The sequence below is a fragment of the Jaculus jaculus genome, chromosome 10 (genome assembly GCF_020740685.1).
Source record: "Jaculus jaculus isolate mJacJac1 chromosome 10, mJacJac1.mat.Y.cur, whole genome shotgun sequence".
Taxonomy (NCBI): Eukaryota; Metazoa; Chordata; class Mammalia; order Rodentia; family Dipodidae; genus Jaculus; species Jaculus jaculus.
Genome location: NC_059111.1, coordinates 26,005,301 through 26,107,794, shown reverse-complemented (window position 1 = coordinate 26,107,794; position 102,494 = coordinate 26,005,301). Strand labels below are relative to the sequence as shown.

Sequence of the window (102,494 nt, the reverse complement as noted above, 5' to 3'; positions counted from 1 at the left end):
AGGATCAGGAGCTCAAGATCATCCTAGGTTACATAGCAAGTTCAAGACCAGCTTGGGTTAGATAAGGCCCTTTCTCAAAAAAAAAAAAAAAAATATTTTTTCTTTGGTTTTTCAAGGTAGGGTCTCACTCTGGTCCAGTCTGACCTAGAATTAACTATGGAGTCTCAGGGTGGCCTGGAACTCACGGCGATCCTCCTACCTCTGCCTCCCAAGTGCTGGGATTAAAGGCATGCGCCACCACGCCCAGCAAAAAAAAAAAAAAAAAAAAAAAATTGTTTTAAATAATCTGATGTTAATCAATTATTTTTCTATTTTTCTTTCTCACTGCCTGTTACCAAAAGAAAGTAACTGAAATAACTGCTCTTGTTGGATGTTTGATTTTTTTGTTCTTGTTGTTGTTTGTTTTTTCTTTTGGTCAGCCCTTCTCTGCCTTTACTGAGTCTCTCAGTCCATCAGAACACTCATTCTACTTTATGGAACGAGGGTTGCCTAACTGTAGAAAGGAAACTAAAACCAGCCAGGCATGAAAAGACACACCTGCAATCCCATAAAATCAGCCAGGCATGAAAACAATGCACCTGTAACCCCATAAAACCAGCCAGACATGATAACATGCGCCTGTAATCCCTACACTTAGGATGCTGGGGCAGGAGAATCACTAGTTCGAGACACCTCAAAAAATTGTTTTTAATAAAAATAAAATGAGGCGTGGTGGCACAGGTCTTAAATCCCAGTACTAGGGTGGCTCAGATCAGGAGGATCACCATGAGCTCAAGGCCAACCTGGACTACAATGTGAGCTCCAGGTCAGCCTAGGCACCTAACACTGTGCCTAAAAATATAATAATAATACAAAGGGGAAAGTGTGGGGGCGGGGAGGGAGGGAATTACCATGGGATTTTTTTTTTATAATCATGGAAAATGCAAATAAAAATTAAAAAAAATTTAAAAATAATAATAATAATAAGTAGGTCTGGAGAGATGGCTTAGCCATTAAGGCACTTGTCTATAAGTAGGTCTGAGGACCCAGGTTCAATTCCTCAGTATTCATGTAAGCCAGACGCACAAGGTGGTACCTGCGTCTGGAATTTGTTTGTAGTGGCTGGAGGTCCTGGTGCATCCATTTTTTCTCTCTCTCATTCTTTCCCTCTTTAAATAAATATTTTTTAAATGCATTATGCTTGACATCAGGCCATGCCTTAAGTTCCTCCTTACTGTACAAGGCACGGAGTGGTGTGTGGGCTGGGCCCTGCCTGGGAAGCTCCATTTTACAAGCAGCATTTTGTTCTTGTTGTCAGACTTTTTGTTCAACAGACTTCATTTTGACTGTATGCTTGCTGTGCACATAAACACCACCATTTATCTAGCACCACCTGTGGGGCACAGACTGAAAAATAACTTGTTCCCTAAAGTAAAGAGAATGGTACCCTATAAATTTCGTAAACTAAATTGAGATTATATGAATACATAAGCATATTAAAATCATATCATGAAAGCCAGACTCAATAATTTACTGGGCTGGAGAGATGGCCCAATGGTTAAGGCTCTTCCCTGCAGAGCCTAACAACCTGACGCAGAAAGTGGTACACGCACTTGGAGTCAGTTTGCAGCAGCTGGAGGCCCTGGTGTACCCATTCTCTCTCTCACTCTCTCTCTATCCCTCTGTGTGTGTGTGTGTCTCTCTCTCTGATAACAAATAAATATTTTTTATAATTTTTATTTATTTTGTGGGTAGAGAGAGAATGGGCATGCCAGAGCCTCCAGCCACTGCAAATGAACTCCAGATGTGTGCGCCCCCTTGTGCATCTGTCTTACATGGGTTCTGGGGAATTAAACCTGGGTCCTTAGGCTTCACCACAGGCAAGTGCCTTAACCACTAAGCCATCTCTCTACCTTTAATCCCAGCACTTAGGAGGCAGAGGTAGGAGTATCACCGTGAGTTTGAGGCCACCCTGAGACTACAGAGTGAATTCCAGGTCATCTTGGGATACAGGGAGACCCTACCTCAAAAAAAAAAAAAATTATATATATATGGCTGGAGAGGTGGCTTAGCAGTTAAGGCACTTGCGTGCAAAGTCAAAGGACTCTGGTCTGCTCATTCTCTCTCTGCCTCTCTCTCACACTGTCTCTCTTTCCATTCCTCTTTCTCTCACACTCTCTCTTTTTCTCTCTGTCTCTCTCAAATAAATAAATAATGTTTTTAAATATAAGAACTTATTGAGAGCCAGGCATGGTGGGGCATGCCTTTAATCACAGCACTCAGGAGGCAGAAAGAGGAGGATTACTGTGAGTTGGAGGCCAGCCTGAGATTACATAGTGAATTCCAGGTCAGCCTGGGCTAGAGGGAGACCACCAGACCCTACCTCAAAAAACAAAACAAAACAAAAAAAAACTTATTGAGCCCAGCAGATGGAGGAAAGGATGTAACTCCCTCTCGCTAAGGCCCTATAAAGAAGAGGAGGAAAACTAGCACCCATTGGTGAAAGCCCCTTGGACCTGTCTCTGACAACCTGGTGTGTTCCATCAAAAGGATGGCCAACCAGGCCAAATGAGCCAACAGGTGCAATGGTGGCACAGCTGTTATGGGGGAAACCAACAGCCCTCTAATTTGACTGGAGGCCCCCTCCATGGGAGGGAATACATCCCTGATACTGAAAACCTACAACAAGGGTAGTCATGAGCCCGAGGGGTATAACGTCTGCTGCTGTCTCACTAAAAGTATATACTATGCTTATCAAACTGCCCAGTAAGTACTTCTCTTAATGTTCATACTCATATATTAATACTACTCTCACTTTTTCATTAGAGAACTTTCTCTTTTCAGATGGCAGTGACTTTGGGATGACTCAGAAGGCATGACAGTGCTGAGAAGTGACAGAGGAGTGCTCAACAGTGAAATATCTCTATCACATTTTACAAGGCTAAGGGTCCATTGCGGAAGAGGTGGCAGAAAGAATGTAAGAGCCAAAGGAAGGGTAGGACTCCTTACAACGTGCTCCTCCAGACACAGAATGGACTGGGTATCCATGACCTCACACATGCCTGACACCACCTACACAAGACCATCATAATAGGTGGAAAAGATGACATCAAAATAAAAGAGAGGGCTGGAGAGATGGCTTAGCGGTTAAGCGCTTGCCTGTGAAGCCTAAGGACCCCAGTTCGAGGCTCGGTTCCCCAGGTCCCACGTTAGCCAGACGCACAAGGGGGCGCACGCGTCTGGAGTTCGTTTGCAGAGGCTGGAAGCCCTGGAGTGCCCATTCTCTCTCTCTCCCTCTATCTGTCTTTCTCTCTGTGTCTGTCTCTCTCAAATAAATAAATAAATTAATTAATTTTTTTAAAAAAAGAAAGAAACTGATTGAGAGGGGGAAGGGGATATGATGGAGAGTGGAGTTTCAAAGGGGAAAGGGGAGGGAATTACCGTGGGATATTGTTTACAGTCATGGAAGTTGTTAATTATAAAAAAAAATTAATTAATTAAATTAAATTAAAAAGAGGCCAAGAAGGGGGCTGCAGAGATGGCTCCATGGTTAAAGGCACTTGTTTGCAAAGCCTGATGGTGAGGATTTGATTCCCCAGTACCCATATAAAACCAGATGCATAAAATGGCACAGGTGTCATTCATTTGCAGTGGCTGGCAAGAGGCCCTAGTGTACCCATTCCTTCTCTCTCGCTCCGCTTTCAAATAAGTACAAATATAAAACTAAATAAAACAGTAAAAGAGGTTAAGAGACAGAGAACTCCCAACTGTCCTAGGGGCTTCAGCCTGCCGAGGTCCCCACTACTCACAGAGCCTATTCAAAACTGCCTTCTGCCCACCCATCTGTTTGTTCAGCTGGACCTGTCCTGTCTTTTGAATCTACCACCTCCATGGTCCCTACCTCTCCTGGGCAGCTGACTCGGTCCCCAGCAGGTCTCCAGCACTTATATCTTACCTAACCACCTACAGAGAGGCTGTGTCCATATCAGCCCCCCGCTTCTGCCTCTCGGGAAGGCCTGCTGGAACGCCTTGAATTCTGCGGTGACTTCTTCAACCCTTGGTAGCCATTCTGTAACCATTATATACACATATGGAGAACACGTACTGTGCGGTATGTAATGTGTGACCTGAGATTGAATAGTAGTTAAGATCGGGATAAAAGATCCTGTTGGGGGGCTGGATGATGGAGTTTGGAGAGATGGCTTAGCAGTTAAGGTCCTTGCCTGCAAAGCTAAAGGACCCAAGTTCCATTCCCCAGGACCCACATAAGCCAGATGTACAAGGTGGTGCATATATCTGAAGTTTGTTTGCAACAGCCAAAGGCCTTGAGGCACCCATTCTCTCTCGCTTTCTCAATCTGTCTCCCTCAATCTCTCTCTCTCTCTGTCAAATATATATAATATATATATTATATATAAATATATAATATATATAAAATATATATAAAAAAGCATATATGTGTGTGTATGTATATATATATATATATATATATATATATATATATATATACACACACACACACATATGCTTTTTTTTGGTTTTTCAAGGTAGGGTCTCACTTTAGCCCAAGCTGACCTGGAATTCACTATGGAGTCTCAGGGTGGCCTCGAACTCACGGCAATCCTCCTATCTCTGCCCCCCCCCCCACCGAGTGCAGGGATTAAAGGCGTGCACCACCACATCTGGCTTTCAAATAATTTTTTTAAAAAGATCCTGTTGATAGGAGACAAAAATTAGTAGGTGAAAATTGGGTAGGCAGTTAAAGGGGTGATGAACTCCAAAGTGAATAGCTTTCTCTTGGCTAAGTGCAAGAACTGTCCTTGGGCCTGTAGGAGAAAATCTGGATCACTACACTTTGCCAAATGTCAGAGATGTCAGAAGGATCTGATCTTCCCTCATCTCTTCCCCCTTAGGAAGTCCTTCCACTCCCTTCCTAAAGAATTCCAAAATTCCCGGCCCAGACTCCTGGCATCTGGAGTAAACTGACCAAACCAGCCACCTATCCATAGTACTCATAAAAAAAATAAATAAAACAGATCTGGGCTGGAGAGATGGCTTAGTGCTTAAGCGTTTGCCTGTAAAGCCAAATGATCCCAATTCGACTTCCCAGGACCCACGTTAGCCAGATGCACAAGGGGGTGCATGCATCTGGAGTTCCTTTGCAGTGGCTAGAGGCCCTGGTGCACCCATTCTCTCTCTCTTTCTCTCTCTCTTTCTCTCTCTCTCTCTCTCTCTCTCTTTCTCTCTCTCTCTCTCTCTCTTTCTTTCTCTCTCTCTGTCTTTCCCTCTCTCCCTATACCTACCTATTTCTGTATCTCTCTCTAAATAAATAACCAGCTCTGAGTCTTATGGTGGACTTCTCAAACCCTTGCTTGCCTCTCTGCCCAAGAACTTTGTCTTCTTTCAAGGGCTCCCCAAAACTCCCTCTTGCCTTCCTGGGCAAGAACTCTACCTTGCCTCCTTCTCTTATATTCTAGGATGAAGCCCTACCCCTCTCTTCTTCCTCTTAAAGGTTTGCTATTGTCTTTATTGTTTTTGTTTTTGCTTTTGTTTTGTTTTATTTTGTTTTGTTTTTTTGGTTTTTCGATGTAGGGTCTCACTCTAGCTCAGACTGACCTGGAATTCACTCTGCATTCTCAGGGTGGCCTCAAATTCACAGTGATCCTCCTACCTCTGCCTCCTGAGTGCTGGCATTAAAGATGTGCGCCACCACTCCTGGTTTTAAGCTATAATAACATCTTTCGGAACCTTATCCTCTGATCTGTGGATTTCATTCTTCAAATTCATAGGATAAGAATCCAAGAACACCCCAAATTATTGGTGCATTGGTGTATAAGTAACGCCCAAATTCCTGTATCACTGTGTTTGCCTCAGCCAGCTAGCAAAAGAAATCAGGATTTCCTGGCAAATTTCAGCCAAATGAAACTGGCATAGCTTGGGAATTTATGGCCTTTCAATAAATTCTGACATTGTGGAAAGACACAAACATGTTTTTCTATTTTTCTGACACAGTGTGTTCATGAGAGGATTCATTAGATTTCTCACTCTGCAAACCCTCTGATCGGTCCTGTCTATGTTCATCCACCCCCCTCCTTCCAACTACCTACCAATTCCTCCATCCATCCATCAATCAATTTAACTTAGTTACTCAACCAGAAAGCTATTTCCCCATCTGTCCATGCACTCCTTTCTACCCACCGGTGAGTTCCTACAGGCAGTCATCAGCCACCGCTTACCCAACGCTCTGCCTACCCAGTGTGTAAAACTATGTGGATGTGGCAAGAGTCCCACCACTCACCAGCAGGCCCACTTAACTTCTCTGATGTCCTTGAGTTTGTATCTGCTTGTAAAAGACTTCACAAGGTTTTGATGAACAGTAAGTCACAGAGCCCATAGGAACAGCAGCTACCATAGTTACTGCAGTCATTATTACTATTAGTGATCGTAAGCTACTATGGGTTGAGAACAGGACTGAACCTGAAGACGGGATCAGCTTGTCTGCTAAGATATTGACTCAGGAAGTCTGTAGTTAACAGGTTGAGGTGGGGTAAAGATGAGGAGGGTGAAGGCAAAAGATTCGTCTGAAGAGCATAAAATGGCCTGGATATCCACGACCTCACAGTGCCCGACACTACCTACACAAGACCGTCATACGAGGAGGAAAAGATCATGACATCAAAATAAAAGAGAGACTGATTGAGATGGGGAGGGGATATGATGGAGAATGGAATTTCAAAGGGGAAAAGGGGGGAAGGGAGGGTATTACCATGGGATATTGTTTATAATCATGGAGAATGTTAATAAAAATTGAGGAAAAAAAAAAAAGATTTGTCTGAAGGGAAATAAATAAATGGATGAGTGGCCCGTGGCAATGGCCAGTAGGCAGGAGGCGACTGGCTTTCACTGACTCACTATCACGGGGCAGAGGTGACCTTGGTGGCACTGACCTCCTGAGTTCAGGAATCCAAAGTCCAGCTCTCTCATCAGTCGCGGCCTTAGGCAAGGTGCTTAAGTGCCCCAGCCACCTCACCTGACAGCAGCAGAGAGAAACAGTAGCAGTGAAGATTAATTAACAAAGTTCACCCCTGGGAAGCCCCTCGAGTGAGGGCCAGCGTTTCCCAGACCCAAGAAATCCTGGTCTCTTAGCCTCCCAGCACAGTGGACTTCTGGGCCCTGCCCAACCCCATGGCACAGAGCTACGGGCCAGCCCAGACACTTGACTCCGCGTGTCACTTTGGCATTGCTGCACGTTTGCCACAGACGGAGGCTCAGAGCGACACACACATATCCCTGCAAGGCCAGAGATCCAGAAGTCACGTGGTCTTGTCTGCTTGAGGAATCTACAGCCAAAATCAAGGTCAGCCAGGGCTTTCCTCACTCCAGCTTCTGGAGGCGAGTCTGCATCTGAGCTCACTCGGATTGTTGGCAGACTTCACTTCCGCGTAGTTACGGTACAGGTCCCCGTTTCCTGGCTGGTGTCTAGCAAGGCCGTTTCCAGCTCCTAGAGGCCACCTGCTTTCTTCAACTTGTGGCTCCCTGCAAAGCCAGCCATGGTAGGTAGACACTACCTCACCTTCGGCCCCATCTCTCTCGCTCCTCTTAGTTCCTCCTCTGTCTTTAAGAGTCATGTGATTATATGGAGCGCAGAGACAAGCCCATGTTAAGGTCGGCTGATCCAGGCTTATCTCCAGCTGCAAAGTCCCTTCCAAGCGGTCCTTAGACTATGTTTATTTAGGTAAACTAAAGAGAGGAAGTGGCAGATTTCGTCCTCTGATCTGCCACTCTCCAGGTGGCCTGAGTGGCAGAGGGGTGAGGCATTTCCACCACACCTGCAGGGTAGAATATCTGCCACAGAGAACAGCATCGCCATCAGGCCTGGGTCTTACGTTCCCAAGAGTAACTGTGCAGGCTGGTTTTGTAGATGGCTGCCTCAGAACACAGGTAGGATGGTCACTTTCACTTCAAAGGGTATCCGGACAGGGGTGGACATAGGTGCTGATAAGAATCTGCTTTATCAAGGGCTGGAGAGATGGCTCAGTGGTTAAGAGACTTGCCTCCAAAGCCGGATGACCTGAGTCCAATTCCCCAGTACCTTCATAAGGCCAGATGCACAGGGTGGCACATTCATGTGGAGTTTGTTTGTGTTGCCTGGAGGCCCTGGTGCACCCATTCTCTCTGTCTCTCTCTGCTTGCAAATAAATTAAAAATAAAAGAATCTGCCTTATCAGAAACTGCAAATGCTCCTCAACATTTTTCCTTTTCTGTGTGTGTGTGTGTGTGTGTGTGTGTGTGTGTGTGCATGCGTGCTTTGGTTTTTTGAGGTAGGGTCTCACTCTAGTCCATCCAGGCTGACCTGGAATCCACTATGTAGTCTCAGGGTGGCTTCAAACTCACAGCGATCCTCCTACCTCTGCCTCCTGAGTGCTGGGATTAAAGGTGTGCACCAACACGCCCAGCTTCTTTTGGTTTTATTCGAGGTAGGGTCTAGCTCTAGCCCAGGCTGACCTGGAATTCACTATGTAGTCTCAGGCTGGCCTTGAACTTCTGGCGATCCTCCTACTTCTGCCTCCGGAGTGCTGGGATTAAAAGGCGTGAGTCACCACACCCGGCCTGCACCTCAGCTTTTATAATTGAAACATTGTACATCAAAGCCGAATTTACTGTACGCCTAGACTGCTGCTGGCAATGTGTTCAGAAGACCCACATTAGCCAACATATCCAACATGAAGGCCATTTCCTTATAAAGACGGGAATGTCTCGTGGGATTGGCTGCACACAGCGCACACTGCAGATTATGGGTTGCCTTCCCTGGTGACGCATGGCTGACTGAGGTTGCCACTCATTTCCACTGCCCCGAAGCATCAAACTGGCAGTGCCAGCCAGAGGAAGAGATCACTCTCCAAACTTTCAATCACGCTGTGCGTGTATTGCCTTCACCGGGGCTGACCCTGCTGTCCCAGGCTCGGAGAGGATAGGTCTTGCTAACCTGGCCTTTGGGCAAGGCCTCTTCAAGTGATTTGCATATGTACTAGTCCTGAGTCTCAGTTTCCCCATCTGTAAAACCGGGAGTCAAGAACTTGCCGTTTGGCAGGATGATGATGCAGGTGAAGCCTCGTGCTCAAGGTCTTGAGTCCACTCAGCATGTCCAGTGGGATGTCAACGAGGGCTTCCAGGTCTGAAATGGGCCTTCTTGGTTATTTCGTAAGCGCCTCCTTACCTATCAGCTTCTGATTTGCAAAGTAAAGAAAATGGCCTGGGCTAGAGAGATGGCTTAGCGGTTAAGGCACTTGCCTGCAAAGCCAAAGGACCTAGGTTAGATTCCCCAGGAACCACGTAAGCCAGATGCACAAGGTGGCGCATGCATCTGGAATTTGTTGGCAGCGGCTGAAGGTCCTCTCAAATAAGTAAATAATATTTTTTAATAATATTTTTTTTAAAAAAAAAGAAAGAAAATGGCCTGGAGCTACAGTGTGACTTCCTCAGTAGAATAAAACAAAATTGCCTGTTTAAAGTACCTCCTCCTCTTCCTCATTCCAAGCGTGGAGGGACGGCCTAGGGAGTGTGGTTAAGGAAAAGAGATGGGGGGGGCCCGGGAGATGGGATGCGGGTGTGGAGTGGCCAAAGGGGCCCTTTCCACCGACACCTGCCTGGACAAGGGTGAGGACTCCCGATCCAACTGGCTGACCAAGGAGGAGTCTTTCCTACTTGAGTAAAGGAGACTGGGGCGGGCTGCGGGCTGGAGGAGCTCGGAGGCCCGCGCCGCCCCACCTCCAGGGGCGCCCGGCCCGCCCTCCGCCCCCAGGGCCGCCGCCTGGGCTGCCACCTCCGCGGGGCCCGGGACCAGAGCCGCGCCGCCGCCGCGATGTGGGCCGCGCTGCCGCTGCTCTGCGCCGGGGCCTGGCTGCTGGGCGCCCCCGCCTGCGCCGCGCCGACCGCGAGCTCCCGAGGTACGCGGGGCTGGGGAGGGGCGGGCGGGACGGCGCTGCCGAGGGGCGGCCGATCGATCGGGCCGTCGGGAGCGGAGGGAGCGCGGTGCTGCCGGAGAAGAAGCCCGCGGGCCCCCCGTTGCCCTCTCACCCCAGGCTGGGGCACCCAGGTTGATCTGTGCCTGACCGAGGCCCACGGGAACGGCCTTGCAGGTCTTCGTTCCTTGCACCAACTTCCAACAGCCACTGTCCATCCCTGGGACCCCCGGTGTGCTGGAGGCGAACCCCAGGACCCCCTCCTCGGGGTCAGGTCTCACACACACACACACACACACAGGACCCCCTCCTCGGGGTCAGGTCACACACACACACACACAGGAGGTCTCACACACACACGCACGCACACACACACACAGGACCCCCCTCCTCGGGGTCAGGTCTCACACGCACACACACACAGTACCCCCTCCTCGGGATCAGGTCTCACACACACACACACACACACACACACACAGTACCCCCTCCTCGGGGTCAGGTCTCACACGCACACACACACAGTACCCTCTCCTCGGGGTCAGGTCTCACACACACACACACACACACACACAGGACCCCCTCCTCGGGGTCAGGTCTCACACACACACACACACACACACACAGGACCCCCTCCTCGGGATCAGGTCACACACACACACACACAGGACCCCCTCCTCGGAGTCAGGTCTCACACACACACACACACGCACACAAAGGACCCCCTCCTCGGGATCAGGTCTCACGCGCACACACACACACAGTACCCCCTCCTCAGGGTCAGGTCTCACACACACACACACACACACACACACACACACACACAGTACCCCGTCGGGGTCAGGTCTCACACACACACACACAGGACCCCCTCCTCGGGATCAGGTCTCACACGCACGCACACACACACACACACACACACACACACACACACACACACACCCAGGTCAGGCCCGCTGTGACTCTAGCTTCCAGCTCTGATCCTGCAGCGCCTTACTCCCTCACTCCTTCCCTGCCTCTCCATTGCCCAGAACTCCAACCTCAGCTCCAATTTGACAAGACCAACTGTCCCCTGACCCTGGGGACAGCAGGTAAGAGTAGTATAGGACCAACCTGGAGGCAGGGCAACGATCATTGAGACAAATTCTTGGTCCCAGGCATTTATATCGATAAATACATATCCACCCCTAACCTTGCAATCCCGGAAGCTCTAGGTTAGCCCCCCCACCTAAGGGAGCTCGGCTGCCCCCAAGCTAGGGCTTTTCTTGATTTGGGCAGGCCGCCAACGTGGAAGAAGAATGACTCAGAGAAGGCGCCTTGACACTAAAGCAGGGCTTGGCAAAGTCCTGTAAGAGACCAGCTAGTAAATATTTTTTAGGTCTTTGGGGCCACTGATCTCTGTAGCAACTGCCTAACTCCGGCTATAGAACAAAAGCAGCCATGGTTACTGAATGAGTAAGTTCAGCATGATCTTGTTCTGATAAAGGTTTATTTATAGACGGTGAGTTTTGAATTTCAAATGATTTTCTGGTGCTCTTGTTCTTCCCCACCACCAGCCATGTAGAAATATTTTTTAAAAAGCCCCTGGGAGGTCACAGGAAAGCAGGAGGCAGCGGGCTGTGGTTTCCAGGCCCTACTGTGGCTCCTTCTCGGACTTGGCTGCACAGCACACTTCTTTTTCTTCTTTTCATATTTTTGGTGCCAGTTTCATGTAGCCCAGGCTGGCCTCCGAATCTCTAGTATGCAAGGACAACCTTAAAGTCCTGATTCTCAGGCTGGAGAGATAGATGGCTTAGCGGTTAAGCGCTTGCCTGTGAAGCCTAAGGACCCCGGTTCGAGGCTCGGTTCCCCAGGTCCCACGTTAGCCAGATGCACAAGGGGGCGCACGCATCTGGAGTTCGTTTGCAGAGGCTGGAAGCCCTGGCGCGCCCATTTTCTCTCTCTCTCCCTCCATCTGTCTTTCTCTGTGTCTGTTGCTCTCAAATAAATAAATATTTTTTTAAAAAAATTTAAAAATAATAATAATAATAATAATAAAGTTCTGATTCTCCTGCCTCCTCTGTAATGCTGGGATTACAGGCCTAAGCCACCATATCATGCCATCATAATTTTTAAAAATCATATTCTGCTTCAGGTTGCCCTGAGGTCATCTGGTCTTTTCTTCTTTTTCTGTCACTGACTTAACAATGAGAAGTCCCTGGGCTTTCACACCTCTTGTTTCAGGAAACCCCAGCCCCACCCCAGAGGCGTAGGTCAGGCCTCCTCCTGTAGATCCTGGTCCTGAGCTGAGCTCTTTTCTGGAGGCGTCAGCCGCAGCAGGGCCTGTAACCAGGATTTGGAATCTCCTGCCTCCCACTCAGGACCTGTGTTGGGGAAATAATGCATTTTCTTTCCAGAGAGCTAATGGCATGGCTTTGTAACGAGGTGCTGGGGGGAGGGGGGAAGGGCATGGTTAGGAAAGTCCTTGAATCCTAAGCCCTGGGTTCATTCATGCCTACTACTTTTTGGGGTGCTTTTTCTTTTTCTCGTTTTTTGGTATTTCGAGGTAGGGTCTCTAGCCAGGCTGACCTGGAATTCACAATGTAGTCTCAGGGCGGCCTTGAACTCATAGCAGTCCTCCTACCTCTGCCTCTGGAAGCCTGGGGTTAAAGGTGTGCACCACCTTGCCCAGCAGTGCCCTAGTTTTTTTTTTTTTTTTTTTGTTTTCTTTTTCTTTTTCAAGGTATGGTTTTACTCTAGCCCAGGCTGACCTGAAATTCACTGTGGACATCACTATTCAGGGTGGCCTCGGACTCACAGTGATCCTCCTACCCCTGCCTCCTGAGTGTTAGGATTAAAGGCGTGGCCACCACACCCAGCATTCTTGTCTATTTTTAAGCAAGGAATTGAATAAAATTAGACTGAGAAGGATAATTATTAACTTATGATATTTATTGAGAGAAGTACAGAACCAAGGAAATGAGAATGGATACACGTACATGGCTTGAGAGCCCATATGGTGGGTCTGGAAAAACCATGGAGAGGACAGGAAAGAGTTCAAAGAGCTCTTGCCACGTGAACAAATAACCCATACGGAAAGTAAGGGCTAGGGGGCTCTCCCCTCAGTTTGTCCCAGCTGGACCTGGGCCAAGCCGAGGGAAACTCACCAGCAGCTAGAGGTTCACAAATGGTCAGGCAGCTCAGAGACCTTGACCCCCTGGCAAATTTATTTATAACCTTATGCTGGTGGGTCCTACCTTCGGCTCAGGTGTGCCAGGGTAGAGGGTAGGATAGGTCTGGGCTAGGGGCTGTCTCAGGAAGAGCCTGGCCATGATGCCAAGTTCTGGGGTGTAAGCTTGACCAACCACAATGCTAGGTAGGAAAGGCTTCCCTCTCAAGGAGGGGCCCCGGGTCCAGGTCATTTGTGGGGAAAACAAGTCTAGGGAACTAGGTAAGAGATAAGCAATCAGATCATCCTTTGATCTCTAGCAAGTGCTGACTGCAAGGATAGGCCCAAAGACATTCCTGTTTCTTACTTTCAGGGGCCCAGTCACCCTAACTGCCTAAAAGAGCTACCTGACTGGGGGAGCTTGACTTCAAGAGCGGGGTGGGCCCCGCAGAGGGAGACACAAACACCACGCCGCAGCGGTCTTTGCTGTGCAGGCAGGTACAGAGCCCTGGTGTGTGACGGGAGAGGAGATACTCCAAGTGATCCGGGCCCTGGGGGTGTTCAGCAAAGCCAATTCCAGGCCCTTGGCTTGCCAAGGCTCCTTTTGGCGGGGCACGGTGACTCAGGCCTATAATCTCAACACTTAGGAGATGGAAGCCTTCCTGGATTTTATAGCCACACCCTGTCTAAAATAAAGAAGAAAAGAGGAAGAAGAAAGGGGAGGGGATATGGTGTATAATGGAGTTTCAAAGAAACTGGGGGGAGGGAGAGAATTACTATGGGATATTCTTTATAATCATGAAAGTTGTCAATTAAAAAAAAAAAGAGGGCTGGAGAGATGGCTTAGCGGTTAAGCGCTTGCCTGTGAAGCCTAAGGACCCCGGTTCGAGGCTCGGTTCCCCAGGTCCCACGTTAGCCAGATGCACAAGGGGGCGCACGCGTCTGGAGTTCGTTTGCAGAGGCTGGAAGCCCTGGCGCGCCCATTCTCTCTCTCTCCCTCTATCTGTCTTTCTCTCTGTGTCTGTCACTCTCAAATAAATAAATAAAAAATAAAAAAAAGAAAGGAGATATACTTCCACGACAGCTTTTAGTTTTTTAAATTGAGCAACCACTTTTCATAATGTACAATGTATTTGAAACATTGCAGTCAGTTGTACTCATAATTATTATGGTGATTATTCAATCCAGAATAAATGTTTATAACACTTAAGGAAAAAATAATTTAGATTGATGCTTTGTTGCTGAAAAAAGAAGAAGAAGAAGAAGAAGGAGGATGTAGGCTAGGGAGCTGGCTCAGTGTTAAACACACAGTATAAGATACAGCAAAGCTTGCTGACCTGGGTTTCATTCTCTAGTATCCACATAAAGCCAGATCCACAAAGTGGCACATGCATCTGGAGTGTGTTTGCAGTGACAAAAAGCCATGGCATACCCAAACTTCTTTTTTTCCTTTTTTCTCTCTCTCTTTCTCAGAAATAAGTAAATAAAATATGTCATTTTAAAAGGATGGGGGTGGGGCTGGAGGAATGGCTTAGCAGTTAAGACACTTGTCTGCAAAGCCAAAAGACTCAGGTTCAATTCCCCAGGACCAACGTAAGCCAGATGCACAAGGTGATGCATGCATCTGGAGTTCCATTGCAGTGGCTGAGGGCCCTGGTGAACCCATTTTCTCTCTCTCTCTCATAAATGAAATAACTTTTAAAAATATTTTTTAAAAAGTGAGAAGTGCCGGGCATGGTGGTACATGCCTTTAATCCCAGCACTCAGGAGGCAAAGGTAGGAGGATCGCTGTGAGTTCAAGGCCACCCTGAGACGACAAAGAGAATTCCAAGTCAGCTTGTGCTAGAGTGAGACCCTACCTCAAAAAAATAGTGAGAAGTGACAGAGGAGTGCTCAGCACTGAAATATCTCTATCATACCTTCCAAGGCTCAGGGTGCATTGCAGAAGAAGTGGCAGAAAGAATGTAAGAGCCAAAAGAAGGGTAGGACTCCATACAGAGTGCTCCTCCAGACACAAAATGGCCTGGATATCCATGACCTCACAGCGCCTGACACCACCTACCCAAGACCAGGAGGAAAAGGATGATGACATCAGAATAAAAGGGAGACTAGCTGGGCCTGGTGGTTTATGCCTTTAATTCCAGCACTTGGGAAGCAGAGGTAGGAGGATTGCTGTGAGTTCAAGGCCCCCCTGAGACTACAGAGTGAATTCCAGGTCAGCCTGAGCTAGAGTGAGCAAGGTAAAAACCAAAATAAATTAATTAATTGAAATTAAAATTAAAAAATAAATAAAGGATGTGGGCTGGAGAGGTGGCTTAGTGGTTAAGGTGCTTGCCTGTAATGCCTAGCAACCCAGGTTCAATTCCCTAATATCCATGTGAAGCCAGATGCACAAAGTGGTATATGCATCTGGAGTTCATTTGCAGTGGCTCGGGGCCCAGGAACACCCATCCTCCCCTTGCAAATAAATAAATAAAATATTTTTTGCCATTTTTTAAAAATTAAGTTTTGTTTTTTTTTATTAACAACTTCCATGATTGTAAGCAATGTCCCATGGTAATTCCCTCCCTCCCCCCACTTTCCCCTTTGAAACTCCATTTTCCATCGTATCCCCTCCCCATCTCAATCAGTCTCTCTTTTATTTTGATGTCATCTTTTCCTCCTATTATGATGGTCTTGTGTAGGTAGTGTTGGACACTGTGAAGTCATGGATATCCAGGCCATTTTGAGTCTGGAGGAGAACGTTGTAAGGAGTCCTACCCTTCCTTTGGCTCTTACATTGTTTCTGCCACCTCTTCTGCAATGGACCCTGAGCCTTGGAAGGTGTGACAGAGATATTGCAGTGCTGAGCACTCCTGTCACTTCTTTCTAGTACCATGATGCCTTCTGAGTCATCCCAAGGTTACTGCCATCTAAAAAGAGAAGGTTCTCAACCAAAAATGAGAGTAGCATTAATATATGGGTATGAACATTAAGAGAAGTGCTTACTGGGCAGTAAATAAAATATTTTTTAAAAGATGTAACTGTGAGGTGGTCAATTATAAGTGTGTTCCCTTGGGCTACAATGCTGTGAGATGGATTGATGGGAGTTCAAGGAGAACAAGAAACTGAAATTTAGGGCTGGAGATATGGCTTAGTGGTTAAGGGGCTTGACTGTGAAGCCTAAGGACCCAGGTTCAATTCCCCAAGAACCATGTAAGCAAGATGTACAAGGTGACACATGCATCTGGAGTTTGTTTGCAGTGGCTAGAAGCCCTGGCATGCCCATTCTCTTTATCTGCCTCTTTCTTCTTTCTCTCTCTCTCTCTCTCTTTCTCTCTCTTTTGCCAATAAATTAATAAATAAAATATTTGGCTTAGTGGTTAAGTAGCTTGCCTATGTAGCCCAAAGGACCCAGGTTCAATTGTCCAGATGCACAAGGTGGCAAATGGGTCTGGAGTTCATTTGCAGTAGCTGGAGGCCCTGGCATGCTCATACTCTCCCCCTTCTCTCCCTCTCTCTAATAAATAAGTAAATAAAAATTATAGTACTATTTAAATTCCATTGGTTAGCTTTAAAAGAACAATGTAGAGCTGGGCGTGGTGGCACACGCCTTTAATCCCAGCACTCAGGAGGCAGAGGTAGGAGGATTGCCATGAGTTCGAGGCCACCCTGAGTGAGACTCCATAGTGAATTCCAGGTCAGCCTGAGTTAGAGTGAGACCCTACCTTGAAGAAAAAAAAAAAAGAATGATGTAGATTTTATTTTTTAACGCTTTTATTTATGTATTTAAGAGAGATCTGGGAGTGGTGGTGCACGCCTTTAATCCCAGCACTTGAGAGGCAGAGGTAGGAGGAGTGCTGTGAGTTCGAGGCTACCCTGAGACTATATAGTGAATTCCAGATCATCCTGAGCTAGAGTGAGACCCTACCTCAAAAAAAAAAAAAAAAAAAAGAGGAGAGAGAGAGTATGGGCACACCAGGGCCTCTTGCCACTGCACACAAACTCCAGATGCATGTCCACGTTATGTGCCTGGCTTTATGTGGGTGCTGGGGAATCAAACCCAAGCAAATAGGTTTTGTAAGCAAGCACCTTTAACCACTGAACCATCACTCCATCTAGATAAGTAATGTGGTGGAGACCATAGAGATTGCAGAAGTTAAAATATTTGTGTCATTTCTCATGGTGGCACACACCTGTTACCCCAGTTCTCAGGATGCAAGACAGGAGAATTCTGAGTTCAAGCCTAGCCTGGACTATACAGCAATATCCTTTGCTAAAGAATACAAAAATTTCCTAGCTGTGCCCTTTGAGAAAACATTTGCTGACCCTTGGGGCCCATGGTTTTTTGTTGTTGTTGTTTAATTTTTAGTTTAAGAGAGAGAGTGAAAGAGACAGAGAGAAAATTGACACACCTGGGCCTCAGCCATTGCAATTGAACTCCAAATGCTTGCACCACCTTGTAGGCATGTGCAACCTTGCGTTTGCCTCACCTTTTCTGCGTCTGGCTCATGTGGGTTCTGGAGAGTCAAAACTGGCTTCTTAGGCTTCTCAGGCAAGTGCCTTAACTGCTAAGCCATCCCTCCATGTCACACATAAGTTTTTTTTTTTAATTTTTATTTATTTATTTGAGAGAGACAGACACAGAGAGAAAGACAGAGAGAGAGAGAGAGAATGGGCGTGCCAGGGCTTCCAGCCACTGCAAACGAACTCCAGACGCGTGCGCCCCCTTGTGCATCTGGCTAACGTGGGACCTGGGGAACCGAGCCTCGAACCAGGGTCCTTAGGCTTCACAGGCAAGCACTTAACCGCTAAGCCATCTCTCCAGCCCACACATAAGTTTTTAATTAACTTCTTAGTGAACTATAATATCATAAGTACCCCAGTCATTATGAGTTTCAATGAACTTTCACAGTTGAAATATTCTCAGGAAACCTGCACCCCATGAAACAAGAGACAATACCCCAAAGCTCCAAAAATTTCTTCTGCTCACTGAGGTTAGCCACTTAGTTTCTAACACACAGACTAAATGTGTATCAGGAGAGCAGGGTGTGGTGGCGCACGCCTACTACATAGTGAATTCCAGGTCAGCCTGAGCTAGAGTGAGATCCTACCTCAGGGCGGGGGTGGGGGAGAGTATTATCAGGAGGCCTTAGCACTTGAAGGTGCTTGCTTGCAAGCCTGCCAGCCCAAGTTCAATTCCCCAACATCTATGTAAAGCCTAACACAAGGTCATACAAGAATCGGTCATCCCAGAACTCATATCAATGGGAGGTAGAGCTCCCAGAAGCCCACAGTGGCAAAACAAAAGAGACAGTGTCTCAAAAAGAAAGTGGAAGGATTCTCTCTCTGTGTGTCTGCCTCTTTCTCTCTGTCTCTCTTAAGTTAATTAATTAAGTAATTAAAAAAGAAGGTAGGAGAGGACAAACACGCTGAAGCTGTCCTCTGACACGTATGCCCATCCACACACATTAAAAAATAAATAAATAAACGGGGCTGGAGGGATGGTTTAGCAGATAAGGGATTTACTTGCAAAGCCAAAGGACCCAGGTTCAATTCACCAGGACCTACACTAGCCAGATGCACAAGGGGCACATGCATCTGGAGTTCATTTGCTTCGCTTACAGGCCCTGGTGTGCCCATTCTCTGTCTCTGTTTCTCTCTCTTCTCTCTCTCCTTACAAATAAATAAATAAAAATTAGGAAATAGAAGGAAAGAAAGAGGCAGAGAGAGTGGGAAGAGACAATGAGCACACCAGGGCCTCTAGCTACTGACAAACTGCAGCTACATGCACTGTCTTGTGCATCTGGCTTTACATGGGTACTAGAGAATCGAACCTGGGTCCTTTGTTTTTGCCAGCAAGCACCTTAACCGCTAAGCCATCTCTCCAACCCATAATTTAGTTTTCTAAATGCAAATCAGTTCTAAAATTTCCTACTTGGCTTTAGTGTCAACATTACCATGAAGTACCCAGGCCTAATTTTCTTTTTCTTTTCTTTTGTCTATACAGAGAAGTTTCACTTCAAGTCATGGATGACACAGGTCAGTGCCCAGCTTCTCTTTTCTGAAAAGTTTTTCATTTCACAATGTTTCCTGTTAGTAAACTAAACTGTACCAGATTTGAGACCAAAGAGGGATTTTCCAACCTCGCCCTACCCTGCGTCTTTCCAGACTAATCAGCCAAACGCTGGGAAAGATACAGTTAAGAAAACTCCTTCCAGGGACTGGAGAGATGGCTCGGCAGTCAAAGGCTCTTGCTTTCAAAGCCCAATGGCCTGGGTTCAATTCTCCAGTACCCACATAAAGCCAGATGCACTACGTGGCAATGTGTCTGGAGTTCATATGTAGTAGCAAGAGGCCCTGGCACACCCACACTCTAGCTCTCTCTGCCTGCCTGTTTTTCTCTATCTCTGTGTCTTTCTCTCAAATAAATAAACACACAAAAAAGAAAAAAAAAAAAAAGCTCCTTCCAAACTGTGGTGTCACTGACGAGCCTGTCTAGAATTCACTTCCATATTTCGTATTTGAACCACCTAGCTGCAAGATCAGTCGATAAACCCAGCACATGCAATTTTGAAAAGTGGTGAGGTTTGCCAAGGACTTGACTTGGGAATCAACCATGCTGGCCACAGGGACCTGCCCTTGGTAGGTCTTGTCACCAGGACTTCTAAACGCTTGGCCAGTTTTCAGGTAGTTTCATGGTCTTCACTCTGGCCAGCGGACAGAGTCCCGGGGCAGAAAGAAACCGTTCGGCACGTGAGCTCCTTCCTGGTTCACACTCGCTGCCGCTGTGCTCTGTTGCAGCATCAGAAGACGTACAGCTCGCAGGAGTACCATCGCAGGCTGCAGGTGTTCGCCCGCAACTTGAGGAAGATCAACGCCCACAATGAGAGGAACCACACGTTTAAAAGTACTGTGGGGACAGGACACCCTTCCTCCGGGCTTGTCTGTCACAGGAGGGCTGGACCATCTCTGATCTGGAGAGGACTCAGCACCCCTGGCTGTTGACAGGGTTCACTTGGGGCTCATGGGTATCTGAGGCTGTCTGCTCTTGGCTGACCTCCGTTTGTGGCCCTCGCTGTCATCCTCCATGTAGCGCAGGGGCGTAAATTTAGAATAGTGCTGATATGCTGAGAATCAAAACAATTCTAGAAAAACCTTGGCCCCATCCCTGCCAACAGAGATAGGGCTCGGGTGCCAAGTTCTGTCTGTATTGCTGTGGGGCAGTGCCTCCTAGAGCGGTTCCTAGAACATGTGCTTCAGCCCGATTAGCAACACTAGAAACACACATACCCGCCAGGCACAGTGACGCACGCCTTCAATCCCAGCACTTGGGAGGCAGAGGTAGGAGGATCGTCATGAGTTCAAAGCCAGCCTGGGACTACAGAGTGAATTCCAGGTCAGCCTGGGCTAGAGTGAGACTCTACCTGAAAAAAAAAAAAAAGAAAGAAGGAAGGAATAAAGGAAGGAAGGAAAGGAGGGAAGAAGGAAGGAAAGAAAGAAAGGGGGAAAAGAAGGAAGGAAGGAAAGAAAAAGCAGCACACACATCCAGCTTAGCTCCTGAGGACTGTGACACCTAAGTTTGGACCCTGGGCACCAAGCAGGAACCAGAAGAAACTGAAGTTTGCGTCTCATTTCTGCCTAGCATTAGCGTGTGACCTTGGGGCTGGGGGTTGACGTGGGTCGTAAGTGGAGATGACAGTGCTGTCCTCACTGGGCTACTGTGAAAACTTAACGTGGCGCAGATGGGATGGGTCTTTGCCTGGGTGTCCATCAGACTCGCAGTGAGACTCTGGAACAGTGGGTGTCCATGCCCCACCCTAGACCAGCTGTTTTGGTCAGCATCTCTGGGGTGCCCCCATCTGCTAACAAGCTCCCCAGCCAGTCCTGAGGCACAGGGTTAGGGTGACTTTGTCATACTGAATCATACTAAGTTTAACATTTTATGGTGTCATGGCCCTAAATAGAACACAGGTGAATAAGGAGGATTTTTTTTTTTTTCTTCTGTTGCTTGATTCACTAAACTCTATTTCATTGGAGTGTTTGTTTTTGTTTTCCCTTCTCTTTTTCAGTGGCATTGAACCAGTTTTCAGACATGAGCTTCGATGAAATAAAACACAAATACCTTTGGTCACTGCCACAGGTAGGTTTAAACCAATCAATCAGGATCTTTCCACTCAATCCTTTGCAACAAGCTCTGTGCCTGCTGCTTCCAGTGAGGCTCAGTTCCCCCCAGGACAGTGTCCCTCAATTCTTTGAGGGCACAGTTATCAACCCAGCAACCGCTCTGGCCTTAGCAACATGACTCCAACCCATCATGTAGAATTACCAGGTAAAACACAGATGCCCTATTAAAATTAAATTTCAGATAAATTTTGTTGCTGTTTTTGAGGCAGAGTCTCACTCTAGCCTGGGCTAACCTAGAACTCACTCTGTAGCCCCAGGTTGGCCTCGAACTCACAGCAAGCCTCCTAACCTGGCCTCCAGAGTGCTGGGATTAAAGGTGTACACAACCATGCCCGGCTCAGATAAACTTGTTTTATGATGTGCGATGGTGACGTATAATGTGTACACGTGTGTGTATAGATGCACATGCCTCTGGCACATATGTCAGAGGCCAGAGGATGATGTGGGTGTTCTCTATCTCCCCTCTGCTTGTTCCTTGAGGGGAAGTCTTTCATTGAAGCTGGAACTATGATTTTTGGTCAGACTGGATGACCAGTGAGCTCCAGTGATTCTCCTGTCTCCACCCCACCCAGGACTGGGACTACAGGCAGTTATGTCCATGCCCATATTTTTACATGGGTGCTGGGAATCAAACTGAGGCCTTCTTGCTTATGCAACAACCACTCTTACTGGTTCAACCATCTCCTCAACCCCAAACCTTTCTTCCTTTATTTATTTATTTATTAGTTTTTCGAGGTAGGGTCTCACTTTGGTTCAGGCTGACCTGGAATTCACTATGTAGTCTCAGGGTGTCCTCGAACTCTCGGTAATCCTCCTACCTCTACCTCCTGAGTGCTGGGATTAAAGGCGTACGCCACCACGCCCGGCTTCTTTTTATTTTTAGCCTCAGTCTCACTGTTTAGTTATTGCACATTGCACACAGCTCCATGCTGCTGGGATGAACTTCCAAAGCAGATACAGTTTATGGGAGGATTGAGATTTATTTATTTCAGGCTTGCAGATCCAGGGGAAGCTCCAGGATGGCAAGAGTCTGGCCCCCTTTCACAGGTACACACAGAGGAAAAGCCGCCAGCAGCCAGCCACTACCACAAACAAGCAAGCGCAAAACCAACAGCAAAACAGCAGGGACCCAGGAAGAGCTCAAGTGCTCTGCGAGCCTTAGGCTGGAATTCAGCTCCGTCCTCAGTAATACCTTAGGGCTGGACCCCAGGATGTCCCCACAGTAACACCTCCTCCAGCCAGGCAGCTGAAGACAAGCTTTTTTTCTTCAAAGATTTATTTACTTTTTATTAGAGACAGAGAGGAAGAGAGAGAGGGAAAATGGGCACACTAGGACCTTTAGCCACCGCAAATGAACTCCAGGCACATGTGCCACCATGTGCATCAGCCTTATTTGGGACCTAGAGACTTGAACCTGGGTCCTTAGGCTTCACAGGTGAGCACCTTAACCACTAAGCCGTCTCTCCAGCCCGAGACAAGCTTTTTTTTTAAAAAAAAAATATTTTATTTATTTATTTGAAAGAGAAAGAGGCAGAGAGAGAGGGGGATAGAGAATGGGCATGCCAGGGCCTCTAGCCACTGCAAACGAACTCCAGATGCATGCACCACCCTGTGTATCTGGCTTACGTGGGTCCTGGAAAATCAAACCAGGATCATTTGGCTTCTCAGGCAAATGCTTTAACTGCTAAGCCATCTCTCCAGCCCAGCTTTATTTTTTATTTGTTTATTTTAGAGAAAGCTAGAGAAAGAGACACAGAGAGAGAATTGGCACACCAGGTCCTCAGCCACTGCAACCAAACTCCCAACACTTGCGCCACCTAGTGTGCATGTGCGACCTTGCACTTGCCTCACCTTTGTGCATCTGGCTTAGGTGGGCTCTTGAGAGAGCTCGAGCATGGGTCCTTAGGCTTCACAGGCAAGCGCCTTAACAGCCAAGCCATCTCTCCAGCCTAAGACAAACTTAAAAGAAAAAAAAAAAAAAACACCGATGTATTGGGGGGCATACATTTAAACTATCGCAGCAGCCAAGGCAACCTTGAATTCCTAGTCTCTTCTGCTGACCCATTCCCTACTGCAGTCCACTCTCGAAGTGGACCGCATGAAAAACAAGGTTAAGGTTACTTTCCTGGAAACTTGGTGTGATGTATGAAATCAGATGTCCCCCCAACCCATAAACTCGTGTGTTCCAAATGCTTGCTTCCCAGCTGATGGCAGCCTGGGAGGTAGAGCCTTGCTGGAGAAGGTGTCTCACAGAGGCGGGACTTTGACGTTTATTAACCCCTAGCTTGCCAGGGCTAGTTCTGCTCACTGTCCTGCTGCTGGCGTCCACCCGTTGCGGCAGATGCCCAGCTTCCTCCCTGCCATGGTCTCCCCCCACCCCCCACCCCCACCGCCATCATGAAGCTTCCCCTGGCGACCATAAGTCAAAATAAAAGCTCTCCTCCCATCAGCTGCTTTTGGTCGATGCTTTATCCCAGCAATGAGCTTGTAACTGCAACACTTGGCTTTCCACTGAAACTCTCCATGAGAAACATGTTTTCTCATGAAAGTCGTCTGGTGCAAGAAGTCAAGTGGCATGCTGAGGGCAGGGCTCAGCAGTTAAAGGCACTTGCCTGTAAAGCCTGCTGACCTGGCTTCAATTCCCCAGCACCCCACGTAAAGCTAGATGCAAAAAGTGGCACATGAACCTGGAGTTTGTTTGCAAGGGTAAGAGGCCCTGGCGTAAACACACACACACACACACACACACACACACACACACAAATAAACGGTCCAGTGGCAGACTCCACGTCTCCCCAGACATGCACCAGCACACCCAGCTTCCCATTCCATGATCCATTGTAATTGCATTTGGAAAGCCAGACAGGGATTTTTTTTTTTTTTTCCTTGAAACTAATGCGTTTGCTTTTTTCAGAATTGCTCAGCCACCAGAAGTAACTACCTTCGAGGTACTGGCCCCTACCCAAGCTCCGTAGACTGGCGGAAGAAAGGAAATTTCGTTTCACCAGTGAAAAATCAGGTATGTGTGGCAATCCCCAACGCTTCCTCACCGCCCACTTCCTCAGACTACGTACAAGACGGGAAATTCAGAGGAACCACAGAACCCTTGCAAGCATTTCCTCTCCCCCACTTCTTCCTCGTGGTCTATCCAACTGTCTTCTGCCAGGGCCATCGTTGCTCAGGGTGATGACAAGGTCCCTCTATTGAAGGCCTCAAGTGGACTCTCCACCCCCACTCAAAGCACACAGCCTAAAATTCCCCCACGCTTTCCAGGTCTGGCCCGCAGAGTCACCCCAAACACATCCCCTCAGCCTGTCTAACTAGACACGGGGACCCCTCCCCTACCTGCCACCCATCTCCTCCCGCCCTGCACTTGCTCACCAAGGCATCAGTCTACAGTCCCTCCCCTGGCTGTCTATTTTCCTTGGGTTATCCAGGTGGTCAGTGAACAGAACCAAGCCCAGCCTTTCCCACATACCCACCCTGGACATAGTAGAGGTAGCTTCTGCGGGGGCCCAGGGCCCTCTGAGCGTGCTGCCCGTCCCCCACTTGCTGGGAGGTCTTGGCATACACTCTGCTCTGCAGACTGGCCCCCCATGCTGTTATTCCACTGCCTGCTGTGTGGCCCCCTCCCTTGTAGTAGAGGCACAGTGACCCCTCCTTAGAAAGAGACCAACTCCTCATTCCATGAGAAACAAGCTGGTTTTTTGTTTTTTTTTTTCATAAAATGTGGCTTTTCACTGAGACTCTCCGTGACAAACGCTTTATTCTTATTTATTTATTTTTTGTTTTGTTTTTTGAGGTAGGGTCTCACTCTAGCCCAGGCCGACCTGGAATTCACTCTGTATTCTCAGGATAGCCTCGAACTCAGGGTGATCTTCCTACCTCTGCCTCCCGAGTGCTGGGATTAAAGGTGAATGCCACCACGCCCAGTGACAAACATGTTTTTATTATTTTTTTATTAACAACTTCCATTATTATAAGCAATATCCCATGGTAATGCTCTCCCTCCCCCCACTTTCCCCTTTGAAACTCCATTCTCCATCATATCCCCTCCCCCTCTCAATCAGTGTCTCTTTTATTTTGATGTCATCATCTTTTCCTCCTCTTATGAAGGTCTTGTGTAGGTAGTGTCAGGCACTGTGAGGTCATGGATATCCAGGCCATTTTGTATCTGGGGGAGCACGTTGTAAGGAGTCCTACCTTTCCTTTGGCTCTTACATTCTTTCCGCCACCTCTTCTGCAATGGACCCTGAGCCTTGAAAGGTGTGACAGAGATATATTGCAGTGCTGAGCACTCCTGTCACTTCTTTCTAGTACCATGATGCCTTCTGAGTCATCCCAAGGTCACTGCCATCTGAAAAGAGAAGGTTCTCTTTTCAGTCATGTGGCACAAAAAAGTCAAGTGACCCAGCTCCACGTCTCCCAGGCTCTCCACATTCCTGGCTTGCCAGGTGAACGGGATGTGCAAAGCAGCCCCTGGGAACAAACTAGTATCCACTCTGAGCAGAGGTGGGGGGTGCGGTAGAGGAAAGCCTGCCGTCACCCCCTTCAGGCAAAGGCAGTGTGTAGCCCTCTGAGACTCTCACCACAGTCAAAGCCTGCAAGCCTGTGCCTGCTCACCATTGGCACACCAGGTCCTCTTAGTAACAACTGCCAGGCCACCAGCCACAACTAAGCCCCTGGAGTGGGAACAACCACTGCTGTCCGGGGTGGCGTGGCATCTTATGGTGACCACTCTGTGGTTACAGACAGTAACCATAACACCCAACATTAGTTCAGAAGTCCCCTTGGGTGTGTGTCTTTTTTTTTCCCAGGGGGACTGGGAGGTTCAAGGTAGAATCTCGTTCTAGCCCAGGCTGACCTGGAATTCACTATGGAGTCTCAGGGTGGCCTTGAACTCTCAGCAGTCCTCCTACCTCTGCCTCCCGAGTGCTGGGATTAAAAGCATGCACCACCACACCCAGACTCTTTTTTTTTTTTAATATTTTTATCTATTTATTTTCAAGCAGAGAGAGACAGACACAGATAAAAGAGAGAGAGACCTCTGTGCCAGGGCCTCCGACCACTGCAAATGAATTCAAGATGCATGCACCACTTTGTGCATCTGGCTTTACATGGGTGCTGGGGAACCAAGCTCACGTTGTTAGGCTGAGCCATCTCTCCAGCCCCAGAGTGTGGAAATGGCATGCTCAAGAGAAGCAAATGACAGGGGACTCAAAACTAGGTCTCTGCCAAAGATGATGTCACACTCCTTTAATCCCAGCACCAGGAGGCTGAAGCAAGAGGATCTCAAGTTTAAGGCCACCCTGCTGGACATGGTGGCGCACACCTTTAACCCAAGCACTCGGGAGGCCAAGGTGGGAGGATTGCCATGAGTTCACTGTCACCCTGAGACTACACAGTGGGTTCCAGGTCAGCCTGGGATAGAACAACACCCTACCTCAAAAAACTACAAAAAAAAAAAAAAAAAAAAAAAGCAAGTCTCTGTCCAAGTCATGTGTGGTTATGACCAAGCTTGTCCCTTGGACCTTCTTGATGTCTCTTTCACCAGGTCTTCCTTCCCTGCAGGGAATGATTCAAGAGAAAGAGACTAGGGGGAGGTTGGCCTATGAGTGGGAGGAAGGAGTTTAAGAAACATTTCAGAAGTGAGATGTGGAAGACAAAATAAGCAGAGGGACGGAAAGACAAAGCTGACCCAAGAGAAGACTTAAAACATCGGTAAACAGCTGGGCGTGGTGGCTCACGCCTTTAATCCCAACACTCGGGAGGCAGAGGTAGGAGGATTGCTGTGAGTTCGAGGCCACCCTGAGACTACATAGTGAATTCCAGGTCATCCTGGGCTAGAGTGAGATGCTACCTTGAGAAAAAACAAAGAAGGAAGGAAGGAGAAAGGAAAGGAAGAAAGAAACCCAGACTGGGAGTCTACCAGTGCTCGTCAGAACTGATGCCCCCTCAAGCCTCAGTTGCCACATCTGTCACATGGTGGGGAGGATGCCTGCCTCCTGGAACGAGTGTGGCTTGGCACGGACAAACCGGAAGCAGGGTTTTGTAAAGGGCAAAGACATTCAGGGACCAGAGTTCCCACACTGGTGAATGGGAAAACAGCAAGAGGGGCTGCGTTACGATAGTCCCGTCACTGACTCCCTCCCTGTGTGGCTCCTCTAGGGAGCCTGTGGCAGCTGCTGGACTTTCTCCACCACCGGAGCCCTGGAGTCTGCTGTGGCCATCGCCAGCGGGAAGATGCTGTCTTTGGTAAGAAGCAGGCTGTGGGTCACCTCTTCCAGAGGTCCCCTCACTCCACTCCCAGAAATGGGCTTTCAGGCTCCCTTGGGGCTTTGGTCAACAGTACTGTTTCCCCTGGGTCTTACTGTCCCAGCCTTGTGGACATGTAGCATGGGAATCTCAACGGATGGTTTCCCCTGCAAGAATGGTGGCTTACTGAGGGACTGACCCAAGGTCTTCCTCCTGGGTAGACGTGGGTGTCCTCAGTTCCTGAGACTTGAGATCGGGCTTTGAGAGCCCAGGAGGGCTCAAGGCAACAGATCCTGCCTGGAGGAGTTGTGGGCCCCTTCCCACACTGGCTTGGGTATCTTCTTGGAGCGGAGAGCCAGGGCCTGTGTGTCTATCCCCTGAGCCCTGAGTGAGGGGGTGATACCTGCCGGGGGGGGGGGCTGTCCCACTGTGTGAGGAAGAGGGTGAGGAGGACCACATGAGTCAGGGTTGAGAAAAGGCAAGGCGGGCACCTGACATGATCCATACTGTGGGCACTCCTATGGGATTGGGTGCTCAGTACACACAGAGCCCACTCATGCCCCTCAGCTGCCTGATTGCCTGCCAGGTAGCTCTGGAGGCCCTCTCAACATGTGCCAGTTGCTGGCCCTCTGGAGCATAGGGAGATAGCCCCGCCCTTGGGGGAGGATATTTTTTTTTCTTTTCTTTTTTCTTTTTCTTTTTTTTTTTTTTTTTTTGCTTTTTATTCTGTTTTATTTTGCTTTACTAAGGATTGACAAGCTGAGCAAGTGTTCTTCAACTGAGATCCGCTCCTAACCCAAGGAACACTGTATCTTTGCCTGACTGGAAACTTACCACCCTTGATTAACCCTTCAGAATAAACTTTAAGCTGCAGTTGACACTGAACACGGCAGCAACGCATTAGCCATCTAAATGCTTCCTGAGCTGAGCTTTGCCTCTGGCACTTGAGATCTGGAGGTGGGGCCGGCAAGGACACACATACTTTGTAGCCTTTGCGTGATTAAGTAGGTCTGGGGTGTGTTGGATGATTCTATCTATCCAGCACTCAGCCCTTTCCTCCAGCCCTTGGTGGAGTTTGTTTTTTTTTCTTCTCAATTTTTATTAACATTTTCCATGATTATAAAAAATATCTCATGGTAATACCCTCTCTCCCCCCACTTTCCCCTTTGAAATTCCATTCTCTATCATATCCCCTCCCCATGGGGGGGTGGATTTTTTAAAAATATTTTTATTTATTTACAAGCAGAAAGAGAGAGAATGGTGAGCCAGGGCTTCCAGCCACTGCAAACGAGGTCCAGATGCATGTGCCACTTTGTGCATCTGGCTTTACACAGGTATTGAGGAATTGAACCTGGGTAGGTTGGCTTTGCAGTCACATGTTGAGCCCCTGCTCCCTTGGGGGATTTTTAATTTTGGTCATTTCCACCCAGTGTTAATCAGACCACGAATGTGGATAAGCCACAGGGCTTGTGCCTCACGCTAAAGCCTGCGTGGTCTGCCCACTGGCTTTGTGTTTCTTCCTGTAGGCCGAGCAGCAGCTGGTAGACTGTGCCCAGAACTTCAACAACCATGGCTGCCAAGGGTATGTGCCAAAGTAGAAGAGCCCAGACCCCTCCCCGCCTCCCACCCGTCTCTGCGGTCGCTACCCCAGCTGCCTCCCTGAGTGAAAGCAAAGTCGTGTCAGTCAGAGGCCGGGGCCCAGGGCTGCCCGGTTCTGAAATGCACCATCTTTCCAAGGGGTCGCCCAGTTCTGCCCTGAGCCTGGTCACCCTTGCCAGCCACCGAGGCCTCTGAGCCAGTGGCCAAAAGAATTGTTGATAAAGGGGCAAACACATCGGTCACCAAACCCAGATGCACACACAGATCGCTGACTGGCCCTTAGACAAGTTCTCTGTCTGTTAGAGGGAAGGGCTGCGGGAGTGACATCATGTGCGCGGGTGACACTCCTGAGCCATGCCCACAGCAGGTGGCTAGAAACCTGCTCCCGTCTCCGCAGCGACTCTGCCCTTCCCCGTTCTCCACATGGTCTGTGCTCTGAGGCTGTTTCCACACACATCATAGGCATAAAGTCCCTGGGGGGAGAGGGTCACCCTAGTGCATGACACCCCCCTTGCTCCTCCTCCATGGAGCCTGCACCACGCACTAAACAGCAGGCCCAGCCAGAGAGCCATGCTCCAGCCCCAGCCTGTCCGTGTGAGGGTGAGACCCCAGCCGGCCCCAGAGCCACCAGCACGCCCAGTCGCCCCTCACTGTCTGGCCCTTAACTCCTGGCAACTTCACACCACCCCTAGCAAGAGGCTGACTGACTCTTGGCTGTGCCCAAGGCCCACCATTTCTCCAGAAGTTTCCTTTGGTTCAGGACAACACTTCCATGCCAGCTCCCACCAAGCCACCCCGTGGGTCCAGACACAGGCGATCCAGTGCCCAGCAGAACTGCCAGGGCAGGTGGGCCCTGCCCAGTATGTCAGAGGAGGCCAGGTGGTGACCCGGGCTGTGGGGAGAAGGACGAAGGTGGAAGAGGATGGGGACTGCTGGGCATGGGCGGGAGGCTGTTCAGTCTCGAGGTAGGATGCCACAGAAAAAGATACATTTTTGGCCGGGCGTGGTGGCGCACACCTTTAATCCCAGCACTTGGGGGGCAGAGGTAGGAGGATCGCCATGAGTTCGAGGCCACCCTGAGACACCATAGTGAATTCCAGGTCAGCCTGGGCTAGAGTGAGACCCTACCTCGAAAAAACAAAAAAAGAAAAAAAGAAAAAGATACGTTTTTGGAACCGGAGCCTGAGTTCAGCTTTGTGGCCTGGGCACCTAAAGTCCCCCGAGGGTCCCCATAAAGCATCGCCCCTCCCTTATGGTGTGGCCCATCTCTTTGAACCTATCACCTGGGGCTCCTGGGAGAGGTCAGGCTGTATGTCCATGGTGCACCCACCCACCCACAGGGCTGTGTGGTATACATGGCAGCGTGGTGACCATGGTTCTCTTAGTCTCAGGGGCTGCTGGCTCCTCCTGAAGGGCCTCGCCTACCACGTCTTTGACCCTTGGAGGCGCATGTGACCCGCCAGATGAGTTTACTGAGCACGATCCCAAGACTGGGGATACACAGCTGGCCTCTCTGAGGTCTCTGTGCACACCCCCCCCCCACACACACACACCCCTCAAGGCCCCAGTAAGCCAGGCAAGGGCAAACATCACGCAGACCCCATCACTGAGGCCCCACTCCCGTCTCCAGGCCCAGGTGGGTTGATTTGTACACGCTTTTTGCAGAGGTCTTCCCAGCCAGGCCTTCGAGTATATCCTGTACAACAAAGGCATCATGGGAGAAGACGCCTACCCCTACCGGGGAAAGGTAACGCTGGCTGGCTGCAGCGCGGCCTCCGCCCTTCTCCACTCCGGCCACCCTCCTCGCTTGCAGTCCTGCTCCCCATGCTGCTGGAGCTCAGAATGCATACTCCTCATGGTCTTCCTCCTCTGCTTGCCCGAGCCCTCTGCCCTCACCAGCGGCCTCTTGTGACCCCCACCTCTGTGGCATTATCTGTCTCTCCTGAGTGTCCCCCTGCTCCAGGACCCTCTCACCTCAACCCAGCCTGCCCTGAGCCTTCCTGGCTCCAGTGATCCGCCCCCAGGCAAGAGCTTGGCCTCTCTTCGTTGGCAGACACTGAGCTGGCCTCTCTGGCCAGCCGTGCCCACATATCGGCAGTCAGGACACGCTGGAGCCTCCTGTGACCTGTCCCACCCCAGCCCCAACCCAGGCCGATCTTTCCCATCTTATCTCCCATCCCTTCCCCCTCCTAAACTGCATCAGTCGTTCTTGGCACCCCAAAACCAGGTCCTGTTCTCCCTCTAGTCCTGTCCAGTGACCTTACCTCTGTACCTGTCTCTAGTCAGTCTTGATCCCTGGATTGACTGTCCCTCCAGCAGGCTCTTACATGGTTTCCTTTGTCTGAAGTCCTCTGCCTGGGGTCCTGCCAAGCCCTGCTTCTGCTCGCCTCTATTACAAGACTGCCTCCTATCCCAAGGCTCTGGACTCCTTGAGGACAGAGATGCCTGTGACTCGGAGGTGGGCCTGTCGGCAAGGCCGTAGTGCTTGCAGCTGCTGCTTGGGAAACGCCACCCATATGCGTGGGAGGGTTGACGCCTCAGCCTTGAGCTGAGTGCTCCTGACCTGACTCCCATGCCCCTCCTTCGCTGCTCGCAACAGGACAGCCGCTGCAAGTTCAAGCCCCAGAAGGCCATCGCATTTGTCAAGGATGTAGCCAACATCACGCTGGTGAGTGCTGACGCCTCCTCCAGCCAGGAAATGGGTCCTGATGGCAGGCCCGGCTCTCCAGCTGTCAGGGGCCAGCAGGCCTTGGTGGGCAGCCCCTCCTGGAAGCACGTTACAGAGGGGGGATGCTGGGCCACTGCCGGGGGACGGGGAGGGAGATCGCGCCAGGCAGGGGGTCCTCGGGGGTCCTCTGGTTCTGAGCAGGTCTGCACAAGGGTTCATGCTTGTGATTGTCTTCCTGTCCAAAATGCAAGTGGCGGGCTGGAGAGCTGGCTTAGCAGCTAAGGCACTTGTCCGCAAAGCCTAAGGATCCAGGTTCAATTCCCCAGTGCCCGTGAGCACCAGATGCACGAGGTAGTTCATGTCCAGTCGCTAGAGGCCCTGGCACACACATTCTCTCCCTTTTTCTACCTGCCTCTTTCTTTCTCTGTCTCTCAAAATAAATAAAAATAAAATGCATACGTATGTATGTATGTATTTTTTAAAAATGCAAGTGACCGCCCCCACCCCATGAGAGGGTGTCATGTCTGCGTGTGAGATTGCGAGGAGCATGGATGTCTCTTAGTCAGGATAGGCCAGGTTTTGTGCAGCCACAGCACCCCCAAATCTGAAGGGCATAGTGTGTATCTCCTTCCCTTCTGCAGCCTGGTCATGGATTCAGTAGGGCTGAACGCATCCTGTGCCCGTGGCTTCACCCCGGCACCCAGACTGAGGGACACAGTGGTCAACTATGGTCTCCAGATGAGTTCCTAGTACCACTTCACCTCGAGTGGATGGGAGAACACAGGGTCACACTAAATTTTCCTCGTGAAGCATTTATTTCTCTCTGCTTCCTGACAACAGCTATATCACCAGCTGCTTCACGTTTCTACAGCCATGGCTTGTCCCGCCATGATGGACTATTCCCTCAGATTGTGAAGCCAACCAAATTCTTTTTCCTTTTAAAAAGAAAAAATTTAAGCCGGGCGTGGTGGCGCACGCCTTTAATCCCAGCACTAGGGAGGCAGAGGTAGGAGGATCGCCGTGAGTTCAAGGCCACCCTGAGACTACATAGTGAATTCCAGGTCAGCCTGAGCCAGAGTGAGACCCTACCTCGAAAAACCAAAAAAAAAAAAAAAAGAAAGAAAAAATTTGGCTGGACGTGGTGGCGCACACCTTTACTCCTAGCACTCGGGAGGCAAAGGTAGGAGATCGCCGTGAGTTCAAGGCCACCTTGAGACTCCATAGTAAATTCCAGGTCAGCCTGGGCTAGAGCGAGACCCTACCTTGAAGAAACAATTTTTTTTGGCCGGGTGTGGTGGTACATGCTTTTAATCCCAGAACTTGGGAGGCAGAGGTAGAAGGATTGCTGAGAGTTCGAGGCCACCCTGAGACTACATAGTGAATTCCAGGTCAGCCTGGGCTAGAGCAAGACCCTACCTTGAAAAACCAAAATAAAAAAAGGGGGTGCGCAGGAGAGATGGCTTAACGGTTAAGGCACTTGCCTGCAAAGCCAAAGGACCCAGGTTTGATACCCTAGGACCCACATAAAGCCAGATGCACAAGGCGACACATGCATCTGGAGTTCATTTGCAGTGACAGGAGACTTTGGGGTGCCCATTCTCTCTTCCTCTCTCTCTCTCTCTCTCTCTCTCTCTCTCTGTCTTCTCTCAAATAAATAAATAAACAAAAAAATTTTAAATCCTGGTGAAACATGAACAAATGTCTGCTCATCCTAGATAAAGTACCAATGACAAACCAAAGTACTCATAGCACCAATGCTTCTGGCTTGGTGAACCAATGAGTTTGCTGGGCTTACTTTTAAGGGCGTGGGTGAGGAGTGTATGTGGCTCCCAAACAGCTGCATCATGGGAAAGTCCCACCCCAGCATGGGTGACAACTTCCTTGGAGCTGCATAGATTAAGCCCCTCCTACATCCTTCAGTTAATCTTCCAACCTTGTGTGTGTATGTATAAATATATATACATATGTACATATATGTATATATGTACATATAGATATTTCCTATCAACTCCTAATAGCACATATAACTAGGGTAGAATTATGTAACAGGAGGGTAGAGAGATGACTCAGCGGTTAAGGTGCTTGCCTGCAAAGCTTAACAAGCCTAGTTCAATTCCCCAGTACCCACACAAAGCCAGATGCACAAAGTGGCACATCTGTCCAAAGTTCATTTGCAATGTCTAGAGCCCTTGGTGTACCCATATTCATTCTCTCTCTCTCTCTCTCTCTCTCTCTCACTCTGTCTCTGTTTGCAAACAAATAAATGATTTTTTTTATAATTACATAATAATTGGGAGGAGCACAGGAGAGAGGGAGCGGATGGAATCTCAGTTGAGGATCTAATGACTGTCCCTGCCCCTCCTATGAGGAAATGTCAACAGGCCCTTGATCTTGTGGGGAGTCTCTTGGGGGTGCCCACAGCTGCTCTGATAATGAGAGTTATGCTTGAAGGGCAGCGTTCTGCCATCACTCTCTGCTTTTCCAAGAAAACATGTGAACGTGAGTGAGTGTCCCTCCCCCCAGCCCCTGGTGGGTTGGGTGTGCATGGGTTCATTCCAGGAGGGTTGTGTAGGAAGTGAGAAATCTCCATGGCGTGTGCAGGTGAGGGCACAAAGTGAGGCGGCGTGTGCTCAATAAACATAAGCAGGTCACAAATGTGCCAGCTCTGTAATGAGAACAGCTGCCAATTTAATTGAAGCCCGTGCCAAGCCCTCCCTGGTAATAACAGTTTGGGTTTATGGAGTGATCAGAGGCACCGTATAACCACTTGACAGGAATTGTCTCGAAATAACCTGGGAGGTCAATGTGGTTATTGCCTTCATTTTATAGATGAGAAAACTGAGACTCGGAATAGCTAAATAATATTCCCAAGGCTGTGCAAGCTAGGAGATGGGGACTGAATTCAAACTGAGATGCATCATTCCAGAACCAGGGGTGACCACCCCAGCAGCACACCACCCATACCTTGTAATAATAGAGATGATAACACCTTCAGGGGGGGGAAAAAAACTGTTTCTAACATACCCTCCAAGGCTGACCCTCTGAGCCACTGTATTCCACTGAGAAGTGAATAAGGAACTCGGAAGTGTCCCTTTTGCCTGGCTCCTGGGAGAGTTGTGTCAGGACACCTGTTGGGCCCTGAGGAGCAGGCCAGAACTGCAGGCAGGGTAAGGGACAGCTGTGGGAATGGTTCCAGCTCATGGAGGTTCTGGTACTCATGTAGGCAGGCCTCCTGGGCCCAGATCTGTGCTGATCCATCTAGCTTCTCAAGGCCTCTGCCATTTCTGAAAGGAACCACTTGCCTATGGGTGACAGGATAGAGGTACCCCCCCCACTTACTTTTTCCTTTTAGTTTTGTTTTTCAAGATAGAGTCTTACTGTACCATAGGCTGACCTGGAATTCACTGTGGAGTCTCAGGGTGGCCTTGAACTCACGGTGATCTTCCTACCTCTGCCTCCTGAGTGCTGGGATTAAAGGCGTGCGCCATCACGCCTGGCTACTCAGTCCCCTCACGCATTTCCCTTCCCGCCTCAGGTCCCTGGCTCAGCTCACAGAACCTCCAGCCTCATTTCAACTCCTGGATATTTTGTTTATTGCTCCATTTAACCCAATTTTTCCTAACTGGGACATTTTAAAACACCTGCTGCTGGGAACCACCCACCCCACCAACACTGATGGAGTTGCACTGAGGACTGAAACTTGGCCAGGGATATATTTGAGGGTCCCCAGGGATATCCGACCGCAGCTCTCATTTGGCCTCTAAGAAGCTGTCATGACTCCCTTGTTCTTGCTTTCCTCATGAAGGGATAGATCCCACTGAGAAGGCCCACAGTCTTGGCTGGGTCTTCCTGTGTCCTCCCCAACAAAATTTTATTTGTTCATGGTTTTAGAAGCCCTGTGTTACACCAATGAAGCCCCATTGGTTAACTTCATGGGTGCAGAGAATCCTAGGGGCAAACACGTCCCACCCATCTCGGCACACTGCAGAGACCCTTAGTAGTCAGTGACTAAGTCCATACCATGCCTGTAAGAGGATGTAGGGCAGGAAACCAAGACAACCAATCAGAGAGCCAGGAAGGAGCCAGGGGCCACAGAAGAGCCAGTTTAGTTTGGAAAGAAGAGCTATCAGCCAGATCAAAACCCAAACGCACTGAAGCTGTAGCTCAATCATAGAAAACTGGTGTTTGATCCCTGGCACCAAGAAGGGGAAAAAAAAGGCTGGAGAGACGGTTTAGGAGTGAAGGTGCTTGCCTGCGAAGCCTAAGGACTCATGTTCTATTCTCCAGGTCCCATGTAAACCAGACGCACAGGATGACTCAAGTGTGCAAAGTTGCACGTGCACACAAGTTGGCACACGCATCTAGAGTTTGATTACAGTGGCTGGAAGCCCTGGAGTGCCAATTCTCTCACGCACTCTCTTACTCTCTTGCATTTAAAAAACAAAAAAGGTCAGTCTGTTGGGATGACCTCAAAAAGAAAAATGTCCAGCATATTGGTATACACTCAGTGGTAGAAAGCTTTTATAATATGAGTTCAATCCCAGCACCAAATATATATATATATGAACACATATTACACCAGATATGGTGGCACTCACCGTTAATCCCAACACTTGAGAGGCTGAGGTCGGAGGATGGCTGTGAGTTTGAGGACAACCTGACAGTGCATAGTGAATTCCAAGTCAGCCTTGGCTAGATCAAGACTCTACCCTGAAAAAGAAAAAATTACTAAATTTTAAATTCAGCCTAGAGAGAAGGCTTAGCCATTAAGGTGTTTGCGTGCAAAGCCCAAGTACCCAAGTTTGATTCTCCAGGACCCACATAAACCTGATGCATAAGGTGGCACACGCGTGTGGAGTTCCTTTACGGCAGCTGAAGGTGTGCACCCGTTCTCTCTCTTTCTCTGCCTCTCTCTCAAATAAATACCATACAAATTTTTAAATATATTAAAAAATAAAACTACATTTTAAAAATTCATCAAAGGCAGGCATATTTGTACCTCCCAGCACTTGGGAGGTGGAAGCAGAAAGATCAGGAGTTCCAGGTCAGCCTGACCACACAAGATGGTCTCAAAATATCAACCAAGAGCCAGGCGTGGTGGCACACGCCTTTAATCTCAGCACTGAGAAGCAGAGGTAGGAGGAGCGCCATGCGTTCAAGGCCACCCTGAGACTCCATAGTGGATTCCAGGTCAGCCTGGGCTAGAGCGAAACTCTATCTTGAAAAACCAAAAAAAAAAAAAAAAAAAGTCAAAGGACCCAGGTTTGATTCCACAGAACCCACATAAAGCCACATGCACAAGTTGGCGCAGTGTCTGGAGTTTGTTTGCAGTGGCTGGAGGCCCTGGTGCATGCTCTCTCTATCTTCCTCTCTCTTTCTCTCAAATAAATAAAATATTTTTTCAAAAATCAACCCAAAGAGCTGGGCCTTAGTGGTGCGCGCCTTTAATTCCAGCACTCGGGAGGCAGAGGTAGGAGGATCGCTGTGAGTTCGAGGCCACCCTGAGACTACATAGTGAATTCCAGGTCATGGGCCAGAGTGAGACCCTACCTTGAAAAAAAAAAAAAATCAACCCAAAGCACCCTGGCAATCTGCGTAAGAAGGTGGGGCCTGCATACCGCAGCCCAGAACCCAGGTTCTGCTGGGCAGGCAGCAGTGCCCTCTCCCCTCCAGGGTCTGCCTGTTGCTCTCTTCCTCCAGGTTTCCTACATAGATCGGGGCCTCTAGTCTCTACTTTGGACCAAAGGGCCAAAGGTGGGATGAGGGGATGGCCGACATCATGCGTATATATATCTCAACCCTTGTGTCTGTGCCCAGAACGATGAGGAAGCGATGGTGGAGGCCGTGGCCCTATACAACCCCGTGAGCTTTGCTTTTGAGGTGACTGAAGATTTCATGATGTATAAAAGCGGTGTCTATTCCAGGTGAGCTGGGATCCAGGGAAGAAGAAGGAAGTGGGGAGGGCTGGTTGGACACATGAGCCTCAGGTTCAGCCCTGACTCCTTGCACAGGAGTCAAGACCAGCTCATGACACCAAGCATGTGTTCCTTCAGTTAGTCCTCACGCAGCCCTGAGTGTCACGGATCAGAGTCTCTATCCCAGAGAAGAGGAGAGAGTTCGTCTTAGGGTGGCCACAAGTTCAGCCATGTGGCCAAGTGAGGACGAAGACCATAATCTGAGCCCAGAACTCTCTAAGGAACCTCTAAGGAAGGGCTGAACTCACTTAAGAAAACTCAAAATATTGAAGATGAGCCAGAGAGATGGCTTAGTGGTTAACATGTTTGCCTCTGAAGCCTGAGGACCCAGGTTCAATTCCCCAGAACCCACGTAAGCCAGATGCACAAGGTGGTACGTGTGTCTGGAGTCCATTTTCAGTGGCTAGAGGCCCTGGTGTGCCCATTCTCCCTCTCTAACTACCATCTATCTATCTGCCTCTTCGTCTTTCAAATAACTAACTAAATAAAATCTTTTAAAAACAAAACAAAATATTTTTTTAAAAAGTGCAGCATAAGCTGGGCATGGGCATGGTGGCATATGCCTTTAATTCCAACACTCTGGAGACAGAGATAGAAGGATTGCTGTGTACTCAAGGCCAGCCTGGGACTACAGAGTGAGTTCCTAGTCAGCCTGGGCTAGAGTGAGACCCTATTAATAAATACAAAACAGGGCTGGAGAGATGGCTTAGCACTTAAGTGCTTGCCTGTGAAGCCTAAGGACCCCAGTTCGAGGCTCAATTCCCCAGGACCCATGTTAGCCAGGTGCACAAGGCGGTGCATGCATCTGGAGTTCATTTGCAGTGGCTGGAGGCCCTGGCACACCCATTCTCTCTCCCTCTCTCTATCTGCCTCTTTTTCTCTCTGTCTGTCACTCTCAAATAAATAAATAAGTAAAAACGTAAAAAAAACATAGCCAGGCATGGTGGCGCATGCCTTTAATCCTAGCACTCAGGAGACAGAAGGAAGGATCACTGTGAGTTCGAGGCCACCCTGGGACTACATAGTGAATTCCAGATCCGCCTGGGCTAGTGAGACACTACCTAGAAAAACAAAAACAAAAAAAAGATATTGAGCAAGAGAGACGGTTCAGTGGTTAAGATGCCTTGCCTGGAAAGCCTAACTACCTGGGTTCAATTCCCCACATAAAGCCAAGTGCACAAAGTAAAAAGTCAGTCATGGTTGTGCACGCCTTTAACCCCAGAGCTCAGGAGGACAGAGAGAGGAGAATCAGTTGCTGTGGCTTCCTGGTCAGCTAGTGGAACTGAAAAAACAGGGAGCTCTAGACTCAATGAGGGACTCTTTCTTAGGGAAATAAGACTGGAAAGAAATAGAAAGGGACACCCAAAATCTTCCTCTGGCCTCTGTACACACGGACCCAGGGTGCACACATCTGCACACATATATGGATGCACCATACACACACACATCAAAAATATTTTTTTAAGATGGGGCAATGGTTGCAGCTCAGCTAAAAGAGTGCCTGTGTAGCATGTACTAAGCCCCAGGTTTGATTCCCAGCGCTGCATGAATGGGGTGTAGTTAGTGATGTATAATTGCAATCTCACAACTCAGGAGGTAGAAGGAAGATCAGAAGCTCAAGGTCAAAAAGAAAAAGAAAAGGAGCAAAAGAGCTGGAGAGATGGCTTAGCAGTTAAGGCACTTACCTGTGAAGCCAAAGGACCCATGTTGGATTCCTCAGGACCCCCATAAACCAGATGCACAAGATGGCACATGTGTCTGGAGTTCATTTACAGTGGCTGAAGACCCTGGCATTCCCATGCTCTCTTTCTCTCACTCTTAAATAAATAAATAAATAAATAAAGGGATTCTAAGAAAGAAAGGAAGGAAGGAAAGAAGGAAGGAAGTTAGGTAAAAGGAAAGAGATGGCTTAGCAGTTAAGGCCTTTGCCTGCAAAGCCAAAGGACCCAGGTTCAATTCTCCAGGCCCCACATAGGCCAGATGTACATTGTGGCGCATGCATCTGGAGTTCGTTTGCAGTGGCTGGAGGTGCTGGTGCGCCCATTCTCTCTCTCCCTCTATCCTTCTGTCTCAAATAAATAAAAACAAAGAAAGAAAGAGAGAGAGAAAGAAAGAAAGAAAGAAAGAAAGAAAGAAAGAAAGAAAGAAAGAAAGAAAAAATAAATGGAGACGGAAAACAGGAAAGAGAAAGTAGCTGCTTTCAAATACCAGCTCTGTGCTGGGGACTCTTCCTTGTCAGAAGTCAGAAGTGTCCGCTGTGAACACTGGCTGGCAGGGCTGGCAGGCCCCTTGCCCACCCCCATGGGAAGCTTAGCTACGAAGCACTCGGAGAGCCCTTGTGGAGTGGGACCGCCACCCGTTGGCCCTTCCCATCCTCTCAGTCCTCTTTCTGTTTCACTTCCAGCACTTCCTGTCATAAAACTCCGGATAAGGTCAATCACGCCGTCCTGGCTGTTGGCTATGGAGAACAGGACGGGATACCCTACTGGATTGTGAAGAACTCTTGGGGCACCCACTGGGGAACAAAAGGGTGAGCAGCCTGCAGGGCCCCCCACTACTGGGGTAGGCCTGAGTTATTCAAGGTGTGTCTGGAGGTTCTCCCCCTCAAAGTGACAGCTTCCTTGATGGAGCTGGGGAGCAAGCCCTAGCCAGGCCAAGGGAAGGGGGCATGGGACTGTCACCACCTCAGCCCCGCTCCTCTTAGCAACCCCCGCTAGGGCCCCAGGTCCCCACAAGAACAGGAAATCAGTGGTTCAGTGGGGTCTGCAGCCACAGATGGAAAATACCTAGAATTCAACAGCCTACAGGGACAAAGCCAACCTCTGGGAAAGTCTCATTTTGAGCAATTAAGACAACAGGTTTGTTCCTGGTAAGTGACAGCCTCTTCTTTAAAGGGGGGGAGAGGTGGTCGCTGGAAACAGCAGGCCTGGAAATATATATATGTGGGTGTCTGTGTCTCTCCTCCAGACCCCATGTCCTTATTTGAAAAGGAGAGTTTTATGATGACCTCAGTGGGTCCCAGGGTTAGGAAGGATCCACAGTCAATCCTGGGGCGTAGTAGGATACAGATAGACTAAGAAAGGGAGCCGGGCGTGGTGGTGCACGCCTTTTATCCCAGCACTCCAAGGCAGAGGTAGGAGGATCACTGTGAGTTCAAGGCCACCCTTGAGACTACATAGTGAGTTCTAGGTCAGCCTGGACCAGAGTGAGACCCTACCTCAAAAAAAGAAAGAAAGAGAGCCGGGCGTGGTGGCGCACGCCTTTAATCCCAGCACTCAGGAGGCAGAGGTAGGAGGATCGCCGTGAGTTCAAGGCCACCCTGAGACTACAGAGTTAATTCCAGGTCAGCCTGGACCAGAGTGAGACCCTACCTTGAAAAACCAAAAAAAAAAAAAAAGAAGAAAGAAAGAGAGTTCAGGCCAAAGAGAGAAAAGAAGACATTATTTATAAAGGCCAGTCATTTCCTGCCGCTAAAGAAGCCCGGTGTCACTGTTAAGTTAGTTCTATAAATAAATTCAGAGGGCCTAATCCCCCTGGAGCTGGATCTTGGCTGAGCAGCAGAGCATTCTAGAAAGATCTGTGGTATGGATGCCTGCCTCGGCTCAGCCCCTTCTCTCTGCCTAGGTACTTCCTGATCGAGCGGGGGAAGAACATGTGTGGCCTGGCTGCCTGCGCCTCCTACCCCATCCCCCAAGTGTGAGCCAGGACTGCGGAGGGGACTGGCTGCCGGAGACCCGCTGTGCATGGAAGTCCCCCTCACTCCCCTCCCTCACTCCTGCACGGAGCCTGGAAACCTAAGGACAGTGAGGAAGAGGAGTCCACCAGCAGCAGGCGGGCCACCCCCATGCCAGGCATCACCAGCCTAGTGCCTTAAGTGTGATTTTTCACTGACTCAAACCCCCAGGGACTGAGAGCAGTCTTCCTGTGTCTTTTCTTCAATAAACATGCAGCCAGTGCCTTCCTGGGCCAGGCCTGTCTTGGGCACAGGACTGGACATGATTCCCACTGACATTCCATTCTGTCTTCCAAGAGGGAGGCACTAGGTGTGCCCAGGTATGGGTGGCAAAGCTGAGAACGCATGAGGAAGAGCAGTTTTATAATTTTTGTTGTTTTCTTTTGTTTTTCAGGGTAGGGTCTCGCTCTAGCCCAAGCTGACCTGGAATTCACTGTGTAGTCCCAGGATGGCCTCGAACTCATCGTGATCCTCCTTCCTCTGCCTCCTGAGAGCTGGGATTAAAGGTGTGCGCCACCATGCACGGCCTGCTCACACACACACATACACACACACACACACACACACTCACACACACTCATGCCACGGCACATGTGTGGAGTTCTGAGGACAACCTCGGATGTCCTTGTTTTTGCTCCTGGCAGGCTTGTCAAGCTGACCTGCATGCTTTAGGATTCTGGCTTTGCCTCCCACTGCCATAAGGTGCATTGGCCGCTCTGCATCTGGCCTTATGTGGGTGTTGGGGAATTGAACTGGGGCCAGTAGGTTTGGAAGCACCTTTAAATACTGAGTCCTCTCCCCAACACTCACTGCCCTTTTAAATTTTTTTTTTATTGTTTGGTTTTTCAAGGTAGTGTCTCTAGTTCAGGCTGACCTGGAATTCACTATTTAGTCTCAGGGTGGCCTTGAACTCACGAGGGTGATCCTCCTACTTCTGCCTCCCAAGTGCTGGGATTAAAGGCATGCGTCATCACACCTAGCAACCCCCCCTTTTTTTTTAACACTTTGTGTGTGTGTGTCTGTGTGCGCACCCACACACCCACACATGCAAGTACACAAACAGCACAGTTGTGAAAGTCAGAGAACACGTTAGTCTCCTGGAATGACGTGGTCATTGCATTCATAGCTCATAGCAGCTGTGGTTACCTGCTCAAGACCTGCGTAAGACTGAGCTCTTCAGCCTTCCGTCATGTGTGGTGGAGGCCTCCATCCCTGAGGAGTTTTGGCAGTTAATGGGAAGGGGAGACATTTTCTTTAATGGTGTAGCTACGGGCAAGTTGCCCATTCTCATGCAAGCAATTCTAATTCAACTCAGTGTGTTACAAAAGAGAGAGAGAGATTAATATCAGAGAAAAATGTATCACAAAGCAACAGAAAAAGCAGCCACAAAAGAAGGTAATTAAGGGCTGGCACAATGGCTCAGTGGTTACAACACTTACCTGCAAAGCCTAAGGACCCAGTCAGTACACACATAAAGCAGATGCACAAGGCGGCACATGTGTCTGGAGTTCCTCTGCAGTGGTTAGAGGCCCTGGCATGCCCATTTTGTCTGTCTCTCTCTCTCTCAAATAAGTAAACAAAAGTTTTTTAATTTATTTTTTACAGTCAGAGGGAGAGAGAGAGACTGAGAATGGGCACACCAGGGCCTCTAGCCACTGCAAACAAACTGCAGACGCATGCACCACCTTTTGCATCTGGCTTACGTGGGACCTGGAGAATTGAATCTGGGTCTTTAGGCTTCGCAGGCATGCACTGTAACCGTTAAGCCGTCTCTCCAGGCCAATGAAAATTTTTTTAAAGAAAAAGGTGAAGGGGTTAAAGAGATATCTTGGTGGTTAAGGTGCTTGCTGGCAAAGCCAAGGACCCAGATTTGATTCCCTGGTACCCATGTAAAGCGAGATGCACAAGGTGGCACATGCATCTGGAGTTTGTTTGCAGTGGCTGGAGGCCCGGGTGCATCCATTCTCACTCTCTCTGCTTCTCTATCTCTATCCAATAAATAAATAAAGTATTTTTTAAAGCTGAATAAAAATAGAGCAGCTATGTAGAAAAACAGTATAACCCAAACCCTCACCATGTTCTCTCTTTAAACAAATGTTTTACTTTATAAGTTTTGGGTTTATAAATGATTACAAAAATAGAATACAGTCCCCATAAACCTCTCCTACTCATTTCTATTAAAATCTTACTGTAGTATGGGACACTTGTCACAATTAATGTACCCATATAAAACAAAAAAAATTCCAGTTAAGTCATTCATTTTAAAAGATTTCAAAAAAAAAAAAAAAAAAAGCCAGGCATGTTGGCACATGCCTTTAATTCCAGCACTCAGGAGGCAGAGGTAGCAAGATCACCATGAGCCTACATCAAAAAACTCGAAAAGCCAAAAATAAAGATTTTTCAATGAAGTTTCAAAGAAACTCAAATTATCACCAGCAACTCAAACAACCATTTTCAAAATTAGCCTCATTTGGAGGGATTGTGGCCTAGGTCATGGATGCCCACTCAGGTCATCAAAACAGCTGTCCATGGAGGGCTGGAGAGACGGTTCAGCAGCAAAGCCTTATGACTGGGGTTTGATTTTCCAGTACCCACAGTGATACATGCATCTGGAGTTCTTTTGCAGTGGCTAAAGGCCCTGACTTGCTTGCTTGATATCTCTCTCTGTCTATCTCTCTCTCTCTCTCTCTCTCTCTCGGTGTGTGTGTGATTTGAAATGAATAAATAAAAATATTTTTTAAAAAAACAGATGGTTTCTCTACAAACACCAACGCATGTCTATGCCCCCAACCCCGGAGTGATACCAGCCTCTTGTAAAGGGGCTATACAAAACCAATTTCCTACCGGTTAGTTAATGGACAGCATGCATTAAACACCTGCAGAATGCCAGCAATGTTCAAGTCTCCCCCTCAACTCCAATGCCAGGTACCTGTGATAAACTAAGGATTTTCAGTTGTTATTATTGCTTTTAGTTAACATAATGAGATTTGTAAGTATCATTCATTCTAGCATTTTCAAAAATAATTAAGAATGTTGTTGGTATCCAGTTCTTGGCATGATTATTGTTTAAGGCAGACTGGCCCACACCCTTGGGCCATTTAAAGGGAGCAGCATTATCTGGGGTGAATAAATTCCAAAGGCACTTGCACCCTGGCTCTCAGGAAAAGATAATAAAGGTTTGAAAAAATAACCCAAAGGTTAAAAACAAAGACAAGCAAATTAGGTCAATGTTCCTTACCAAAAGAGATCAGAAAAATCTCAATTAAATTTTAGAAAGCCAAACCCAACTAGTATAAAAAGAATCATACATGGGGCTGGAGAGATGGCTTAGCAGTTAAGGTGCTTGCCTGTGAAGCCTAAGGACTAAGCCATGTTTGATTCTCCAGGCCCCACGTAAGCCAGATGCACATTGTGGCGCATGCATCTGGAGTTCGTTTGCAGTGGCCAGGGGCCCTCATGCACCCATTCTCTCTCTCCCTCTGTCCCTCTGTATCTAATAAATAAAAGGGGAAATTTAAAAAAAAAAAGATCATACCTCATGACCAAATGGAGTTTAGGAGTAAAACATTGAATCAGCATATAAAAATCAGTCAGTGGGGACTGGAGAGTTGGCTTAGAGGTTATGTGCTTGCCCGTGAAGCCTAAGGACCCTGGTTCAAGGCTCAGTTCCCCAGGACCCACGTTAGCCAGATGCACAAGGGGGCGTTCGTTTGCAGTGGCTGGAAGCCCTGGCGTGCCCATTCTCTCTCTTGCTCTCTGCCTCTTTCTCTCTCTCTCTGTCGCTCTCAAATAAATAAATAAACAAAAAATTTAAAAAAGAAATCAGTCCATGGGCAGGAGAGATGGCTCAGCAGTTAAGACTGTGAAGCTTAAGGACCCAGGTTCGATTCCCCAGTACCCACTTACAGCCAGATGTGCATAGTGATGCATGTATCTGGAGGTTTTTTGCTGTGGCTAGAGGCCCTAGTGTGCTCATTCTCTCTCTCTCTCTCTCTCCCCCTCTCTTTTTCGCTGCCTCTTTCTCTCTGAATGTCTCTCTCTCTCTCAAATAAATAAGTAAAAAATTAGGGCTAGAGAGATGGCTTAGCAGTTAAGGCACTTGCTTGAAAAGCCAAAGGATCCAGGTTCAATTCTCCAGGACCCACGTAAGTCAGATGCACAAGGTGGCACATGTCTCTGGAGTTCCTTTGCAGAGGCTGAATGCCCTGGTGTGTCTGCTCTCTCTCTCTCTCTCTTCTTCCTCTCTCTCCAATAAGTTTGAAATATATATATATATATATTTAATATTTGTTGGGGGGCAAAAAGTCCGCATAGCACAGCAATCTGACATAGGCATGCTGAAGCCTTTGAGGAAGCAGCCCCACCATGGTGGCTGGTACCACGTGTGCCAAAGATGACTGGCCTAGCCAAGCCTGTTCTGATCCACGACTCAGCAAGGTGGAAATAAAATAAAGCTGTTGTGTGTGTTCTTTTTTTTTTGAGAGAGAGAGGGTCTTGTGTGTACCCCAGGCTGGCCTTGAATTTATAGCAATCCTACTGCTTCGGCCTCCCTAGGGCTGGGATTATAGACATGCACCACCACCCCAGTTTAAATGTTTGTTTTAAGCGTACGTTAAAATGCGTTTAAGTGCGTAGGTTAGTTTGTGCAACAAAACATTTCATAAATTTTTTCAAAAAGAAAATCCTGAGACACACATCCACAATCTAGCATTTGGGAGGGTCAGGCAGGAGGATCACCTGGGCTAGAGCGAGACCCTACCTTGAAAAACCGAAAAAAAAGATGCTTGTTTACAAAAACCTGCCAGCCCATGTTCACTTTTCAGTTTCAGCCATCCACATAAAGTCAAATGGTCATTTATTTGTGGGCATACAACCCCCTCCCCCAACACACAAACATATATTAATAAATAAGTTTTTAAAAGGGAAGAGACGAAACAATACAGCTACAATTTTTGTTTTGTTTTGTTTTGGTTTGGCTTTCAAGGTAGGGTCTCACTCTGGCCCAGGCTGACCTGGAATTCACTATGTAGTCTCAGGGTGGCCTCGAACTCTCAGCGATCCTCCTACCTCTGCCTCCCAAGTGCTGGGATTAAAGGCATGCGCCACCATGTCCGGCTCAGCTACGGTTATTATTATTTTTTTAATTATTTATTTATTTATTCATTTATTTGAGAGCGACAGACACAGAGAGAAAGACAGATAGAGGGAGAGAGAGAGAATGGGCGCGCCAGGGCTTCCAGCCTCTGCAAACGAACTCCAGACGCGTGCGCCCCTTTGTGCATCTGGCTAACGTGGGACCTGGGGAACCGAGCCTCGAACCTGGGTCCTTAGGCTTCACAGGCAAGCGCTTAACCGCTAAGCCATCTCTCCAGCCCAGCTACGGTTATTTTTAAAGATGAAATAGTGTTTCTACCTGGTGCTTTGACATTTAAAAAAAAAAAAGACTCCAGACTGACGCTTCTAAATTTGGACAACTCCACCCCCAAGAGGTGATGTACTGAGTTACAAGGAGTGGGGAGTCGCATGACAGAGGAGCGCCTCAGGTCTGACGCCCTCTATTGAACATGAGACCAGGCAGCCGGCGCAGGCAGCCTGCAGAGCAACCAATCTGGAGGAACGAAAAAACCTTTTTCCAAGTCTTCCTTGAAGGTTCCCTCTAGTGACCCCTGCTGGCAGGAGTGAGCAATAAGCCTTGCTAGGAAAAACAGCTCACAGACACACACACACACACACACACACACCCCACAGCTTCTAAAGCAGAATTAAAGCTGAGAACCCAGTTGCATCACCAACCCAGTCCTCGTCCTCCACATAGGCTGCTCACCCGCCAACACTTGTCCACACGTGTTTTACCCCAGGTAACAGCAACACTTCATGCTGTAACAAGATACATCCACCCTTCATCCAAAGAAAGACTTACCAGGCACGGTGGTGCACACCAAAAATCCCATCACTCCAAAGTCTTAGGCAGGAAGAACAAAAGTTAGAGGCCAGCCTGAACTATATAGACTCTGTCACACACACACAAACACACACACACACACACACACACACGGAGAACTCTTATTTTTCCCATCAAAAGAGAAGAGGGTGGGGTGGAGAGAAGGCTTAGCAGTTAAGGCACTTGCCTATGAAGTTTAAGAATCCAGGTCCGACTCCCCAGAATGCACATAAGCCAGACACACAAGGTGACGCATGCGCACAAGGTGGCACACACGTCTGGTGTTCAATAGCAGTGGCTAGAGGTCCTGATGCACCAATTTTCTCTCTCTCTCTCTCTCTCATAAAAAAATAAATAAATAAAGCTGGGCATGGCAGCATACATCTTTAATCCCAGCACTAGAGAGCAGAGAATTGCCGTGAGTTCCATAGTGAATTCCAGGTCGGCCTGGGCTAGAAGGAGACCCTACCTTGAAAAACAAAACAACAACAACAAAAAATTAGCAGAATAAACCCATATAGTTTGGCAGTCTCCAAGAATACCCACAATATCTAAACTAGCTATGAAAACACTTCATTCAAGCCAGGCATGGTGGCACACGCCTTTAATCCCAGCACTTGGGAGGCAGAGATAGGAGGATCACCGTGTGTTCAAGGCCAGCCTGACAGTACATAGTGAATTCCATGTCAGCCTGGGCTAAAACAAAACCCTACCTCGGAAAAAAAAAAAAATAGAATTCCAGGTCAGTCTGGGCACTAGAGTGAAACCCTACCTCAAAAAACATGGGCTGGGCTGGAGAGATGGCTTAGCGGTTAAGCGCTTGCCTGTGAAGCCTAAGGACCCCGGTTCGAGGCTCGGTTCCCCAGGTCCCACGTTAGCCAGATGCACAAGGGGGCGCACGCGTCTGGAGTTTGTTTGCAGAGGCTGGAAGCCCTGGCGCGCCCATTCTCTCTCTCTCCCTCTATCTGTCTTTCTCTCTGTGTCTGTCGCTCTCAAATAAATAAAGAAAAAATTAAAGAAAAAAACAACCATGGGCTGCTCCATGAAGACCAGCTGACAGAAAGCTCAAAGAAGCCATTCTGCATGCAGTTCAATGGCAGAAAGAGAAACCACCAGGGAAGATACCAGTGGACACTGCAAGTCTTAAATTTTGCCAGCCAGACCAAATGAGCTAACCAATGCAATAGTGGCATGTCTGTCATAGTGGAAACCAACTGCCCTCTAATTGGACTGGAGGCCCGCTCCATGGGAGGGAATACATCCCTGATACTGAAAATCTACAACAGGGGTAGTCATGAGCCCCATGGGTGTAACATCTGCTGCTGTCTGGCTAAATGTATATACTATGCTCAGCAAATTGCCCAGTAAGCACTTTTCTTAATGTTCATACCCATATATTAATACTACTCTCACTTTTGGTAGAGAACCTTCTCTTTTCAGATGGCAGTGACCTTGGGACGACTCAGAAGGTATCATGGTGCTGGAAATAAGTGACAGGAGTGCTCAGCACTACAATATCTCTATCACACCTCCCAAGGCTCAGGGTCCATTGTGGAAGAGGTGGTGGAAAGAGCCAAAGGAAGGATAGGACTCCTTACAGCGTGCTCTCCCCAGACACAAAATGGCCTGGATATCCATGACCACACAGTGCCTGACACTACCTACACAAGACCATCATAGTAGGAGGAAAAAATCATGACATCAAAATAAAAGACAGAGCTGGGCGTGGTGGCGCACACCTTTAAACCCAGCACTCGGGAGGCAGAGGTAGGAGGATCGCCATGAGTTCAAGGCCACCCTGAGACTCCATAGTGAATTCCAGGTCAGTCTGGGCCAGAGTGAGACCTTACCTCGAAAAATCGAAAAACCAAAAAAAATAAAAAAAATAAAAGAGAGACTGACTGAGAAAAGGAGGGGATATGATGGAGAATGGAGTTTCAAAGGGGAAAGTTGGGGGAGGGAGGGCATTACCATGGTATATAGTTTACAATCATAGAAGTTGTTAATAAAAAAAAAAAACATGGGCTGGAGAGATGGCTTAGCGGGTTTTTTGTTTGTTTGATTTTGTTTTTTGCTTGCAAAGCCAAAGGATCATGGTTCAACTCTCCAGGACCCCTATAAGCCAGACGCACAAGGGGGCACATGCATCTGGAGTTAATTTGCAGTGGCTGGAGGCCCTGTCATGCCCATTCTCTGTCTCTCTCCCTCTTTCTCTCAAATAAGTAAATAAAATATATTAAAAAGAAACACTCCTTTCTTCATGTGGAAATGGGGTTTTTTGGTGGTTTTTTTTTTTTTTTTTCTCCCACTTGAGGCTGTATACAAGGATTTTTCTACCACTGCAAATGAGCTCCAGGTTCAGTAGCTTCTGCTTCTTTTTGCTCGCGGTTTTGCCTGGGTGCCAGAAACAGAGCCCGGGCTGGCAGGGTTTACAAGTAAGAGCCTTTCACCACTGAGCCATTGCACCAGCCTCAAGGATTTTTCTTCATATACCTTCAATGGATGTACAGCAAGAGACTTAATGCAGAAGTAGATATGGTTCATCTTTTGCAAAGATGTAAAATACCATTTTCTGTTTCATTTGGAGAATGCTGATTTTAACATATAATATCTATAGGTTTTAAACACTTCAAAATTTTTATTTATTTGAGAACAAGGGAAAGGGCACACCAGGGCTTCTAGACTCCAGACGCATGCACCACCATGTGCAACTGGCTTACATAGGTACTGGGCAATCAAACCTGGGTCCTTAGGCTTCAAAAGCAAGCACCTTAACTGCTAAGCCATCTTTCCAACCCAACAGCTTTCTCTCTCTCTCTTTTGGTCAGTTTAACTCACTTCTAATATAGGGCTAGGGAGATCGCTCAGTGGTTAATGCTCAATGGATGAAGCACTTGCCGTGCAGGGTGAGGACTTGAGTTTGAATCACCACATGATGCTGGATGGGTGTGAGGCCTGCTTGTTGACCCCAGGGCTCAGCAGGTGGACACAGGCCCCCAAGCCCTTGGTTTTGGTAAGAGACGTTGCCTCAATAATAAAAGTCATAAGCTGGGCGTGGTGGCGCACACCTTTAACCTCAGCCCCCAGGAGGCAGAGGTAGGAGGATCACCGTGAGTTCAAGGCCACCCTGAGACTACATAGTGAATTCCAGGTTAGCCTGGGCTAGAGAGTGAGACCCTACCTCAACCCCCCACCCACCAAAAAAAAAAGCGAATGAGGAAGAAAGTCAACATTAACCTTATGGCCTTCACATGTGTACACACATTGCATCCAAATGCATGCATGTGCTCTCAGGTCCCCCCGCCCTCTCTCTCTCTCGTCCTCTCTGCTAACTCAACAAGAGAATGACTACTCATGACTTGCAAGGCTACAGCTATAGATCTGGATTTGCCTACGGTTACTTATGAGGCAGATGGAGGAGGCTAAGCCCATGGTGATGACTCAGGGATTGACATTTTGGCAGTGGTTTCTGAGGACCTCGGGCCACAGCCAAGGAGTGCATGTGCCACTTTGTGCATCTGGCTTTGTTAGTACTGGGGAATTCACCCTGGGCCATCAGACTTTGCAATCAAGCTCCTTTAACCACTGAGCAGTCTCTCAATCCCCAAATGAGTGTTTGTGTGTGTATGTGGGCATATATATATATAATTTTTTTAAAGTTTTTTTGTTGTTCATTTTTATTTATTTATTTGAGAGCAACAGAGAAAGAGGCAGATAGAGAGAGAATGGGCGCACCAGGGCCTCCAACCACCACACACGAACTCCAGATGCGTGCGCCCCCTTGTGCATCTGGCTAACGTGGAACCTAGGGAATTGAGCCTCGAACTGGGGTCCTTAGGCTTCACAGGCAAGCGCTTAACTGCTAAGTCATCGCTCCAACCCCTAATTTCTTTAATTTGAGAGAAGTATGCGTATGGCCAGGTGTGGTCCCAGCACTCAGGAGGCAGAGGAAAGAGGGTTGCTCCGAGTTCAGCCATCTTGAGACTACATATGACTTCCAGGTCATCATGGGCTAGAGCAAAACCCTACCTCAAAAGAACAGAAAGGAAAAAGTGTGTGTGTGTATGGGCACACCAGGGCCTCTTGCCACAGCAAATGAGCTACAGACACATGGAAGAGTTTCTGCATCTGGCTTTATGTAAAGCACTAGGGAATCAAACCCAGGCCAGCCACTGAGCTATCTCCCCAATGCCCTAAATATTTTAATTTACATTTCTGTCAGTCTTTATAATTTTAATATCTGAGAGACAGAACATGGGCACACCAGGGCCTGCTGCCACTGCCAACATCCCAGATGCGTGTGCCACTCTGCATCTGGCCTTACGTGGGTCCTGGAGAACTGAACTCAAGCTGTCAGGCTACACAAAGTGCCTTTCACCACTAACAGTTCCTTAGGGCTAGTAAGATGGCTCAGCAGTTCAAGGCGCTTGCCTGCAAGCCTGTTAGCCCAGATTTGGTTTCCCAGTATCCACAGAAAGCCAGATGTACAAAATGGTACATGTCTGGAGTCCACCTGCAGCAGTAAGAGGCCCTGATGCACCCACTCACTCTGTTTCCTAAAGAGCAAATAAATGGTTAGAGTAGGTATGAAGCACAAGTGTGAAGAAGTTCATGTTCACATCAATCCAGACCAGGACTGCTGCCTCCTACATGTTACCAGCCTGTGTCATCTATAGTTTCTTACTGTTAAGGGACAGACACGTGGCTCCCTGAGACTGGTGTCACAAGATTATCCTGCTTGTGGCATTAAGAACCTGCTCAGTGAACTGGACCAAGAGCTCATCTTTTAGGGAAAGCTCACCATGACTCTGGTGGCATCCCAAGTATCCGTTCTGAGAACATGGTTACTGTTTCACATCCCTTGGGATAGCTCAGTCTAGTCCATTCGATTGGGCTTCAAAGGGGCAACTGGATCATTTACCTGATCAGTAATGCACATGCTGTTCGGGTTCCTATTACAAAAGACTGAAGAGGAACCGGAACTGATGTATCAGCATGGATGGCTGAGCAGTTACACAGCCTGCAGATGGAGGTTCAATTCCCCAGCACCAATATAAGGCCTGGCACAATGTGGCAGGAGTCTCATCTCACGGTACTGTCAACAACGGAAGGCAGGGCCAGGAGAGCTGACCCTTGAGCGGTCACCTGGAGGCTGTTCTCTACGCATGCCCCATTGGGGCTATCAAGTGTGTTGTTCTTTATTCTTTTATCCCAGCACAAAGAGATAATCTTGTTTTAGGGAAAAAATGAACTTAACATTTTTTCAAAGCCAGATGTGGTGGCACATGGCTTTAATCCGACACTTGGGAGGCAGAGGTAGGAGGACTGTTGTGAGAATATGTAGTGAATTCCAGGTAAGCCTGGGATAAAGCAAGACCCTATTCGAAAACAAAAATAAAAACAAACACAAAAAACCAAAACCAAAACAAAAAAACAAACTTGTAGCTGAGCCACCGCGGACTAGAGAAGGGCACAACTGAAAAGGAAGAGCTCATCTTTTAGGGAAAGTACCTATTTGCTGTCAAGGTTATAGGTAAAAAGTTCAAGTAATAGGTAATTAAGGAAAATTTAAAATTCATGTGGGGATTACTTATCAAGGCTAATCAAAGGAGTTTACACTCGCGTACAGAACCTATTCTATCTAGGTAAGGCGCAGCAGAAAGGAGTTAAGAGTTGCCAATATTGTGTGAATGTGGCCTGATGACACCTATGGATAAGGGAGCTGATGTGTGAGCTTTAAATAAAACCTAACAGCAGAGAATATATGAAGACTGCGTATAAGATCAGTAAAATTTGTCTACTGGTGGGGGCTAGCACTGTGCAATAAAGCAGGTGTGGAGTGGGTTAAGTTCAACTTTAAAGATTTTTGTTTATTTGACAGAGAAAGAGGGAGAGAGAGAGAGAGCATGGGCATGCCAAGGCCTGCAGCCACGGCAAACAAACTCCAGATGCGTGCCCCTTGTGCATCTGGCTATCGTGAGCCCTGGGGAATCAAACCTGGGTTCTTTGGCCTTGCAGGCAAAGCCTTACCTGTTAAGCCAACTTTTAATTTTTATCTGTTACACAGATAAAAATGGCATTAATGATTCAAATTAGCAAGAGTGTAGGGGAAGGTACACCATCATGAGTTTTTAGTTTGGATTCAAAGTAAACTGTCAAAGCTGCTCTGAATTATAAGCAGACAAAGCTAAACTAAGCTAAAGTAAGAAATTAAACACCCAACTGAACAATCAACTATGAGACACAGTATACAAAGATTTTTATAACACAGCCACATAATCACACTTTGAAATTTAAAGAAAAAATTTATTGAAGATCTGAAAAACAACTTCTACAAGATTGACTTTTCCATAAAATTGTAGCTACACAATGCATTGCGTCTATCATGTTAAAACGTGCATTAGACACAAATACAAAAACCATGAAACAAGCCACCATTCTTCAACAACTTGAGCAAAGATAAAATGCCTAAGGAACAATATGGATGACTTGCAAAGGATGGGCTCTTTAAGCACCATTTAAAAAAAAAAAAGAGCACAAATGGATGAGCGTTCAGTTATACACACTGAATTGAACCTTTGGCACTAGGAATCAGAGCATTTTGTCATAGAGCATTACACATATTATAAAAGTGCGTAGTGTCAAAGGAATAGAACCACCAGCATTCAAAAGCAGCTTTGTCAACTAGGCAATAAAACACTCTACAGCATGTCTCTCTGTTGTCCATCATTGAATACACTGGTAGAAACCTTGAAATGAAAAAAAAGAAGGAGCTGTCACTCCCTTTATTTTCTCTTTTTAAAATCAAACAGAAAACAAACATCAATTCTGTTATACACTAACATCTTCAAAGTACATCATTTGTACAAGAGAAGGACTAAGAACAAAACTGTGTTTACAGAGATCCAAACACAAGTGAGAACACGTGCCTCACACTGCCTTCCGATGGTACTCAGGAGGAGCCACTTCGTAATCACTGGCACTAAACAAAGTTGCAGAATTCTTTGCCAGGTACCTAAAAGTAAAATACCAATTCATTGTAAACATTTTAGAAATCATTATCTTGATTCAAACACCTTCCTACATTATGTATATATATATACACACACACACAGAAGTCACACAAAATGCATTCTTAAAACATAATGAGGGCTGGAGAGAAGGATAAGCAGTGAAGGCGCATGCCTAGGAGGCCTAAGGACCCAGGTTTGTTTGATTCTCCAAACTCCATGTAAGCCAGATGCACAAGGGGGTGCATGCGTCTGGAGTTCGTTTGCAGTGGCTAGAGGCCCTGGAGTGCCCATTCTCACTCCCTCTCTCCTTTACCCCTCTCTCTGTCTCTAATAAATAAATAAAAATAAATCTTAAGGGCTGGAGAGATGGCTTAGCGGTTAAGCGCTTGCCTGTGAAGCCTAAGGACCCCGGTTCGAGGCTCGGTTCCCCAGGTCCCACGTTAGCCAGATGCACAAGGGGGCGCACGCGTCTGGAGTTCGTTTGCAGAGGCTGGAAGCCCTGGCGCGCCCATTCTCTCTCTCTCTCTCTCTCTGTCTTTCTCCCTGTGTCTGTCGCTCTCAAATAAATAAATAAATAATGAACAAAAAATATTTAAAAAATAAAAAAATAAATCTTAAACATAATGAAATCATCACTACTCACAGTAACACCGTGCAGTTACAATTTAAGCAAGTAAGATTAAGTGATAAACTATGTATACAGGAGTGTGGAGCAGCTCCTTTTACACCAACAGCCAAGAACTGCTGTCTTCAAACATAAAGATAGGATAATCCTACTGTCCTACTGTACATTCCATGGCAGTATTTCCCAAAAGAATTATTTCTTTAGCCCTTTGAAAACTGTTATAAATTCTGTACAAGTTTAAAAACTAATTTCAAGCTGAAACTTCAAATAAAGGGATCTGAAGTATGAAACAGAATACTTCTATAGTCTATTAAGAGCTAAACACGGTGTACATGTAACCCCAGCACCCACGAGGCAGAGGTAGAAGGGTCACCATGAGTTCAAGAACAGCCTGAGACTACATACTGAATTCCAGGTTAGCCTGGGCTAGAGACAAGACCCTACCTTGTGGGGGGGAGGGGTGTCTCCAGAGAAAATGTATAGTACTGGTTAGAGCAAGACCCATAAATAAAAGTAGAAACCAAAAACTTAACCTGTCTCCTAATGCCAAGTCCATGTTCTAGAAAATGAAATCTTTCCCAAAAATTGATATGTTTCTCATCATTGCCCTTCAACTGACACATGAATAGTTTTCCTTGGTAGTGCATTTAGAGCAGCCTCACCCTTTTGATAAGCTGTTTTATAACTCTTCCACATTACAAACATGTCCATAATGAGATGTATAGAAACCAGGACTGCCCATTCCCCACTTTTTCCATCTTTCAAACTTAGCTTTCAATTATACTTAAACTTACTTGAGGAAATCATGAAGATAATTCAGTAACAACGCAAGGCTCTTCTCATCCAGAGGTGTATAGGCCAACATTGCTCCAATTCGTACTATTTAAACAAAAGAATGAAGTCAGTTGTGTGTAATGCAGCACACTTCATAACCACATGAGCAAACATAACCACCCTAAATTTCTCCCCTAAAAATTAAGCAATTTCTCCCGGGCGTGGCGGCATACACCTTTAATCCCAGCACTCGGGAGGCAGAGGTAGGAGGATCACAGAGAGTTTGAGGCCACCCTGAGACTACATAGTGAATTCCAGGTCAGTCTGAGTTAGCATGAGACCCTACCTCAGAACCCCCCCCAAAAAAAAAATTAAGCAAATTCTAAATCTCTTGGCTTTTAAAAGAGTTTTGCTATTTAATCCAAGACTGGTAATTCTGATGTTAAAAGTTCAGAGGAAAAAGTAAACTACTAAATTACCAAACAATCTCAGAAGATGTGGCGCTCCATACACCTGGGACATGGGTGCATCAGGGTGATCTGCGAGAATTTCAGCATACTGTGGCCTCTCGAATTTGTAGAGTAGCTGAGTGCCCAACATGACATTGAAGTACTCTTTTATCCCTGCCACAACTTCATTAACAGCATACTCCCTGAAAAAAAATTATTTCCAAAACATTTCTGAGAAGAGGTAAGGTAGAGAAGAACTCAACTGACATAAAGAACCTAAAGGTAATAGACTATTTCTAAGACTTTTTTAAATTTAGGAATTTAACAAGGTCATATGAAATCAATTTCGAAACTATGTCAACGAAGAGTTGAAAAACTAAAGCCATCTGTTTGGACTTTCAAATGGTTAAAACTTTGAATGAATAAGCAAGTATCTCCACAACAGTTTAACTGTATCTAAAACAGCACTACTTGGTACTTTTAATAAAGTATCTTTGGGTATATTCTTACTTATTATCTGTGTTTCCTCGAGATTTCTTGTAATTTGCATAATCCTCCAAAATGGAATCCACATTCTTCTTCGCAGGAAGATAAAAAAGCTATGTGGAAGAAAAAGTCACTTCAATACAAATATTCTCTATAAAGAAAAATTACACTGGGTAACCCTTGTGATTAAAAGAGCACCTAATAGTATTATAAAAACAGGAAAATGAACTATTCAGGCATTTGAAACATCAATGTGTGACGGAGGGACTAAAACTCACTGCATTTAATATTGTTTTATAGATGATGCATGCATGGGTGGGTGGGTGGGTGAATGATAGAACTGGTGCATCAGGGCCTCAGCCATGGCAATAAACACCAGAGGCGCCACCTAGTGGACATGTGCGACCTTGCACTTGACTCACCTTTGTGCATCTGACTTACCTGGGGACCTGGAGAGATCCAACATGGGCCCTTAGGCTTTGCAGGCAAGCACATTAACTGCTAAGCCATCTCTCCAGCCCTCACTGCATTTAATTTTAATGAAAATAAAGAGCCAAAAGTGGCTACAGGATACCATGTAACCCCACTATGAAGAATGGCAATCTGTTGGAGCCATGACGGACTATATAAAACATACCACACTTGAATGTGACTTTATACTATCACTGGCTGTAATCATCTGTGCAAATCCCCACCTGAAGTAGTAACATAATTCTTGCTTTTCATTCTCATTTCTATTCAATGAGACATGGACAACTGTTCCCCTAAAATTAGGTGCTAAAGCACAAGATTGAAAAGCATGCCCAATTTCACCAACGTTTGCAAAGAAAGCCAGTCTGAATCCTCACAGCTTAGCTATAAACTGCATGATCCTCCATCAAATGCAATCTATGGCAATCTATGAAATGTCTCATAATACTCTACAAGTCGCTATTCTCACCCCACCATACCCCAGACAACCTATACCATTTATTATTTATACTTATCCATTCATTCATCCATTTATTTTTGTTTTATTGAGGTAGAGGCTCACCTGGAATTCACTATGGAGTCTCAGGGTAGCCTCGAATTCACGGTGATCCTCCCACCTCTGCCTCCTGAGTGCTAGGATTAAAGGCGTGCACCACTACACCGGGCCACTTATTTATTTTTGACACAGGGTCTTATATAGCTCAGACTGGCTCCATTTGTCACATGAGATGATGGTAAAATTCCTATTCTTGCCTCCACCTCCCAGAGTTGTGAGGTAGGCTGCCAAGTTTATGTGGTTCTGGGAAATTAAGCCTGGGGCTTCATGCATATGAACAGACACCTCTACCCACTGAGCTATATACATCCCACCATTTGTAAATTTAAGTAAATCTATTTGTCCTCAAGTTCCTCAACTTGGGTAACTGAACTCTGTGACTATTCTCTAGCCTTTGTGATCAAACCTAGGAACTTAAACTCAGGATCACTTACAGCTGGTTATGTGTGCTTTTTATTATATTCCATCATCAAGAAAATGTATAGATGTTTCATTTTCACTGACAGTAAGACGGAAAACACACTTGTCTATTAATTTATTGGAGGAATTATTATGCAAGAAACCTCTAAACTTTTATTTTTCATAAATTAGTAATTTAAAAATAGAAGTCCAAGCCTTTTTTTTCTTTTTGCTAAAATATACAGCCAACGATCTGTCCAGTTTTCAAGTTACCTGTTTTTGTCTGGTAATCAGGTCCCAATCATCAACAAGCCATGGTTTCAGTTCTTCAGGAATCTTTACTTTAACTTCAACTCTGTTCATAAATGTTTCTTCCTAAATACCAAAAAAAAAAAAAAAAAAAAGGTATTAAAAACAGATCTTTTCTCATTTAACAGGAACTGAAACGGGAGCATCTTTTCTACCCTTTAGAGGCATCTGGTACGGGTTATTTTAAACAGACCTTCAGGGCTGGAGGGATGACTTAGCAGTTAAGGCATTTGACTGCAAAACCAAAGGACCTAGAGGTTCGGTTCCAAAGGACGCCCCCCCAATGTTAGCCAGAAGCACAAGGGGGTGCATGCATCTGGAATTCGTGTGCAGTGGCTGCAGGCTTGGAACACCCATTCTCATTCTGTCGTGTCCCCCCCACCCCGCTCTGTCAAATAAATAAAATAAAATAAATAAAATAACTAAATCGACCTTTATAGCCAGGCATGGTGGTGCACACCTTTAATCCCAGCCCCTGAGTGGCAAAGTTATGAGGATCGCCATTAGCTCAAGGACTACAGAGTGACTTCCAGGTCAGCCAGCCTCAAAAAAAAAAAAAAAAAACCTAAACACACACCTATGCACAAGGAATTTACAAACTACATGAAACCCTACCTTGGAAAAAAAAAACCACACAAGATCATGCATCTAGGAGAAAAGTAGCCCCTTGAGTTATAGAATCCTTTAATACATTTTCATGTGAATTTCTTTAGTAAATTTTCTCCTTTCTTGGAAATGGAGTATCATGAGTCAATCACATTTTGACTTATTTTCACATTTATTGCTGATGACCAAATGACTACCCCAACCATCTTATTGTAATTCAAAAGAGTACACTTTGCCTTCTTACACCAAGAGGGAAAACTGCCATTGTGCATGCTAGGCAAGTTCTTTACCAACTGAACTACATCTTATGAAATCTAAAACTGGCCCCAAAGTGCCTATTTCCAGAATACACCACTGCTTATAAATACCCCCAATTGCTTTGTCAATTAAAAAGTAAACACAGGCTAGAAAGATGGATCAGAAATTAAGGTGTTTGCTTCCAAAGCTTAACGACAAGGGTGCAATTCCTCAGTACCCATGCAAAGCCAGATGCACAAAATGACACATGCATCCGGAGTTCGTTTGCAGTAGTTAGAGGCCCTGGCATGCTCATATTCTCTTCTCTGCTTGTATTGCTATACTTGCAAATGAGCAATTTCTTTTCAAGAAAAACACAGCTGAATTTGGAAGCACATGCCTGCAATCCCATCATCTGGGAAGCTGTGGCACGAGGATCCCGGTCCAAGGGCGGCCTGCATGAGCCATATAGCAAGTCCCTATCTCAAAACAACAGAAGGGAGGGGAGTTGTAATGCCAGAACACAGAGGAGAACCAGAAACATCAGAGGTCGAGAAAGAGACAAAGAGAAGAGCAACGTACATTTTCAACAGTGGGATCTACACGAGCCCTCTTCTTCCGAGGAGGCTGAGGTGTCTCGCTGGTACTGCCGCCATCTCCATTCCCAGGTGCTACAAAAATTGTGGGTGGGGGATTGGTTATATCAGTTAACTGAGTAAGAAATTCTTTATTTCAAAATCTCTTGATACATCATTTTTCCAATTTACAGACATTAGTTAACTCTAAGTTTAAGAATCATATTCCTAAAACACATTAAAAAAAAAGTTGCCAGCCAGGCATGGTTGCATATGCCTTTAATCCCAGCACTTGGGAGGAAACCCTACCTCAAGACCCCCCAAAAAGGAATCATGTTCCTACCAAAAATAAAATTTTACAGCAACACTAAATATCATCCTCCATTTATTAAAAATAGTACTTTTTGCCAGGTGTGGTGGTGCACCCCTTTAATCCCAGCACGAGGGAGGAGGATCGCCGCGAGCACAAGGCCTGAGACCACAGAGGGAACTCCAGGTCAGCCTCGGCTACAGGGAGGCCCGACCTCCAAAAACCAAAAGAAAGAAAATGTTTTCTTCTCAGGAGTCATCAAGAAAATAGCTCAACCCTACAAGTTCTAAAGATCAGTTCTACACTGTTGTGACATATTTGAGATCAAGGATATATTTACTACCAAATATCACAGCTTTTAAAATAGTGAGTTCAAAATGTAATGTTTTAAAGGCAAAAACAAACTTAAGTTTAACAATGTTGCATTTTGCTGGGCATGGTGGCACACACCTTTAATACCTACACTGGGGAGGCAGAGGTACGAAGATCACCATGAGTTCAAGACCAGCCTGGACTACAGAGTTCCAAGTCAGTCTGGGAGAGAGTGAGACCCTACTTCAAAAAAAAAAAAAAAAAAAAAAAAAAGAACAACAAAAGCAAAAACAATTTTCTTACTTTTCTGCTTGTTCTTTTTTGTTTTCCTAAAAAAAGGAAAAGAAAAAGATGACAATTACTCCTAGGAAAACTGCCTGTTCTGATTCCATTTCATCAGGGTTAAACTCAGAGTAATATGGCCTCTAGAGTAAGATGAGTCTACTAATTAACTTTACCAAAAATTTCACAGGCTTCATTTTTCTACATTTTACAAACAAATTTGTTTCCCAAAACATTTGTTTTATTACTTATTTGAGAGAGGCAGATAAAGAGAGAGAATAGGTATGCCAGGGCCTCCAATCACTGCAAGCAAACTCCAGATGCATGCACCACCATGTGCATCTGGCTTATGTGGGTCCTTTGGCTTTGCAGGCAAATACCTAACTGGTAAGCTATCTCTCCAGCACCAAAACATTTAAATTTTGTACTTTTAAATACAAAAATACCTTGTAACCCACTCTCACTGATCCAAATATTGCTTTATTTTATATCTTCTCTAAACTATGGTCCTCTCCTTTCCAATACTATGCTTTTTTTGCAAGGAGAAGAAAGAGTATAAGCATGCCACTACAAACCAACTCCAGATGCAGATGCCACTTTGTACATCTGGCTTTACTTGGGTCCTGAGGACTGGAGCCCAGGCCATCAGACTATGCAAGCCGGCACCTGTAACTGCTGAGCAATCCCGCCAACCCTCACTATTATACCTTCTATTCCTACATCTAAAATAATATTGATGTGTCTCCATCTATTATTATCTCCAGTGGCAGTGTAATTCATAACTGTTTATATATTACCAAATAAAAATAACTAGCTTTGCCCCTTTGCTAATTATTTCTACAACACACAAGAAATTTTTTTTACAAAGCTCAAGTTCATAGATTACTTATGGAAGGATCATACCATAAACCCAATTTTGAATGTTTCTGTAACTTTAAATATTTTTAAGAGTACCAACATATTTAGTTTGGGTTTTAAGGCTCATTTTATAACTCCAATTAACGTGTTTGGTTTTAAAACACAAATCTAGCCACATTAAGTGTAAGTCTCCCCTGATAAAGTTTCCTTTGATAACACCAGTACTTTGCAAATAGTTTTTCTAGGTCACATCAAACCATGAACTTTATTTGTACATGCCAAGGACACATTGATACCCAAGAGAAATCAATTAAGAGTTCTTATACTCAATGAGTTACATACTTGTTATATGCCATAAATTTTAAAACACTGCCATAACTGTTTTTCAAGGGTACAGTAAAGGATCTGTATACTCCTGCTTAATCTATTCATTAAACATGCAAGCTAGGTTTTCAAAATGTGCAACAGGCCAGGCATGGTGGTGCACACCTTTAATTCCAGTACTCGGGAGACCAAGGTAGGAGGATCACTGTGAGTTTAAGACCAGCCTGAGACTACTTACTGAACTTGAACTCCTGGTCAGCCTGGGCTAGAGTGAGACCCTACTGGAAGAAAAACTAAAAGAAAAAATGCAATAGCTTTCATACAGTTAATTGGCCAGTTCTCTCTGCATTCCAACTCTAAATAAATAATTTTTTTTTTTAAAAAAAAAAAGGTCATCTGTTGGGTTTGCCTCAAAAAAAAAAATCATCTAAAAAATCCATTTTGCTGGGCATGATAGTGCACGCCTTTAATCCCAGCACTTGGGAAGTAGGAGGATCACTGTGAGTTTGAGGCCACCCTGGGGAAAAAAAATCAATTTGAAAACTTAACATCAGAATTAATTAACACTTTTACTACTTGGTGAAATTGACATTCTAGGCCAGCAGAAGTGACTCAAACCTTTAATCCCAACATTCCAGAGACTGAGGTGGAAGGTTGCTTTGAGTAACCTGCCTCAACAACAACAAAAAATTAAGAACTGACATCTGGGCTGAAGAGATGGCTTAGCAATTGAGGCACTTGCTGTGAAGCCTAAGGACCCATGTTCAATCTCTCTCCAGATCCCACATTAGCCAGATGCACAAAGGTGAGACAAGTGCAAGGTCACCTAGGCACACTAGGTGGCGCAAGTGTCTAGAGTTCAATTGCAGTGGTTGAGGCCCACACACCAATTCTCTCCAAAATAAAATAAAAATTTAAACAGAAAAGGGGGATATGATGGAATGTGGAGTTTCAAAGGAGAAAGCGGGAGGGGAAATTAATATGGGATATTGTTTACAAACATGAAAGTTAATTTTAAAAAAATTTTTTTAACTGGGCTGGAGAGGTCCCAGTTCAATTCCCCAGGACCCACATAAGCAAGATGCACAAGGGGGCGCATGCACCTGGAGTTCATTTGTAGTGGTTGGAGGCCCTGGAACACCCATTTAATAAAATATATTTTAAAAAAAACCAAACATCCTATTCCAATAGGAATGGAAGTACTTTAAAAGACCCAGGAGCCAATGTCAAATGCTTCCACGTAAGAATAAGAAATATGAATTCTAAACACTTCACTTCAAGTCCAGGTATGCATAAAATAATGTGGTGAGGATGATGCATGCCTGTAGCAAGAAATGGCAACTTCAAGGTTAGCCTAGGCAATTCTGAGAGATTATCTAAAAGCATGTGAAAAAAATTAAGTTCACCAAAAAAATGAGAATGCATGTGAGAAATTATGAAAAATGTATCTATCCACTGTTCATCAAAACTTTTTTCCTAAATATTTTGTTTATGTTGAGAGAAAGAAGAGAAAGCAGCAGATAAAGAGTGAGCACACCAGGGCATCCAGCCACTGCAGGTGAAGTCCAGACACATGTGCCACCTTGTACATCTGCCTTTACGAAAGTACTGGGGAATCAAATCTGGGTCTTCTGACTTTGCTAGTTAAGCCATCTCTCCAGCCCACCAAAACTTTTTATTCAAATATAAGTAACTTTGAGGCACACCACCCCTTAGATTTCAACTTGTTCAGTACTGTGATTATTAGTTATAAGCCTAAGTACTGCTTTATTGCTAAAATCTATTTGTTTTCCCAGAGGTAGGGTCTCACTCTAGCTCAGGCAGACCTGGAATTCGCTATGTAGTCTTAGGGTGGCTTTGAACTTTGATCCTCTTACACCTGCCTCCTAAGTGTTGGTATTAAAGGTGTGCACCACCACGCCAGGCTGCCATCATTTTCTTTATAAAAAGTTTGTATAGGGCTGAAAATCCTGACTTAGCACTTAAGGCCCTTGCCTGCAAAGCCTAAGGACCCATGTAAGCCAAATGAACAAGGTGGCACAAGCATCTGGAGTTCGGTTGCAGTGGCTGGAGACCCTGGCACACGCATTCTCTTTCTCTGCCTTTTTCTCTCTCAAACAAATAAATAAAGTTTATTAAATAAAAGTTTGTTGAGTTTGGGCTACAACTCACAGTTCAGTGGGAGAACGTTTGCCTAGCATGCTTGAAACCCTAACTTCAATCCCTAGTCTCTTTTACACACACATACACACACACACCTGGTCTTTCTCTTACTTACACACACAAAGTCAGATTTGGGCTGGAGAGATGGCTTACAATTAAGAGCACTTCCTTGCAAGCATGAGGGCCTGAGGAAACATATTCACATGAACACGTAAGTTTTTTTTAATTATTAAATTAATGTTATTCCAATCCTAATGGATGCTACAAGCAGCTTTCCAAGGAAGCATTATCATGAATGTAAATCAGTTGTTTTAATAAAAACTTATGAGCTAACTTCTAAATAACACCCAGTACTTGCCCCATCAGTTAAATTCTCATCAAATATAAAAGGTAAAACAGCTGTCACTCAAAAATTTTTTTTTTTTTTTTTTTTTTTTTTGGTTTTGTGAGGCAGGGTCTCGCTCAAGCTCAGGCTGACCTGGAATTCACTATGTAGTCTCAAGGTGGCCTCGAACTCATGGCTATCCTCCTACCTCTGTGTGCATCTGGCTGACTTACATAGGACCTGGAAAGTTGAACATGGGTCCTTAGGCTTCGCAGACAAGCATCTTAACTGTTAAGCCATCTCTCCAGCCTCCCAAATGCTGCAATTAAAGGCGTGCGCCACCAAGCCCAGCTAAATGCCTATTTTTTATTACTAGCACCTAAAATTTTTACAAGAGTCATGTAAGTAGAAACACCAGTCTGTAACATTTCATACTGGTTTCAAGGAAAAGCACATAGAAGAGTCTATTTTCCTTGGACAAAACGCATGTTATGACTCAATAAAGTTGTTTGTCTAAAGCTAACATAAACAGCTTTTGCCTCCAAATGAGAAGATCAAGGGGCTGGAGAGATGGTTTAGTGGTCAAGGCACTTGCCTACAAAGACAAAGGGTGCCAGTTCGATTCTCCAGGACCCATGTAAGCCAGATGCACTGGGGGCGAGGGGGCATGCACCTGGAGTTCATTTACAGTGGCTAGAGGGCCTGGTGCACCCATTCTCTCTACCTCTTTCTCTCTCAAATAAATAAATAAAATATATTTTAAAATTTTTCTTAAAAGAAGAAAATATTTAAAAGGCAAGAAGAAACATTCTGGGCTGGAGAGATGGCTTAGCGGTTAAGCGCTTGCCTGTGAAGCCTAAGGACCCCGGTTCGAGGCTCGGTTCCCCAGGTCCCACGTTAGCCAGATGCACAAGGGGGCGCACGCGTCTGGAGTTTGTTTGCAGAGGCTGGAAGCCCTGGCGCGCCCATTCTCTCTCCCTCTATCTGCCTTTCTCTCTGTGTCTGTCGCTCTCAAATAAATAAATTAATTAATTAAAAAAAAAAAAAAGAAACATTCTCTAGCCAGGTGTGGTGGCGCACACCTTTAATCCCAGTACTTGGGAGGCAGAGGTAGGAGAATCGCCATGAGTCTGAGGCCACAGTGAAACTATAGTGAATTTCATGTCAGCCTGGGTTAGAGTGAGACCCTACCTTGGGAAAAAAACAAAAAAGAAAAAAACATTCCCTTAAAAGGTGTAATTCAGGGGGCCTGGGATATGACAAGATTATTAAAGCCCTTTGCGTGCCTGTAAAACCTGCCTGCCCAATATCCATGTGAAGCCAGATGCACAAAGTGGCACTTGTCCACTAGCAAGAGGCCCTTGGGCACACTCACTTTTCTCTCAAATAATTTTTTTTTGGGGGGGGGGTTCAAAATAGGGTCTCACTGTAGCTCAGGTTGATCTGGAATTCACTCTATAGTCTCAGGTGGCCTCAAACTCATGACGATCCTCCTACCTCTGCCTCCTGAGTGCTGGGATCCTAATGGTGGTACCCTCACGGCTGGCTCAATTTTTTTTTTTTTTTTCAAGTTATCAAGGCTTGGGAAATTGCTCAAGAGTAAAAGGTGCTTGCCTGCAAAATCTGCTGGTCTGGGTTCAATTCTCTAGCATCCACCTAAAGTCAGATGCAAAAAGTAGCATATGCATACAATGTTTGTTTCAGTAGTAAGAGACCCTGGCATGTGTGTGTGTGTGTGCGCGCGCACACAAGTATTTTTAATAGCTTTATATATCTACTACACATTTCTATATTAGTATCCTTAAAGATTATTAAACACCATTCCTACATCTGCTTTCAGGAACATAACCTGTAGACAATATGCTTGTACATAGCACTTTCATACTTTAGGCTCAATTACCAAAGAAACTTTAAAATCTAGAGTCTACAGGAATATTTTTCTTTTTCACCTTACAGCATTTATTTTTATGTATATAACTGTATTATACTTTTAGCACTGAGAAAGTGACCCTTGCCCCCTGGCAAAATTCTCTCAAAACTTGTGACTCAAGCTGGGCATGGTGGCGCACGCCTTTAATCCCAGCACTCGGGAGGCAGAGGTAGGAGGATCGCTGAGAGTTCGAGGCCACCCTGAGAGTACATACTGAATTCCAGGTCAGCCTGAGCCAGAGTTTAAAAAAAAAAAAAGAAAGTGTGGCTCATTGCAATCTTTTTTTTAAATATTTTTTTTGTTTATTTTTATTTGAGAGTGACAGAGAAAGAGGCAGATAGAAAGAAATAGAGAGAATGAGCACGCCAGGGCCTCCAGCCACTGCAAAAGAACTCCAGATACATGTGTCACCTTGTGCATCTAGCTAATGTGGGTCCTGAGGAATCGAGCCTCGAACTGGGGTCCTTAGGCTTCACAGGCAAGCGCTTTACCGCTAAGCCATCTCTCCAGCCCTCATTACTATCTTTTTAACAAAAAGCACGTGCATACACATATGAAAGGGTTGTGAACATACTTAATGGCACTAACATCTAACCATATGTTTTAATGCTTTGTACCTTTTACTTCAAGGGAAGGGCTGCTATTTCTTGCTTTTGCAATTACTTTTTTTTTTTTTAATTTTTATTCATTTATTTATTTGAGAGACAGAGAAAGAGGCAGATAGAAAATGGGTGTGCCAGGGCCTTCAGGAATTCCAGACCCACAGGGCACCTTGTGAATCTGCTTACGTGGGTACTCAGGAATTGAACATGGGTCCTTAAGCTAACTGCTAAGCCACCTCTCCAGCCTGCAATTACTTTTAACAACCTGTTGCCTGAGAAATAGGATCAAAACATCCATTTTCAATGAACACAAGAATGCTAACTTTGAATTACACTTAAAATATTAGAACAAAAAGCTTCTTACACTTCAACATTTTTCTGCTGTAGACCAGATGTCTTCTTTCCTGGAGCAGCCCCTCTCATCTTCCCCTCTGCATACTGCTCCCTTCAAAGATAATTTCAGTGAAGTCACCATAAAATAAGTACTTAAGAAGAAAAACAAACTGTGCCATCTTGAGTCAATCTAGAGTTTGTATTCAGGTTGAGGTTCCCAAGACAAGAGACAAAAAAGTTTCAAAAATAAAACCACCACCAGTAATCCCACTAAGGAGGGCCCTCAGTGGAGTAGGGGCAGGGAGGAGGGAAACAATGGTACCAACATATGATGTATTCATACAAAGTTTCTACTTAATAAAATAAAAATAATACAAAATGAAAGACTGAGGTAGGAAGATCACCATGGCCACCCTGAGAATACAGAGTGAATTCCAGTTCAGCCTGTACTAAAGTGAAACCCAACCTAAAAAATTAAGTAAATAAAAACCTGAGGAAAACCTGGCATAGTGGAACACATTTAATCCCATAATCCTATTGCTCTGGAGGCAGAGATAGGAGGACCACTGTGAGCCCAAGGCCATCCTGGGCGAGTGAGATTCTACCAAAGGGGGAAGAAAATAAGCAATAAGCCTAAAACTTGGCTCTTCTGTATTTACCAAAATTAAAGTCAATGTAGCAAGAAGTGAAAGAATAGATGTTTCTAAATTGAAAATTCCATTTCTGGTTTTAAATTCACTAATCCTAATGCCTTCTTTTAATTTGATCCCATATTTTAGATTACATGTTTCAGCTTTGAAATTAAAATAACAATTAACCTACGGTCCCTTTTCCTCCATATGCTTTCAAACATAATGGGGATTATTATAAAATTCTTCTGTTTTGTTTCCCCTACCAATTGTGCCTTCCACAGAGCAAGAGGGAAAACAGAAATTATTTAACACCTACAGCAATTTCCAGCAATGTAATGTTCTAATGTTTTCTATCAAGCTCTGAATATAGACTTAAAAAATAACAAAATGTTATTTCTTTTATCTAAAGGAGCATTGTCTGACCACCTTAACCCAAAGCTATAACTCAGCAACTGACAGATAACAAGAATAATTTATGCAGCAGATAATATGATTTCACCATTGTTCATTCCATGGCCAAGAATCACCTCAAAATACAGTTCTCAAAACTAACTTACTGGTTGGCCTTTTGAAGTTCTCTCTGTTTCTGAAGATTGGTGTCCACATATTTGAGTACTCTGCTCTCTGGAACCCACTCATCCCAACTGAAAAACAGAAAAATTAAAATAGCATTCAAATATACTTCCATTAGTTTAGAATCTCTTCTCCAGTTAATTTTTTAAGAACCAAGAAACAAAACTTTGGAATTCCCTGAAGTAGTTTGGGGGAGGTTTGTCATTTTAACAGACAGGGTTATCACTATGTGTCCCAAGCTGGCTTTGAATTCATGGAACTCCTCCTACTTCAGTATCCCAAGTGCTGGTACAATAGCATGCACCAACCATACCCAGCTTTTTCCTGAAATAATGAGATAGTACTACAGATTTATTTTTTACTACAATGACAATCTATTAAAAAGACAAGCATGGCCAGTCGTGATGGCGCACCCCTTTAATCCCAGCACTCAGGAGACAGGTAAAAAGGTAGCTATGAGTTTGAGGCCACCCTGAGATGACAAAGTGAATTCCAGGTCAGCCTGGGCTACAGCAAGACCCTATCTTGAAAAACCAAAAAGACAAACAGCTTATTACCAGAAGCAGCATCCATATAAACTGGACAGATTATTCAAATCATTTTGTAATGGCTTAAGAACTTAACACTTAATGTAAGAATCCCTTAAGCCATTAGCCTTTCAGCACGAAAGTACCATCTTAATCTTTAAATTGACACTGATGAAGCACAGGAGCCCTTAACAAACTTGTTTAAATTATAACAAATGATTAAGTGGATGTGTAATAGCAAAGTTCCACACAGCATCTCTTTCATCACTATAAAGTCAAGGTATCAGTTCCTGTATCATATGGTTGGTGAGAACTATGTAAGTATAAAACACTTGAGCATACATAAAATAGTATCAGACTACCTTATCTTCACTTTTACTCACTCATAAAGGAATATAAATAATATCAACTTCCAAGGCTGACTAGGATTTTCTGAATATTAAATGAGGGCTGGAGAGATGGCTCAGCAGTTAAAAGTGCTTGCTTTCAAAGCCTGGAAGCCTGTGTTCAACCCCCCAGTATTCACATGAAGCCAGATGTACAAAGTGGAGCATGCGTCTGGAGTTTGTATGCAGTGAGTGGCAGGAGGCCCTGGTGCACCCATTCTCATTCTCTCCCCTTGCGAATGAATTTTAAAAAACTGAAATGAACAATCATTAAAATGTTAATAAAACTGGCTCTTGAAAAACTCTTAATTAGCTTTGGGCTGATGTGTGTGGGAAAATTAATCATTTCATAGGGAATACTAAACTTTCTGAGCAAAATTAGTCTTTTCTCCTGCTGAGGGAGCTCCTTTAGTGACACAATCACATGTATCCTCAAGGGAACATCTTTACTTAATGATTTCCCACCTCTGACCTCTTATAGAATATAGAAGCCAAAATAAAAATAAATAAATAATTAAAAAAACATTCCTCAACAAGATCTCCTAAAGAAAACTTTAAAACATGCATTTACCTAGAGGTCAGGAGGGGGTGGTGTACTGAGGGAGCTCCTTCAGGAACAGGAAAAAGGGCTACAATATCCTCACGTGTCTTCAAAGCTTTTTCAGAGCGCCTGGGCCTCACAGCACTTCTGATACAGACAGCATAGTACAAAGTAATCTCAGTAACTAGATGCAAAATTTAGCTTAAGCTTTAAAGACTCATTTACAAATGGAATATTGTAATGTCTGTGTCAACAAATTCCAATAAAGTTTTTGAAATTTTTAAAGTATCTTAGTATCTACTGTGCTTTTGAAAAAAGTGTACGATTTAACAAAAATTCCAACTTGAAATTGGAATTTTGCTGTTAAGACTTTTTTTTAAAAAAAAGTATCCACAAGTTATTTTCACTTTTTTATACTAGTGATTGAAACCAGGGCTTCATACATACTATGCATGCTAGGCAAATAGATCTGAGTCTTACACCCACAGTCATGAGAACCTAATTAAAAAAAAAAAAAAAAAAGTACCAAGCTGGGAGAGAAATGGCTCAGTAGGTTCAGTACTTGCCAAGCCAGCATGAAGACCTGAGTTTGGATTCCCAGCACCCATGTATGGTGGGTGGCTCGCATTATAATCTCAGCACCAGGAGATGGAGACAGTAGAGTCCCTAGGTCTTATTGGTTGACTAGCTGGTCTACAAGAATTGGTGAGCTTGGGGTTCAGGGAGAGACCCAATCTCAAAAAATATTAAGGAAGAGCCAGGTGAGGTGGCACACGCCTTTAATCCCAGCACTCAGGAGGCAGAGGTAGGACGACTGCAAGAGTTCAAGGGCACCCTGAGACTACACAGTGAATTCCAAGTCAGCCTGGGCTAGAGTGAGACCCTACCTCAAAAAAAAAAAAAAAAAAATTAAAGAAGACACCTAATGTGGACCTACACATGTGTACACACACAAACACACACGCATGCAAAAATATACATGTGTGTATCAAAATCCCTATTCTCTAAAAAAATCAAAGGGCTAATTTTTAACTTCAGAGATTCCACTTCCCAGCTTTAAAAATTTCTTTCCCCTCAGGCGCAGAACACAAATGCTTGACCAATATTCAAGTCACTCCAACAGTTAATTCATACTTGAAGAGCTGAAAATGACTGCTGACCAAAGAAAACTGAAATGGACATCCTTTGCTCTAAGGAATCTCTATGAGAAGAACACCTCAAAGTCACTGCAAATTTTTAATATAGGTCAAGCATATAAATTCAGAATTTCCCAAAGGTTGCCTATGCCTAGTCCCCTAAAGTCACAACTCACGGGCAGACTATATACTTCACAGACATTTAAAGAACTCTTCTTTTAAAAATAGACCTAAAAGTCGGGTATGGTGTTGCACGCCTTTAATCCCAGCACTCGGGAGGCAGAGGTAGAGGTAGGAGGATCGCCATGAGTTTGAGGTCACCCTGCGACTACATAATGAATTCCAGGTCAGCCTGGACCAGAGTGAGGCCCTACCTTGAAAAACCAAAAAAAAAAAAAAGAAAGACCTAAAGGTTTCACTAGAGCCAGGCACGGTGGCACACACCTGTGATCCAGGCATTCTGGATGCAGAGACAGGAAGATTGTTGCAAGTTCCAGACCAACCAAAACTACATGATACATGAGACCCTGTCTCAAAAACAAAACATCACTAAATACTTCCTAAAGATTAAGGTGATTAAAAAAAAAATGTTTATATTCCAAGCCTACCACAGACATACCTATGTCTTAATTTTCCTCAGTCCAGTAATAATTATCTGTTAATGTCTACTGCCATCTCCCAATATGAAAAAAAGCACCATTTATTTCTGTTACTGGGACATAATACATCAAAGAAAAAAAAACATTTTAGGGCTGGAGAGATGGCTTAGCGGTTAAGCACTTGCCTGTGAAGCCTAAGGACCCCAGTTCGAGGCTCGACTCCCCAGGACCCACGTTAGCCAGATGTACAAGGGGGCACATGCGTCTGGAGTTCGTTTGCAGTGGCTGGAGGCCCTGGCGTGCCCATTCTTTCTCCCTCTCCCTATCTGCCTCTTTCTGTCCCTCTCTGTCTCTCTCAAATAAACAAAAATAACAAAAATAATTTAAAAAAAAACAAACATTTTAAGCCTTTGATATTTTTATAATTTCTGACAAGCTACAAAAGCAAGTTAAAATCCAGTCTCTGAGCTACATTATATACATCTATGCAATCTCATATGGAATACTTCTTAGAGAGTAGAGCACAGAAACTATATACACAGCTATCTAAGGAAAATTCTTACAAGTGTGCAAGGGATGGAGGGACCAGGCCTAACCCACTGAATATGCTTTGTGCTTTTGAGATTTTGTACAGACTTTTAACTTTCCACTCACAATATACATAAAAAGACATTCTACTTCCTATAGAAAACAAATTTTCTTAACACTCCATTTAACTAGATAGTAGCAGAGTAACAACGTGCAAAATACAAACCTAACAACCATTTATCCCAGTTTATTTCAGTTCATTTCTTAAAATGGAAAGAACATGAAGAAATACTCATGCTTCCTAGATTATAATTATATTATAATCATTTGTTCTTTTTTAGGCAGTTTATTTTTTGAAATATTTACTTATTTATTCATTTGGAAAGTGTGTGTATAGGCCTTCCAGAACCTCCAGCCAGAGACATGTGCCATTTTGTGTGTATGATTTTACTTGAGTACTAGCAAATCAAACCCGAGCTACCAGGCTTTGTAAACAAGAGCCTCTGACCAATGAGCAATCCCTCCAGCCTTGACTTCATTTTATTTATTTATTTATTTTTGAGGTAGGGTCTCACTCTAGCTCAGGCTGACCTGGAATTCACTATGCAGTCTCAGGGTGGCCTAAACTCAAGGTTATCCTCTTACCTCGGCCTCTCGAGAGCTGGGATTAAATGTGTGCACCACCACGCCCAGCTTAATTTTTTAAATACAGTCTTGGGCTAGAGGTAAGAGAGATGGTTCAGCAGTTAAAGACAGGGTTTCATGTACCCAGGTTAATCTCCTGGTCTTCCTGCTTTCACATCTCAAGTGCTGGGGTGCTGAGATCACAGGTGTACATCACCTCATCGGCTTTAAAATCGTAAATCACTTCTATAACACTAAGACAAGTTCTCTCCATTCGTTCCCAATTTCTTCCCACCCCCCTTTTTTTGCAGTGCTGGGGACTGAACCTTGGCCTTGTATATGCACAGCAAGTGCTCTATCACCAAACTATCACCTCCATCCCTAGTTACCAAGCTCTTAACATTTAAAGTAAAGACTATAGAATCACTTTGAGAACTAGTATTACCTACTGATCATAAAAGATTTATCAGCTGAAAAAATAAATTCAAATTACTAAAAGAATTTCTAATAAATAAAATTAACTGATTTGTTCTCATATAATACACTCCTTTATCTAAGTGAGCAAAATCACAGGGCCATAGGTTGATATTGTATATATGGAAGTACAATGATTGTGATGGGGAGGTAATATGATGGAGAATGGAATTTCAAAGGAGAAAGTGTGGGGGGAGGGGAAATTAACATGGGATTTTTTTTATAATCATGGAAAATGCTAATAAAAATTAAAAAAAAAACAAAAAAATAAAAATAAATTTAAAAAAATCACAGGGCCAGTAAGCTTAATACAAAACCCCTCCCTTCACATCCAAACTGCCCCTCAAATCAGATGGCACCATTTCCATGCGAACAAATACCAGAACCTGGATCAGGTGACACTAAGCAATAAGCATTATGAGAAAGCAATTCCTAAAAGACTAACTTGCAACACTATCTTTGTAATATAAAACATCACTAATGAAACAAATTTAAAACATCTCAGTAGTAAAATTAGAAGCTCAGGAGCTCAGGAGTTAAAGGCACTTGCTTGGTGACAAAGCCTGCTGACCCAGGTTCCATTCCCCAGCACCTACAAAAACTCAGATGGAAGAAATGGCACATGCATGGACCTAGAAAGGATTATACTAAGTGAGGTAACCCAGGCCCAGAAAGCCAAGCGCCACATGTTCTCTCTCATATGTGGATCCTAGCTACAGATGATTGGGCTTCTGCGTGAGAAGGAAAATACTTAGTAGCAGAGGCCAGTAAGGTAAAAAGGAGACATAAAGGGTAGAGAAAGGAAGGGAAGAGGATACTTAATAGGTTTATATTGTATAAATGTAATTACAATGATTGTAATGGGGAGGTAATATGATGGAGAATGGAATTTCAAAGGCGAAAGTGTGGGGGGGAGGGAGGGAATTAACATGGGATTTTCTTTTATAATCATGGAAATGCTAATAAAAATTTAAAAAAAATGGCACATGCATCTGGAGTGTGCTGAGAGGCAAGATGCTCTGGCACTCCCATACACTTTGTTCAAAGATAAATTTTGTGTGTGTGTGCATGTGGCTTACATGGGTCCTAGGGAATCAAACCTGGGTACTTTGGCTTTGCAGGTAAGCACCTTAATCACTAAGACCTCTCTCCAGCCCAAATATTTTTTTTTTAATTGCAAGCTTTTCAATTACAGGCAATATAAAAGAAGGCCTAGGTAAAATATTAGGTGGGGTTATCTGGGAGTATCAAGGACAAAGACCTAGACATGGAGAAAGAGCTCTAATTACTGGTAGAAAACTAGATTCTATCAATCAGAACTTCGTATTCTGACAATCACAGAAAATCGTTTTCTGTTAATATTAGCATTATGTTTCTAAACATCACAAAGTGAATTGGCAAGAATTCTGTCGTTATTTCCAAAAAAAAAACACCATTTTTTTTTGTTTTTGTTTGTTCTGGGTTTTTTTTTTTTTGTTTTTTTTTTTGAGGTAGGGTCTCACTCTGTAGTCTCAGGCTATCTTCCAACTCAAGAGTGATCCTCTTACCTCATCAACCCAAGTGCTGAGATTAAAGGCATGCACCATCACAACCAGCAATGTTTCTCCTGTTTCTGTACAGAAAAACTAATTTTAAGTGTAATTGCTTTAAACAAGATAGCTCATTGGATTTATGCTCAGGCAAAAAAAAAAAAAAAAAAAAAAAAGAGGTGGGGGGTACTGGACAAATGGCTTAGTGGCTAAGCGCTTGCCTGTGAAGCCTAAGGACCCTGGTTCAAGGCTCAATTCCCCAGGACCCACATAAGCCAGATGCACAAAGTAGCGCATGCATCTGGAGTTTGTTTACAGTGTCTGGAGGCCCTGGTGCACACATTCTCTATCTGCCCCTTTCTCTGTCTGTCGCTCTCATATAAATAATTTTTAAAAAAAAAAAATGCAGGTTTGGGCTGGAGAGATGGCTTAGCGATTAAGCGCTTGCCTGTGAAGCCTAAGGGCCCCGGTTCGAGGCTCGGTTCCCCAGGTCCCACGTTAGCCAGATGCACAACGGGCGCACACGTCTGGAGTTCGTTTGCAGAAGCTGGAAGCCCTGGCACGCCAATTCTCTCTCTCTCTCCCTCTATCTGTCTTTCTCTCTGTGTCTGTCGCTCTCAAATAAATAAATTTTTAAAAAAATTAAAAAAAAATTTTTTTAAAAAGAAAGAATACTTTAAAAATGCAGGTTTGAATAGATGGCCTCCAAATATATAGTTTTTTATTGTTTTTATTTACATCTGCAGCCACCTGGCTGGAGGCAGTGTCACTGGGTGGATCTTAAGTTGTGGGAGAGGGTTTCAGATTTCAATCTAAAGATATGCCAAGTGTGCTGTGCTTTTGGCTTTCAGCTTCTGTTTCTCTCCCCCCCCCCCCTCTCTCTCTCTGCTTGGTCCTGTGAAGGCAGGCCAGTTTCTTCTGCCATTATGGAACTTCCTTGGATCTGTAAGCTTCAATAAATATCCTTTCCTCCATAACTGTGCCTGGTCTAGAAGTTCATCTCAGTGAACCTGAAGCTTTCTGCTACACAGGGTAACCTTAAATACACCAGAACCATATAGTAGTATTCTGATCTACCAATTATCATTCAACAAGATAGGTGGTTAAGTTGTAACAATTCAACATTATATATAACTTCCCAAGAACAACCCAAGATCAAGTGTATGTAAAATGACCAAGTACTTCAGTTTCATCAAAGTACACAAATGGCTCATACCTGCTTTATTATGTACTGTTATTGTACAAATATTGCTCTTAAAGATGCAATACTCACTTTTTATTCCAACCACTGTAATGTATAAAGTACTTCACTTGTTTGTCCTTTATGGCCACTTTTACACACTGAAATACAAAAGAAAAAATTCACTTAGAGGGATGATTGTAAGATAACCATTTTAAAAGACATCCTACATACCAGGGTTTTACACCTTTTCCAGTTACTACCTACCTCTGTTTACCCAAGACCACAACCCTGGGCATACGGGTATATGAAATGGCTGGGCATGCCAGGCAAGGTGGTACACACCTTTAATCCCAGCACTTAGGAGGCAGAGGTAGGAGGATGGCTGTGAGTTTGAGGTCACCCTGAGACTACATAGTGAAATCTAGGTCAGCGTGGGCTGGAGACCCTACCTCGAAAAACCAAGAAAAAAAATTAAAAAAAAAAATTTTTTTTTTAAGCTAGGCATGCTGGTCCAAGCCTGCAATCTAAGCACTCAGGAGACAGAAGCAAGAGGATTTCCATTACTTCAAGGCCAGCCTGGGCTACATCATGAGCCCCTGTTTTAAAGTATAGAAATCAAACTGACTGAAAATCATAATTTCATTTTAAAACAATTATTTGATATATATACACAATTTTACTATTTTTTTAAAAAATTTAAGTAATTTTTATCTTTATTTATTTGAGAGTGACAGAGAAAGGGGGGGAGATAGAATGGGCATGCCAGGGCCTCCACAGCCACTGCAAATGAACTCCAGATGTGTGCAACCCCTGCTGCATCTGGCTAACGTGGGTCCTGGGGAAACAAGCCTTGAACCAGGGTCCTTAGGCTTCACAGGCAAGCACTTAACCACTATGCCATCTCTCCAGCCCAATTTTACTATTTATTAAAGACAAAAGCAGGGCTGAAGAGATGGTTTAGCGGTTAAGGTCTAAAGACCTGGGTTCAATCCCCTGGTGCCCAAGTAAAGGCTGATACACAAAGCGGCTCATGCATCTGGAGTTCGTTTACAGTAGTAAGAGGACCTGGTATGCCCATTCTCTCTTTCCCTCCTCCCTCTGCATGCAAATAATTTTGAAAGCAAAGCAAATATGCATAATAATGACATGGGTGTGCTTGTTTCAAGAATTAAAACTTGGGCTGGAGAGATGGCTTAGTGGTTAAGCGCTTGCCTTTGAAGCCTAAGGACCCCGGTTCAAGGCTCGGTTCCCCAGATCCCACGTTAGCCAGATGCACAAGGGGGCGCACGCGTCTGGAGTTCGTTTGCAGTGGCTGGAAGCCCTGGCGCGCCCATTCTCTCTCTCTCTCCCTCTATCTGTCTTTCTCTCTGTGTCTGTCACTGTCAAATAAATAAATAAATAATGGATTAAAAAATATTGAAAAAAAAAAAGAATTAAAACTTTTGTTGGGCATAGTGGTACACTCCTTTAATTCCAGCACTCAGGAGGCAGAGGTAGAAGGATTGCTGAGAGTTCGAGACTACCCTGAGACTACATAGTGAACTCTAGGTCAGCCTGGGCTAGAGAGAGGCCTTACCTTAAAAACAAAAACATTATCTAGCCAGGCGTGGTGGCGCATGCCTTTAGTCCCAGCACTTGGGAGGCAGAGGTAGGAAGATTGCCATGAGTTCAAGGCCACCCTGAGATGACAGAGTTAATTTAATTCTAGGTCAGCCTGGACCAGAGTGAAACCCTACCTCGAAAAACCAAAAAAAAAAAAAAAAAAAAACACAAAAGCAAAGCCAAAGGAATTAAAACTTTCATGACTATTTGGTACCTCAGGACACAGCATCTTCAACATTTTTCAGAGTTGCTTAATATTTTCATTTTGGAAAGATGCTACTTTGCATAAATGCATTACTCTTCAAATCAACCTGACCAAACATGTTGGTACACACCTTTAAGCCCAGCAGTTGGGAGGCCAAAGTAACAGGGATCAATCACTGTGAGTTTGAGGCCAGCCTGAGACTACATAGAAATTCCTGATCAGCAGGGGCTAGAGCAAGGCCCTACCTTGAACAACCAAAACCAGGGCTGGAAATATGACTCAAAGGTTAAGGCACTTGCTTGCAAAACCTAACAACCAGGATTCAATTCCCCAGTACCCAAGCAAAGCCAGATGAACAGTGATGCATGCATCTGGCGTTCATTTACAGCAGCTGAAGGCCCTGATGCTTCCATTCTCTCTTCTCGCTCTCTTGTATTATCACTGCATCTTGTATTATTGCTTGTAATTAATTTTTTAAAATAAAACCAAAGCCAGTGGGGCATGGTGGTACACGCCTTTAATCCCAGCACTCAAGAGACAGAAATAGGATCACTGTGAGTTCGAGGACAGCCTTAGACTACATAGTGAACTCCAGGTCAGCCTGGGCTAGAGCAGCGAGACTCTACCTCAAAAATCCACAAAAAAGAAAAAAAAGCAGGGCTAGAGAGATGGCTTAGCGGTTAAATCATTTGTCTACAAAGCCAAAGGATCCCAACTCCCCAGCACCCATGTAAGCCAGATGCACAAGGGGCTCATGAATCTGGAGTTTGTTTGCAGTGGCTAAAGGCCCTGGTGCACCCATTCTCTCTCTTTCCATTCTCTTAAAAAAAAAAAAAAAAAAGAGCCTGCATATAAATAATCTTTAAAAAATGTGGGGGGGGGTCTCGCTATGACTATCAACTGAGGAAAAAATTCTAAACCCTAGCTTTAGTTTTATAACAATTCAGATTTTATGTTTTGCCCAACTTCTCCAGTGAAAGCAGCTCCATACCTTTGCTTCATAGAGTAGAGGCCCATGAAAGCACAGCACCCGCTCCCCTACAAAGGAAGATAGCACTGGTTAATATAAAAAGGTTTGCATCCACTGGCCATTGCACATCATCACTGTAATTGTCCTAGGAAAGTCAAGACTATATACACAGAACAGCACTTGACGACATACTTCAACCCTATCCTAGCTTAGTAGGTAAGGTAGACAACAAAGACCAACTTGTAAGATTTCAATTCATTTAAAATCATCTGATTGATTACCGGGGATATGATACCTTCCAGTGAGTTGTTGGCAGCGGGGGATCCCTGATGCTCCCAACACATTACAGGCCATTGCTGAGGCTCTTGGTTTCCCACCAGGAATAGATGGTAAGACCCTATTGCTGAAGACTCCACATGCTTGAGATACAAGGCCACTGAGAAATCTTGATGGAGTTGAGCTGAAACCCTCCTCTGTGTAGACCAGCTGACAGAAAGCTGGAAAAAGCTACACTACATGCAGTTCAATGGGAGAGAGAGAAATCACAAGTGGAGATACTTAACAGTAGACACTGCAAGCCATAAGTTTGGCCAGCCAGGCCAAATGAAACAACAGGGGCAATAGGGCACATCTGTTATGGGGAGAAATCAACAACTCTAGGACCACTCCCCGGAAGGGAACAGATACCTGACAGTGAAAACTTATGACAGGGGAAGCCATGAGCCCTAGGGGTGTAATGCCTGCTGTTGTCTAACTAAGTTATATACTATGCTTCTCTTGTCAGATGACAGTGACCTCTGGGATGACTCAAAAGGCACCACAGTGCTGAAAAGTGACCGGAGTGCTCAGCACTGAAACATCTCTATCACACCTTCCAAGACTCAGGGTCCATTGTGGAAGAGATGGCAGAAAGAATGTAAGAGACAACGGAAGGGTAAGAGTGCTTAGAATGCACTCTTCCAGACACAAAATGGCCTGGATATCCATGACCTCACAGCGCCTGGCACTACCTACTCAAAACCATCATACTAGGAGGAAAAGATGATGACATCAAAATAAGAGAGGCTGATTGAGAGGGGAGAGGATATGATGGAGAGTGAAGCTGTGAAGGGGAAAGTGAGAGGGGAGTGAATTATTATGGTTTATTTTCTGTAATTATGAAGTTATCAATAATTAAAAATCACTTAATAAACAAAACCTACTGCAATTATTACCTATGTCAAGGCTGGCCAGTGCGCTTTTCTAGTTACCTGGCAAAACAATTTTTAAAAACGTTCCTAGACACTGCCTTGAAAAACCAAAAATAAAAATAAAAAAATAAATGAAAAAAAGTTCCTAAGCCAAGCATGGTGGCACACACCTTTAATCCCAGCATTTGGGAGGCCGAGGTAGGAGGATTGGTAGGAGAGACAAAACAATACCAAAAAAAAAAAAAAAAATGTTTTTCCCTGGCTGGAGGTGGCTTAGCAGTTAAGGTGTTTGCCTGAGAAGCCTAAGACCTCAGATCAACTCCCCAGAGTCTAGGTAAGCCAAACGCACATGGTGTTGCACATGTCTTGGGTTTGATTGCACTGGTTAGAGGCTCTGGTATACCAATTCTTCCCCCTCCCCTTCATTTAAACAACAACAAAAGCCAGGCGTGGTGGCACACACCTTTAACCCCAGCACTGGGGAGGCAGAAGCAGGAGGATTGCGAGAGTTTGAGGCCACCCTGAGACTACATACTGAATTCCAGGTCAGCCTGAGCTAGAGACCCTATCTCAAAAAAAAAAGGTGGGGGGGCTGGAGAGATGGCTTAGTCGTTAAGCGCTTGCCTGTGAAGCCTAAGGACCCTGGTTTGAGGCTTGATTCCCCAGGACCCACGTTAGCCAGATGCACAGGGGGCGCATGGGTCTGGAGTTCGTTTGCAGTGGCTGGAGGCCCTGGCATGTCCATTCTCTCTCTCTTTCTGCCTCTTTCTCTCTCTGTCGCTCTCAAATAAATAAGAAAGAATAAACATTTTAAAAAAAATAGCCAGGCATGGTGGCACACACCTGTAATCCCAGCACTCAGGAGGCAGAGATAGGAGGATCGCAGTGAGTTCAAGGCCACCCTGAGACTACATAGTTAATTCCAGGTCAGCCTGGGCCAGAGTGCAACCCTACCTCAAAAAACCAAAAACATACAAATAATTTTTTTCTTAACTTGAGCTACCTGAACTCTACATCCAAGAGCCTCTTACTGGGTAATATATTTTACACATTAAAATTTAAGGACTGGGGAGGTGGCTCAGGTGTTAAATAAAGGTGCTTGCTTGCCAAGTCTGCCAATTTGGGATTCAATCCCCCAGGCATCCATGTAAAGTCAGATGCACAAAGTGATGCATGTGTCTGCAGTTCCTTTGCATTAGCAGGAGGCACTACCTTGCCCACATTTATTTGTTCACCCATTCATTCTCTCTCTTGTATCTCTCTAGTCACAAATAAGAGCCCAGTGCGGTGGCACACACCTTTAATCCCAGCACTCAGGAGGCAGAGGTAGGAATGATCAGAGTTTGAACCAACCTGAGACTACATAGTGAATTCCAGATCAGCCTAGGCTACAGCAAGACCCTACATCAAAAAAAACCAACCAAACAAAAACACCACCAAGATGTGAGACACTATCAGAGAAATAGTTAAGTAGTTCACTATCACTACAACACAGAAAGAAAAAAAAATGCGGATTACAAAACCGCCACACATATAAAGTGATGGTGTCCAAACTTTCTCCTTGACGGAATCCCCAAATCTGACCAAGAATCTTCTAGAAGGGTTTTTGTTGTGTGTTTTTTTTCCCCAAGGTAGTGTTTCACTCTGGTAGTGTGAAGATGGCCTTGAACTCACACCAGTCCTCCTACCTCTGTAAGGCAAGAATAAAATGGATAAACTACTCTGATAATGCACAGAAACATCAAAGATCAGATCTTTGTTTTATAATTTGGCTGCCCAGTAATCTTCAATATACTCTGACATGACTTTCCTTTTTGACCCTTGGCTTCTTTTAGCAAAAATTGACCCCAGTATTCTTTTAAAAAAAATAAATGCACGGTGTGGGGTGTGGTGGGGCACATCTTTAATCCCAGCACTTGGGAGGCAGAGACTGGAGGATCACAGTGAGTTCAAGGCCAGCCTGGAACTAGAGTTCTAGGCTAAAACAAGAACCTACCTCAAAAAAAAAAAAAAAAAAAAAAAAAGGCCAGGTGTGGTGGTGCAAGCCTTTAATCCCTGCACTTGAAAGGTAGAGGTAGGAGGATCACCATGAGTTTAAGGCCACCCTGAGACTCCATAGTAAATTCCAGGTCAGCCTGGGCTAGAGACCCTAAATAGAAAAAACAAAAAAGTACAGCTAGCTAGTCTTAAGTCAGAATAACAAATACTCATATTTTCATGAAAGCACAAATAACTGGAGAAATGGCAAACTACATCATATACTTTCTCATCTTCCTCCACCCTTAGCCCTATCTAGTCTGAAACTGGAAAGACAGTTCTTCCCAGAGCTGTCAAACTCAAGAACACTGAGATTCCAATTCTCCATTCCTTCAGTGGCATGTTCTTACTTAGGTAAAACTCTTCTCATAATTCCTGGTCTCCAAGGTGACAATGGATTTCCAACAGCCTATAAGGGGAAAACTAAGACCAACTCAAAGAAGTCAGGGTATTTTAAAACAGGTTAGTTATACCATGGGGGGGGGGGGGCTTTTGAGTTTACAGAATTGAGGAAAAACAACTTTCAAGTAATTCTTCCTACCTTTAGTCTTTATAAAGTTTTAAGAAAAATGCATTATCACTAAATATTCTTTTTTTCCTTTCAAGACATCCTCTGGATGTTTTGCTTTATGTAAGTAACTTATTTGAATTATTTGAGAGACAGAGATGGTGTACAAGGGCCTCCAGCTGCAGCAAATGAACTCCATACACATGCACCACTTTGTGTTTTTGGCTCTACCAGGGTACTAGGGATTTGTACCCAGGCCAGCAGGCTTAGCAAGCTACTACATTTAAATGCTGAGCTTTCTCTCCAACCCCATAAGTAACTTTCCTGAAAGATGGCAATACACTTTAGTTTTGTTTTGAGATAGGATAGCCCCTGACTGGCCATGAACTCACAACGAGCTAGCCAGGAATTAGCCTGCTGCAGCCTTCCAAGATTACTAGTGCTAAGATTACAGGTATACACCACATGGACAGACATTTTAGGTTTCAAACGTGAAGAGAAATCACACCTGGAAAGTGCAATAGTCATGTGCAGGAATTTTCATAGCTTTAATAATCTGACCTAGGGGTACCGTTATTCTTGTTTCCAATTTCACAACTGTAACCAGCACCAGGATTCTGGTTTGCCTTGCAAAATCCACCCCCTCACGCTGCAAACCCTCTAGTTTACAATTAAAGCATTTCTTAAATTTCAAGTTCCTCCCACACAGTAGGAACAATCTAATCTAGGAAAGCCTATGACATAAAAAACACCATCCTACAAAGGAAACCAACTTCGTTGGTAGTTATCAAAGCTATTTTAAATATCACTTTTGATGTTAAGGGACTTTATTTGATCAATAAAGATTTAGCAGCTACAGTCGAAGACTAAATCAAGCGGGTACCAACCGATCTAGGGCTACACAGACTCACAAAACAAAACAAAACCGGCTGGAGAAATGGCTCAGTGGGTGAAAGCACTTGCTTGCAAAGCTTTCTGGCTTGGGTTCAATTCCCAGCTGCTGGACGGGTGGGCATTTGTCTGCAGGGCAAAAGACCCTGGCACACCCATCCATATACACACAAGAAAATAAGAAAATTTTAAATAAACTATAGTCTTATTTCTACAATCCCATCACTGGGAAGGCTAGAGGTGGAGGATCACTGAGTTCCAGGTCACCCATGCCTTTAATCCCAGCACTCCAGAAGCTGAGGTTACAGAATTGTCTTGAGCTAGAGAGGGAGCTTGCCTCAAAGTTCATAAACACCTCACCAAACTTCCTTTAACACATCCAGCAAAACAATAAAATTCAAGAGCCAGATTCTCAGATTAGGAAACAGGCTCATCACCAAATAAATCAATAAATAAAACCACCTGAATATTCCTTACAGAAAACCACAAAATTACGGTACGTTTAGGTTTTGGCCTTAGGACTACATTCTAATACACTTTAAATCTTAAACACCCTTCAAACAAAAACATGCATGCAGTCTGGATATGGCATTTATAGTAATTACAGCACACAAAACCATAGCGATGAGAGGCTTTAAAGCGCTTCTCCTCTGCCCCGAGTTTAAAAAATAAAAATAAAAATAAAACTATGACTCGTTACGAGCTGCTTTGCTCGGTTTATCAACCCAAACTCACCTCGACCAAAAGCCAACTAACAAATATTAACTATCAAACGGCCGTTAAATCAAATACTGCGGAAACCAAACAACTGCTACACTTAAAAAGAAAAAAAAAAGAAATGACGTCAGGGCCGTGGGCTTGCACACGGGAACGCCCTGGAGCTGCGTTTACTTTTTTACGAGCCGCTGCGCGGAGAACCATAAAACAAGCGCTTGGCACTGCTCCCGCTGCTCGCAAAGCACAACGATGCCTTCAGGCATCACCAACCAACCGACGATCCAAGCAGGCCGACACGCTCACCTCGAGCGCTTATCACACCGATTTGTTTTTCTTACCCCACCACCCAAATCCTCACCCACCACCACCGAGCGAGGTGAGCTCCGCGCGCGGTCACCGGCCAAGCGGGGGCGCTGCTGCATCTTGGCCCCCAAGCGGCTGCGCGGGCCTGCCGGCGGCCATAATGCCGCGGCCATCTTGGCGCGGCCATCTTACGACGCAGATCTCCCGCCCTGGGAGGCGGCCCCCCCCAAAAAAAAAAAAACACCCTTCCCCGTGTTCCCCGCACATCCTCCCCGCCCCGCCGCCCGTCTCCCGGTGCGCGACTCCACCGAACACGACCGTAGCCGCAGGGACTCAAGACGGACGCGACCCTGGGGACAGCGGCCCCCGCGCGCTCGCAGGCAGCGGCTCGGCAGCGCCCCGCCTCCCCTCCCCCTACGCCACATCACTTCCTCGCCGCCGCCATCGCCCGGCCGCCGCCTCCCTACAATAGGCTGGCTGCTCTCGCCCCACAGCCGACGTGCCGCGAGCGCACGACCCCGAGGCCCGAGCACGGAGCGTTTGCCTCCCGCCGATGCCGCCCGGTCCGCAGTGCACCGTTTTCCCCCTGCACGAACCTCCGCGGCGCCGAGCCCGCCTCCCGCTCCGGCGCCGTTAGATGCCCTCTCCTCCGGCGCGCCCACTCACCCTCCTGGAACTTAGGCTTCGGGTCTTGCTTGGGCGCCATTTAAAAGTGATTTTCCTCCGACTCCTCCGACGCCGCCGCCGCCGCCTCCTTCGCTCCCACCACCCCCGACAACCGCCCCCTACTCTCTACCCCACCCAAATTCGCGTCAGACGCGCACTGGGGCACAGGCAGCTCTACATCCCGCATCCGATTTGCCAGCACCCCATGATCTCACTGCGTCGCGACGGACGCCGACGCCGCTCCAGCCAACGGCTGCCCGCCGCGCGAGCACGGCTGCGCCCCGCGCAGCCCCGGGGCACGCCGGGAGTTGTAGTTCCGTGAGCGCAGACGCGGCCGCTGGTGGGGGAGGGGAGGGGAGGAGCGGACCTTCTCTCCATCCTCAACCCCTCGGTACCCATCCCCCCCCCTTTCAGGGCACTCCTTCAAGCCCAGATTTGATTTTCTGTGTTATTAGGGAGACAGGAGGCGGAAAGTTGAGCTAAAGAACCACTCGCTGATGATAAAAGGATGGATTCCGGTGTATAAAATAACGCCTTAGGGCTGGAGACGTGGCTTAACAGTTAAGGCGGTTGCCTGCAAAGCCAAAGGACCTAGGTTCGATCTCCCAGGATCCACGTAAAGCCAGCTGCACAAGGCGGCACGTGCGTCTGTAGTTCGTTTGCTGCAGCCTAGGCGTGCCCATTCTCTCAAATAAATAAATGCATCCTCTTTAAATAAATAAAAATAAACAAAAAATTTAAATAAATAAAAATAAAATATTTTTTAAAAGCCGGGCGCACGCCTTTAATCCCAGCACTGGAGAGGCAAAGGTAGGAGGATCATCGTGAGTTCAAGGCTACGCTGAGACTACATAGTGAGGTCAGCCTGGGCTACAGTGAAACCCCACCTTGAAAAACCAAAAATAAATAAATAAATAAATATAAAAATAAAAATAAAAATGAATAAATAAAATGTTTTTAAAATGCCATAAAGATGTGAAAGCCTACGTCCTACAGCAGCACCAGCAGTATCTGCCTAGGTCATCTGTCTAGAGGCGATGGAAAAGGGAGCCCGCCTCCAGAAGCTTCCGTGGTTAGAAAGCCATACCCTGTTTATATTTGACCGTGGCCATTTGTTCCCAGCTTCTTTTCTTTTCTTTCATGTTTTTTTTGTTTTTGGTTTTGTTTTTGTTTTGAGAGAGAGAGAACGCCCAAGGACCTCCAGCCACCACTGCAAACGAACTTCAGATGCATGCACCACCTTGTGCATCTGGCTTATGTGTGGGTCCTGGGGAATAGAACCTTCGTCCTTTGGGTTTGCAGGCAAAATCCTTAACTCGTAAACATCCTTCCGGCCCCTTACCTTACTTTTAGTCCCACCAAAGGAGAAACGTGATGAATGCCGGAGTCAAAGTTCCAGACCTTACCTATTTGTTCCCTGTTTGTCCTCTCTCTTCCTTGAGCGAGTATTGAATGCACACACAATCTGAGCAAATATTTCTTCAGGTTGCTGTGGTATGCAAAAATGAGATGCAGGTCACACCTTCCAAGGCTCAGGGTCTATTGCAGAAGAGGTGGCGGAAAAAATACAAGAGCCAAAGGAAGGGTAGGACTCCTTACAACGTGCTCCCTCCAGACATAAAATGGCCTGGATATCCATGACCGCATAGTGCCTGACACTACCTACACAAGACCATCATAGTAGGAGGAAAAGATCATGACATCAAAATAAAAGAGATTGATTGAGAGGGGGAGGGAATATGATGGAGAGTGTTTCAAAGGGGAAAGTGAGGGGGGGGGGCATTACCATGGAATATTTTTTATAATCATGGAAGTTATTAATTAAAAAAAATGAGATGCAGGGGCTGGAGAAATGACTCAGAGGTTAAAGGCTCTTACTTGCAACTGACCTGGTGAGCTTGGTTCAGTTCCCCAGCTGCCCACTTAAGCTACACATCAAAAAGTACCACAAGCGTCTGGTGTCATTTTGCAGCAGCAAGAGACCTACACACAAATAAATAAGTAGGGTGCTTGGCTGTAAAAGTATCATCACATTCCCAAGGTATATTGTGAAAACTATATGCAAAGGCTTAGCACTTGTTGTAAGATGAGTAAACAAAGTTCTTAGTCCTACACAGCCCCAGCCTACACAAAACTGTCTCTAGGGCTTTTCTAAACCCTCACTTGAACTGGTTTTGTACTCCACCTATTCCAGTCTCTATTTATCTGACTCCAATTTCTCCTTTGCTCTCTTCCTTAATACAAGCCCTTCTTTGACCACATAACCCCATAAAGAACCTCTCAGTGACCACTCAGAATATAGTGGAAAGGGGTAAAGGCCTTTGTGACTTTGTAACCACCCTAGCAGCATATAAAATAATCTAGCCACTTGTGCCTCTCCTTTGCCCATCAGACTATTGAAACAATAGACCCCCCCCCAAAATTGGAATTTTCCCAGGAACCTCATGCTGGAAGAAACACTGAAGTGTGGTGGCAGCCAGAGGAGGACCTTGTTTCCCAGGAATAAACTTCACACACACGCTCTGACAGCTCCCCGAACTGCCATACGGGAGAGACTGGAGCTGAAGGTGATGATGGGTCATTGATGGGAGGGAGCACTTACCAGCACTGCTTCGCTATGTATTCCTCATGCCCCTAGTTCAACCTAAACCTCATGTCAGTACCCAGAAGATGGCTTGGACAAAAGTGGAGGGTAGGTAACTGGAACTTTTTATTTGCTCTTCCTAATATGGCCAGAATGAATATATGTCCTTTGTCAGCTTTCACTATCACCTGTGTCTTTAATTGGCTTGTTGAGGACAGACGACTGAGCCCTAATTTATTAGGGCTTCCAGAATCCACGCTCTGACCCTTACAACTCCCATAGCAATAATTATACAAAAATAGAAATGTCTTAACCTCCTTTGCCTAGTGACTCACTTCTTATCTCCAAATAACAGGACACCAACCATCATGACCTCCTTAGGGGATAGAGTTAGAAGCATATGGAATATACTTAAAATATTCATGTCAAAACCAACATAGTAATCCCAGTACACAGAGGTGGAGTTAGCAGTATCAGAGGTTCAAGGTCATCCTCAGTAACATAGTGAGTTTGAGACTAGCCTGGGCCTTATGAAGCTCTACCTCAAAAGTCAATTAATCAAACCAGGCATAGTTGCACACACCTTTAATCCCAGCAGTCAGGAGGCAGAGGTAGGAGGATCACTATGAGTTTGAGGACACCCTGTGACTACATAGTGAATTCCAGGTCGCCTGGACTAGAGTGAAACCCTACCTTGAAAACCTGAAAAAAAGAAAAAATTTAATTAATCAAAATATTCGTGTCAGATATCCAAATGGCTCCTCAGAAAGCAAATGTCATTACTGTCACTCATAAAGGGCATGTATGTTATGGGGTCTGGTGTTGCACAAATAAGACCATTCACTCACGGAATGTGAGGACAAGTTTTATCAGGTAGAAAGAAAGAAAAAGAGGAAAGCTGGAGCACCAGGTCTGCATCTCAGAGTTTGGGATCTCAAGATACAGCCTTGATCTGTTGGGAGTGTCAGCTTTTATTGGAAATAGCCACATGATGTTTATAGTAAAAACAATATCGGGCCGGGCGTGGTGGCGCACGTCTTTAATCCCAGCACTTGGGAGGCAGAGGTAGGAGGATTGCCAGGAGTTCAAGGCCACCCTGAGACTACAGAGTTAATTCCAGGTCAGCCTGGCCCAGAGTGAGACCCTACCTCTAAAAAAAAAAAAAAAAAAAAAAAATATCGGGAGTTAAACCATAAAGTTGCATACTGCAATAGTAAAGTTGGCACCAAGAGTGAGGTCATTGCTGCTTGAAACCTGACTGTGTGGGTTTGGCCTTTTGGAGCTGATTTTCAAGAGAAATGTGGAAGGATTTGAAACCTTGGCCTAAGAGATGCCTTGCAGCCTTGCATCAAGTACAGTATTCTGGTCAGAGCTGAAAGAGCTGAATGCAGTAAGACCTATGGACTGTGAGGTTTGTCTCAGAGGGTGAGAAAGAGCTTTGCCTGGACTGGGCTAGAAGCAGTTTGTGTGAGAGGCTTGCTGTTATACCCATGTCCTGAGAACTTGTGCAGGGTTGCATTGCATAGAAATGGACTGGTGTGAGCAGAGGGATACGACACAGAAATGAAATATTTGGACTGAAACTTCTGCCCATTCAGCTGCAATTACACGAGAGATTACAACCTTTGGGATTGGGCCAGCTGACCTGAATTGGGGCAACAGGAAGAATGTAGACTCTTTTGAAGGGCCTGAGTGCTGAAGAAGTATCCTGTTCTTCAAAGTCTGCTTTATTCCCCAGCTTGGATTAACAAATTGGCACCCCCAACTGGTATTATGGAGTATAGAAATATAGGTAAGACAGGGTCATTGAATTTGCTACACAGTCTTATTTTTTTTAATATTTATTTATTTATTTATTTAAGAAAGCTAGAGAAAGAGACAGAGAGAATGGGCACACCAGGGCCTCCAGCCACTGCAAATGAACTCCAGATGCATGTGTCACCTTGTGCATCTGGCTTACGTGGGTCCTGGGGAATCAAACTGAGGTCCTTTGGCTTTGCAGGCAAATACCTTAACCACTAAGCCATCCCTCTAGCCCAGTCTTGTGTCTTGGAAATGGCCATGGGCAGTGTAACACAGGTTTGCTGAATGCATGCATGGAGACACGAAGGAGCTGTTAGGATGAACCATGGGTTGCAGTGAAGACCCAGTGGAGATGCCAGGACCACAAGATGGCTGCCAAGGAAAGCTGCTGGCCCTGGAGGAAGTTTCCCGGGACTGTGAGGAACCTACCTGGAGGGACAGAATTGGAACTCCAGAGACTTGTTCCTAGTTAGAATTATCAGACTTGGAGACTTGTCACTGGCTACAGTTGTTGAACTTGTAGTTATAGAATTTGATGTTTGCCCTGTTTAAATCTTGTCTTGGTTGAATATTTTTTTGCTATGCCCAATGCCATCTTTTGCAGTGTGAATTTATTCTGTGCCATTATGGTTTTGGGGGGTTTTTGAGGGGTATTATGGCTCAGTTAAAAGATCTTGGGCTATGGGAATGTTTGAACATTATTGGGATTGATAAAAATATAGGGACTTTCAAAGTTGGAGTAAATACCTTGCATTTTACATCATGTATGGTTATCAGTTTATGGGGACCAGAGGCAGATTGTGGTGGTTTGATTCAGGTGTCCCCCATAAACTGAGGTGGCCTGAATGCTAGGCTCCCAGCTGATGGAAATTTGGGAATTAACACCTCCTGCAGGCAGTGTATTGTTTAAGATGGGCTTATGGGTATTGTAGCAGATAGCTTCAGGTCATTGAGATGAACTTCCAGACTAGACACAGTTATGGAGGAAGGGATTTATTGAAGCTTACAGATCTAGGGGAGGTTCCATAATGGCAGAAAAAGCTGACCTTCTTTCACAGTTCCAAGCAGAGACAGAGAAGCCACAAACCAAAAAGCCACACCACACAGCACACTTCAGGAACTCCAGCTAGGCACACTTTGCATATCTTTATATTGGAATTTCAAATCCACCATCACACCTGAGGGATGGACCCTAAGATCCACCTCCTCCAGCCAGGTGGGTGCAGACCCAAACTACAAACTAATAAAACATTAAAAATATTGGGGGCCATCTATTCAAACTACCACAGGTATTATAGCCACTTTCCACTTACTGGTGATTGGCACACTCTCCTGTTGCTATTGGCCACTTGATGATGATCAGGAGGTGATGTCCACCCTCTGCTCACACCATTGTTTTCCCCTGCCATCATGGAGCTTTCCCTTGAAGTCTATAAGCAAAATTAAACCTTTAGTCCCATGAGCAGCTCTTGGTCGGGTGTTTTCCGCCAGCAATGCGAACCTGACTGCAACACTTTTAGATACATAAGATGAAAAGTATGATTACAAAAGAAAAGTATTATATTAAAATATAGCTATTAAGGGCTGGAAAGATGGCTTAGCAGTGAAGGCACTTGCCTATGAAGCCTAAGGACCCATGTTCTACTCTCCAGGTCCCACATAAACCAGATGCACACAGGTGAGACAAGCTCAAGGTCACACGTGCCCACTAAGTAGTGCAAGTGTCTGGAGTTCTATTTCAATGGCTGAGGCCCTGGTGCTCCAATTCTCTCCCTCTCTGTCTCTCTCTTGCTCGTTCTCTCTAAAAATAAAATAATTTAAAACAATTAAAAATATAGGCATTAAAATACAGAAAATGATAGCTGCATGATTTTTCATTTATATAATAACAGTACCTAGCAGCAGGTCTAATAAGGTCTAATAACAGTAATTTCAAAACAGTAATAAATACAAATGAAGTATTTGAGATATGTCCAAGAATTCAGGCCGGGTGTGGTGGCACATGCCTTTAATCCCAGCACTCAGGAGGCAGGGGGAGCAGGATCGCCAAGAGTTTGAGGCCACCATGAGACTACATAGTGAATTCCAGGTCAGCCTGAGCTAGAGTGAAACCCTACCTGGGGAAAAAAACCAAAGGGAAAAACAAAAAACGTCAAAGACTTTTTATATTGCAGCCATGAGCACTTAGGTTAAGAACTTGTAATTTTAAAACACAAGAGATTTAACAGCTAAATGTGAAACATTGTCTTCTAACAGATATTGTTTTGAAAAAACAATCACACAAAGATAAAAGTACTTTTTGAAGAACAAGTAAGGAAATTTGTAGTGATTATATTATTGTACTGTATCATGTATGTCAATAGTATTGTGGTGTTGCAGTCAGGTTCACATTGCTGGCAGAAATCATCCGACCAAGAACAGCTTGGGGGGAAAAAAAGGTTTATTTTGGCTTACATATTTGAGGGGAAGCTCCATGATGGCAGGGAAAATGATGGCATGAGCAGAGGGTGGACATTACCTTCTCACCAAAATCAGGTGGACAACAGCAACAGGAGAGTTTGCCAAGCATTGGCAAGGGGACACTGGCTCTAATAGCCCTAAGCACCCCCCCCCCAACCATACACTGCCTTCAGGAGGCGTTAATCTCCAAATCTCTATTAGCTGGGAACCTAACATTCAGAGCACCTAAGTTTATGGGGGACACCTGAACCAAACCACCACATGTGGTAAAAAGATTATTGTTCTAATTTGGAAGTCTATACTGAAGAGACTAGGTATGAAAAGTCTTGATGTATTTATACATATATGTATACATGCACGTAGGCATACATAAGACACATCTAAATGTATATGTAAGGAAAATATGGACAAATACTTATATTTATTTAAGGAGGTGATATACAATGTATTATTCTTCCTATTTTTTGGCATGTTTGAAAGTTTCATAATAACTTTTCATAATACTTTATTTTTTTTAAAAAATTTGTATATGTATTTATTTATTTATTTATTTGACAGCAATGGACAGAGAGAGAAAGAGGCAGATATATATATAGAGAGAGAGAGAGAGAGAGAATGGGCGCGCCAGGGCCTCCAGCCACTGCAAACGAACTCCAGATGCGTGTGCCCTCTTGTGCATCTGGCTAATGTGGGTCCTGGAGAATTGAGCCTCGAACCGGGGTCCTTAGGCTTCACAGGCAAGCGCTTAACCACTAAGCCATCTCTCCAGCCCTAAAATACTTTAATTAAGGTATAATACAGATAGAATAAAGTGCTATAAGTGTACATCTTGATGGATTTTGACATGTAAGCACATGCATAATCATATAAGATATAGATCAATACACAGAACAGAGGTTGGGGAGATGGCTAAGTGGTAAGTACACTTCCTCTCTGATCCCCAGAATCCATATTAAAAGCCCAGCATGGAGCCAGGTGTGGTGGCGCAAGCTTTTAATCCTAGCACTTGGGAGGGAGAGGTAGAAGGATCACTGTGAGTTCAAGGCCACACTGAGACTACATAGTGAATTCCAGGTTAGCCAAAGCTAGAGTGAGACCCTACCTTGAAACCTCAAAAGACCAGAAAACAAAACAAACAAACAAACAAAAAACCCACAACATGGGCTGTAACCCAGTGCTGAAGGGGCAAGGACAGGTTAATTGTGGCTCCCTGATCAGCCAGTGTAACTGAAAAACAGGGAGCTCTCTAATTTCATTGAGAGACTCTGTTTTTGGAAACTAGAAGAGTGATGTAAGAGACATTCAACATCTTCTTCTGTCCTCTACATCTATGTGCATGGGGTGGACACATATGTATATACCATGTGCTTGGGGTGTACACAATGCATATACCACAGGCATGGAGTATACACACATGTATATTCCACAGACATGCATATACCATGTGCTTGGGGTGTACAAACATGCATATACCACAGGCATGGAATATGTACACATGCATATATCATAGGGATGCATATACCATGTGCTTTGTACACACATGCATATACCAGAGGCATGCACACACATGCACAGAAAGGAAGGTTCCTTAGGGCCCTTCCCTGTCTGCCCAACCCACACTGCATTTCTAAGCCATTGATAAAATGTTCATTCTTATGCCTGGCTTCTTTCGCACTTGATTTATTTTTTTAGAAACTGAAAATACCAATAATATGGAAAAACTGGCTTTTTCTTAAATTGCTGGTTGAAATGTAAACTGATCAAGCTTTTTAAAAAGTGGTTTAAGCTAAATGTGGTGGCACACACCTTTAATCCCAGCATATGGAAAGCAGAAGTAAGAGAATTTCCATGAGTTCGAGGCTACCCTAAGATTACATAGTGAATTCCAGGTCATTTTGGGCTAGAACTAGACCCTACTTCAAAACAAACAAACAAAAAGTGTGGGTTGGAGAGATGCTTAGTGGTTAAGGCACTTGCCTGCAAAGCCAAAGGACCCAGGTTCAATTCCTCAGGATCCACGTAAGCCAGATGCACAAGGTGGCGCACATATCTGGAATTTGTTTGCAGTAGCTGGAGGCCCTGGCATGCCCATTCTCTCTCTCTCTCTCTCTATCTCTCTCTCTACCTGCTTATTTCTGTATCTCCCTCTCAAATAAATAAATAAAAATTAAAATATTTAAAATACTTACATGTCTGTAATCCCAGAACCTGGGAGGCTGAGGCAGAAGGATTGTACATTTGGCCTAACTGGCCAGCTATAAAGTTTACAGGGCCCACTGTTGGTTAACAAACACCATTGATGACTTTTCTCCCCCAACAGGCTGCAAAGCTCTTTTCAGCATTCTGACAGCTAGTCAACAGGGAGGAGGTTTTCAGCTCAGCTCCAGCTTGATTTCTCAGAGATCTGCAGCCTAAGCGTGTGGTGTCTTCAGCAATACAATCTTATTGTCTAGTTCTGGTGGGCAACCAGGAGCCTTGGCAAAAGCCTATAATATTTTGGGGTCATCAAGGGCCTCCCTGACCAACAAGTCACTGGAAGGTATCTCACCTAAATAGCTTTTAATTGGATTTACAAGGATGAAATTCTCTTGTAACAATTTATGGCTTCTGGGCACAGCATCATCTAGCCACATGAGGTACTTCTTCCCAGTCTCTCTCTCTCTCTCTCTCTTTTTTTTGAGGTAGAGTCAAGCTGTAGCCCAGGCTGACCTGGAATTCACTATGCATTCTCAGGCTGGCCTCAAACTCATGGTGATCCACCAACCTCCCGAGTGTTGGAGTTAAAGGCATGCTCCACCATGCCTAGCACCAATCTTTCTCTTTTTAAAAATATTTTTTTTATATTTGAGAGAGAGAGAGAGAGAGGGAGAGAATGGGTGTGCAACGACCTCTAGCCACTGCAAACAAACTCCAGATGCATGTGCCACCTTGTGAATCTGGCTTATGTGAGATCTGGAGAATTGAACCTGTGTCCTTAGGCTTCACAACTGTTGCAGTCAGGTTTGCATTGCCAGCAGAAATCACCCTGCTAACAGCAGCTTATTTTGGCTTACAGACTTGAGGAGAAGCTCCATGATGGCAAGGAAAAACGATGGCATCAGCAGAGGGTGGACATCACCCCCTGGCCACCATAAGGTGGACAATAGCAACAGGAGACTGTGCCTGGCATGGGAAACTACAACACCCATAAGCCTGCCCCCAACAATACCCCACCTCCAGGAGGTATTGATTCCCAACTCTCCATCAGCTGGGAACCTAGCATTCAGAATACCTAAGTTTATGGGAGACACCTGAATCAAACCACCACACCCCTATAAATTGATAAGCATCCATGATGTAAAATGCAATGCATTCAGTCCATCTTTAAAAGTCCCCATAGTTGTTATCAATCTTAATGATGTTCAACATTCCCATATTCCAAGATCTTTTAACTGAGCCATAATACCAAAAAATCCCCCCAAGTCCCATAATGGCATAGAATGAATATTCACACTGCAAAAGATAACACTGGGTATAGCAAAGAAATATTCAACCAATACAAGATTTTAAACAACCAGGGCAAATATCAGACTCTTTAGCTTCAAGTCCAACAACCCTAGCCAGTGATAAATCTCTAAGTATGATAATGTTTTGTTTGTTTGTTTTTCAGATAGGGTCACACTCTACACCAGGCTGACCTGGAATTCACTATTTAATCTCAGGGTGGCCTCGAACTCACGGGTGTCCTCCTACCTCTGCTTCCCAAGTGCTGGGATTAAAGGTGTGCCCCACTTTGCCCAGTTTCAGGTCCAATAATTGTAAACAGCAACAAATTTCTGGAGTTCCAATTCCACCACTCTAGCTAGGCTACTCACAGTACTGGAAATTTTATCCAGGGCCAGAAGCTCTCCTTGGCAGGCATCTCCACTGGGTCTTCACTGCAACCCATGGTTCATCCTCATGGCTCCATGGGGTCTCCTTTCAGGCATCCAGGAAACCTGCTTCACACTGCTCATGGCCATTTCCAAAACACAAGACCGTGTTGCAAATTCAAGTATCCTTTCTTTCCTGCATTTCTCATACTCCACAATACCAGGTAGGGTGCCAATTTATTAATCCAGGGGGGAATAAAGCAGATTTTGAAGAACAGTACCCTCCTTGAGCACTCAAGCCCCTTAAAAAGAGTTTACGTTCTTCCTATTGTCCCAGTGCAGATCAGCTGACCCAATATCAAATGATTGTAATCTCTCAATTGCAGCTGAACAGGCAGCAAAGATTTCTTTTCTGTGCCATATCCCTTCGCTCACACCAGTCCATTTCCATGCAAAGCAACCCTGCACAACTTCTCAGGACATGGGCATAACAGCAAGCTTCTCACACAAACTGCTTCTAGCACACTCGAGACAAAGCCCTTTCTCTCCTTCATAAGCCAAACCTCCCAGTCCATAGTAATTACTGCATTCGGGTCTTTCAACTCTGACCAGAATAGTCCATCAAGCTGGACTTATAGCATTGCAAGGCGTCTCTTAGGCCAAGGTTTCAAAGCCTTCCACATTCCTCTTGAAAATTAGTTCCAAAAGACCAAAGCTACATAGGCAGGTGTCTAGCAGCAATCCCACTCCTCTGGTGCCAACTTTACTGTTGCAGTCTGGTTTGCATTGCTGCCAGAAAATACCCAATCAAGAAAAGCTTTGGGGAAAAAAAGAGGGGGTGGTATTTTAGCTTACAGACTCAAGGGGAAGCTCCATGATGGCAGGGAAAACAATGGCATGAGCAGAGGGTGGACATCACCTCCTGGCCAACATCAGATGGACAACAGCAACAGGAGAGTGTGCTAAACACTGGCAAGGGGACACTGGCTATAACACCCATAAGCCCACCCCCAACAATACCCTCTCTCCAGGAGGTGTTGATTCCCAAATCTCCATCAGCTGGGAACCTAGCATTCAGAACACCTAAGTTTATGGGGGCCACCTGAATCAAGCCACCACAGCAGGCAAGCTCCTTAAACCCTAAACCGTGTCTCCAGCCCTGTCTTTCTCTTTTTTAAACACTAGGTAGGTAGGTAGATAGATAGATAGATATAGAAAGGATTTGTTTTCAGCTTACAGTTTTGAGGTTGGGAAAGCGTAACAAGTGCAGAACCATAGCACTACATCAGCAGGGAGGAGGAGGAACAGAAAGTGAATTGGACTTGAAGCTGGGCTATTTAGCCTATGAAGAAGTGGGTTTTCAGATGGTTTATTTGTAACATCTTTAATTTTTTAAAAAAATATTTTTTGTCATTTTTATTTCTTTATTTGAGAGTGACAGAGAGAGAGGGAAAGAAAGAGACAGATAGAAAGGAAATGGGGGCGCCAGGGCTTCCAGCCACTGCAAACGAACTCCAGATGCGTGCACCCCCTTGTGCATGTGGCTAAAGTGGGTCCTGGGGAATCGAGCCTCGAACTGGGGTCCTTAGGCTTCACAGGCAAGCGCTTAACCACTAAGCCATCTCTCCAGCCCTAATTTTTTTTTTTTTTTTTGAGGTAGGGTCTCACTCTAGTCCAGTCTGGCCTGGAATTCACTATGTAGTCTCAGGGTGGCCTTGAACTCATGGCGATCCTCCTACCTCTGCCTCCCAAGTGCTGGGATTAAAGGCGTGTGCCACCACGCCCAGCAAGACCTCTTTTTTTTTCTTTATTATTATTTTTTTTAATAAGGACACTGCTCATAATGGATTAGGAGCCTACCCTACTTCAGTATGACTCTTTCTTGATTAATTAAATCCATCTACAACGCCATTTCCAAATAAGATCACTGTCTAAAATATGAACCTTAGCGTAGGAAGTTGGAAGGAGGAGACACATCTCAGCACCCGCTGCTGATCTGTATTAAATAGATGATGATGCTTGCATTGACCTCTCACCACTTCGCCAATTGGCAGCTGCTTTGACTTGGTTTCTTGCTCTAGAAAATTATAGTCCATTGTGAACTGTCTAGGCAGTGAATATTTCAGTAATGAGGGTATTTATGGTCCTTCATTTCTCTTTCCTTCCTTCCTTTCCCTCTCCCCTCCCCTCCCATGTTGGTTGTTCTTTGAGACACAGGAACTGATGATTTCAGCAAAATTTCCATGATTTGTCTTACAAGGTCTGAAACTGTATTTCACATCTAGTATTTGGAATTGATGATAATCACATGAGTTTATGGTGGAGAACGCTTAAGAATTGGCAAGTAGCTGGGCGTGGTGGTGCATGCCTTTAATCCCAGCATTTGGGAGGCAGAGGTAGGAGGATCACCGAGAGAGTTCGAGGCCACCCTGAGACTCCATAGTGAATTCCAGATCAGCCTGGGCTAGAGTGAGACCCTACCTCGAAAAAAACCAAAAAAAAAAAAAAAAAAAAAAGCCAAGTAATAGGTTGCAGAGACGGCTTAGCCGTTAAGCACTTGCCTGTGAAGCCTAAGGACCCTGGTTCGAGGCTTGACTCCCCAGTACCCATCAGCCAGATGCCCAAGGTGGTGCATGCACCTGGAGTTGGTTTGCAGTGGCTGGAGACCCCTGGTGTGCCCATTCTCTCTCTTCTCTCTCTGCCTCTTTCTCTGTCTGCCTCTCTCAAATAAAAATAAAATTTAAAAATTGCCAAGTAATAACTGAAATATATGTATATTTTTTGAGGTAAGGTATCACTCTAGCCCAGGCTGATCTGGAACTTAATAGTTCCAGGCTGGCTTTGAACTCACAGTGATCCTCCTAGTGCTGGGATTCAACATCTGACTAATAAAAAGACTTTGATTCCCCAGCACCCATGTAAAGCCAGATGCACAAAGTAGAGCATGCATCTGGATTTTGTCTGCAGCAGCTGAGAGACCCTGGTGAAGCATTTTCTCTCTCTCTCTCAATCACTCTTTGGTTGAAAAAAAAAATAAATAAATAACCTGGCCAGGCATGGTGGCACACATCTTTAATCCCAGCACTTAGGAGGCAGAAGTAGGAGGATCACTGTGAGTTTGAGGCCAGCCTGAGACTACATAGTGAATTTCAGGTCAGCCTGGGCTACAGTGAGACCCTACCTCAAAAAGAAATTACTTTTTCAAGCCCGGCATGGTGGCTCAGCCACCTACTTCATTTTTTTTTTCTTTTTAATTTTTTTAAATTTATTTGTTTGCAAGCAGAGAGAGATAGAAGAGAGACAGAGAGAGAGGGAACAGACACACTAGGGCCTGTAGCCACTGCAAACAAACCCCAGATGCATGTGCCTCTTGTGCATCTGGATTATGTGGGTCCTGGAGAGTTGAACTGGGACCCTTTGGCTTTACAGGCAAATGCCTTAACAGCTAAGCCATCCCTCCAGCCCTACTTCATTGTTTTTCATATCACCTTACTCCCTTACTTTTGGTATTAGACTGCCCTTAAAATAGATCTATATGCTTTTTCAAACCAAACATTTAATTGTTTGGGGGAAAATGAAGCTTCCTATTGTTAATGCTCCATCATCATCATCATTATTATTATTATTATTATTATTATTATTATTATCATTTGGTTTTTTTGAGGTAGGGTCTCGCACTAATCCAGGCTGACCTGTAACTCACTATGGAGTCTCAGGGTGGCCTGGAACTCATGGCGATCCTTCTACCTCTGCCTCCCGAGTGCCGGGATTAAAGGTGTGCGCCACCACACCCAGCTTTTTTTTTTTTTTAACTGTCCAGGTATAAGCTTTTTATGTGTTGGATTCTTTGACAAATCTTGGGCTTGAACTCGGTTATTACCATTTTAAAAAAGGAAAACCTTTAGTCTCAGCACTCTGAAGCCTGAGGTAAGGGAATTGCTGAATTCAAGGCAGCCTAGGGCTACAGAGTTCCTGGTCTGTGGGCTGGAATGAAATCCCAGCCTGGGGAGTGGGAGATAAAAGAAAGAAAGGAAAGGAGAAGAGAGGAGAGGAGAGGCATATGCCTTTAATCCTAGCACTCCAGAGGCCGACGCAGTAGGATCACAGTGAGTTTGAAGCCAGCCTGAGACTAGATAGTGAATTCCAGGTCAGCCTGGGCTAGAATGAGACCATACCTAGGAAAAAAAAAAAGAATGAATGAATGAAAAAAGAAAATATAAAAAAGCAAAACCCGCCCAATTGTTGCTGTTGATGAAACTTGAAATGTTCAAACAGTGAGCCAGAAAAGTACCAACCGCCCCACGTGGGGCCTGAACCCACAACCCTGGGATTGAGTCCCACGCTCTACCGACTGAGCTAGCCAGGCACTGAGAGTCAGTGCCTTTTCTTGGTCCTTTCAAAGGAATAACACTACTCTAATTTGTTCCAAAAGTAATGTTATGCACTAGATGATTTTTCTTTTTAAGTTTTGGTGAAGTTTTCCCTGAGTTTCAGAATTAAACTTCGCTTCTGCTTCTGAGCGCCCAAACTTTTGTTGCTTTATCAAATTGCACAAGCGGCCCCTAGTGGACAGCATCTTCCAGCCCCCTACAAGGTAAGGAGGGCCCTGGAGGGTGGCCCGGGGCTTCCGCCCAGCGTGCCTCCGGTGACACCCCACCCCCAGATTCCCGTGGGATCGCTGCGGCCCCGAGCACCCCCGAAACTCCCCAGCCCAGTCCCGCCCAGCCTGGGGAAACACCGCTCTTCCGAGTCTCCCCCACCAAAACGAAACAATTCCTTCTGCTTCCCAGGGGGAACCACATTTCCCTGAGCTTGCGTTCCAGTGGAGAAGGGCCTTTCTAAACAAAAAAAAAAAAAAAAAAAAAAAAAGGTTTGGGAAAAGTATACTTTAGCAAATTCAAAATTTTTTTTTTTAGATGGGGGGTGGGGGAGGTCTCTCTATGCAGCCTAGGCTGTCCTGAACTCACTATGTACACTAGGCAGCCCGCTGTAACTGTGGGTATAATCCACCCCATCTCGTTTACAGATAAAGCCTTCTCCTTTGTAGCTATTTCCTCCGGCATAAAGCATTCCCTCGAGAGGAGAAGGAAGGCTCATCAAAGTTAACAAGCTAACTCAGGGCTGGAGAGATGGCTTAGCCGTTAAGGCCTTTGCTTGCAAGGGCGAAGGATCTTGGTTCGGTTCCCCAGGACCCAAGTAAGCCCGATGCACATGTATCTGGAGTTCCTTTGCAGTGGCTGGAGGTTCTGGCGTGCCCATTCTTTCTGCCTCTTCTTCTCTCTCAAGTAAATAAATAAAATATTTTTTAAAAAAATTAAATTAAAAAAAGAAGCTAACTCAGAGCTGGGCTGTGGGAAGGCTGACTTTGAGGCAGGAGGATGGAGTGAGGTAGGAGGATGCATTCCTGCACAGGCCTTTAAGGAAGGAAGAGGCAGGAGGGTAGCTGTCAGTTCAAGGTCAGCCTAGGCTACATTGAGACCCTACCTGGAAACACAAACGAACAAAAACTGGATACAAAATCAGCTTACAAGAACTATTACAGACCAAACATTTCTTCTCTCTCCTTTTTTTAAAAATTTCATTGTAAAGGTCCTTCACTTTTTTGTTGGGTTTATTCTTTTTTTTAATTTTTAAATTTTTATTAACATTTTCCATGATTATAAAAAAATATCCCATGGTAATTCCCTCCCTCCCCAATTCTTAGTTATCTTTTTTTTTTAATTTTATTTATTTATTTATTTGAGAGCAACAGACACAGAGAGAAAGACAGATAGAGGAAGAGAGAGAGAATGGGCGCGCCAGGGCTTCCAGCCTCTGCAAACGAACTCCAGACGTGTGCGCCCCCTTGTGCATCTGGCTAACGTGGGACCTGGGGAACCGAGCCTCGAACCGGGGTCCTTAGGCTTCACAGGCAAGCACTTAACTGCTAAGCCATCTCTCAAGCCCATCTATTTTTATTTAATATCTTTTTTGAGGAAATAATAAATAAGCTTTTCCCCCTGATTTATTTATTGGTGATTTAGTTTTTGGTATACAGAAAAGCTACTGGTTCTTGAATGTTTGTTTTGTATCCTGCTAGTTTGCTGAAAGTGTTTATCCAGGATAAAAGTTTTCCAGAGCAGGAGGAGGTGCTGGGAAGATAGCTTAAAAGTTAAAGGCAAGCCGGGCATGGTGGCACACACCTTTAATCCCAGCACTTGGGAAGCAGAGGTAGGAGGATCACCGAGAGTTCAAGGCCACCCTGAGACTACATAGTGAAGTTCAGGTCAGCCTGGACCACAGTGAGACCCTACCTCAAGAAAAAAAAAAAAAAAAAGATAAAGGCACTCCACAGGTGGGATACCTTCCAGTGAGTTGTTGGCCAGGGTGGTCCCTGATACCCCAAAACATTAACAGTCCATTGCCAAGACTCTTGGTTTCCCACCAGAAGTAGATGGTAAGAACCTATTTCTGAAGACTCCACATACTTGGACTGCAAGGCCACTGAGAAATCCTGCTGGAGCTGAGCTGGAAACTTCCTCCATGTAGACCAGCTGACAGAAAGCTGGGAAAAGCTATCTTGCATTCATCCTTATGGGGAAGAGAAGCCATTAATGGTGATAAGTGGACCTTG

The 102,494-nt window shown here is 45.2% G+C and overlaps 2 protein-coding genes across 3 annotated transcripts; one reads left to right on the top strand and one right to left on the bottom strand.

Annotated features, from left to right (window-relative positions):
- Positions 1-9,841: 9,841 nt before the first annotated feature.
- On the top strand, positions 9,842-41,748 carry Ctsh (cathepsin H). The gene is made up of 12 exons (XM_045160999.1): positions 9,842-9,926; positions 19,076-19,107; positions 19,870-19,975; positions 21,138-21,208; positions 24,167-24,271; positions 27,421-27,507; positions 29,034-29,089; positions 30,772-30,853; positions 31,706-31,774; positions 37,592-37,698; positions 40,154-40,279; positions 41,374-41,748. Exons 1-12 carry the CDS (start codon positions 9,842-9,844, stop codon positions 41,447-41,449), a joined length of 1,002 nt encoding a protein of 333 aa, XP_045016934.1. The 3' UTR covers positions 41,450-41,748.
- Positions 41,749-53,708: 11,960 nt separating this feature from the next.
- On the bottom strand, positions 53,709-85,310 carry Morf4l1 (mortality factor 4 like 1). 2 transcript variants are annotated; one of them, XM_045160805.1, is made up of 13 exons: positions 85,184-85,310; positions 78,893-78,939; positions 76,185-76,252; positions 70,052-70,168; positions 68,552-68,638; positions 67,394-67,474; positions 60,849-60,874; positions 59,931-60,019; positions 58,470-58,571; positions 56,795-56,883; positions 56,315-56,487; positions 55,856-55,940; positions 53,709-54,438 (listed from the first exon to the last, which is right to left on the bottom strand). In XM_045160805.1, the coding sequence occupies exons 1-13, from the start codon at positions 85,221-85,223 to the stop codon at positions 54,354-54,356; spliced, it is 1,089 nt and encodes a 362-aa protein (XP_045016740.1). In that variant the 5' UTR covers positions 85,224-85,310; the 3' UTR covers positions 53,709-54,353. The 2 variants fall into 2 exon arrangements, with proteins under 2 accessions (XP_045016740.1, XP_045016741.1); XM_045160806.1 differs by lacking the exon at positions 70,052-70,168 and having other exon boundaries at positions 85,184-85,305.
- Positions 85,311-102,494: the final 17,184 nt, after the last annotated feature.

What these genes read in the sequence shown, in the direction of transcription:
- Ctsh (XM_045160999.1), top strand. Translation starts at nt 9,842, where the DNA reads ATGTGGGCCGCGCTGCCGCTGCTCTGCGCCGGGGCCTGGCTGCTGGGC. An exon ending in TTTCACCAGTGAAAAATCAG is followed by an intron (nt 24,272 to 27,420) that starts GTATGTGTGGCA and finishes TGGCTCCTCTAG; the next exon opens with GGAGCCTGTGGCAGCTGCTG. An exon ending in ATGTAGCCAACATCACGCTG is followed by an intron (nt 31,775 to 37,591) that starts GTGAGTGCTGAC and finishes GTCTGTGCCCAG; the next exon opens with AACGATGAGGAAGCGATGGT.
- Morf4l1 (XM_045160805.1), bottom strand. Translation starts at nt 85,223, where the DNA reads ATGGCGCCCAAGCAAGACCCGAAGCCTAAGTTCCAGGAGG. An exon ending in CAGCAGAAAAATGTTGAAGT is followed by an intron (nt 60,875 to 67,393) that starts GTAAGAAGCTTT and finishes TCCTTTTTTTAG; the next exon opens with GAAAACAAAAAAGAACAAGC. An exon ending in TGATTACCAGACAAAAACAG is followed by an intron (nt 56,884 to 58,469) that starts GTAACTTGAAAA and finishes TCTTCCACATAG; the next exon opens with CTTTTTTATCTTCCTGCGAA.